This window comes from Amphiura filiformis, chromosome 6 (genome assembly GCF_039555335.1).
Source record: "Amphiura filiformis chromosome 6, Afil_fr2py, whole genome shotgun sequence".
In the NCBI taxonomy this organism is placed as follows: domain Eukaryota; kingdom Metazoa; phylum Echinodermata; class Ophiuroidea; order Amphilepidida; family Amphiuridae; genus Amphiura; species Amphiura filiformis.
Genome location: NC_092633.1, coordinates 57,560,177 through 57,690,560, shown reverse-complemented (window position 1 = coordinate 57,690,560; position 130,384 = coordinate 57,560,177). Strand labels below are relative to the sequence as shown.

The window sequence follows — 130,384 nt, the reverse complement described above, 5'->3', positions numbered from 1 at the left end:
AAATCCATACTTCCCCTGTGGAAGATCTTTTCTAAATCTTCCATAGAGATAGTGTGGATTTTACATGGAATATTCCATTCAAAAATACAAATGATGCAATTTGTTTTGTCAAAATACTAAGTGACTTGAGTACATTCTTCAACTTATTTTTTCCCCTTGTCGATGTCGATGAATGCAAGGCACCACAACAAGGCAAAAATAATTAGCTTGTCCTTCCACTCTCTGTGGAAGACACGGTCGATTGGACAGAAATCTTTTTAAATTTCAAAGCCAAACCATAATACACATATATGATATAACTGTTTAAAAAAAATCAGGATGTTAAAAATTCTGAAAAACAACAACAACCATTTCTGGAATTTCAGAAATTAGGGTCGGTATTCTTTTGAGAAGTAAAAACTTTTTTTTCCAGATTTTCAAGATTAGAGTCATTACAGTAATTTAGGCATGTCAGAGTAGTCATGATTGTTCAACTCCAAAATATCAATTTCCAATTTTTATTGTCTAGATTAGGGGATTAATGAAAAGTTACACCTTGAAGATTTGAATGGATACGGAATGCAAAACATGCACTTTCAAAAATTGCTAATGTATTGTGGTTCTTAAGATGGGTTGTTTTATGAAACTGTTTCGTTTCGACACTCTTTACATCATAACTACAAAATTGTATCTGTGATATTTGAATTCTTCGTCAAGCCCACTTCAAAATAACCCCAACAATTTTTGTCATTACTATTCACAAAATACATTGATTTGACCAATTCACAACAGCTAACTGCTATAATTGGCCTTAAATAACCTAATTATGATAACCAAAATATTTCGTGCATCACACTTTTGTACCATAATTGTTTATATTATTTAACACAGAAAATAAAATCTGTTTTGTCTTGTACATTTTTTGAAGTTTGGACCAAGTGCATAAATGCATGTATGTAAATAGTATTTGTATATCTTTATACTTTTTATACAATATTTCAGAAAATGTAATCAATTTTCTTTTTGTAATGGTTTGATGTAAATTATTGTTTGCTAAATCTTTTAACCAGTATTGAATTGGAAAATGAAACATTAACTAAAATATTACTTAAAAGGAGTATTTCATGATCCTAGCATCCTTTTTTATGACATTTTTCAGCAGATATCCACAAAAAAAGCTTATTCCCAAAATTTCAGTTGATTCCAATTTTGTGTTTGCGAGTTATGCATGATTATGTGTATTACACTGCTCCATAGAAAATGTGTTGTAATTTCGTTCTGGTATTCAAATTTCACGATATCTTTGCTAAACGAATTAATCTGCAAGAAATTTTTGGTACATAAACATTATGTAGCCAGAAGTTTGCAGTGATATAAAAATCTCAACTTATTTTGAGAAAAATGGGGGGATGATGCTATGGATCACGAAATGCCCTTTTAATAATATGAGGCTTATGATAACAGAGTTATTCTTGCTAATATATATTATGCAAATTTGTCAAAACCCAGATTTTGCATATATTTGAGTAATTAATTAGCATATAGTTACGGAATAATTTGCAATATTAGCATATTGCTGTTGGACAGGAAAAATCTCCTATGTGTCATGGGTCTCTGAACATGTTTAAAGTAAAACCTCCTATGCAACGTCTTGGCTGTTTTATTTTAAACATGTTCAAGGGCCACAAGCACATAGGAGGTTTTTCCTGCCAAATGACGATAAGAAATATGTTAGGGCAAAAAGCAACTTTCCTCCTACCATCAAAAGTATCATAATGAAAAACGTATTTCACCCCAACGCAACAAAAAACCAAAAAAAGTTTTTACGGGCAGACAGACTTTTCAAGTAAGATCGACCGGACGGGATTTCTTTTTTTTAATTTGTTTTTGTGGAGGCTAAAATAACCATAAAAATAATATCATTCAAAGCTTTGAAAATGTTCTGAATTTGTTTCCAAAATTTTCAATCAAAATCAATCAATTTTGGCCAAAAACAGCTGATTTACATGATTTTAGCCAAACTAAAAAAAAAATTCAAAATGCAAAATCTGGGTCGGTCGTGCCCGTAAAGCAAGGTTGTTGTTTACTCATCGCCTAATGCCTAAAGTAATAATAATTTTGACATGACACTAGTCCAATTTGAAACTAGATGCTGCTGCTATATCATGTGTTATATAATCTGTAGGTGTTATTCTATGGCTGTTTATATTGTTGCTATACAAGCTACTATAGCCTATGTCTTTCTTTAAAATGACAATGTATTATGTGTTAACATGTTAAATCATTTAGCATGAAATAAACAAAACTTGACAGTGAAAATGCATTCTGTTCCAATCATTGTTGTTCTTTGTTCTTTAATTCCATATTTTCTCATAAAAAATAAATCACAACCATTTGTTAATACCTATTAAGCTCTATTCCCTTTCTTACAGTTCTCCTGATTGCTTAATTACATGTAGTTAGGTCCAAAACCTCAATTCTGTGACCATTCTCTGGCTAGTAATATTTGACAAATGATTTGACTTCTATAAACCTTGAGAAAAAAATCAGCCCCCTGTCTCTCGCAAAAATCCCAGCATTTTTTCGCTAGAGGCCATAATCTCAAAATTGGTTTTGTAAATATCTAATACACCATCCAACCAAGGAATAAACTTTTATTCTCTGACTGCCAATACTGTTTCTATGAAACATGATTTAATAGTAGTAGCCCCAAATGCATTTTACACACATAACCACACCTATTCAGTATAAAACAAATTACAATGTAAATATTCTCTAACCAAGATTTGAGTTCAATTGACTAATTTGCAACTGAAGAGAAAAAACTGATTTCGTTTGAAATCCAATCTGCTTAACACCAGTACAATTCAAATCTATATCATTATGAACATTCTGTATAGCCCCATCACAAGTCATTGCAAATATCCTGGAGGGCGCTGTTTGTAATCTTACAAATAAGGTTTAGCACCAGTGTGATTTGCATACACTGGTTGCTGAGATCCTTGAAATGATCAAACTAAATAATATAAATATTGAATGTTTTTGAGAACAATGGCACGAATATTTTCATGAGGTGAAATATGGACTATGCCTTGTTCAATGGAACAGTTCATATTTCACTGAATGAAAATATTCTGTATATTGTAAAGAAAAAAACATTCATTTTGTTTTATATAATGGAATTTCCAAAAAGTGCACTTTTTTCCTAAATAAATTTGCTTACACATACGCAAAAAATGGGCTTTACCACATAAAAATGTACTTTTTTAGGCTTATTTGAATGTTTTTTATACGCAAACAAATGGGCTTTTACCCCCTTAAAATTTACTTTTTCAGGCTACACCTTTGTCCTTTAAATAGTACTTTTGTGTTACTAAGTGGAACAGGTACATTTTTAGTATCAAAATAATCTTGATATCCAAAATTCTATTAAAAGGTTTCTTGGAATTAACAACAAGAGTGACATGGCAAATCATTTTCTGCACTTTTTGGTGCAAAAATCTTATTTTCACCAAATGGAGATGAGGCAGTTTTACGTTGAACCCTCAAAATGTCCTCATCTTTCCCCCTTTGAACTTACACCATCTTCATTTCTGCCATAGAAAGACCACATGTCTTAACTTTCTTTGTACCTCCATAACTTAATATCACAGTCATCTCCACAAGAAACTAACAATCCAGTATCCTTAGGGTTCCACCTTACACAATTAACATCCTCCCCATGGGCTCTGTTCACACTGGCTACCATGTCAAATGATGGCTGGTTGACTTTGTCCATGACAGACTCATCCTCTCTGAAGATACGGATGGAATCATCACCAGAACCTGTTGCAAGGAGGCCGGTTTCATGACACCTGTATGATGAAATATGAAATACACAATTAGTTATTACAACTTTATGACAACAATATGACCCCAAGGTAACATTCAAGGTATCATTCTTAAGCTATGGGTACTCAAACAATGTTTGTTCAGCTTATATAAGGTGAAAAAACCACTTATGCTAGTTGTGCATTGTGTAATGCGTGACTGGCGCACGCTTGTGTGAATTATGTGAGTTGGGACTTTATTGACTTGTTCAGCAACAAAAGCCGATTAATTTTTGCCTTATATAAGCCAAACAAACTTTAGCAATGCTTATCCTTTTGATTGGGACAGCCAAAGGTAAACACCCTCCTCTTTTCAAAACTAACTGTGATTTCAGGTACAGGATGCCTCTGTACACGAGAACGACTGTTTATGGTTATTTACGCTGCTACTCTCGAGTACCTACGTCGGCCACCAGACCCTTGTGGCCCAGCAAGCCGGCTGCAACTCGCGAATACCTTGTGGGGTAGGTACTTTGAAGGTACTCCGAGTACCGACACTGGTACTCACCTGCCAGGTACTCTGCAGCTGAGTACCAACGTGGGTACTCTGGCAAAAAAAATTAGGCAAGCAGGTTGCCATTTCTTATTTATTTCTGTTGCCATATTGATTTATATTGATTAATATGTTCTTGATTTATGTTTCTTATTTTGTTCTTTGGGCATTTTTTAAGCGGACAAGTTAAGTAGGCCTATTAGTAAATGAGTGAATAAATAAGTAAATAAACAAATACATATGTAAGCAACTGAGTAAATAAATAAGTAAGTAAATAACTAACTAAATGAGTAAGTAAATAAATAAGGAAATAGGTAAACAAATAAATAAGTTATTAAATAAATCACCCAAAGAAGTAAATAAATAAATAAGGAGATAGGTAAACAACTAATTATATAAATAAGTAAATAATTCGGTAAATAATAACTAAATGAGTAAGTAAATAAACAAGGAAATAAGAAAATAACCAAGTAAATGAGCAACTATAAATAAATATCTAAATGAGTAAGTAAATAAATAAGTGAAAATAATAAATAAGTATATAAACAACTATATAAATAAAAAATAGTGAAATAGGTAAAGACCTAAGTAAATTTATAAGTACATAATTAAATAAATAAGTAAACAACTAAATAAATAAATAGGTAATAAATAAATCAGTAAATAACTATTAAAGCAAATAATGAGTTAATGAATAAAAAAACATAAAAACATGTCAATAAAATATATGATGCAATCTGTTATAAACATTTCTGAAAAATAATAAACTTACTAAATAATTAATTAAATAAGATACAAATTACAAATGAAAACAACCAAGCTGAGCAACTATCAGCCAAGTAAACAAACAGCTAACTAACCAACCAAGTAAACAATCAAACAAACATAAAACCGTGTTATTTTCCTAACAGAATAAAACGGAAAACAAAAGAAAAACAACAGAATTATAACCACTGATAACACTGTCGCCGGCGTACGGAAAAACTGCATTGTGCAACAAGCAATTGCATCCATCATAACAAATTAATAATTCCACTTCAACGCGTTCGTGTTGAACGCGCAGTCGGCCGCGTAGTTGTACCACGGGCGCCCTCGCCTTGAAGTCAATGAACTTTACGATCAAAGGATTTTGGCGACGGAGTACCTCGCGGGTGAGCACCTTCACTGCTACTTCACTGCTGACACATGGGTACACCATGGATGCGGTTACTGTGCAGGTACTTCCGCTGAAGGGCCATCGAAGTACCCCCGACCAGGGTTCCCGTTAAGGTTTTAAAAATGTGCATCCGTAATGACGCAAGTTTGCTGACGAGGTTGCAAAACTTGCGTCCAGACAGATTTTTAAAGCGCCCATCTGAAATTCACGATTATGACGATACACACGTACCCCGGGTCTACACCTCATCAAATGTTGATTGTTAAAAAAAAAATAAAAGTGCATTTTCGCCATGATATTCCATCTCCATTCGCTATGATAATTTTTCTCATTTCTGTGTCAGTTTGGGTCCGAAACGTGGTCAAAAACAGGTGCAAAAACATGAGCAAAGTCTGTCAATCTTGAGCAATTTTCGTTCGTACTTTCACTTTCGCATTTCTTTTTTTATATTAACGTGTTGTTGATGCTACAAAAACTAAAACATGCGCTGCCACATAAATACGAAAAAGGGTTATCATTTGGATTTTGTCTTTAAAATTGCTTTTATTCATCGTAACAATAATACTAATAAAGGAAACCTAGATTATTTATGAGAAAATAAAAATTGAATATTGTCAGGTTGTGATAAATAATTAAATAAACATTAACCGCACGTTAGCGGCACGTGCTTGCTTGTAAACAATTCAATCGGGACTTCCCCAGACCATCAAATAGCGATCGTTCGGAAAGCATGCAAAAAGTGCACGATTTCCTGACGTTGCATGTACAAATATTGCAGAATTTACTTCAATTCTCAGCAGGTGGGTCAAAATTTTGGGGCTTTTATTATCTTAAAAATATAAAAGAATACAAATTTCTTGTGTTTATCATCAATTAATAATAAAATTTCGAAGTTTTGTCTGCGTCCACATGCATGTGACATGGACGCAAAATACTTGATTAGCCATGTGAACTTGCGTCCAAATTTGTAAAATATGCGTCTGGACGCAATGACGCACACTAACGGGAAGCCTGCCCCCGACTATGGTGTGCCTATAAGTCACCTACTCGGTACAACGCAGTGGACTCTTAGGTGACGGATGGTGGAGTATCGATGTAAGTACTTTGCTACGGGGGTATCTACAGTATGGTGGCCGATGCTGGTACTTTGGTGTAGTACCAACGTCGGCCACAAAGGGCTTGGTTACTCGGTAGTAGCCACAAAGTAGCATTGCAGCAGAGGTACTCCGTCTCCAGGAATCTTGTAGTGTATAGTTAAGGTCTTACCAGTCAATGTCATAGATGGTTCTTGTATGTTGTCCAGATAATGTACAAACACATTTCCACTTTGGTGTGTTGCCATCAGTTACTATTCCTGCAAAAACAGAAGATAGTGATTGAACACAGTCAGTTAAGAATTGTCATTTAATACACATATTCCTGTAATTCTTCACATCCCAACCGATTTATTCATTTCAGTTCATCGGTTCATCCATTCATTCAATCAATCAGAAATACGAAATCTATTTGGTTCATCCAGTGGCATGCCCAGCCCATGATGGTGAAGGCGTCAGTCTAACACCCTCATTCGTCAATGTTCTGGTTTAATGACTTAGAAACTTATGTATTTATTTATTTCTTATTTAATCTGGGGTGACCAGTTTTGTATGTTTTATTAAGTGTGAGACTTTCCCCCAGAGTCTGGGGAGTGGAAACTCCACAGTTGTGTCCGTCCAAGACTGCGCAGTTGTTAACCTTTTTATGCATTTGTTTTTGAATATATATTTTTAGAACAGCAGAGTGTGATCCTGTCACAATAGCGCGGAAGGACACGGCCACCACAACCAAAGTCACACAGGAATATTTTTGATGACATAAGATTCAGTCTAGGTGTACGTTGGAAGTACTTGGCATACTCCGTGAGTAGGCTCCAAGCTTCCTCCCGTGAAGGTTTATACCACTGGGCCAACCCCTGATACATGTTCATTCATTTCCATAATCTATTTTGCAAACCAAAGCTTAGTTCTTACTCAGAGCCATCCTGATATGACATAAAGTCCAGTTTAGTGACTATAGGGCACAAGTCATGCACAAACCTTCTGACCACCACAGATCCCTAGACTGCCCCTCCCCTCTGATCATGAAATATTTAGTGACTGCTGCCAGTCATATCTAGAGCAACTCAGAGAGGGTAGGTCATGGTTTTCACATTTTCTTTTTGAGATAACAATTTAATTGAGGACTCAAATCAAGGCTGAGAAGCTGAGCAAACCAAAGCTGTATATACGGTAAAAGGTGTAAATTTTGTTTGATCAATTTTTCAGACTGGAAAAATTTCAAGCTTTGAATTGTTTAAAAATTTCACAAGTATCACATTTTCTACATTAACTTTGTTAACTGCTAATTTGGGACAACTATCAAAACCACATGGTCTAAGTATTGCCGTTTATTTCTCCACATAAACATGGAGAAGCAATAAATAAACACTATAAAACTACAGGTAGGGGAGTGGGGTTAAAGGTTATAGAAATAGCTGGTGATGAAATTGAACCATCATTTGTGTACAACAGAGCTGCCAACATTGGAATATGTAAATGCAGAAGATTTCAGCGAAGTGTAAAAAAACTTAAGATGTGGCGCTCTCGCGCCAAGGGCAGTGGCCCTTGCGTGTCATCAGCACCCCGAAAACTCCTGGATAGCTTTTTGAGACCCTTAAAAATGCCTTTCCAAGGCTACTCAACTTTTTTTTTTTTTTGCAAAAGGACAGGACAGTGGGCTTATAATTGATTTTGTTCTGATTTTTTAGCCAGATGGCTGTAAATGCAAAAGATTTAGCCAGATGGCGGCAAATGCAGAAGATTTAATAAATTTTGCAGACGACAGAAGATTTTCAGCAAATGAGGAAGTCTTCTGCAGGATCAAGAAGGGTTGGCAGCTCTGGTACAAGATTACAGAAATAACACTAATGTACTTTAACACAATCTCTCAATTCTAGCACTGACCTTCTTGATTTCCTGGCAAAAACTCCTGCCATATTTTGACTGTTTTGTCATCACTACATGATGCTAATCTTGTCCCAGTAGAATTGAAACAAACACTCCATGCAGTCGAATCATGCCCTTGATTGCAAAAGGACAGGACAGTGGGCTTATAATTGATTTTGTTCTGATTTTTTAGCCAGATGGCTGTAAATGCAAAAGATTTAGCCAGATGGCGGCAAATGCAGAAGATTTAATAAATTTTGCAGACGACAGAAGATTTTCAGCAAATGAGGAAGTCTTCTGCAGGATCAAGAAGGGTTGGCAGCTCTGGTACAAGATTACAGAAATAACACTAATGTACTTTAACACAATCTCTCAATTCTAGCACTGACCTTCTTGATTTCCTGGCAAAAACTCCTGCCATATTTTGACTGTTTTGTCATCACTACATGATGCTAATCTTGTCCCAGTAGAATTGAAACAAACACTCCATGCAGTCGAATCATGCCCTTGTAACGTGGCAAAACTACACCAATCATCATCTTCTTCATGGAATAATCTTATTGTATTGTCATAACTGGCAGAAGCTATCACCTGACAGAAAAGATGATAACACATAACAAAAAGTAATAACATATATTTAATTAATTAATGCACCTCCCAGTGATAATATTAACTTCACATCTACAGTAAGCCAAAAATTAAGGTACCAGTTGTGTTCACCCCAGTATATCCTAAATAAAGACAAATATGTAAGATTAAAACAAGCAGCCAATACCTGTACTCTTAAGCTCTGATTTTTAAAAGACCTTAAAAGACCTTATTTGTTGAAATTGGTTGAGAATTAAAGGACCGGTGATCTAAAATCTAATGAAGATGTGAAATCAAAAGTTGCACTTTTGTGTTCTAATCAATGAAAACACAGCACTAGCTTTAACGTGCTAATCAATGGAAGCACGGCGATAGTTCTCCTGATCGCAAACGCTTTGTGTACAAATCAATAGGGCATACAATGAAGCAAACTGCAACTTTTAAATTGGCATCTTCCTCGAGTTTTTGGATCGTTGTGTGTTTATTTTTTGAACAATTTCAACAAATGAGGTCTTAAATTCGAGCTAATATCTGTCTTTGTTTAAGATATACAGGGGGTGAACATAACTGGTAACTTAATTCTTTGGCTTAGTGTATTTACATTACATCAACATAACTAGTTTTAATGTCAACATCAACATCATAAAATTTTTAAAACCTTAAGCACATAACATACATCCATTTGCTATCCGTACAAAGCATTTTTTGAGATGTGTTAACTGCCATTGGAACACTGAGTTCCATTTGCTGCGTTGAATCTTCATAAAGGCACTAACCAGTCCAAATTTTGTCTTTATTTAAGTGTGGATGTTAAGATGTTTATGAAAAGTAAAATAACAGGAATTCCCGGAAGTTGCACGTCATACACACGGCTGTCAATGAAGAGTGGATTGTGTGCATCTTGTCAATGTACCCGAGTTCTGAGCATGTCCGGCTGACATTGTGAAAAGACTGGAGGAATTGCTGCATTCATTACATTACCAGTGAATATTGCTGTATCTGCCTGGCGTTGTGCCAAAATAAATAAATTAATTAATTAATTGATAAAAAAAGAAATAAAATAAATATAAATAAATAAACATGCCAGCTTACCTCTTTATGTGGATGCCAGCATATATGCTTCACATCTTGAGAATGAACACTCAGTACTCCAGCACACTGGTAGTCCTCCTCATCTTGGTCAACTGGAAAACAAAATGCCACATTTAGTTTACGGATTATACTTCCTATTGCAGCCTGTTGAGGCTATACTGTAAGTCCTCTGGAACCTTCTCCATATTCCAGAAAAATACAGCACTAATGTTTTTTGGATTAAAATAGTGTCCTGTTTTGCCATATGAAACATAGCTAAATCCTAATCTTATCTTTTAGTTAGTTCTAACTGGCAATGAAAATAAAATTTCAATGTTTGATCAACTTATGGCAATAAGGGCCAAAAACATGCATTTTGAGGGAGTTTGTCGCATGTTGTGACAATCAAGCCCAAAGAAATACAAAGACTTATTTCATGTTATGCATTGTAAGTTTTGGAAAACACATTATTTTATATCTTTTTCATAATATAACCAATTATGAAAACTAACATAACATATTAAAATTATGAGTTAACTCTTACCATTTGCTCTTGAAAGATTTTGAATACTTAGACTTAAAATCTGTTTTATGGTCATTGCATGACATTGTCCAGGTTTGTGTTGGGCCTTGGTATTTTGTACTTGGCCCAAAACAAACCCTCTGATTTCATGCAATAACCTCAAAACAGATAGCGCAGAGTTATTATTTTCTAATCAATAACTCACATCTGTTTGTGGGTGAAACAACTAACAATCGATTTGATTGGGATGTATATAAAATGTCACAAACAGAGGTTATAAAAAACTGATAGCATGAAATTCAGTATCCACATTCAACAAATCAAATGACAATCATATTTTCTTGCATTACTTCTATAAAATATTGTATAGTACCCAAAATATCCATTCTTGGCAACTATTGACAACATCAGTTAAAATCATTCAAACCATGTGGGCCTAAACATAAAAACCAACTTCCACACATGTATTAATTTTATTTTTTACATCTCAGTAGTGTTGCTAGTTTTTCACAACTACATGTAGCACCTCAGTTGAAGGCTTATTCTTGGTCAGTGTGAGTGGTCTAGTTCGTAGACACATAATCTGATTGGACAATCGCATGATTTCGGGTGCCGTCTATCAGGCCGTAGACGACCCCACATCATCATGAGCGTTAATAATGTGTCACGTTGTATGCGTAGTTGTAAACAAGTTTCGTTCATTTTATAGTAAGGGGAGTTTTTATGATGGTAACTTTGTTTTTGCTTAAAAAATAATTTACAGTTATTAAAGTTAATATTTAACTGACTAAGAATGAGAATAAACGATAGGAATTTTTGTTTTTAATATCCTCTACCGTGTGATAGACGACAGGCAGGTTCAATATTTATATCGTACTAACGGCTGCACCGGCATCCACTACTCAAAATATTGGACCTGCCTATTGTCTATCACACGGTAGAAAATAGTAAAAACAAAAATTCCTATCATTTATTCTCTAAGTGCTAGCCAAAAGCTAAGGTCAAAAACTGGATGTTTTTGTACTGCTTTATTTCAATTATTTACAAAACAAATGCCTACCTTCCCATACCCAAACACTTTTATCTCTGCTACATGTTGCCAACAACGCTCCTGATTTAGACCATGCTGCACTCTTGACCTCATTCTCGTGGCCCTCTAGTGTGGCTGTGCATTCAAACTCCCCTTTGTTCCTATCCCATATACATGTGGTGGCATCAAAGCTTGCAGAAGCTAGCAAATTGCCACAGGGAGACCAGCAAACTCTACGAATGGTTCTAGTGTGACTGTCTTGCAACAGAGTTTTACAAATCCAGTTGTCACCTGTAAAATGAAAGAATACAAGAAATTCCAGGGATTTCTAACTACAGGTATTAAAATGTGGAAATTTTCATACGATTAAGTTTCCACACTCTCTCAATTTTTAACTGTTTCTATTTCCATTGTTTTTCAATTTGCAATTCTAAGCTTCCTTACATACTACATATGTTTCACAGTAGCAGCTTGGAGTGGGAAAGTAAATGTGGCATTTTGTGGGACACAGGAATATTTGAGACTTGTGCAAAGATTATAACATTGGCGAGCATAATTTTGATTCTTGCAAACTTCCTGTGTGGTAAATTATATGAATCAATTTTAATTGATGCAAATCGTTTTGCAGAATTGTTGCACAACTAATTAGCGACGCTCTGTACAATTAACGTGCAAACGGCCTTTACCGATGTGAGGACAGAAAATGTGACTCTCGTGCTAGTCTCCCACACAACCAGCTAATTATGTGGTCCTGACACTCGCCGTTCATAACCGCCAGGACCACATAATTAACCGATTGTGCAGGAGACCAGCACGAGAGTCACATTTTCTGTCCTCCGGAGTGTCGCGGGCTTGACATGCCTCATACCGTCATTTCTTACCCTCCTTTCCCCATATGCGTATGACTTTATCACCACCACAGCTTGCTAGAAGTGTTCCTTGTGGATTCCACGCCGCATGCCAGACACGATCCTGATGTCCAGACAGGGTAGCTATTGGTTCCAGTTCACCTGCCATCTTAAAACTACATATTTAAAAGAAAATAGAAGAAGAAAAACACAAAAATTAACCTCAATAAAATAGTTTATATCTAGTCTTGGTTTCCTTATATATCACAAGCACAATGTGTGTGTGCTTCGCGGTAAGCAGTCATGTCATGTCAAAATTGACAAAAATGACAAATTTTGATCTTTTTTGACCCATATTTTTAAAACAAAGAAAAAATTCAAAAATTTAAGAAAACACTTTCTAGATACGTGTCTTTACACAAATATGCAATTTTCATCCATTTTGATATTTTGGGTACGGTAAGTTGTTATGGCGGACCGAAAAAAATTGGCATGGAAAATCAATTTTGGCTTGGAATTTGCTACGGAAAGTCCTATGACAAAACGGTTTTCAGTTTTGGCTTCCTTTAATCAAGGGCTGTAATTTGATATATAAAATGATGTGATTTGATGGCAAATGTGAATTTACCTTTCATACCTACTACATAAATGTATGTAATGACTCTAGTCCGAATAATCAGTCCCAGAACAAAATATTAATTTCTGACATGATCGTGTTCTGGGTCTGAACTGTTTCCATATGAAATCTTGCTGGCAAATTGAACAAAAGAAGCACATGGTTCTACTTGACAGCTTTTCATGTTTTTAATCCCTATCATGTTCTGTGAATCACGCTATTGTGTGAACCATCCTTCTGTATATTTTAGCTTCTTGGATATCATCGGAAACATAGATAAGTAATATTAGGTAGGTCACTGTATTTTTAAAGATTTTTTTAGATGATTTTACAATGACAAAATTGATGTTTTAAGCTTCTTTTCAAAAATTGGTTTTAGCTTCTTAAAAAACAGGTAAAAAATTGTTGGATATTTTTGCTAAATAGTTTAAAGCTTGACTCCTTAGATGAAACTTTTAGTTTAAGCTTGTTAGAATATTAAACCTTGATGAAATAGTAATATTTGAGCTCGATATAGCGCGGGTGGTCTAAAAGTCAGGATCGCCCTTGAGTGTTTGGACAAGCGGAACGGTCTTTTGTCTACCTCTCTGTTTGTAAACAGACGAGGTCAAAATTGTCATCCTCGCCGAATAGGAAAGTCAGCGTAATAGTACGGCACTATGACTATGACTGGTATGACTATGACTATGTAATGTAAGGTCATGAGGCCGTGAGGCTGAGGTATGTTCACAAAATTTTCAAGTAGGATATTTCACATGGAAATTATTTTGTTTAAAAAGGTGAATATTTAACTTAAAAAATGAGGGGTCAACCATGTCTGTAGGTAAAAAATTAGCAAAGTTATGGGCAAATGTCTGTTTTTAAAAAAAAACATGTAAATGCATCATTTTTCACCACGGCGATCCATTTTACACAAAGGCGATTTTATTTTATGAAATCTAACTTTCACTGCATGCTGACTTCTGTATCAAGGATAAAGTACCGGCACATTTTAGACTACGTCGTCAAGTTTCTGGTGTCCAAATTTCAAATTTTTGTATTTCCCTTTTTGGATTGAATGTCGCCCTCTATAATAAGGAATGTGGACCTGAGGTAAGCTTAAACTAACTTGCTGAAATGCTGCAATTAACGGTTACCTGACGTGATATTGTATCAACACTGTCTATAAGAAGAAGAGAAGCAGAGCCTGAAGAGAAGATACGCGTACGCACGGTATGTATAAAGTCAAAAACCGTTGAACTTGAAGTTCATTCCTGAAAAATCACCATTATTTTCATGATTTCCCAACACGCGTGCGCAATTCAATTAACACCGCAGCTCGTAGTCTTTTGGAGATCAGGGGCGCACAACACTAAAATAAAATTCAAGAATAAAAATAAATTAGCTGTCAAGGATTGCTAAAGTCCTAAAGACCCCTGTTTTCCTCATTTCCCCCTAGAGACCCCATATTTGTTATTTTCCCCCAAAGTGCCCAAAACACATTTTACCTCAATCGGACATGTTTTCCCAAAAAAGGCATTTTCCCCAAGAACTCATTAGGCCTAATGCGGAAATACACTACGCAAAAAAAGTTTCTTTATGGTTAGGAAATTTACCCACTATTAAAATCTAGCGAATAATGTTGTACGTTTGCTCAATAATCGCATGCAGGTGATTGTCCTGCACATTTTGACACCTCATACACTACTCTACGACACTCCTGAGAAAAGATATGAATGTTTAAGTAACACGAGGTCGAAAAATGAAAATTGCAAAGAGGCCTATTCAAGTTTTCAGCATAAAAGAACACAAAAAACAACAAACATGCAGATAACATTTTTGTTTAATTGCTGAGTACATTTCAGGCATCATACTGCCGCTTCCAACTTCACTTGAGATTAATCTCTTTTTACCCGTCTTTCAATACTTTGTGTGTCCACCGTTGGCTTCCCTTACAGCAGCCACGCGGCGTCTCATACTCCTAATGAGGCGTCGAATGTTACCTTGCTCAACCCCGTTCCACTCGTTGATAACGATGCGACGCAATCCCACCAGCGTTATCTGCCTTTATCTTCTTTTTGACTCGTTTCTTGTGCTGATCCCAAAGGTTCTCCAAGGGATTAAGATCAGGGCTTCTGGAGGGCCACTCTATGTTATGTTATGTTCTAGTGTCTCAATTCCTTCTGCTTCCAGACCATGACCTGTTTTGAATCCCTTTTCCAAATCCATCTCTCAAAACGTAAATGTCTTAGTACCCACTCACCTTTGTCTTTGATCATTCATCTGCATAATAAGCAAAGGATTATCCAACATGCATCAAGGAAAACGCTTTAAATTAAAATTTAAAAGGCAGGAATAATGAAACCGTCTTGGATCAGTGAATCAGCTCTAAAATCGCTGAATAGGCCTTTGCAATTTTCATTTTCGACCTCGTGTTACTTAAACATTCATATCTTTTCTCAGGAGTGTCGTAGAGTAGTGATTGAGGTGTCAAAATGCGCAGGACAATCACCCACATGCGATTATTGAGCAAACGTACAAAATTGGTTGCTAGATTTTAATAGTGGGTAAATTTGCTAACCATAAAGAAACTTTTTTTGCGTAGTTTAGTTTGGGTCAAACATCTTCCATAGAAAGAACCAATTTTTGGAACTTCGCTCGAAGGCCCGTTAGTATACATCTTCCTCGAAACAAGTCAAGTTCAGGAACGTCTCATAAAAGACCACATTTTAGCATAATCTGCCCCCCCCCCCCAAAAAAAAGATCCCCATTCAGTCAGTATTCTTTTTCAACATGACTTTCTTGACATGACTTTAAATTGTGGGCGCTCAATTATTGTAATAACATCAAGTAAAGTTTCACGACAATCTGTGACATTTTTCGCGATTACATCTACCATTTCATGACAATCCAAAAGACCATCAATAATGGGACATGCACCCTTCAACAACAAACCAAACATAAACTCATATCCTAAAATTTTCTGTCAACTCTCTAATTTATAACTCCAAACTTTTCTGTCTTTTTTCATTTTCTGTCTTTTACCCATGTTTAATATTATAGTATTAATGTTAAATTGTATTTTCTATCTTTTATCAATGTTTAATAGTATTAAACATGTTTAAGAAGTGCACTGTGCCTTTTTTAAGTTCATAAACTGATCGCATTAGAGCTGAAATTAAGGGTCTTTCAGCGTGCTGTTTTGTTAAAATTCAGCGCTCTGTGGGAACTGTGCTGTCCAAAAGCTGGGGTTTCTCTTATATATCCGTATGGCCATTTTGTTAGGTGCCCCCTCGAGCATTATTTCAAAAGGAAAGAGTGCAATGTAGGAACTTTATTTTAAAACAAAAGACAAAAGATCGTTAGACCTAATATAAACCATAGACCATTCAATTGTCTATGTACAAGCTTGTCAGATTCATGCCTATACATATGATTATGCTAGTTGTATTTATAATAATTATAAGTCATAGAAAAATAGGAAAAACTTTATCATGTTTATTTCAAACCTGTTTTTTTTTCAATTGAAAAGGCAAAATTAATGTTAAAAGTATTATTTAGTTCAATTTATTACATTTCGAGGCTTTTTTTAACCAGCCGAATCACATGAATGTTCTATTATAAGATGTTTTGCTTAAATCTTGTTGGACCAAGGTCATTTATAATTAATAAATAAGTTATTAAATTAAAAAAAAAAAATAATACAATAATTTATTTATTTTCCATCCTATTTATAAGTACAAGTCAAATGGGGTACATTTGTTCAATATTATAGCCTACGTGTATAAATTATGCCCATGTCATAACTATGCCCTAAAAACTTTATTTTGCATGGGATTTTTTCCGTTGAAAAGACAAAACTGATGTTTAAGATATCAATTATTTTATCAATAACATTTTGAGTCCTTTTTTTATTCATAAAACGATAAAGGATAGGAGATTTACTGACTCCCACATGGTCCATACTAAGATTTTAACAATATTAGATCTGTTATCAACATGATCATAACCAAACATATCACGCTATGCTCAGTGGTTTTGCAGGTCTGCAAGGATACTACCGACAACTAAAGTATTGTTGTTGTTGAAAAATGCCAAACATTACTTCAAAGAAAATATCATATTTTCATCAAAATGTTAACAATTTGAACGTGTTTGATGTCAATCTGAACTGAAATTGAGTCATGCACCAGGTTTTGTTGATTATAGCCCAATTTATCCACAAATAAAACACATATCCAGCACATTTAATATCTGCCTAAATTATTCTAGTTAAACAAAGTCGTCCCTACTACTCCTAATCATCTATGTCTACAAAACTGCTGGCGAAAATGGTTTATCTCTGGATCTCAGGGACGGTCATGGTCAATCATCATGCATTCTAACAGATAAGATTTAACCCAATAGTCAGTGAATCCCATGGAGTGCATGCATGTGGTCGGATAGAACTCAGGACGAAGCATATAGGTACAAACAAAGGAGCCAAGCTTTGTCAACTAACATGAATTCAATTTCATGCATAAGCAAATTCCCATGCTAATCTGGCAACATTATAATTCAATAGCAGTATGAGCCCAAATTAAAGACAGGAATTCCACCAACATTGGGTGTAATAAATAAAGTAATTAAAAGATAAGAGGCCCACATACCACCCAATTGGGCTATTTTTTAAGTGCAAATTCCGTATTATAGCCACTGCCATGGCAAAAAAAAAGTGAAAATGGTGTGAACCAGTCACGAAGTTTCTTTGCCAACGATTTTTTTTTCAGTTTAGGACTCTTGAAGGGTTCTTTATTAGAGGTTCTTCAAGCTTAATGTTTTAAGAACCATTTCCTTGGATAAAGAACCTTTTTGTGGTTCTACAAAGAATCCCATCAAGGGTTCTCAGTAGAACAGAAAAAATGGTTCTTTAGCTAAGATGAGTCGCTGAATTAATGAATTAGAAAGTTCATAGCCTATAAAAAATCTTGAAGGTTCTTTATAGAACTTTTGAAGGTTCTTTGTAACAGAGGGAATACGTTGCGTGAAGATAAGAATTTGCACTTTTATTTCCAAGAGTGATATAGGTAGGGCTAATCAATATTAGCATCCATTAACCATCAAATCCGCCCATTGTTATATTAGGCCTACAGCTATTATAGGCCTATATTTTTTGACGATGAAATATATAGTACATTGCTATGCATCCGTACTACTGTATATCTATTAATGAAGTATATAGTATACCTTTGCTTATATACTATGTGTGTATTGATGAAGTACTAAGTAGTGCATTGATTGCTAGATCTGTGTTGATGAGTATTGCATTGCTTACATCTACTGTAGATCTGTGTATTGATGAAGTAGTGTATTGCTTACATCTACTGTAGATCTGTGTATTGATGAAGTAGTGCATTGCTTACATCTACTGTATATATGTGTGTTGATGAAGTAGTGTTTTGCTTACATCTACTGTAGATCTGTGTATTAACGAAGTAGTGCATTGCTTATGTCTACTATAGATCTGTGTATTGACGAAGTAGTGCATTGCTAATATGTCTACTATAGATCTATGTATTGATGAAGTAGTGCATTGCTTACATCTACTGTAGATCTGTGTATTGATGAAGTGGTGCATTGCTAATATGTCTACTATAGATCTATGTATTGATGAAGTATAGTGCATTGCTTACATATACTGTAGATCTGTGTATTGATGAAGTAGTGCATTGCTTACATCTACTGTAGATCTGTGTATTGATGAAGTAGTGCATTGCTTACATCTACTGTAGATCTGTGTATTGATGAAGTGGTGCATTGCTTACATCTACTGTAGATCTGTGTATTGATGAAGTGGTGTATTGCTTACATCTACTATAGATCTATGTATTGATGAAGTAGTGCATTGCTTACATCTACTGTAGATCTGTGTATTGATGAAGTGGTGCATTGCTAATATGTCTACTATAGATCTATGTATTGATGAAGTAGTGCATTGCTTACATCTACTGTAGATCTGTGTATTGATGAAGTAGTGCATTGCTTACATCTACTGTAGATCTGTGTATTGACGAAGTAGTGCATTGTTAATATGTCTACTATAGATCTATGTATTGATGAAGTAGTGCATTGCTTACATCTACTGTAGATCTGTGTATTGATGAAGTGGTGTATTGCTTACATCTACTGTAGAGCTGTGTATTGATGAAGTAGTGTATTGCTTACATCTACTGTAGATCTGTGTATTGATGAAGTAGTGCATTGCTTACATCTACTGTAGATCTGTGTATTGACGAAGTAGTGCATTGCTAATATGTCTACTATAGATCTATGTATTGATGAAGTATAGTGCATTGCTTACATATACTGTAGATCTGTGTATTGATGAAGTGGTGTATTGCTTACATCTACTGTAGAGCTGTGTATTGATGAAGTAGTGCATTGCTTACATCTACTGTAGATCTGTGTATTGATGAAGTAGTGCATTGCTTACATCTACTGTAGATCTGTGTATTGACGAAGTAGTGCATTGCTAATATGTCTACTATAAATCTATGTATTGATGAAGTAGTGCATTGCTTACATCTACTGTAGATCTGTGTATTGATGAAGTGGTGTATTGCTTACATCTACTGTAGAGCTGTGTATTGATGAAGTAGTGCATTGCTTACATCTACTGTAGATCTGTGTATTGATGAAGTAGTGCATTGCTTACGTCTACTGTAGATCTGTGTATTGATGAAGTAGTGCATTGCTTACATCTACTGTAGATCTGTGTATTGATGAAGTAGTGCATTGCTTACATCTACTGTAGAGCTGTGTATTGATGAAGTAGTGCATTGCTTACATCTACTGTCGATCGGTGTATTGATGAAGTACAGTGCATTGCTTATCTACTGTAGATCTGTGTATTGATGAAGTAGTGCTTCTATACTATAGATATGTGTTGATAATATACCTTTTCAATTCAGTCAAATAAATTATGGTAAAATAAATTAATGTTATGAAAAGGAAGAGCATTTCCAAGTAGCAACAGCTGATTTCAAGCAAGAAGTATCATTTTTTTACTTTGACCATGATGCAGTCATGTCTACAGTAAAATTCAATTCGACCTTTGCAGGACTTAAACCCCATTAAAAGCTATTAAACCAAGATAACACTCATTGAAAACAGCTCAACTGATTAAATCATATCTTCTCTGGTTAAATACACACAACATATGTGTCTGCTTTAAACGTACAATGGAGCAATGAGCTGGGATTATACTTTCAGTTGGGTGAACGATTATAAAGCGAGCGCTAGAGAACAATTGTGTGTGGTCTTTGTTTACGAAATGAGACAATACGTGCTTATTGTTAACCAGCGTTCTTGAAAATGAGAAACATGGTGGTTTGCAGACTTAACACGGGTTGGAAATAATTTCTTCATATTTTTTTTTGTTATCTGTCGTTTACATATCCTTCCTAAAACACCAAAGTACGAGTATTTCCAAACATCTAAATTAGCTAAAAATTTAGGACATGTTACAAAACTATATTGTCTAGAATTTTAGAAGAGTACTTTTAATATTGGCCGGTTATTTTTCACACAGCGACGTTAACTAGGCAATGTACTATTACCTATAACATTAACTAAAACACCAAAGTACGAGTATTTCCAAACATCTAAATTAGCTAAAAATTTAGGATATGTTACAAAACTATATTGTCTAGAATTTTAGAAGAGTACTTTTAATATTGGCCGGTTATTTTTCACACAGCGACGTTAACTAGGCATATCCCCATACTTTTAACGTAGGCTATTTGTAGAGGTCACGCGTCAATGGGAAAGAGCACTGTGTATTTTGTATAGGAAAACGGACAGTAACTGCAGTAGGTGATCTGTAACTTCGGTAAATGTTGAGGTGATTGGGATGTTAACTATATGTTCAGGCAGTACATTCCACTCTTGTATTGTTCTTGGAAAGTACGAGTCTTTGTAGCAGTTTTTCTTTGCTCTTGGTCTAGTCATATTGGTATCATCTTATGATAATAGGGCCTAATGGTGTTCATTTTTTTGTGGCCAATGATGGGCATACAGGTCATGAATTTATCGGGTAAAATAATTAAATGGAGACATCAATTTGCCCGCCCCGTGACTTTGAACCTAGACTTCTTCGTAGTCCACTTGCCCATTTTGCATATTCTGGCACATTATTTTAAGCATAAAACTCTGATTTGTATTAATTTGTGTGCAATTGATAGATTTTCACATCTGATCTTTTCAGTCACCGTATTCCCTCTGTTAGCTTCCCAAGTGATTTTTATCGGGATTTTTTACTCGGGCTTTCGCGATCAATAAACTGGTAGATTTACTTTTACTGTCACTAATTATATAAACTCTTTATGACCATTTTATTATTAATTATAATACACATCAGATGCGTTCATCATGATTAATATTAACATATTTTTATTTATCAAAATTCGACTATGGCATAGTCTACTTTAGACCCTACCTAGTACCTGATTTTACCTGCGACTTTTTTGATCCCTGGACTTGACTTGTGATTTCGACTTGTCACGTCAAATCACATAAACAAGAAAATAGCAAATTTCATGCTATAAATTATTTGGAGTATAGTAGGCCTAAATATTGTCATCCCGATGCATTTGCAGCATGTATAACCATTAGACCATGATGTGATTCACATGTTGTTATATAATACATTACCCAGCAAACACAAAAACGTTTTAAAAACGTTTTAAATAGTTATATTTTGGCTTTTGGTTTAGGTAAAAACGTTTTAATAACATTAAAATGTCGGGTTATGTAAAGGTCATGAAAACGTTTTAAAACGTTTTGTATGAAAACGCACTACAACAACATTTCTAAAATGTGTTCAACATGTTTGTAAACTATTTTTGCAAACATTTTTGCCAAATATTTTGTCAACACTTAAATAACATTATGTTAAAATGTTTGCACCCAGCAAACACAGAAATATTTTGAAAATGTTTTTTACAAAACGTTTTAATAACATTTAAATGTCGGGTTTTATAAAGATCATGAAAACGTTTTTAAAACGTTATTGCAAATATTTTGGGCAAACATTTTATTAAATATATAAAATATTTTTTCAACCCCAAAATAACATTCTGTATAGAATGTTTTGTATCCAGTTTTCAAAAATGTTTTTGGAAAGTTATTAAAACATTGTTATACTTATACCCTTTATCTATCCCGACAGTTGAACGTTTTCTGTAAAACATTTTATGTGTCCTGGGCAGTAGATTATCAGAAAATGTTTTTTAATGTTATGAAAACGTTTTTAAAACGTTATTGCAAATATTTTGGGCAAACATTTTATTAAATATATTAAATATTTTTTCAACCCCAAAATAACATTCTGTATAGAATGTTTTGTATGCAGTTTTCAAGAATGTTTTTGGAATGTTATTAAAACGTTTTTTATACCCTTTATATAACCCGACATTTAAACGTTTTCTGTAAAACATTTTTGTTTGCTGAGCAGTAAATAAAAAAAAAATGTTTTTTAAGGTTATGAAAACGTTTTATACTCTTAATATACCGATCATATAACCCGACATTTAAACGTTTTCTGACAACCTTTTTATAACCTTTTGCGAATGATGTCGAAAACGTTTTGTGTTTGCTGGGTAGTTCACATTAGCTAGATAATTGAACATCCCCGACGCGACGTTCAACATGAACATGAAACTTTGACCCCACTAATTAGATACAGCATGCAGACTTTGACCCACCATATACCAGTAAATCGTGGAAGTACGCGTCTCCGTCAGCTCTGCGTCTCAGTCTCGATCTCATACTTCCAATATGGGGCAATTTTGGGGTGTCGGGGTTTTTCCTGCCTGAGCTGAGCAGACTCGCCCTTCATTTTGGTAAGATACGTTTTTACACAATTATTAATTTATATTATATAGGCCTATATTTCAAAAACGATATTGTATTATGGGTCTACGATATTTTCATTATTTCATGAAGTGATTTGTGCAGCGCATGAGCACCAGCGTTCAGTAATGGTTTGTAGTAGGGGAAGGTGGGGCATAACGGAACACTTAACTTTGAGGATGCTCTGTGACGTCACCATAAGTAATATGACTGTAAAAATTATATGTTCAGTTGAAGTTTGTATTTACCTTTAATATACCATTAACCAATATAACTTGAATCTTACAATTTTGTATAAAAATGAAGAAATATTTTCAAAAAAAAAAACTGTTTTGCCCCACTATCGGGGCAAAACGGAACCCCCCTATGGGACAAAACGGCACCCTGGGTGTAAACTTATATCAGTTGTGCCATCAGTAGGCCCTAGGCCTAGTTATATGTAGGCCTATATTCAGTTACAATATTAAGTGGGCCTACCATCTCTGTTGAGTGAGTGGTTAACTTCTTATAGGCCTAGTAGGCCTATAATATGTATGACCAACATTTGATCAGAAAGAAATATTCAGTAGGCCTACCATCTCTGTGGAGTAAGTGGTTAACTTTTAATCATTAATTCTATCTGTAGGTCTAGTTATATGTCTATGTTTCAGCGAAGTGTTTACCATGTTCGAGTAGGCCCTAGATAACGCCTACATTTCCTTGAGTGAAGACAAGTTATGTCCAATTGGGGCAAAACGGAACCCATCTGTGGGACAAAACGCCCGGGGCAAAACGAAACCCTGTTCCGTTATGCCCCACACCTAGGGTTCCGTTTTGCCCCATACCCGATTTTTTAGAAATAGATTGCATGCATAATACATCGTAGCATATAGGCCATGCACTTAATACAGCTCATGGCTAGTACCTTCGTGTTTACAATATATACACAATTATTTGGGAATCCGATATTAATGAAGTAAAATTTCAGCGCATTAAACATCTACATATCTTACACCAGACAGGTAGTCATTTTTTGACTCGATCTTGCTCGAATGTCAGTGGATTGTTTCAGATAAAATTTTTGTTGTAAATCCTCGTAGCCATACTTGTATTCCTCAATATAATTTGCATAGACGGCAGTATTGCGAAGGCCTATTTTTCCAGGTGGTTCCGTTTTGCCCCGGGGGTCCGTTATGCCCCACCTTCCCCTACAGATTTCACATTAAGGTATTGCTCATGAAAACTGGAAGTGATCTGCATAAACCGCACGGGCTAAATCGATTGGAGGGTGTCGGGATCGGGAGATGGTGTAAAATAAGTGTTTGATTATAACATGCCAATGGAAAATGAGCTTTCCATGAGTTTACATTATGGTGCATATGGTGCTCACAATTTAATGCATTTGCCCCGGCATTTGCCTAAAATGGCGGAGGCTGAATTTGAGCTTTGTGGGGACACAATTTCGGGTACATGTACCTGGTAGATTTCTCATTTAAAAGATCCATAGCATCATCCCCCCCACTTTTCTATAAAAGATTAATTATTTAGCAAAGATATCACGAAATTTGAATTTCGTTCTGATCTGGTATACCAGAACGAAATAACAACACATTGTCTATATGGAGCAGTGTAATACACATAATCATGCATATTAACGCAAAATCGGAATCAACTCACATTTTGGGAATAAGTTTTTTTCGTGAATATCTACTGAAAATGTCATAAAAAAGTATGCTAGGATCACGAAATACTCCTTTAAGACAGAAACATCACCAGTGCTAATTTAGGAGCTTTTAGGGTTAGGGCCAGGGTTAAGGGTTAGGTTTAGGGTCGTTTGTCTTAAGAGACATTTACCCAATTTTGGACTATATGCAACACTGCTCTGTTATCATCAAATTTTTTTGGGTTTCAGGTGATATTTCCTCACTTCGTCAGCACCCGGGGGCACTTAACACAAATGACCATACGGGTATGTTCCCCCGGAAAGACCACCTTTTTGGATTTCGCAGCTCCGAAAAAACCCAACATTTGACTAAAATAGAGCTCTGAAAGACCCCAGGAATTGCTCATTCCTCATATGTCTGGTGTTTTCAGGCGATTTTCAACCAGAAAGCCAAGAAGACCCTTGATTTTTACTGTTCGCAGCTCCAAAAGTCCCCATTTTATACAATGTTTTACTTGTTAGCTCCAAAAGACCCCATTTAGCTCCATTTTACCGGTACGCCCCCGGGGGGGGCACTCAAATTTTTTGTTGGTAGGGGTGTGCCACCGCCAGTTTCGAACTTGAGGTCTAAGGAACTGATCGGCCAGCCAAAAAGGAGGGTCTAGGGAACTGATCGGCCGGTCAAAAAGGGGGTCTTGGGAACTGATTGACCAGCCAAAAGGGGGGTCTTGGGAACTGATCGGCCGCCAAAATCTGAAAAATCTCGGAAACTAAACCCGCAGGCCAAACCAGGGTTCAATTTTGTTGCGTTTTTGCCACAGATTTTTGAAGGAATCGATTTCACTTTGAATTGTGCATTAAATTATTAATCAGGAAAACTATTAATGCAAAATAGGTCTGGTTTGGCCTATTACGATGGAAACCTCAACAAAGCAAAACAGCATTCAAGTCAAAATTACTAGACCCTGTAGACCTACAATCTATGCTATTAGTAACCTACTGATAATTATAGCAACATTACATAAAAGCCCACCATAAAAACAAACCCACAAGAATGATTTTTTTTAGTGCCGAAAAGAAAAACATTCTACATTGAACTGTCATGCTTATACATGAGATGATTGAGTGAAGTATGCAGAATTTGACAGCCATTCCACTCCCGATTTCACTAGACCAGTAGATCGTAAATTACCCCGGTAAATTACCTTTTAATTCATTGTTTATGGAGAGCTGCAAGGATGTGTACATAATTATTTAAGGTACTTTTCCTCATATTTGGCAATTTTATTCCCAAAAGAGATCTCAAAATCATTTATTTCTAGCTAAATGTTCACCAGCTGGAGGCGTCGCGGTCGGCATCCACTCGGCAATGCTGCAATGTTTAAAAACAGTCAACCAGTGTTGCCACTACTAAAGGAGCCCAAAATCCCACCCAAAGTTCACCTTATACCTTACAATGTGTTTCAATGGGGAAGAAATTAATGGAAAATTCCCTTTGAAGTTTTTGGGCTCGCAAAAGTAGCTTTTGGGTCTGCTTTTGGGCTTGAAATAGTAGGACAGAAAACACGCCTCTCAAGATGCCGATGAGAGCGGAAATCGATGATCTGAGGGTCTATGGAACGGCTAGAAAAATTTTGGGCTTCAGAGCGGGCAAACAATGAATTCAGAGGGTCTAAGGAACGGCCAGCGGCTCTGAAAAAGGGGTCGTCGCCGCGGCACATACCCGTATAGCTGGGAAATGCTCCCAAAGACCCACCACCTCAAAATTCCGGGGGAACACCCACCAAAAATATTTGATGTGCCCCCCCGGGCGTCAGTAATTGGCATTCGTCAGAGCTGAAATGCACTTGCAATGTACCTTTTTTTTTAATGGGAGGAGCTGAAGGGCTCGGATAGCGACGTTTTCACGTTGGCCTATTTTTGTGGAACTTGGGAGTACATCAGACATATCGAACTTTTTGAAATTCACGGTATAGGCCAATACACATTTTATGGCAATTTATTAAAAATTGATAACTTTGAAATTTAACAGTATACGCTAAGTAAATTGTATAAATCTAATGATATGTACTTTAAGTGTATGAATCTGCATGGGATGAAAAGCTGTCCATCATGTAAAAAAATTTAACCTTTCATATTGAAGATATACATTTTCCCCAAAACACCAAAATAATTTAGAACCTTTTTGGGGAAAAAAGTATATTTTCAATATGAAAGGTCGAATTCGGCTTTTCATATCAGCTACATACACTCTAAGTACATATTGTTACGAATTGGGTTTGGCATTCTGTACAAGTTTCTCACCCTCTGGTTCAGCACCATTTATTTTCAGGAATACTGCCCTCATTTTAAGTTGGAGGGAGATTTAAATTGGGTTGTCAAGAGAGGGCGACAAAATTTAGTTGGGATTTGAGAATCAATTTTTGGAATCAATATTTTGCACCTGTTTTTTCCCTTTGTGTGCTTGATGGGAGTTCTAATAGACAATTTGATTTTTCTCAGCAGTCTGAGTTTTGCCAGTCATGCATGCAGATCTAAAGGTAAAGAGTGGTGCATTATTACTTGAGTGATTTTTGGGTATATGGAGAAATGAATTATTTTTGATATGGGTGAAGCTTTGGCTGTTTAATGTTTGACACACAGGTTGTGTTAACACAGGGATCGATACAAAGGGATGGGCATCCTAGTATTACGTAACAAACCGGAAGATGTAGTTCAAGTCTATATTTGTGAATATTCTAGTTTAAGTCTAGACAATAGGCGGATTAGCGGCCATTTTGTCTTCGACATGATTTTATTCACGTGTCCTTATACTTTAGTACACAAATATATAAATTAACATGTTTACAATATTAAAATTATATTTTGAATAATCAATTATATTCTGTAGTAAATCGATCAAATGACGGTGATTGTTTAGGTATTATATGCTTGATAAAATTAAACTGTCTGACCAGCTAGTATTCTCCTCCGCCGTCAGTGTGATTCCAGACATTCCACGTACCATGTTGAGAAGGTGGAGGAGACTAAAAGCTGTATTAACGAACACGCATGCGTTAAAAATGATGTAGTTTAAGTCGACAATAGAGTGACGTAGTTTCCGGCATTGTTCCTATGCACTTTCACCCTCCTGGTTAACATGACTTGTGGCCTGGATTTTGTTTTTCTTGATGGACAAGATTTTTGGGCACTCTGAGGATAGTTTTGTGATGAGTTTGTTATTTTTCTTGAGCTGTCGTTGTTCTCGAGATTGCTGATGACGCCACAGCAGTTTCGAGCAATGGTTGTTCTTTGTTGCTGAGAGTAAGGAAATTGAATTCTCAGTTTTAAATCTTTCTAGAGCCGTCGTTGTTCTTGAGATAGCTGATAATTGGCAGCAGTTTCGAGCAATGGTTGTTCTTTGTTACTGAGAATAAGGAAATTGTATTCTCGGTTTTAAATTGTGTTTTTCTTTGAGCTGTTGTTGTTCTGGAGATTGCTGATGACGCCACAGCAGTTTCGAACAATAGCTGTTCATTGTATCTGGGAATGAGAAAATTGTATTCTCAGTTTTCAAATTGGTTTTCATTAATTTCTCTAGAGACTAAAATTACTCGGGGTGTTGAGTTGGCAAATTTGTGGGGCAAATTTAGGCTTGAAAACAAATTTTTGCCTGGCAAAATTAACTGGGCGTGGCAGGTCTAAGCTTGCAAAATTTATTTGCCTAGTAAAATCTGGGCGTGTCAAGTCTAAATAAATTTCATGTTTTTTGATTTCCATCAGTTAAATCTTCCCTATGCATTTCAAAATTTGTTTGTATTTTTGGGTTTTCATTCATGCACGCTTGACACATTGAAGGTTACAGCCGGGGGCGGTTGCCGTGTCCTTTGTGAATGTTGCGTTTACGCAGTCTCACAATTTATTTTTAGGTTAAAGCGCAACTTGCATTTTTTTTAGTTCACTGTGTATGCAAATTCCTCAAATCTGGCGCGCGGAAATTTCTTTCCGAGGCCGTGGTTTTGCACCTAATCTGACTAAGACTTGGGTTGTCAAACCGGGCTGGCTGGTTGGGATTTGGGTCCTGGGAGCGGGCTTAAAACCTTCAGTGTTTATTGTTGAGAGCATGTAAATGAAAACTAGAAATGCAATCGGTTTTGAAATTAGGTCGCAATTTATTATTTTGTTTTTATTGTCGCGTTTCATCAAAAATATATTTAAAAGGACAAGTATTTATTGAAATCTCATGTTTAGGCCTTGGTTAAATTTTTGGGGATGCTAAAATTTAGGGTATCAAAATTTCAGCCTGGGAGCTGAGTATAGCTTTCATTTATGACTACCCTACTTGAGATGTTTTCTAAATTTTTGTCTTGCTGGTTTTCGTGGAAATTTTTGTATGCACAGGTTCAGTAAAATTCGTCCCTAGCGGATTTTTTTTTTGACTCTATAAAAGGAGTCCATGCTTTTTATTGACCTGTTCATATTTTATGGTTTCCTTGAGAGCTGGCAATTTTCTGGACAGAATAACGAAAAGTACTCTATATTGGAAGTCATGAATGAAAGTCTTGGGTTTTTAGGGTGGTTTAAGTTCCGTGCAAGTTTGAGTCTGCGGTACATACTTGATCTGGCGATAACTGAGTCGTTTTTGGTCCGATGTTGCACTTCATTTTATTCTGGGTCCCATTTTGTTTTAATATTGTTAACTTCTCTGCTCGGAGTTAGACCACAGATTAGTTAGATAATATGGGTGGTGGCAGCGCTCGGGAGCTGTGGCAGGACTCCCACCGGTATTTAGTTAGGGCGTTAGTGTTTGTGATTTCATTTGGCTGTACGTTTAGTGAATTACGTTTTTTGGGGTAGCGTTAAGCCCCAGTTTTTAATGATTTCCAATTCTCTTGGGGCTGGAAACCTTCTCGAGGCCTGTAGCGGTAGTAACGCTACGCGGTATTTATTTTATTATTTAATGTTCGGGAAAGACGCCATTTTGGATTTTAGTTGGGGCCCAGGATAGGATTGGGGTGCACTTCATCGGATTTGGAGCGATTTACTTGGCCAGATTTGGTACTGATCTGCAGACACACAATTTTGCAGGGGACTTAGATATAAATTTAAAATGGGGGGTTTTATAAGTGTCTTATTCTTATGCTGGGGTTCGGAGGCAAATAAGTGATTCATAACACTTGCAATCTACGTAGCAATAATATAGGCCTACATTTATTCACAGGGCGCTGCCATCTTGGAACCGGTTGCCAGCCCGAACGACGTGAGTCAGTTGCCAAACGTAATAGCCTAAATCAGATATCACCACATCTTTCCCTTTGGGAAGATTGAACAATCTTGTTGCTGCAACCAATATTGATCAAGTTGTATTGGCAGCAATATGTCCATTCACTAGAGTTTTTGTTATTCTATGAGAGTCTTTTTTCTCTTTAATCAAGTTTCAGTGCCTTTTTATTTTTTTAACTTTCAAACAAAGAAATTAGATTTTAAACAAAGAGAGCTGGATGGATTATCCAAAACTCTGTGCTGGGTTACAGGGTGTTATTTTTCCCTATTGCTTGAACTCCAACACTGAAGGCACTTTCATTTGAACAATTATCAAGAGTTCCTCTTCTTTCTTACATGGAACGCTAGAACCGAGATCACATGTTGTATATATGAGGATTTGTTACTGTATTGCATGTAGGTTAACCTGGATGTTGATTCTTTGAATAAACACAAATTCCAAAACTTGCAACTTGTGAAAACATATTTACATAAATTCACTGAAAGTTTGTGAAAGTTCATAAAGTCAGTTCAGACACCACATGAGTCTGTTTAAGCAGGCAAATTGTTTTCACTAAATTTGACTCTGTGCAAAGTATAGGCATGTGAAACACATATTATTGTTGGTAGTCCTGCAAATATGCTGGTGGTTTCACCATCCTGCCAGATCTGGTTCTCACCTGTGGTGCTGCTGCTCTGGTGCTGTCTTGTTGACATGTAGCTGGTTGAACTGGTTGGTTCGCTGGTGCTGGTGCTGCTGCTGGTGCTTGACCTAGTGGTTCATCATCATCATCAATTGATCAACATGCTGGTAAGTCTTCTTCAAATGCTTTCTGTTTCTTTTCAGATTTCTGCCATTTGACAGCTTTACCACATACGATCGGTAAGGTAATCTTTTGACAATCATACCCTTAGTTGACCACTGCTTGTTTTGAAAGTCATAAATGAGAACGTGATCTCCTAACTGAAGTGGTTTGAGATCTTTAGCGTTTTGATTGTAGTAATCAGCTTGCTTCTGCTTGTTTTCATTGATCTTTCTTGAGACTCCTTTTGCCACTCTTGGCGATAGTAGCTTTTTAGTAGTTGGTAGGCGAGTCTTCGTTCTCCTACTCATTAGTTTCTGCACTGGACTAAATCCATCTTGGCCTGGTGTGTTTCTGAAGTCCAACATGGCTAGATACGGATCTTTATTATCTGCTTTTGCTTTCTTCAACAGTCTTTTTGCTGTCCTGACTGCGTTTTCTGACTTCCCATTGCCCTGGGGATATCCTGGAGATGACGTTGTATGCTGAAACTTCCATTTCCTGGCAAATTCTTGGAATTGTTCACTGGTAAATTGTGTGCCATTATCAGATATTACAGTATCAGGTATCCCTTGTCTTGAGAAGTGCATCTTGACTTTGGAAATTACTGTCTCTGATCTCATGTCAGGTAGATAATCTATCTCCCAGTAGTTGGAAAAATAGTCTATACTGTGATCAAATAGTTGCGATCATCAAGGTGGAAAATATCCATTCCGACTTTTGCCCATGGTCTGCCTGGGACATCATGTGGATGTAGTGTTTCCTCTGTTGCTGATCAGAGTAACATCACATTTTTCAACATAGTCTTTGATCTGTGCTGTCATCCCTGGCCAATACATGCTTTCGCGTGCTCTTGACAGGCATGCTTGTATGCCTTGATGGGAAGCATGAATATTCTCAACCATTCTCCTGCGTGCTGCTGGAGGTACTACAAGTCTTTCTCCCTTGTAGATTAGATCTTTTTGCACAGTTAGTTCTTCTCGGATGCCCCAGTAAGTCTTTAATTGCTGTGGAACATGTTGCTTGTCTTCTGGCCACCCACGAACTATCATGTTGTGTAACTGCTGCATGATTTGGTCTGCTATTGTCTCTCTTTGGATAACATCTATCAGACTCTCTTCAAGGTCTACCTCTTCAAGTAGATTAACTGCTTCCAATTCCAGTTCTTGCTGTATATTGGTATCATACTCTGGAAGGTATGCTCTGCTTAAGGTGTCTGCTAATACTAGTTTGCTTCCAGGTGTGTATTGAATTTCATAGTCATAGGTTCCCATCTTCAAAAACATACACTGTTGACGTTTAGGTGCTTTGTGAAGCAGTTTCTTCTGTATGATCTCGAGAGGTTTGTGGTCACTCTGGATCCATACCTTTCTGCCATAGGTGTAAGCATGAAATCTTTTCAATCCATACCATGCTGCTAGAAGCTCCTTTTCAATTTGAGCGTATCTTGTCTCAGTGTCAGTCAGAGCTCTGCTAGCATATGCTATTGGCTGGCCTTCTTGAAGCAAGGCTGCACCTAGACCTGTCTCCGAGGCGTCAACTTGCAAAGTTACGTCTTTCTTACTGTCAAAGTAGCGTAGAACTGGATGGGCTGTCACAGCTTTCTTGATCTGGTCTACAGCTTTGGTGTGGTGATCTGTCCACTCCCATAGTACATTCTTCACAGTGAGTTTTCTTAATGGCTCACAGAGATCACTCAGGTGTGGCAGGAACTTACTGAGATAGTTTACAAAACCCATGCAGTAGACGCTGTATTCCTTTAACATCAGTTGGTAGAGGCATCTCTCCAACTGCTCTAATCTTCTCAGGATCAGGTTTCAATCCATCTTTGGATATTATATGGCCAATGAATGGCACTTCTTCCATTCCAAGCTTGGCCTTATCTTTGTTGATCTTCAAGCCAACTTCTTGGCATCGCTTCATGAGTTCCCTGAGATTCTCATTGTGATTTTGTACTGCTTCTTCTTTTGTCTCTCCAACTCCAAATATCAACATATCATCTGCTATGGACTCTACTCCTTTCAGCCCTGCAAGTGCTTGCTGTTGGCGTCTTGTGTACTCTTCTGGTGCGCTTTTCAGCCCAAATGGCATGCGCAGCCAGCGATATCTGCCATAAGGAGTATTGAAACATGTTAACTTTGAACTAGCTTCATCGAGTTCAACATGCCAAAACCCATTTCTTGTGTCAAGTACGCTGAATACTTTTGCTTGGAGTTCAGGAAGAATTTCTTCTATTGTAGTCATATGATGATGGCTTCTCTTTATGGCCCGATTCAAGTCTTTCGGGTCTATGCAGATGCGCAATTTTCCTGATGGTTTCCTGACTGCTACCCTGGGGGGCACTCCAACTTTGGAGGGGACGCGTATGTAGGGCTGTTAAGACCCCCCCTTTTTCAGCATCGCTGTCACCCAAAGACCCCATATTTTTTTACGAACACATGCTCGCTCCGCGCTCTGTCACCCGAAGACCCCCTATTTTTCCATTTGATCTGTCACCCAAAGACCCTTACAAGTTCAATTTGAACAGCAACTTTCATTTATCACTGATTTTGTTACTTATTTTAAAAAAATAAAGAAATTTGAAGCCATTTAGAACTAGAAATTCGATTTTCGAGGTTTTTGTGGAGCTGTTTTGGTTCTCACCCAAAGATTCCATTTAAAAAAAAGGTCATGTTCTCACCCAATGACCCCATATTTTTTACATTTTGCTCTCACCGAATGCCAAAAATCATGCTCTCACCCATTGACCCCATATTTTTTACATGTTGCTCTCACCGAATGCCCCTTAGTGCGAAAGCACCAGCCCTACACCTATATCCATTTCAAATTGAAGTGCCCCCCCGGACTGCTACCATGCTTGAAACCCAATCTGTAGGCTCAGTCTTCAATGATTATCTTGCGCTGTACTATGTCATCACTGAAGATCTGTCTTGAGTTGTTCTTTGACTGCAACTGGTACCCGCCGTGCTGCATGGACTACTGGTGTGACTGTTCGGAGGCAAATAAGTGATTCATAACACTTGCAATCTACGTAGCAATAATATACATTTATTCACAGGGCGCTGCCATCTTGGAACCGGTTGCCAGCCCGAACGACGTGAGTCAGTTGCCAAACGTAATAGCCTAAATCAGATATCACCACAATAAGTTCATCATTTTTTTACATGAGATTTCAACTAAATATCTTGATCTAAAAATAGTGCAATTCATTTAATAAAATTTCGCTGCATAAAAAAAATGTTTTCAGTGCAGTATACAGACATTAATAAATTATCTGTTTTCCATTGAAATAAAATGTGCAATATTTTAAAATGAGATTTTGATGCTTGTAAAATGAAAGGAAAGCGCAGAAATATAAATTAAAATGATTTTTTTTATTTTTTCTTGTTTCATATTGATTTTTATTAGTTGTTAATTAGGCCACAAAATTCCCTCCCCTCTTCAATTTTTGAGGGACCTGTCCATTTAATTTCATTCATTCCCTTTTTGTCGGCCACGCTACCCACGGCCAGGGAATTGTCTGACTTCGTCGCAAGTCCGACTTTTAATCAATTTTCCCAAACCCCTGGTCTGTGACAATATCATTATAAAGGTTACTTCGAGGAGCGCAGTGTTGTAAGTCTCGAGACCAGGTCTCGGTCTCGAGATCATCTCACCTCGAGACCTGGTGTTGCCGGTCTCGGTCTCGGATGTCAAGGTCTCGGTCTCGGACCTCAAAGTCTCGGTTCTCGAACGTTTTTTAGTTCGAGACCTGAAGAAAAAGATATGATTTTCTGTTGTTGTTCATTACTTATTCCTTACCCTAAATTTCAATGAATGTTGAAGAAATTGTTAAGAATAAAAATATAGAAATCATTTTTATGATACTGATATGTATGAGTGGAGGATTTTTAAATTATTGTTTAAAACATAAATGGAGTTATAAATGGATCATAAGTGAGCATGTTCGGAAGTGAGCTTCCAACTGAAATTTTCAGTTCATGGTTAAACATAGGTGGGCAGGTGACTGAAGCGGGGGCACGTTCCCACTAAACTTTTGCGAGGGGAACATCCTCCAAAAAAGTATTATAGAAGAACAAATAAAGCAATAGTTGCCCTGTGCAGTGCATGTGCATCTTCTTTTCAGCACGAAAAACACTGTGTTTTGGACCCATTTTGGTAAAATCGCTCAATTTTGCGCGCTTCGCGCACTGGCCCATCGTGTGAAAAAGCTTGAAAAATACACTTTCATTTGTGTTCAAAAAGTCCAAAATTGCTTCGCGTGCGAAAAACGTCCTAGTAAAATCGGAACAAATATCCCGTCCCAACTCCCTCCTCTCAATTCTAATGCTTCCGCCGCCATATGGACATGATGGACGTGCCACAAACATGGGTAGCATTTTTAGCTTTTTGGTATATCAATGACCCCCTTTTCTAGGTCAAATTTGGTATATGGATGGATCCAAAAAAATTTGGGAAAATAGCCCAATTTTGCCTCCACTATATAGCCAACATTTTTTTAATTTTCCCAAAATTTGGAGGAAAAATTAAGACAAATTGTGTTAAATTTGGGTCAAAATTTCTTGAAAAAATGGTACATAGATGGGTCCCCTTTCAAACTCTCAGCGGCACACCCCTACCCAAACCAAACTTGAGTATCACCCGGGATTAAACCAAGGTCTCGTCCTCGGTCGTGGTCTCGGAACTTGAGAGGTCTCGGTCTCGGAAGGAGTGGTCTTAGTCTCGGAAGGTTTGGTCTCGGTCTCGATCTCGGACGGGCAGGTTGGTCTCGGTCATAGAGGTCTTGACTACAACACTGGTCCTTTTATTTGCTTACTTGGAACATGCTTCTCGAGCAAAGTGGAGATAGCATTTGGAGATAGCTCAGTGGCGTAGATTTCTTTTTGACATGGGGGGGGGGGATGAGGTTGGAAAAAAAAATCTTGAAGTATAGTGAATCTAGCCCCTTTTGGCGACAAAATAAGTTTATGGTACCGGTACAAATTCAAAACTGGTGAAATATGGTACAAAGGCGGAATAAATTCGCGCGAAGCGCACAAAAATTTGCACCTTAAGGCCTATGATGTTAATTTTGTCAGAAACCCCCATACAGGCGTCAACCTGGGGATGATTGTATGTAGCACCCCCCCTGGCAAAATATTGGATCTACGCCTATGAGATAGCTCCATGAGCGCCAATGCGTTGTACCATCGTTGCACAACATTAATGGATCAATAAGCCTAATTTGGTGGTGTTCGCCCCTAATCTGCTATCGATTTTCGCGCAATACTCTCGTCGAATGTCATGTCATAGCGAAGCATGGGCACCTGAGACGATAATCATGATAATGTAAGGCATAATGTAAAATGTTGTTTTTATTGTTATTGCTGGATACGATATTTTACATATTTAATATAAAATTGTATTATCATATCATCGATGCTGTACAACTTAAGTTGGTAAGTGAAAAATAATAAAATAGACCAAATCGGACGCGTCTTAGACTTTGTGCTTCCCTCACCTGCTTCCCTCGGCGGAGGGGTCTCACTTTTAAAATTTAAGCTTTAGGCATGTTATAGGCCTACAAGTTACACTTACAGTTCAGTTCAGTTGCAAGTTTTATTTTATAGGGTGCCTTTTAATATTAGCCTACTTTGTGTATTATAAAGTTCTTAATAAAGTTTTCAACTCGATCACGATTCAGCGCCTTTTATTAATTTCAAATCTCAAAACACGGCAGCTGCAGCTGCACTTCAGCGGCATGCGCATGCTAGGCTCACGATGCATGATAATTTGGTTTGAGTTTAGGCCTAGTTTGCGCTATGTAGGATGTTTCATTACCTTGGTAACACGTCAAAATAGGACAATTAGGCATACCCATTCAGTTCTATTGAGTCCATTTAACCCTGACACCTGATTTTGTGATACCTGGATAGGAAATAACCCTAGATACCAGTAGTTAAAATTATTCTTTTTCTGATTTCTTGCAACAGGACAAATAATTAGGGGTTCATTCATAGGATTGAGGGCATGATCGCTGTTTATGCCCGAGGCGTGAGCCGAGGGCATGAGGGCATGATCGCTGTTTATGCCCGAGGCGTGAGCTGAGGGCATAAACAGCGATCATGCCCTCAATCCTATGAATGAACCCCGTTCATACATACCCAACATTCTTAGCAATTCAATACAGATGAAAATAATAAGGGTTTACAAGTTTAAATAACATTTCCATACCGTTTTCCTTCATAAATTGGAAGAAAATGAGTAGGCCTACTTGCAGGAGCAGCTCGGCTCATGAGGTCAATGGCCGGGAGTCAACGCGTGATACGCGTCATCTTTTGCGCCCGCGTGAGATGGGCGCGGTGACATGCGCGTATACGCAACACTAGCAAATCGTGGATCGTGTTAATTGGGTTCCAACGCTGCGTGACGCAGCTTGTTTATGCCCTGCGTACTGGTCATAAACGGTATTTATGACCAGCAAAAAGAGCGCAAATCCAATCAGAAACGTCGTTATATCGTGAGTATGTATGAATTCGCGTTCATACATACATGCTATGTAACGGCGCGCGTGATTGGTCGAGAGCCGGGCATAAACAGCGTTTATGCCCGGTGGCCCGGATGTGCGATCACGGGGTAGGGAAAACGAAGGAAATTTACGGTTTTTAATGATGTTACTTGGCATTCATACATACTCACGATATAACGACGTTTCTGATTGGATTTGCGCCCTTTTTGCTGGTCATAAATACCGTTTATGACCAGTACGCAGGGCATAAACAAGCTGCGTCACGCAGCGTTGGAACCCAATTAACACGATCCACGATTTGCTAGTGTTGCGTACACGCGCATGTCACCGCGCCCATCTCACGCGGAGCGCAAAAGATGACACGTATCACGCGTTGACTCCCGGCCGTTGACCTCATGAGCCGAGCTGCTTCCTGCAAGTAGGCCTACTCATTTTCTTCCAATTTATGAAGGAAAACGGTATGGAAATGTTATTAAAACTTGTAAACCCTTATTATTTTCATCTGTATTGAATTACTAAGACTGTTGGTATGTATGAACGGGGTTCATTCATAGGATTTCAGGCATGATCGCTGTTTATGCCCTCGGCTCACGCCTCGGGCATAAACAGCGATCATGCCCTCAATCCTATGAATGAACCCCTAATTTTTGTTATTATTTTGATGAAATAAGAAGCACAAAATGTTCTGGTATGTATGAACGGGGTTCATTCATATATTTTCATGACTAAACGGTTGTTTATGCCCTCGGGCCGCAAGCGGCCCCTCGGGCATAAACAACCGTTTAGTCATGAAAATATATGAATGAACCCCTAAATAATTTTCATCATCGTAGATTTTTGAATCCTTATTGCTAGCGGATCACGATGGTGCGGGTTTTGACTTTTGAACAGTTTTGAGTAATTTTGAACTTGACCTTCTGTGCAAAGTTCAATGACCCTTTCCCACTAAATGGGGGGTACTGTTGAAATGCCTCCATAGCCTAGATAAATCATCACTACAAATACTAAACGCTGCCAAATTATGACAACTTTAACATGCTTTTCACGATTGTAGTGCATGTGAACTGAATCAATTGCACTAGGCTATATCCCGGGCTATATTCCTATTCAGGTTTTAAAGCAAATGATGTATAACTTAATGCTCTGCATGCTAGCCATGCGCTTCAATGGAAAAAGTTCGCAAGTTTTGAAATATTTTCTCAAAATATCAAGAGCTATCTTAAGAACTACTGAATCAATACTAGGGCCGACTTGTTTGTACTCATTTTAATGCATTTTTCATGCTGATTCCAAATATGGTCATGAAAATTTACATTTATGAAATTTTTGAATTTTTTTAAAAACTTGTCGTCTGCAGTCGACACCCGCGTGAAGAGAGTTAATTACACAGCCGTGACGGTAGTCACGGCTGTGTCTTTTTTCTTACAGGTTCTTTCTTCTTTCTTTCTTTCTTCTTTCTGCCGACCACTACATTTGCTCTAGCACTTACATACTTGTACCGATTTTGACCTAACTTGGTCACAACCATCATTGACCATGCCCCTACATGTCATATGAAACTTGTGGGGTCAAAGGTCAAGCAGGGGTCATAGGGGTCAAAAATAAAAAATTATTCAGTGTCTATGGGGTCCTCACAGATTTGGGGTCAACGTTCATTAAGGGGTCACTTCCGGTATAAAACGAAAAACCTTCAAAAATTTTTATTTGCTAAGAAAAACATAGGACAGTAACGGTATGTTCACAAATAATTTGTAGTTACTCTGTGCATATGTGGTATTTTTTTTATTTGGGGTCAAATGTCATTAAGGGGCTACTTCCGGTATAAAACGAAATTCCTTTAAAATGCTTCTTCTCCCACAAATTACGTATGACAGTGACGCCACTTGCACACATGCATTGTTATTACCCAGTGTCTATGGGGTCCTCACAAATTTGGAATCAAAGGTCATGAAGGGGTCACTTCCGGTATAAAACGAAAAACCTTCAAATTTTTTTTATTTGCTAAGAAAAACATTGGAGGGTGATGGTATATTCACACGTGAATTGTGTTTACCTATTGTACATGTGGTATTTTTTCATTTGAGGTCAAAGGTCATTAAGGCGTCACTTCCGGTTTGAGACGAAAAACCTTCAAAATGCCCCTTTCTGCCACAAATAACATAGCAAAGTGGTGCCACTTGGACCCATACATTGACATTAGCCAATGTCTATGGGCGTTTTATATATTTTGAGGTCAAAGGTCAATAAGGCGTCAAAACACGGCTGTGTTCGTGGTCTTAGACCACAGCTAAGTCTAGTTAACCTGTTTAAATTGATAATTATAATGAAAAACTAAATAAATACTACATTATGAACCGTGTGACGGGAAGCTGTGTGGAGTCCAGTTAACTGTAATAACCTGAGGATTTGATCATATCAATTTCTAAGCGCTGTTTTTGAGCAAAGTCATTATTCATTGAATTTACAACCGTATGACAAAACAAGCGAAAATAGTAACTTCTTGCACAAGATTTGCAATTTAAAGAGAATTGGCCATTGCGCATTGCAATCTACTATAGGGACAATGTAAGTGTGCTTTCATCTTAATGACATAAGATTTGCAAAATATTGTAAGGATCAACCGGGGCTTTGACTTTTAAAACCTACATCATGGAAACTATGCACAAATGCATTTATAAGAGTATCGTTTGTACCCAAACCTTTCGATGTGTTAATGGTACCTTTCAACTTTGGTATACCTGAAAGAATTCACTAATTATAGCTGATAACTAATTTCGCTTTATAATTTGTCTTGTCATTTATAGAAACTACCGGGTAAGCTCGGGTAGGACGAGATGCAGCCGTGGTAATATACATTTCCGAACTCTCAGAGAAACCAGCCTTGTCCGTAAGTTTTTCACATTTCCAATACCAAGACATCTGCTGTTTATAAGTGATACATTATGTTTTTCATCCCATTCGACATTGATTGACTTGCAATATCTTTGATTCATCGGCATATTGTGACCATGTAAATTGGAGAAAGCTACATGCTATACTGAATGGGAAAACGCGTATACCCATTTTTGGGCCCAATTGTGATAGCATGCTTCGGATATGAAAATGCCACATATCAAAATATTAAGACATTCTATGAATGAATTATATGAGGCTTGGGCTCCCTAAAACCATACATCATATTTTTTAATATTAAATGATAAATAACTTTGAGCAGTGTTGAAGGACAGCGGATTGAAAAGGTCAGGTAGATCAAATCGCAGGTTTACACTACGCGTCACTGATGTTTAAAAATTGGTTCGAAACTAATTACCCCTTGCTTTTCTATTTGCACGGCAGGATAACACAATGGCTTCAAGTGTTCCAGACGTAACGGTCCTCGAGGAATTGAGCGACAATTTTCTGCAGTGCCCTATACATCTTGACCGCTATGAAAAGCCGAAAATGCTCCCTTGTCTTCATTCAGTGTGCCTTTCGTGCTTAAAACTCTGGCAGAAACAAGCGGGTGCAACAGATCAGGTAACGTGTCCTCAATGTCGTAAGGTATGCCCAGTTCCATCAGATGGTATACAAGGTCTTCCAGATAACTTTCTCATCAACAGTTTGTTGGATTACGTCGATCAGCAAGCGAGTGATGGTGAGAATAGGATGTGCGATATTTGCGATACGAATTCCCCAAGTTCCGAAGTTATGAGGTGCGTTGATTGCTCCATGTTTTTGTGCAACGCATGTACGGCATCGCATAAGAAGATTCCTTTAACTGCTGATCATCAACTCATCTCTATGGCAGAATTCACAGGTATGAGCGTCGCTGAGAAGTTGAACTTAACTTCTCCTATGTGCCCCAAGCATCCAACCTCTCGTTTGGAGTTCTTCTGCACTAAATGCAAAATGCCCATTTGTACACAGTGCACCGTGGTCGCTCATAAAGCGCCTGTTCACAAGATTCAGGAGCTGACAGAAGCATTTACCAAGCTGAAGAAACAACTGGAGAATGAGTTAAAAGGTGCCCATAAGAAACATGCCAAGATTCAACAAGCAATTGCAGACACCACAGCAAATATGAGCGAGCTGGAAAGCCAGCGTGATTTGGCCTACGAAACAGCTCAGCAACAGGCGGAGAGGATTATAGATCTTGTATCACAGTACCAGGCTGAAATCGAAGAGCAAATCGAGCAAGAATTTGCTGACCAAAAGGCTACTATGGATAAGCGTTTGGAAGATCTTCTTCAGATTGATGAGGACTTCAAGCACACCGAGGAGTTTGGTGATCGAGTCATGCAGTTTGGAAATCAAGTTACCCTCACGTCTGTCGGGCCTGACATAATGCGCAAAATCAACGATATGAAGTCTGCCTGTCAAGAGATGGGTAAAGGCAAAGTCAAAGCTGAGCTTATCTTCAAAACCAACGATGACTTCGTCGATGCTCAACTCTGTTGTGATAGTATCGGCTACGTGGAACAGCCAGGTGAATCTTCAACTGAGAAGGAAGATAGCCAATCAATCCCGTCTACGCCAACGTCAACGGAACTAGATGTAGCCTTTTTGCCTAGCGGAACTCCATCAGCTGAACACACAGTCATAAAACGCACGTACAAGGGACGCACTTATCCTGGAAAGACATTGAATCTCCTGCTTTTGGTTCGTGATTGCCTTGGAAACCCTGCCGAGATTGAAGATACCAGCGTGTTTCATTGTCAAGTGAAAATGTCAAAAATGGACGAGGAGACAAAAGCGGCACTCGACCTGTTTGGTCAGTTAGCTGGGAACATATCAGTTGGGAAAAACCCGGATGGTGACGTCATGTTAAGCTTTATACCCAGCGTCCCGGGCGTCTTCACCCTTCTCGTTACAATGAGTGGAAAACCTGTGAGGTCGTATCCGTACAGTGTACAGGTGTTTCCTCATAGGATAAACGAAGAGCCAATACCAAGTCTTCTTGGCGACTTTGGTGAGATGCACATTGAAGAAGACGACAACAACAGTGAGACAGGATCAGAGAAAGGTGGTACTGGTAGACGCGGTCGTGGTAGGGGTGGATACAGGGGTAGTTATAGAGGTGGTGGTGGGAGAGGCGGTGGAAGGGGTAGCAAAAGAGGAGGCGGTGCGGGTAGCGGAAGGGGTGGTAGTGTGGGTAGTGGCGGCGTCGGAAGTGGTCATGATGGTAGAGGAAGGGGTGGTAGCACGTGTGGTGGACGTGGCGGCGTCGGAAGTGGTCATGATGGTAGAGGAAGGGGTGGTAGCGCGGGTGGTGGACGTGGCGGCGTCGGAAGTGGTCATGATGGTAGAGGAAGGGTGGTAGCGCGGGTGGTGGACGTGGCGGCGTCGGAAGTGGTCAGGATGGTAGAGGAGGAGGAAGGGGCAAAAACAGAGATCGGAGAGGAAAGGGAAATGAACGTAAGTGATGATTTGCTTGAAATGTTGCTTTAATTAACGCTGATTAAACATAATGTTAATAGGCAAAACAGATGATCCGAATGTCACTACGTAACAAGTACAAAGGCTGTAAAGTCACTCTTGCTGTATTATTTCTGTAAGTATTATAATTATGTATATACTTTAGGCTTCCGTTATGAACATTATAAACTGTTCAAAATAGCCTCATAATTTTGTCGAAATATAGAACCTATTTTCTCCAGGATCTGTGGTCTAAGATTATAGAAACCGATAATATCTGTGACGCACACTTATTACACCCAGCCAACTGTACCGATATGTAGTAGTGTGAATGTGATGTTGTACATGTATACATGTGGTAGCCTGTACTGTACAAAAAAGTGTACATTCATTTTACCGATTCATGTTATCGAGTATGTTAAAATTTGAGATAAATCGGTGTTTGTAAATAATGTTTATAGCCGCAACCAGTCGAGGAGGGAGGAAAGGTACGGTGCCAATTCGAGAAAAAAAATCCATTTTTCAGTAACAAAAATTTCTTGTTCTCTCCAGGATCTGTGGTCTAAGATATACCGGTAGTTATAGAAACTGAGTGTATCAGTGAGACGCGTGGTTCTGGGGAGTGATGTGCAGTTATATAGGTCTACCTTGTACCTGTAAACAGTACATGTTGTACTTGTTAATGTATATATAATAGACGTAGTTGAGGCATTCATTTAACCGATCAGTACTGTATAGGACAAAATAACGTATCAATTGTATTGAATTTGAAACCGGTAGATATTTTGTTCTTAATACGGCGGATGAATCAAATGATCGTTAAGAATTGAAGGATGTCAGTTATTATAGCTCCTTTTTGCTTTTACGGCTACCATCGCGGTGTCCACAGATTAGATTGTAAAAATGATACCAGTTATGTAAATGTACGGAAACAGATAATTGTTTAAATATACTGTCGCCTTAAGACTTCTCCGTAGTCCACTTGCGCATACTCTGGCTGTTTCATTTATGCAGCATAAAACTCTGATTTGTATTAATTTATGTACAATTGATAGATTTCCACATCAGATCTTGCCAGTCATCGTACTCCGTCTGTTTGTTAGCTTCCCAAGTATTTTAATATTAACAAAATCAGAGTTGTTCAGTAAGTGAGCCTTTATGCCAAGATATGTTGCATTCAATAACGTATAATTTACTTTTACTGTCACTAATTATAATAAACTTTTTTGTGACCATTTATTGAATACTTAAATTGTGATAAACATCTGTATAATTTCGAGTTCAACTGAATGTGTTCAGCATGATTAATTTTTATAGTCATCAAGAATCGACTATGGCATGTATATATACTGCTATTATAGCCACTGTGAAAAACTGTTTTTGGTAAAATTTGTTGCCAAAATATTACTCCCAATATTTGTGAAATTTTAAGAAGATATTGATGGGAAAGCAAAGTATCCTAGATTAGATACATATGTCCCTTTTACTATTGCGTCCAAAACCTGATAATGTCTTGCGAGCACCAACCGGCAACCTGCTGCAAGTTTGTTCTCCAATGATTCGTTTGTTTTTGAGCGGATGGGAAGGGCAAGGTAAAAGAGACATAATGCACGGCTTACCAAGTGAACCACGCAATAATTTGTTTGTTAAAATATAACCAACAAGTTTAAACTTTTTAACCCACGTCATCAGAAGTTTGAATTTGATGGTTACAAAATGTTTACAATCAATTGTGTGGTAATTCGTGTACATTTATAACATGTGTTCTAACAGCATGAACAGTGTAATTTTAGTAGACCTACTTTACTCAAATTTACTAAAAAATGATCCAACTATATACTAAACGTCCGAGTTTACAACCGAGTTTGATATAAAATTGATCGATTGAGCTCCATATTTATTGGTCGAGCTATGAGTTTTAAAAATATTGGACGAGACGCAGTCGAGTCCAATATTTTAAAACTCATAGCGAGACCAATAAATATTGGGCGTAAAGCATCCAATATTATGTGTTGGATCCAATATTTTCACACACTTGGATTCATCAAAACATAATATTGTCGCAACATTGATCCGGTTCTCTCCAGGATCTGTGGTCTAAGTATTACTTCCATGGTCTAAGATATACCGAGTTTACATGTGAGACACATTTTTGTGGGAGTGTATATAGTGCAGTTATATCTCCTATCATCTGTAGTTATTGTAATTATACGGTTGTAGAAATATTTTGTCAACACTTAATAACATATTACGTTTGAATGTTTTGGAATTAGCTTTCAACAATATGTTTCTGAATGTTATGAAAACTTTTTAAAACCATTTATATACCCTTTGTATAACCCAACCAGGGGTAGCGTTAACCCCTGATCGGGGGTGAATGACCCCCTAAATTTAACAAATATTAATTTTTCACCCTCCATATATTGGGAATGTGCAAGCTCGGGGGTGAACTCTGACCCTCTACTTTTGGACCTTACTCCTACCCCTGACTACACTGCAAAATATTTTTCACCCCCGAGATTTAATTTTCACCCCATGTATTTGGATTTTCTGCAAGCTCGAGAGTGAAAAACACGGGAAAACAACCTCTGACTTTCGGGCCTTAATGCTACCCCTGAACCCAACATTTAAAATTTTTCTGTAAACCTTTTTTTACATTGCAAATAAAAATGCTCAGGTTTCTGTAACACTTTTTAAATACATAAACGTGTTTATTAACAACTGAGTAATTATTACAAACACAAAATAAAACCTAACACTTCCATTCCCTTTTCAAATAATTGCACTCTATAAAGTGTATACTTAAACACACCAAAGTGTTATAAACGGTTATAAACACTAACGATATCAACACTTCCTTAATCGTTAGTGTTTATAAACGTTTATAACACTTTGGCCGTTTAAGTATAAACTTTAGAGTGCGATTATTTGACAAGGGAATGAAAGTGTTAGGTTTTATTTTGTATGTGTAGGCCTAATATGTAGGAGTTTACCTGTGAACTACTTTCAGTTATTAAACACGTTCGTGTGTTTAAAAAGTGTTATAGAAACGTATATGCATTTTTATTTGCAGGGTACCCTTTTGCGAATAACGTTTTGTATTTGCTGGGTAACAACGTCAACAAAAGTTGCGAGCTGTGTGAAGTTGTTGATCTCATCGGAACGTTGAAATGGTTGTGTTTGAATAAACTTTACCTCTATAAAACTAAACACGTCGCAGTAAGTTTATTATTTTACAAGGTGTGATATTTATGGTATTTTATTCAAAATAATACATAGTAAATAGCATAGCGTATAATATATAACGAAGTTGTTTGATGCCTTTAATGTACACTTGTGCATCCATTGTCATTTCAGTATATAGATAGCATATGATGTAAGTACATTTTATTGCTATCTTCAGTAAATAACATTTAATGTATGCATGTGCATCCGGTGTTTTCGTAAGATAGTATTTGCTATCTTCAGTAAATAGCATTTGATGTATTTACATTCATTGTTATCTTCAGTAGATATTATTTTGATGTACACATATGCATTCATTGATATCGTCAGTAGATAACATTTGATGTATAAGTGTGCATCCAGCGTTTTCTTCGGTGGATAGCATTTGATGTATGCAGTACTATGCACATTCATTACTATTTTCAGTAGATAGCACAGATACCATAGCATTTGACGTAGGCCTAAATATGCATACTGTGCTATCTTCAGTAGATAGCATTTATAGCTGTATATTTATTGCTATCTTCAGTAGATAACATTTGATGTACACATGCCCATCCAGTGTTTCCTTTAGTAGATACTATTTGATGTACACATATGCATCCAGTGTCATCTTTTGTAGATAGCGTTTTAATGTACACATGTGCATCCAGTGGTATCTTCAGTAGATGCATCCGGTGTTTTCTTCAGTGGATATAGTCTTTGATATATACATGCATTCAGTGCTATCTTCAGTAGATAGAATTTGATGCTGTAAATTTATTGCTATCTTCAGTATATATCTTTGATGTACAAGTATGCATCCAACATATAGAATTTGATGTATGCACATTTATTGGCATCTTTAGTAGATATTATTTGATGTACACATGTACGCCTAGTGTTATCTTCTGTAAATGGTATTTGATGTACACCTGGCATTTGATGTATATACATCCATTGCTATCTTTATTTCAATAGATAGTATGTATGTGCATCCATTGCTATCTTCAGTAGATAGCATTTGATATATGTACATCCGTTGCCATCTTCATTCAATAGATAGTATTGTGTATCCATTGCTATCTTCAGTAGATAGCATTTGATGTATGTACATCCATTGCTATCTTCATTCAATAGATAGTATTGTGTATCCATTGTTATCTTCAGTAGATAGCATTTGATGTATATACATCCATTGCTATCTTCAATCAATAGATAGTATTGTGTATCCATTGCTATCTTCAGTAGATAGCATTTGATGTATGTACATCCATTGCTATCTTCATTCAATAGATAGTATTGTGTATCCATTGCTATCTTCAGTAGATAGTATTTGATGTATGTACATCCATTGCTACCTTCATTCAATAGATAGTATTGTGTATCCATTGCTATCTTCAGTAGATAGCATTTGATGTATGTACATCCATTGCCATCTTCATTCAATAGATAGTATTGGGTATCCATTGCTATCTTCAGTAGATAGCATTTGATGTATGTACATCCATTGCTATCTTCATTTAATAGGTAGTATTGTGTATCCATTGCTATCTTCAGTAGATAGCATTTGATGTATGTACATCCATTGCCATCTTCATTCAATAGATAGTATTGTGTATCCATTGCTATCTTCAGTAGATAGCATTTGATGTATGTACATCCATTGCCATCTTCATTCAATAGAGAGTATTGTGTATCCATTGCTATCTTCAGTAGATGGCATTTGATGTATGTACATCCATTGCTACCTTCATTCAATAGATGTATGTGCATCCATTTCTATCTTCAGTAGACATGGTAGATAGCATAGCAATTGATGTATGTACATCCATTGCTACCTTCATTCAATAGATAGTATTGTGTATCCATTGCTATCTTCAGTAGATAGCATTTGATGTATGTACATCCATTGCTATCTTCATTCAATAGATAGTATTGTGTATCCATTGCTATCTTCAGTAGATAGCATTTGATGTATGTACATCCATTGCTATCTTCATTCAATAGATAGTATTGTGTATCCATTACTATCTTCAGTAGATAGCATTTGATGTATGTACACGGATGCCATCTTCATTCAATAGATAGTATTGTGTTTCCATTACTATCTTCAGTAGATAGCATTTGATGTATGTACATCCATTGCTACCGTCATTCAATAGATAGTATTGTGTATCCATTGCTATCTTCAGTAGATAGCATTTGATGTATGTACATCCATTGCTATCTTCATTCAATAGATAGTATTGTGTATCCATTGTTATCTTCAGTAGATAGCATTTGATGTATGTACATCCATTGCTACCTTCATTCAATAGATAGTATTGTGTATCCATTGCTATCATCAGTATATAGCATTTGATGTATGTACATCCATTGCTATCTTCATTCAAAGATAGTATTGTGTATCCATTGCTATCTTCAGTAGATAGCATTTAATGTATGTACATCCATTGCTATCTTCTTTCAATAGATAGTATTGTGTATCCATTGCTATCTTCAGTAGATAGCATTTGATGTATGTACATCCATTGCTATCTTCTTTCAATAGATAGTATTGTGTATCCATTGCTATCTTCAGTAGATTGCATTTGATGTATGTACATCCGTTGCCATCTTCATTCAATAGATAGTATTGTGTATCCATTGCTATCTTCAGTAGATAGCATTTGATGTATGTATATCCGTTGCTATCTTCATTCAATAGATAGTATTGTGTATCCATTGCTATCTTCAGTAGATAGCATTTGATGTATGTACATCCATTGATACCTTCATTCAATAGATAGTATTGTGTATCCATTGCTATTTTCAGTAGATAACATTTGATGTATGTACATCCATTGATACCTTCATTCAATAGATAGTATTGTGTATCCATTGCTATCTTCAGTAGATAGCATTTGATGTATGTAGTAATGTACATCCATTGCTATCTTCATTCAATAGATAGTATTGTGTATCCATTGCTATCTCCAGTAGATAGCATTTGATGTATGTACATCCATTGCCATCTTCATTCAATAGATAGTATGTATGTGCATCCATTGCTATCTTCAGTAGATAGCATTTGATGTATGTACATCCATTGCTATCTTCATTCAATAGATAGTATTGTGTATCCATTGCTATCTCCAGTAGATAGCATTTGATGTATGTACATCCATTGCTATCTTCATTCAATAGATAGTATTGTGTATCCATTGCTATCTCCATCTCCAGTAGATAGCATTTGATGTATGTACATCCGTTACCATCTTCATTTAATAGATAGCATTGTGTATCCATTGCTATCTTCAGTAGATAGCATTTGATGTATGTACATCCATTGCTATCTTCATTCAATAGATAGTATTGTCTCCATTGCTATCTCCATCTCCAGTAGATAGCATTTGATGTATGTACATCCATTGCTATCTTCATTCGATAGATAGTATTGTGTATCCATTGCTATCTTCAGTAGATAGCATTTGATGTATGTACATCCATTGATACCTTCATTCAATAGATAGTATTGTGTATCCATTGCTATCTTCAGTAGATAGCATTTGATGTATGTAGTAATGTACATCCATTGCTATCTTCGTTCAATAGATAGTATTGTGTATCCATTGCTATCTCCAGTAGATAGCATTTGATGTATGTACATCCATTCCCATCTTCATTCAATAGATAGTATGTATGTGCATCCATTGCTATCTTCAGTAGATAACATTTGATGTATGTACATCCATTGCTATCTTCATTCAATAGATAGTATTGTGTATCCATTGCTATCTTCAGTAGATAGCATTTGATGTATGTACATCCATTACTATCTTCATTCAATAGCTAGTATTGCTATCTCCAGTAGATAGCATTTGATGTATGTACATCCATTGCTATCTTCATTCAATAGATAGTATTGTGTATCCATTGCTATCTCCATCTCCAGTAGATAGTATACAAATATATACTGCCATGAGAGGTTCTGGTTCAAACTATGGGCCCGAGGTGAGATCAATAGTACTATTTTCCTGAGGGCGCAGCCCCGAAGGAAAATAGTATTAATTGATCTCAACGAGGGACCATAGTTTTAACCAGAACTTCGAATAAAGGCAGTATATATTTGTTTTATATACTTCATTAATATGTTCTTTGTTCATTGATTGGTTAAAAGAAAATTATTTGACGTTTTGACTCTCCGGCTTCTATCCTGTGTGAACAGCACGACCAATTTAAGCACACAACCTATATTTTACCCTTCAAAAAATCGAATAGGCTAAAATCGGGCTAACCAATTACAGGAGCGCGAAATCACGCTATGGCAGTTTCGCGTGCGTGAACTGTTCCGTCGCATCGAATGCTCGCACGCGGAAGGCATGGTCAAAAGTACTATTTACGGCTTGGAGGTACTATTTACGGCTCATCCGGGACATTGAAAATACTATTTACGGCTTAGAGGTACTATTTACGGATAGGAGCACTGATGGTAGAACTATTTTTGGTCATGTGATCCACTTTTAACCAATCAATGAACAAGAATATATTAATGAAGTATATAACATTTGATGTATGTACATCCATTGCTATCTTCATTCAATAGATAGTATTGTGTATCCATTGCTATCTTCAGTAGATAGCATTTGATGTATGTACATCCGTTACTATCTTCATTCAATAGATAGTATTGTGTATTCATTGCTATCTTCAGTAGATAGCATTTGATGTATGTACATCCATTGCTATCTTCATTCAATAGATAGTATTGTGTATCCTTTGCTATCTTCAGTAGATAGCATTTGATGTATGTACATCCGTTGCCATCTTCATTCAATAGATAGTATTGTGTATCCATTGCTATCTTCAGTAGATAGCATTTGATGTATGTACATCCATTGCTATCTTCTTTCAATAGATTGTATTGTGTATCCATTGCTATCTTCAGTAGATAGCATTTGATGTATGTACATCTATTGCTATCTTCATTTAATAGATAGTATTGTGTATCCATTGCTATCTTCAGTAGATAGCATGTGATGTATGTACATCCATTGATACCTTCATTCAATAGATGTATGTGCATCCATTTCTATCTTCATTAGACATGGTAGATAGCATTTTATGCATGTACATCCATTGCCATCTTCATTCAATAGATAGTATTGTGTATCCATTGCTATATTCAGTAGATAGCATTTGATGTATGTACATCCATTGCTACCTTCATTCAATAGACGTATGTGCATCCATTTCTATTTTCATTAGACATGGTAGGTAGCATTTTATGCATGTATATAGATACATTCATTGTTATCTTCAGTAGATAGCATTTGATGTATATATATATTATATACATCCATTGCTATCTTCAATTAAATAGACAGTGTAATTATGTATGTGCATCCATTGCTATCTTCAGTAGATGTGTGCACATACTCATTGATATTTTCAGTAGATAGTATGATTTTTGTAGTACATGTGTGTATAAACCATTGGTCAGTTGAAGTTCAAAAACCGATTTGTTGCAAAGAAATTCCAGATACCGTATCATCGTACAAATCATCTCCCAGAGTCGTGAAAGTGATATCATGCATACATGTAGAGTCGTTAATGATATAACAGAAACTCTGCAAGCAGGTATATAGTATCCAGGAGGAAAATGGACTTATCTGAACCTAAAAGTTTACATTCAAATCCGCGATATGAATGACTGATGATTCCTTGTAAAACAAAGGGACATAAAAATAGTGAATATGTTCAGTCATCCAGTCGTTAGAATCACAAAGTTTTGAATTAAATCAAATACTGGAACTTACATTTTTTGCAACTTGCTATACGTTGCGTCTGAAACCATCAGACTTCATCAGGCAACTGACCCGCTGGGCTGGTCATGTGACACTTTGAGACTCAGTACAAACGAGGCCCAGAACTCCGCCGTGTACCTTCACCTTAAAGACACTTGTCATAATATTGACACCGAGGACGCAGTGATTCTCGATAAGGAGGATAGGAACAGTGGCATAGGAGAGGCATTAAGGAAGCCATCTGGGAGAGAGTAGAGCAGCCGTCACTTAACAAGAAAGGGGGACTGACGCATGGACCGGGCCATCAAGACGATCCCTAGCCGTCTCAAAGTGTCACATGACCAGCCCAGCGGGTCAGTTGCCTGATGAAGTCTGATGGTTTCAGACGCAACGTAGCAAGTTGCAGAAAATGTAAGTTACAGTATTTGATTTAATTCAAAACTTTGTGAAAGGGACATAAACCTGATGAAGTCACTTTCATGTCTAGCGTCTCCGGGAAATGATTGGCACAACCTTTCAATTGATGTCACATATAGGCCTACCACATTGGAACACTCCACAAATAAATAAAAAAAGGTTTCATTCAATTTAAAGGAAAACTTCGTGATCCATAGCCCCACCCCCAACTTATTCCCAAAAGAGTTGAGATATTATATATATGCAAATATACTCGCAAATTCAGACCGAATCAACATCAATATTAAAAGTAATCCTTTTTCGTGGGTATCTATAGTGAACTATGACATAAAAAGAAGATGTTATTATCTCGAAATGACCATTTAAGGAAGTGCTACGATGTCGCAAATGTTTGTTTCTTTAAATCAACGATTCTTTTAATTTTATTTAAGCATTGAAAACTTCAAGACGAGCTTCAAATTAAACACACAATTGAAAAAGAGTATTATCCATATGTATTAATATGACTAAGTCAGCTAACTCAGTTTTATATCAACGTTTTGTTATCGTGAACAGAACCCCCCTCTCCGATGATCAGGCGAAGGATTTGAAATACCAGATATAAGTCTCACCATCTTCTGTAATGATACGATCCGATCCTGTAAAGACAACAAAATGACCAATCATGAACCATTGTATTTTGACAGATTAGTGACTTTATAGTTATTTAAATGGTAACATCAAAATAGAAATAAATGTTATATATAATTCATACGGTATACAAATTGCCAAATTTCCCAGCAAACACAAAAATGTTTTTAAAACGTTATAAACATGCTATAAACGCGTTTTGGTTTTGGTCAAACGTTATAATGGCATTTAAATGTCCGGTCGGGTATAAGCCAGTCAAGAAAACATTTTTAAAACGTTTTATTATATATAAAAAAACCCACTTCAACGACATTTTTAAAATGTTGTTTAAATGTTATTACAAAATATTTTTTGGCAAATATTTTTTCAAAATATTGTGTCAACATTTAGTAACATGTTAGAATGTTTTGCATTAAGTTTTCATAAACGTTTCCTGAATGTTATTAAAACGATTTATCAGTACCCTTTATATAACCAGACATTTTCTGTGAAATGTTTTGTGCTTGCTGGTTAACAAGCAAAATTAAGCATCAAGACAAATCAAAAAAATATGACTCCTACTTTAGAGACAAGACGAAGGACGGTGTTCGATAGGCCTATGAGAATTCTGAAACGGGTGTTTCATCATTATTGAAGCATTTTTTATGGCGTGAATGGGCAAAGTATTCTACTTTGGAATAAGGGACGGGCATCAAGGTCATTTAATCATGGTAGAAATAAATGCATGTGATTAAATCAGACCCACCCAACCCCCTTAAACAATAGTTTAACTTCAATATTATTATTTGAAATGGTCACGACTTTTAATTAATGTCCCAATGCAACTGTATTTTGTGAATATTGTTATTTTCTTGGCATACCTGTGGAAGCCGATACTCGTTCAGAACCAATCAGAATTGTCCAATAGTGATGCCTATCACCATCATTAGCAACGCCGTTTATATGAGACATAAAATGTCCCCACTGACCGAGTGTAGCTTCAAACCTGTAAGAAAGAATGATCGGAAATTTATTCTCGATTGAACGTCGGTAGGCCTACTTCATGTACTTATTATATAGGCTCTGATCACAAGTGTTATCACAATAATGAACCCAAGTGATCTGGTTAGACTTTTTTCGGCAGCCACTATATATTACATGGGATACGAGTACGCCGTCGGTTATCACAGTACTGGTGCAACCGGATCTTGTGTGAGTGGTCGAGCTTTCGTCAGATGTGTCTTCATCAGACGAAGTCAGAAACACCTCTGACGAAACCTCCACTACTCACACAGCGACCGGGTTACTATAGGCTTATAATAAATTATACAGTTATTAATACACGTCAAGATTTAGATTTAGGGTTTTGATTTGGGGTTAGGATTTTGGATTAGGGTTGCGATTCCAGGTTAGGCATATCACAATATATCTCGTGGAAACAACCACAGAGGGCTCATGGATGGTTGAACGGCTCACCAGAAAAATGCAATGACCGAAAATCTATCGAAAGGAATTGTATGAAATATTGTGTGGCGATTAAGGAGGAACAAGGACAATTGCCGATGAGACTATGTAGGTCAAGGAGGCGAGATTGAATAAGGTAAGTCATATTATATGTAACTAAAATTCAATCAAGGTGATGGTTCATAAAAGTTTAGCTTAGCAAGTTTATCATTATGTCTTTAATATTTATTAATAAAGTAAAACGCATTTGAAAACTCAAAAACGCGAGTCAATGTTGAGCATCCTCTTGCATTATAAGATGGAGGCAGTGGCGTAACGTACGAGGGGCACGGAGGCACGTGCCCATCGATTTGGACATTTAGATAATCCCAGCATTATGAAAATAGTGTGGTTTTTGCTTGGGCGAGAATAAATATAGGCCTAATATTCTTGATTCTTATTTTACTCCGAGTTTGTGTTGTTGAGAACCCCTTTCTTACCTGAAAGTGTCGTCATGTTGGTCGGTGGCGAGTACCATTGCTTCGTACAGCGTCGAATTTTCCGGGACGACAACATTTAGGGTGAGATTTTCGGCTGACGTATCAACTCCATTTTCAATTCGAAGTAGAATATTGATTTCAGGGAACACAGATTTGTCAACTTCTTCGTCTGTGATTAGAAAATAATAATATCAGGGTGGTCGTTGTGGAGAGGGGGTGGTATGCTAACTCAACCACCATCCAGACAATTTCAACCCCACAAAAAATTAACACCCCATCCCACCCGAAATGGTAAAAAGTGCAATTAATTTGTAATGTACTAGCATGTCTTACATATTGAATGTGTCCGTCGGCAAATTGCAATGCATCCTGAAAATGTTAAATGTGCGTTTTGGGACGCATGAGACGTGCTATTTTGCTATTGCACTTGAATATAGCATTGTCATTTGTTAAAGAACAAAATTCTCTCTACAATCTGTGTTGTCTGTCTCTAAAACCATCTATTAGACTTTTAATTGAAAGTACCGTAAAATTCCAAGTTTAAGCATACGTACATAATGAATTAATTATTAGTGATTATCGGCACTGGTGCATAATTATATACAAATACCTTGTGGGATATCGCAATTTGGCTTCACATGTTTCACACTTGCGAAGTTCTTATTGATGAGCAACGGTAGAATCTGTATCGTTCCTCCTTGGCTACCGAAGTGGCCTTCATCCTCTTGAGATGTTAGTATGCCAGATCGTACAGCTTCGTGGCAATTCCAGTCGTTCGACTCCACTCCTGCAGCCGTCAAAGCCTGTATCCACATTATCAGTTAAGTATCAAGAGGCAAATATAGCGTTACTGTCCTACCAAAAGGGCCTGACTGAGATATGGTTAAATTCATAACACCCACAATGATATTAAACCCCGGTATTAAACTAAAACAATTATGTGCAAAGGAACGATATCCCTCTTGTATCATACTACCCATAGAACACCAATAATATAGAGAATGAGTTTTTATCTGCAGGGCCGGATTTACCTTGGGGGGGGGGCCTGGGCCAGGCCCGGGGGCCAGGTCAGAATTTGGAGGCCCCAAACTCACCGTGAGGAAGGCATGTGCACTCAAGTGGCCAATTTTTGGTTTAGAGGGTGACGAGCATATTTTTTTCCGATATTAGAGCTTATTCGTAGGACGTTTGTGCGCGTAGCACAAAAAAAATTTCGATTTCAGAATATATTTTTAGCCCTAAGATAAAGGTGGACTTTGCTATGTAATGGGCTAGTGTGCGCGAAGCGCGGAAAATCTTTGCATTATTACCATATTTTGGTCCAAAACATGGTGTTTTCGGGCTAAAAAGGAACAAGGACAGGGCAATTTTGGGGCCCCCAAGTGTTGGGGGCCCGGCTCATCTGGCCCAATGGTAAATCCGGACCCTGTTTATCTGATATTGCAATTTTTTTGGTTTGCATTACACATCGTCATTCTCATATTAGTCGCTTTTTGAGGTTTAGAGTTTTTTGCTTATTAATACTGGACTACCGTAAAATCACGAATTTAAGCAGAGGTACGCACAGTCGTCAGCACAAGCATACGAGATTGTGGGGACAACATTGCAATGAAAATAATACGCAAATAAAAACAATTTATAGAATGTATCTTGGAATGATATCCTTTAAGGGTTTGGGTATGCGTACTCGTGAGAAACGGTTTTTAATACGGAATAAATCCTAATCTCATCGTAACATCATCTAAGCGGCACAATTCATATCCCATTGAAAAGTGTGTTCCAACGATTACGCACTCCCCCAAGGTGGGATAAAAACGTATACCTGTACGGCCAAGGCAGTACTGATTTGGTTGCCAAATGAGTAGGTTTCCTGATCTTGATTAGAAAGTATGTAGTCGATGCTGCGCTGCATTTTCTGTTCGTATGCATTCCGATATCCAGTAGGTACCTTGTCACGTATACACGACATTGCCATCAAAGCCATGGACACCACGTCTATTAAGAAAGTAATACAAGTTTCATAATTTTTCAAAGATGAAATCTGTTCCAAAAGATTTAATAAAGGTTTGAATTTAATACATTTCATTTTTCTTTCATCGAACAGCAAAATCTGCAGTGTCAGTGATGTTTGCGTGCATTTGTATTGGGCATTTGGAGCTATGTGGTATTCGAGCCTGCTGCAAGTAGTATATAATACTAGTATGTAACGTGTGTTGTTTTGCGGTCTTCATGCGAGTAGGTCCAACACATGGAAAGTCAATCATGTGTGATGGGCTATTCTAGAAAATAGATTCGCACCCCTACAGAAGAATTCGGATTTCCGGACTTTTTGACCAGATGATTGCTGGAAATCCAGACTTTCAAAGTGTTTAAATACGAAAAATCCTAAATTTGAGTCATTTCGGACAATTCAGTGCTTTTTTACACATTTTATTGTATTTCCAAGTTTTTTCCAATAGCATTGGCAACTGGAATTCTAGTCATTTTCATGAAGTAAACCTGGAAATCCAGACATTTCTTTTATTGAAAGAGTTTACCCTTTTATATGGAATGTGCACTTATTTCCTGGAATAGCCAGCTAGTATTCCAGCTCTTAAAATATCTGACATCTTTCTCCCACACTATTAAATACATACCTATTCCGTATCTATAACTTCCATTCACGCTCTGTCCATCCAATATTTCTCTGATATACTTAGCTCTAATTGGTGCACCGCTTTTACATAAAGCTAGCAGAGCCAAGCCGTATTGAAAATAGTTGTTGAAGTTTCTTTGAAAAAATAAAATAAACAGAAATGACCAAAAACGATGCAGATGACACAGTGACAAACATGTATATTACCTGGGGGGGTCAAGTGAAGTGGGGATCGGAACTTGACCTAAAATTCGAGTTATTTTCCCGAAATATAGTTGGAATTTCAGTCATTTTTGTTCTGACTGGGGGGAACTGGACAGAGCCAAAGCCAACTTTGGAGAAGGGGGAGTGCAAATTCCCACATTAGGCTATAAATAATACCCGAGTGGTTCCACCACTGTTGGTAGCCTACCCATAACCGAAGTGCCATCATGTATCATGAACACAACTGACACGTCGTATACCGATAACATCCTATAATCTCAATCTAATTACTTGAAATTCTGCAACATAATTTATGTGAAGATTTAGAAAGTCGACCCCATAATAGTTGCAAGGCCTTAACGAATTATGCTTATACTCACGATTGTGGAAATCTGTTCATATTTCCATTCAGAATGTCGATCAGATCGTTCCGATAGAAATCCGTCACGTTATGGCAAGTTGAATTCAGCGCCATTATGTAATAGGCCAACATTCCTGGTGATATATTGGGTAAATTCCGAATTTTGCGACTGGAATCCTTATCCACTCTGACATAGATCAAATATAAATTAAATATAAAATATATTAAAAATATTTCATATAGGCCTACTCTAGCACAAAATTCGAATGAACATGGGTGTATGTTTCCAGTCCCAGTTCCAGTGTATTTGTGCGACTCATGCAGGACTGAAGTCTGTTTTTTTTTTCGTTGGACTCGGACATAATAAAAATGACTCGGGTCGGGTTGTACACGGGCAAAAATATCAACGACTCGATGCCGAGTCCAATCCGAGTCCGTGGACGCAGTCCAATTATGACAGGCCTTAAATGGGAAATAATTTATTTAAAAATGTCAATTTGCCTATTATAGATCTCAATGTTCTAGGCCTATGTTTGCATATTAAATTTGGCAGTGTATGCAATAATGCAACTAGTCGCACATAATATAGTCGGTAATCGGTTCATAGTTTTTTGGACTCGGATTTGGCACCCTGGCAAGGACACTTCGGACTCGGATATGGATACCGGACTGATGAGGTGGACTCGGGAAAAATACAAGACATTGCCGTCTCAACTGAAATGTTCATCTAGAAAGCAGATCGAAGAGTACCGTCGTAGGCCTATACTTACACCTTCGCTCTCGAAAGCTCAGCCAATAACTCTATCTCCAATTGTTTAACACTAAGCTGAGTAGTAAGATCCTCACTATTCCGACTATACCAGCTATCATTGGTTAGCTGCATTGCCAATATTGCTGTCGCAGTACTCTTCAGAGGCCAACCCCAATGACGTGTACGTTGGGATAGCAACCAGGAGATAGCTCTTTGGTACGATTCCCCCACCTGTAGTACAAGCTCTGAAGATGACTCAGGACCTATGAGGAACACATTTTAATATAATGAAGTACAATTGATTTCGGCATACTGACGAATCATCATACCACGCGACAATGGAGCAGCGACACTTTGATAGCAAAATTACGATTTTTTGTACCACAAGCAAGTCGATAACATCGCCCTCTATTGCCATTATAATACTTTTTTGAGAGAGAGAGAGCAAGAGAAAGACATTATATAAAAGTTAGTAGTAGTCTTGAAATCCCGCCTTACAATAGGCGCACCCCATGTTCAGGGTAAGGTTCCTTAAACTTACATATCAAAAAGTACAAAAAGTCTGCAAATAATATAACTAGTTCCAAAAAAGCAAAGAGTCGCTGCCGGATGCCGCAAGTGCACTGCGGGAAAAAAGCACATCAGGCCCTCCCCTCGGAGCAAAAGTTCTGCATGCTGCTCTCTGCGGGGCTCGCTGTCATAACCAATGATAACGGCCCTCGATCTCTATGTCAATACATTTTACAAAATACAAAAGGTTCAATCTTCGGGAACGAAGAAAACTCCAAATAATTATTGTTGCCTAGGATCGCGTTTGTCTTTAGGATGTACCAGCTGTTTTCTGAGAGTGTTGTGCGGTTTCATAGTGCATCAGGACATCCGGTCAAAAAGTAATGTATACGCGGTAGTGATTGCCAATATCATGATATGCTCTGACATGCAAGTTACCGCTTCCTCTTGCCTGTATATACCCCACAACATTTTCGTCCCGGATTGCTGTGCCCTCTTCTAAAACATTTGTAGATTTAGCATATGTATATAGGCCTAGTGCTAGACTGCTTTGCATACACAATAAGCCACCAGATCCCAACGATCATTAATCTTTACATACCGGGGTAATAATCATAGTTTTTTTAACAACATGAAAATAATTAAGAAACTTACCGCAAATCATGTGCAAGTTTGTGTTGTTTGAAATTGGCGGTTCTTGCGCCACTATCCCTATTATTATGGTTATAGCGAAGAGCCATACGACCTGCGTTATATTAGCCATTCTGGTGATGAGGCAAAACAATTGAATTGAAGCTGGCTGCTATCTGAAAACAGGCAATAAACGGTACATGTATAAACGGTAAAAGATAGAAGTCCGCGGATATCCTTTTGGCTATATCGTATAATTATTGATACGCACACAAAACTTGTGTGGGTATAATGGGACTCACCTACGTGGGTATTCATTTTGTCCACCCGGTGACCCCTTTACTATTTATGTGAGTCAAATGACACACCAGTGACTCATTTAGTGGGTCAGTGAGTCATGTGACACACTGGCAGTGGATCATTGTGTCACGGCTTGACTCACCTTGAGTAGGTCACATTTGACATACTAAATGAGCAGCCCGTAACCAGGATATATTGGGGGGGGGCTGATTTTGAAAAGGTGGGCTATTTTTTCCAAAAGTTGGACTTTTTTGACCTAAAAGGCATAAGGCTCACAACGCTCGCAAATGGGACTCTTTGGGTCAAAAAAGGAAACTTTGGGGGTATTTTGGGAAAGGGTGCTGTCGGATAAGTTTAGAACCGTCAAGCTTTCGCCAGGAACAAGGGGCAGTCTTCAGTGAACGGCTCTTTTCAGAGCCATCAGTAGGCAAGGGGCGGCCTACATGTCTCATTCTTAGGTATTTGCCCTGAAAAAGTCAGAGCTACTCCTGACCAAAGCTTGACAGTTCTAAAACTTGTCCGACGGCGAACCTGCTAAAAAAAACCCCACTAATTGTTATGAATTCCCGTCGTAAAAGCCTATCCCACAAATTGTACAAAGAGTAGGCCTATATATATTAGACTTACCTGCTTCCTTAAAGTTTTATATTCCTGACGGTCGATCGCACAACCTTGTTGTCCAGCCAGGCAGCCAGATTTGATAAGAAGAAGTGGTATTCTATTGAGTTTCAGGAAACGTAGGCCTATATTATACCAGACTGCTAGCCAACTCGATTGCGGTGTCATTTTGAAACCCGGATATATTCAAACCATCTTTGGCTGTCGGCCATCCTTTATGAGTTGATTGCACAGTTTAATAGGCCATAAGGCACTGTATCGAAGGTAGCTATATAAAGCCACAGTCCTACAATTTTGTATGACACTCAAAACGTTAATGGTTAAACTATTTCACCCAACATTGGTAAAATGTTAAGGGGTGGGGTATGAACGTTTGGACAGTATTTATTGTGGGACATTAGAGCACATCAGACGTATATCGAATTGCATTCTGAATACGAAGAATGTCCTTCTGATACCCAAAAATTTTGATTTTTTGAAATTCGCAATGTAATACACATCAATCAATCAATCAATCAATCAATCAATCAATCAATCAATCTTTATTTTCATCAATCTCATACAAACATTATAGCATTATTATATACAATTATTGTGTATTAACAAGTTTTGATGAAGGTAGGTACATCACAAAGCCGAGGCCTGATAACGATGTACCACCTTTTAACCATGTTAACTAACAAATAATTATAATTTAATCAAAACAACGAATATACACATAAACATAAACAACAAAACATTTACAAAGAACCCATCTTAATTTACCATAATACAATTTTAAGCAAACAAATATTTATAGTATAGTATCAAGTAGTATAGTGAATAACATAGAGTCAGCACAATATGTATTATGGCAAATGGTAAAAAAAATTGATATTTTTGATATTTAACAGTACTCGAAGTAAACTTATAAATCTGATGATTTATACTTAAGGTGTATGTAAGTGGGATGAAAAGCCGACAATCAATTGAACATTTTGACCTTTCGTATCGAAGATATGGATATTTTTTCCCCAAAACAACACCTCCCAGCTACATACACTTTAAGAATATGTCATTAGATTTATAAAATTTACTTCGAGGACTGTTATATAGGCCTATCAAAAATGTGAAAAATATCAAATTTTAATAATTTGTCATCAAATTTGTATTAAATCGTGAATTTCAGAAAGACATTCTTCGTATTCAGAATGCAATTCGACGTGTCCCACAAAAAATACTGTCGAAACGCTCAAAACGTTAGTTTTATTGACTTTATTTTATAAAAAAAATTCATCGCGCCACTACCCACATCAAGTTGGGCGTATATTGTCGAAAATAGCAGTCATCAATATACGAGGCGTTCTTCGTATCAAGCCCAAAGACTTATATTATTAATTTTAAGTTGTGCATTCTAATTTTCAAAATTGCCAAATTTTCTTTTTAAAAACGGTATAATGCCGCCACTTTCAGTAGGCCTATCATCATCATCATCATCCAACCCATCACCATCATCATCTATAGGCCTATCATCCAGTGGCGGCGCTATCATGGGGGGGGCATTTGTCGACCCCCCCCCCTCCCGCATCACTTCCCCGAAAAAACGGTATAATGCCGCCACTTTCAGTATCATCATCATCCGGTACCATTTTAATATGTTAGTGTTAAATCAAAACTGTGACCCCCTGCCCCAAATAAAGTGCTTTTACAGCGCCCTCTTCCGAACGCTCTCTTTTCGGCCATTTTGCTGAGGATTGGGAAAGATCGATCCAAAATGGTATGAATATGACAATATTTTGGTAGTTTCACTGCGATATATATGCATGAAAATAAGTTGTATCTCTTCTGAAGTCTTTCTAGATTATAAAAAATTTAATTTAATTGAAAGATGTGTATGGATGTTGAGTGATTTTACAAGATTCAAAACAACGATCGCTACAGTAAATCCCAATTGCATGCATGCATGTACGTGTATGCGTGTTCAATTATCCCAAGGGCCAAGTAGCCCGAGGTACTCGCATTCAGGTCTCTGTCACTACGATTTCTACTGAATTTTCCAATCGTGAGGAAGGAACAACTAGGGCCACGATGTTTCCAGTTGTAGTAACTACAAATTTTAAACGTTTGACGGCATGCCCGTTTGAGGACATGGACTCTGGAGGACTAGTTCTGATCTGCAGCGCATGTCCGATGATATTGTAGAACGTAGTCTCGTCAGGGTTGCCAAAAGATTTCAGCCCGAATCGCGGGTCAAATAATCGAAAAGTCGCCCAATTTTTCTCTTAACCATTGGTTTCAATGGGGCAGGAAACTAGCGGAAGTCGCGGGAGCCAATGTTGAAAAGTCGCCCAATTTTCTTCTTAACCATTGGTTTCTATGGGACCGGAAATTGTCAAAAGTCGCGGGGAAAATCTTCAAAAGTCGCCCAATTGGGCTACCAAATCGCGGGTTTGGCAACCCTGAGTCTCGTAGAACTCTCATATGCAACAGTGCAAGGGATTTATAGGGGTTGTGCAATATTAATTATGAGCCTCCAGGGAGTCCAGGGGGTAAAATTTCCAAACGGCTCGCCAAAAATCGCTTGTCACGCCCCCCCCCTCGGCTCGCTAAAAATCGCTTGCACCCCTCTCGGCCTGCTTAAAATTCTTTTGCCCCCCCCCCCCACCATGCGCATGCCAAATTTTTGGGATCCCAATTGTGTGTTCTCAAGTGGGTTTTATTAGCGACCTGACACGCGTTGTCATAGTCGGGTCATTCCATGTCAATTCAACAGATTTTTCAGAAGTTTCCCGCACTACCCTCTCAGAATTTCTTTAAATTTCACTTAAGGCCAGAGTAATGGAAGACACATTCGTCCACGACCGAATTTGAGATTTTTTGATATTTATCAACACTAAGATGTATTCTTTCACTTGAAACTGATCAAATACAACTTGCTAATATTTATTCGTATTTTTGCTTGATTTACTTCACTCTTTTTAACTCTAAAAAGTCACATGGCTCAAGACAGCTTAGTAAATTGGCGGGAAATAATGAGTCAGAAATGCGCGAATGCGAAATATTGTGATTACTGCAGCGATTCGCGTCAAGCGTGACGCCACGCAACTCTGCGCGTATGTACAAGCAGTCAAGGCGCATTCGGTATGTTGTTAACGCCAGCAAATGTGGTGTAAACAAAACAAAAATTTGCTGTCAAAATGCCACTTAGATTTTTTAATTATTTTGAATTTTGGCGCACTGAAAGCAGAGATTATAGATTCATTGGTGGAAAAAAGATGCATATTTAGACCATGCACCAGATACAGCTTTTACAAGTGTGAAAGTCTAACCGTTTTAAAATTCAAGGACGTTTTGTGCATAATTTTGACATTTTTTTACTAAAACGTCGATTTCTCAGAGTTCACTTTTGACAATATTTCGCGATTTTTGTGACAAGATAACTCGAAAAATATGCAAGCAAAGGGTAAACTTTTTGCACTATCCTTTAGAGTACATCAAAGTCTAGGGAAGGTTTTTTCATTTTTTCAAAATATTTGTTTTAAACAAAAATATACACCATTATGTGCAATTTTTAGCTTAATAGAGTGACAAAGTGGCTTTTTTCACATGTTTTTTTCAATATTTCAAAAAAGAGACGAATTTCAAAAAATAAAAAACCTTCCCTAAGTTCATGTCTCTTCTTCATGAAAAGCTAACTGAATTTTTTTTACTCCGAACGGATTTTTTTCTATGTTGTCACAAAAAAATTGGGGTAAAAAAGTGAATTTTTGTGATTTTTTCAAAAACTTGAGATTTTTGAACAAATCTGACGTCACCATGGGATTCCTTGACTCATTTCCTTTCCAAAAATGTATAGTTTTATATACTTTGGACATACAATTCAGAAATAATGAAGCTCGAAAAGGTCCATGTTCTCTCCCATTACTCTGCCCTTAAATGTTATACCTATAGCCATTAGAAAAACCCACAAGTTTTAGATCCCTAGCCCTTATCGTTTTCCCGAGGTGGCCGATCAAAAATTGGGGTGGGGGGTCTATTTTTACCATCAAATCTGACTTTTGAAATAAATGGAAGTTTTAAAGGGGTCTAATTGGTTAAATTATATTAGATAGAGTCTTGGAAATGGCATTATTTATCAATTTGGTAGTTAATTTCATGAAAATGAAAAAAATAAAGGATTGCGCACATGCGTGTGAATTGCCGCGCCACTGAAATTGCGCAATATTATGCATGCTGTTTGCCAAAATGCAAGTTTGACCCCCCTAAAATCTCACTTTCTGACAAAATTCATCTATTTAATATTTAATGAATGTTAAGATCATGTTTAAAATGTCACATCTACAGATTTTATGAACATCAGTCATTTACTTAATGAACAGCGCCCTCGCAAAGTTGGAAAAAATCACATTTTTTCCGTTTTGGGGTCAAAATCCAATGTGGCCAAACTTAGATTTTTATTTTTATTACTTTATTTTATAGAGAAAAGTGTCTATTGTAATATCCACCATGTCCCAGCAAGGGTATTTGCCTCCTTGATAGCAAACGAAAAGGCCAAAGTTTACAAAAAAATTACCAATTTTTAGCCTAAAGTTGCCGAATTCAGCAACCTTTCACTCCAATTTCGCAAAATATGACTAAGTATTTTGACAAAAAATTTTTTTACTCTTACCAACTTCCATGATGGAATCAGCATCATCTGAAATGCACTCACACAAGTTTCTATGAGACATGTCAGGTGATCCCCATTGAAAAAAAATTATACTTGTGAAAGGTTGCCAAATTCGGCAACTTTAGGCTATTTGTTAGTTATTTTTGTGTCAACTTTGGCCTTCTTGTTTGATATGAAGGAAGCAAATACCCGCACTGGGACATAAAGGATATTACAGAAGACACTTTTCTCTACAAAATAAAGCAATAAAAATGAAAATCTAAATATGACTACATTGGATTTTGACCCCCCTAAAAGAGGACAAATTCTGATATTTTCCGACTTTGTAAGGGTGCTGTTCATAAAGTAAACGACCAATGGTCACACAAATCTGTAGAAATGACATTTCAAACATGATCTTACCATTCATTAATAATAAAAAGATCAATTTTGTCAGAGAATGTGATTTTAGGGGGGTCAAACTTGCATTACTGCACACATCATTCAAAGGTTGCCGAATTCGGCAACCTTGCAGTGTATGTGATTTGCAACAAAGTGTCAACTTTGGCCTATACGTTTGACATAAAGGAGGCAAATACCAGCGCTGGGACATGGTGGATATTATAAAAGACAATTTTCTCTACAAAATAAAGTAATAAAATGAAAATCTAAGATTGGCCACATTGATTTTGACCCCCAAAAGGGAAAAAAATAGGATATTTTCCAACTTTGTGAGGGCGCTGTTCATAAAGTAAACGACTAATGTTCAGATGATGGTGGATGCGATATCGCTATTTTTGACGCCGCCATTGGATTAACACATAATCATGAAATCTTCACAAACAATTCTAAATTTGTTATGTGGTGTCAAAGCAAAATTATCTTACTCTAAAACCGTTGGGGTTCTGCAAAGTACCCCACTGCAAGTATGTTAATTGTCCATTTATAATCGCTAACCGTGTATTGTGAATGGGGCTGTCAGCCCTGTATCTTCGCCAGCCTCGTACGTCCGAATTGCGTGTCCTATGCCGCCTGACTAATGTTCATAAAAATCTGTAGATGAGATATTTTAAACATGATCTTAACATTCATAAACATTAAAAAGATGAATTTTGTCAGAAAATGTGATTTTAGGGGTCTCAAACTTGCATTTTGGCAAACAGCATACGTAATATTGCGCAATTTCAATGACGTGGCAATTCCACAAGCATGTACGCAATGCATTTTTTTTTCATTTTCATGAAATTGACTACCAAATTGATTTATATAGCCATTTTCGAGTCTCTAGCCAATATAATTTAGCCAATTAGACCCATTTAAAACCTCCATTTATTTTAAAAGTCAGATTTGATGGTAAAAATAGACCCCCACCCCAATTTTTGATCGGCCCCCGCGGGAAAACGATAAGGGCTAGGGATCTAAAACTTGTGGGTTTTTCTAATGGCTATAGGTGTAACATTTTAGTGAAATTTAAAGAAATTCTGAGAGAGTAGTGCGGGAGCCATCTGTTGAATTGACATGGACTAACCCAGTCGTATTGGTTTGATCAAGCATGATCAAGCATTGAAATGCTTATTAACTTTGTACTGGATGGACTGGAGCGTTCAAGCATGCGCAAAAAAAGGTGCAACAAGTTTTTCAATTTAAAGTGCCTCTGGCCCTATAGCCAAAATATTAAATTCTCGATCATGAGAGCCAACTTGGGTACGCACAGTTATTTGCGTCGAGCGTACTACGCAAAGACCGGCGCTTACGGCGCAAACACAGCTTTTGAGAATTGACCAATCACACGGTCGTTGCTAGGCAAGGTCAAGGTTCGGTCATGCAGGTCGCGCGATCGTGTTATTCTATGAAAAGTACGCTGACGCAGAAGGTACATCCTCTCATGATCGAGAATTTGTTATTTAGTAGTAGACATGATAGAAGTATGGCCATACATGGTCATGTGTCTTATGGTGGGACCCCAAAATACCTGGTGATGTTACATTTTTCTCTCCTCTTTCTGATTTAACTTGTTGTCACAGGGCTATTCTTGGTCCAATTTCATCAAGTTTGGGCTCATTATACAGCCTGATTATTCTAATTTTCAAATATGTTTCTCAATTTGGAATGCCAATTTGTTTAATTAGTGAAAAATACCAAAATGTTAACGAAGATAAACCTGGTGGATAAGCGGTGGAGGAGTATGTGCATTCTCTATGGGAGACATGGCATCTTTTTGAATTTTAAATTATATCATTGTCAAATTGTGTGCTATTCGCTACTTGCACGGTTCCGCCATTATGCACTATGTGCGGGGAGAACCTCGAACTGGCAGCATACATGAATGGGAATTGAACTAGTCATATAACATTCTGTGTAAGGTTACATAATTCTTCCTTTCATGTATCCTGCCAGTTCGAGGCTCTCCCCGCACATAGTGCATAATGGCGGAACCGTGCAAGTAGCGAATACTTGCAAATCATACCTCAAATGAAAGCTTGGTCATTCATTATTCTTATTCAGCTATTAATTTGATCTAATCATGTTTACAAGTATTCACTGAGAACCGCAAGTCACAAGAACCTCAATTTTTCCTATTCACTTACACACAAATGTCAAGATTTTCAGTCACAACATGCGTTTTGGCTTTCAATTGTTGTATCTTGAGAATTATACACCCTAAGATAGGAAATGTACGGTATACATTTTTGGAAAGCTTTTTACCCCAGGAATCCAAATATGCAGTTAAAATAAATGTAGGATACACTCTAAAGAAAATATTTTCATGATATCACCCTATATATTTTCTTACGCACCCTGTATACCAATTTCATTTTTGCATAGTTGGATTCCTTGGAACATTTAAGCTTTCCAAAAATGTATAGTTTTGTTGGTGTGAGATGTATTGTTTTAGACATGTAACAATTTAAGTGAAAAGGAGGGCAAATTATCAAAATCAGTGCTTGTAACGCAAATGTGCCCCACCATATGACACATGACCACATTTAGTTCTAGGGCTATGCCTATTGACTGGCTCAGGCCATTTTGTCTGTCCATGGGAAATACACACTATTTGTGACTACATTGTATTTTTGCATTTTTCTCAAAAAATAATAACACACTGACCTGTAACCCCGGTCCCGCACTCCGTTCATCCGCGGGTATTCATGCTCGTCGAAAATTTCGCGGAATAAGGGGTGTTTTCAGACGAAGAAACGCGATTCGCGAAACACACAAAAAAGGGGTGTTTTTTCAAACCACATGTTCGCGAAAATTGAAAAAAAAGGGTATTTTCATCGAGCAGCCTATAAGCGTTTCTGTAAAAAAGGGTATATTAGAAATATCGTTCGCCTTTTAGCGAAAATAGGGGTATCGTCGAAGGGTTAATAATTCGTGAAATCGCTAAAAAAAGGGGGTATTTTCCCCTTAAAACTTCGCGAAATGAGATGCAAAAGGGGGTGTTTTTAAAGTTCACCGACAAGCATGAATACCCGCGGATGAACAGAGTGCGGGGACCGGGCCTGTAACAAAAAGTTATGTATATAGGGGCAAGGAATCCAGCTACTACACTGGATTTCAGTGACTCAAGACAAGCTAAAATATTCCTTTTTAGTTTGGCTGTATTTCAAAATCAATATTTCCAAGTTCCGACCGTCTTGAATCACTGAAATTTCGGAAGTCGATATATTGGAAACAAGTTATGTGACATCGATACAGTATCAATATCTTGACTCAAGATGCAATTTACGTCCCAGGCGTCGCTTCTTTTTGCTTGTTTTGATTGAAAGTTGGTGGTTTCAATGTCTTTCTGGGGATCTTCTGGAACGGTTCGAGACGGTATGATGGCTCAGCTTGGAATTGGGCGACAGTAATTTGGGATAATCTAAGCATGTGTGCCATATCGTTTGTGTAACGATACTACCATTGAATGTACCGACATTCGGGAAGTTTATGTAAATAAAATTGGTACCCACCTTATTGTACTTGCTAATATTTAACAATGTATGTAGTAGTAATAATCTCATATTTTATATTACCGTAATCTAATACAGTACTTACCAATACTTATATTTTATTCTTTACTTTCAGCCTTCCCACAAAACATTCAAGATTAAGCAGAAGCTTGCTAAAAAGCAAAAGCAGAACAGGCCTATCCCAGCGTGGGTAAGGATGAAGACTGGCAACAGAATCAGGTACGAAATGGAGGGGAAGTGGTCAAGTGAACTATTTCATTGAGAGGGTTGTCAATCTGAATGCAAAACCCACCCAAGTCCAGTGATTTTGAGAACAGTGTTCTCAGAACACTAAAAAACAAATGTGTATCATACCAGGGACTGTCTTTTGGAATTGACAGGAGAGCATTAAATAACTCGTCTGGAGTCATACAGGAGAGCTGTTTATAAGAGCATTTACAATAGAATGTAAGGAGAGAATTGTCAACTACTGAGAGCTAAAAATTGCTCTCCTATATCAGATTTAAGGAGTGCAGTAGAGAGCAATTGCTCTCGCTCTCTTCAAAAGGCAGTCCCTGTCATAAATGCTGGGTATTCATATGCTGGATTTCACATGCTCAATAAACGTGAGTAGACTAGAGGGTGGATTTGGGGTCAACTTTTAATACGGTGCCTATGTTTTAAGTTGTAATTTTTTGGCCAAAGTATGAACTTGGGTGTGTTTTGTATTCAGGTATTCAATTGTTTCTCTCATTACAGGGAATGAAAAAGTAAATGTCATATATTTCTATGGTGCTAAGTTGAGGAGTTATTTAACTAAGTTGAAATATAGTTGGGGAGGGCTAAATGGGAAAAATGAAAGCTGTGATAGCCAGGAATTTCAAGTGTAATTTGGCATTTTTATATCATTGTTTTTAAAAAAATTTGGTCAGTCGTTTCTTGCCCCGCATCTGGGCAATAGACTTTTTTTTTGGCCTAACGAATGAACTAAGCAGTAAGCACCCTAGTGCAATATGTCAATTTACTTTTTTTTTCCCTAGCAATGAGAGGAACAATTTGAAATAAATATAGCATGATAGAACAAAAATATACAACAAGAATAAACTTAGATGAAACCATCACTACAGATAAAGTGCTCAACTAAAAGGAGCAGGAATATATTTAAATGTAGTGAATTTAATATTTACACCATCATCATTCAATACAGAACTGTTTCGTATAGGTGTTGTCACACCTACACTCCTCAGTTGAATGAGAGAACAAGCAAAATATACCTGGCCATGACCTGGCTAGGTGGGCCAAAAACACAGCATTGAGCTAATTAAAGTGTCTATAAAAAGTCTGATAAATTATGAGCGACTATAAAAGTCAATGATAAAGTGCCAATAAAAAGGCATAGGTCTTGGTTAAAGTCTCATTCAACTGAGGAGTGTAGGTGTGACAACACCTATACGAAACAGTTCTGTATTGAATGATGATGGTGTAAATATTAAATTCACTACATTTAAATATATAGAACAAAATATATATATTAAATTTTTCCCATGACCTCGGCCCCTCGTGAGAAATTGGAATCGCATAAAATGTAGAAATAGAATGAAAAGTAACATGATAGGGATTACACGGCGACAGGTGGCGTAAGGTTAGGGTATTGCATTAGGCATGTTTTTTATAGTGATGTATTGTTTTGTATTCACTACAGGGGTGGGGTGTGTGCGCACAACATCAGTTTTCTTCTGGGATTTACCATGATACTTAAGTGACATCACCCATGAATGTGGAGAATTGAAAGCTCTATGTTCAGATATGAGAGTCTAACTGATAGTGTGTTTATTTTCCGATTATTTTAATTTTCACAGATACAATGCTAAAAGAAGACATTGGCGCAGAACCAAGTTGAACTTCTAAGATGTACATATCTGCTTCTTCAGTTAAACAGATGATTTCCCTTCATACAAGCAAGCCTAAGTCACCTTGATTATCCCATCAACTTAATTGACACTCAAACAGTGGAAGGAACAGAAGATGCAGTGTACAATGACGATCTGGCAAAATGAGGACCGTAGAACACCTGGACTTGCTACCAAAGATGTCATTATTTATATCATGGACTCCATGACGATGTAACTTTTCATATGTCTGACTTTGTTATGAGACAATGGTATCTTATGGTGCATAATAAAATGCTCTAACAGTTCGGTAATAATTACCCATTGTTCAGAAGTTCAATTCAACTTTCGTTGAATTTTAAAGACTGGTGGATTTGATGGATGAATAAAAATGTTTGTATGAATGGAAATGAAAAGCAGATTCTGTGTAATTTGATTGTTACCAATGAGAAAGAAACTCCACACTTGTCAAATCATTGTTTTTGGTTGAGAGTTTATTGATTATAAACACACTCAAAGTTTCATTTGTTAAATACTGTAAAAAGCAGTTTTGTTTTTCATTGTATTCATTTATTGAAAGAAATCCTATCCATGGATAGCATAATCAAAACTTAATAGAGGTTCCTGTTTCATGTTCCCTTTAAAGTCTTGGTAATAATATTATCAGATGATTGGTATAAATTGTGAATGTGACTACATATTTCATTGTGATGTTCACAATGTTTGCTCCATGCATATCCATGATACAATTCTGTATGTGACGAGATCAAGAAAAATTACCCGGATGATATTGGATTTTGACAGATCACTAATTCATACATAAAAGTATCACATAAAAAGTTTAAAACCTGAAATGAAATTGTCATATTCAGGTATGAACGTTTTAGCACATACATTTTAGACCATATTTTGCCTTCATCTTTCCCTGAAAATTGACTGCATATTGTATTATCGAATAGCGACTTGTTTATAATGACAAGTGTGGAGTTACTGTATTGGTCTTGATTACCGTCTCAGCCAGCGTTTATCTTCAATGAAAGTACCGGTAACCCGAGATTTGAAAGTTGCAGCAAAATCCTGTATGCATGTATGTATTCAGTTTCAATGGAAGGACATGTGTTCGGCTCGCATTGGATTATTCTTTTCATGAATTTCGCAGAGGCAAAAAAATGTGACAATCAAAAATTATCATTCGCCTCAGTGGACATTGTTCGCTTAATCCCATATTGGAATATGGCAAGTTCAATATTTTCTTGGGAAGACAGGCTACATCTATTTGGTAACGCCTGTCAATTAGGAAATTTTGAAATTAACTTTATCACTGAAATGACAACTTGCAATTTAGGCCATTTAGGAGTTACGACCTTGGTCAGAAAAAATATTGAAATCTTCATGTTTCAATCTGACGTTAAGTGAATTATGACTACTCGGAATAATGACAAATTCTTACTGATTATCACATGTTTTTTTTACCATTTTTCAATCTATTTAGCTTGATTCCTATCATCAATTGTTAAAAGATTGATATTTTCCATCGGCCAATGCAAGGGAGTGATTTGCTGCAATTTACAAATATTGGGCTTATTTAATTTTTAAATGTACCCTGCAAAACAGCCCTCGAATTAACCCACGGCACACATGGCATTTTGCTGTGGGTGCCCATTCCCACTGCCGTAATGCCCTCAAAATATGTCCTTTACCCAAGCTGGGGGCAGTCACTTGCCGTGCTCTCTAATTAAGTTGCCGTCGGTGCCAGGCGGCGAGTGGCATGATCGAGCCGGCAACTTGTGAAACTCGCCCGGCCGTATGGCATTTTCCATATACTCGGTTAGTTTTGTGGGGTTCATTATCGAACCCCAACGGTTTGAGCTTGTATTTATATTATTTATTAACATAGGCCTATTTGTTTGTGATATTTCAAGCGTTTTAAAATTTCAAAATAATCTCATTCAATTACATGGTTGACGATGGAAATTTAGAGAATGCACGGCGACCACCACCTGTTCGGTGCCCCAGCCATGCCCCTTCATTATAAAATCATCTATCACACTGCTTGTGTATACAGTGAGCCAAAGAATTAAGGTACCAGTTATGTTCACCCCTGTATATCCTAAATAAAGACAAATATGTCAAAATTAAAACAAGCAGTCAATACCAGTACTCTTTGGCTCTGATTTAAGACCTTATTTGTTGAAATTTGTTAAGAATTAAAGAAACGGCGATCTAAAACCTAAAGAAGAAACGAAATCAAAAGTTCACTTTTGTGTTCTAATCAATGAAAGCACGGCGCTAATTTTAACGTGCTAATCAATGGAAGTGCATCGCTAGTTTTCTTGTTCACCAGTACTTTGTGTACAAATCAATAGAGCATTTAATGCAGCAAACTGCAACTTTAAAATCGGTATCTTCCTTGGGTTTTGGGATCGCCCTGACTTTATTTCTTGAACAATTTCAACAAATGAGGTCTTAAATTCGAGCTAACAGATGCGGCTATTGGCTGCTGGTTCCAATTATGACATATCTGTCTTTATTTAGGATATACAGGAGGTGAACATAACTGGTACCTTAATTTTTTGGCTTACTGTATTTTCTTCACTTTTGAGAAGTGCCCTTCTCAAATTTTCAACAGTTGCCATGATGCCCTCTTGAAATTATGAAATATTACAAACTGCCGTGCTGCCTTGCCTGTTCAGTGAAAATCCAAGGCAATTATCAACTTGCCCTAAAAAAGTTGCCGTGCCCTTCAGATCCTTAATTCAAGGGCTGCTGCAAAATATTGGGTCCATTATATCAAATGAGGTGACGTGTCACATGCACGCATAATTGGAGCCAAATGTTACAAATCAATAAGTTTTCAGGATTAAACTGAAATTCCAGATTTTTTTGTCCAAATTTCTGCACTTTATTATTATCAGCCCATTTTAGCACAAATTCACACGCTTTTTCCCAGATTGTGATTTTCCTTCAGGCATACTTACATCCCATGGACAAATTTTGAAAAGAAGGTACCTATTTGTAATTATTATGGAAATGTTACAAGCGTTGGCAATTGAACTGATCTGAATTGAAGCCATTGACATGGTCAGGTAACAGGCCTAGTTAGCCTGTTTTTGCCGGCAAAAATCTGTTCATTGGCAACCAGTGGCGGCACTTAGGGGGCAGGGTTGGGGTAAAGGGGCATACCCCAATATTCCCCCCCCATATACACACACACTTTTAAGTCAAACCCCCCAAAATTTCGAAAATTTCCACTTGTGCGGTAATTCTGTGCGAAATAAATCCTGGTGCCACCACTGTTGGCAACTTGGCAAAAACACGGGCAAAAACAAGTCATGTATTTGCCAGTCGTGTTGACGGCTGAAGTACTTTAGCCATATTGTCAGGAAACATGGATGTGTAGAAAAACAGATTTTGCAAGAGCCTATGGAAGGCAAACGAGGAAGAGGACGTCCACCACATCTTGGACTAATGAAGTGAAGCTGGTTTCTAACCAAGGAATGCAACTTGCCGGCATCAGATCGAGTTAGATGGCGTACGCGTACTCTTGTGAAGACCACAGCAGCGCTGCACAGCGCCACCTGACAGAGAGAGAGAGAGAGTTTTGACGGCAAAAACTTAACAAATCTAGAAGCAGGGTTCGGTTTTTGCCAGCAAAAACCTGTTTTTGCCTGGTTTAAACCGGCAAAAATGGCAAAAACTGACAAAAACTCACATATAGTCACTCAAATATTAAAAAGTTACACAGAAAGCTCCTAAACAGTAACACACAACTTTTAATGAATCATTCAATATATTTTTTGTCTCATCAAGTCCTTTTTATGAAAAAGTTTTGAATTTGATACATGCCACATTTCGAGTTAAATGCACTTGAGCAATGAAAACGCATGCCTTTATGTTGCTTATAATTACAAAATCTGGCCTTGTTACACTTGGAAACTTAGTTTTGTAACTTAATAATTTGTTTTGAGATGAAAAAAACTGAACTATAAATAACTTTTTTAGTTTTTGCCGGCAAAAACTGTTTTTGCCAAGTGGTTAAAACCGCGGGTTAAAACCTGCGGCAAAAACCTGCGAACCCTGTCTACATGGTCTAGAAGAAACTCATATATTAATAGCAACACAAAAGCTCATAAACAGTAAATTAAGCACTTAAAAGGGCACTTCGTGATCCACAGCCTCATCTCTCATCCCCCCACTTTTCTCAAAAAAATATTTTTATATCACTAGAAACCATGGCTACATAATGTTTCTGTACAAAAAAAAATTAATTCATTTAGCAAAGAAAGATATCGTGAAATTTGAATTTCGTTTTGGTATACCAGAACGAAATTACAACACATTGTCTATGGAGCACTCAGTGTAATACATATTATCATGCATAACTCGCAAACGCAAAATCGGAATCAACTGAAATTTTGGGAATAAGCTTTATTTTCGTGGATATCTACTGAAAAATGTCATAAAAAGATGATGCTGGGATCACGAAATCCTCTAAAGTGTTGGAACTTCTTGCAAGATGTATAAAAGTACATACATTTTTGGAATCTAAATAGAAACACAGATTTTGTGTAAACATCAGACATTATCGAATTGCATTCTGAATACGAAGAATGTCCTTCTGATATCAAATAATTTTGATTTTTTGAAATTCGTAATGTAATACACATTTTATGGCAAATGATTAAAAATTGATACTTTTGATATTTAACAGTATACTCGAAGTAAACTTTATAAATCTGATGATTTATACTTAAAGTGTATGTAGGTGGGATGAAAAGCCGACGATCAATTGAAAATTGTGACCTTTCGTATTGAAGATATGGTGTTTTTTCCCAAAACACCAAAACAAATTAGGTCTTTTTGGGAAAAAAAATCCATATCTTCAATATGAAAGGTCAAAATTTTCAATTGGTCGTCGGCTTTTCCTCCCAGCTACATACACTTTAAGAATAATATCATTATTAGATTTATAAAATTTACTTCGAGGACTGTTATATATCAAAAAGTGAAAAATATCAAATTTTAATAATTTGTCATAAAATTTGTATTATATCGTGAATTTCAAAAATGAAAAATATTTGATATCAGAAAGACATTCTTCGTATTCAGAATGCAATTCGATATGTCTGATGTGCTCTCATGTCCCACACAAAATACTCAAAACGCTCATTCCAGATCCCTTAATGGGGATTCTTAAATTGTAAACTCCAGAAGAAGCTGAAAAAATTGTTCATGTTCTTCGTTTCATGCTTGACAATATAGTTTGTGGGTTTTTTTTCGGGGGGGGGGGGTCACTCCCATTGTGGCCTGTACACCATCCCGCGATAATAAAAACGCGTAAAAAGGGTAGTTTTTCGTGGGTAGGCACGATACGCGTTAAGGTGTCAAAAACATGAAATATTGGAAAAAAGGGTAGCAAAATTGCAATTGCTAAGTACGCGGAAATGAAATTTAGGGTATGAAATTTGATGCAAGGAATAGAATCACTGTTTAAGGTGTGAAAACACCTGTTTAGGGTATTGTTTTAGCCAAGGGTTAAATCCTTGTTTAGGGTGCTTTTCAAAAGTTGATTATCGCGGATGGTGTACAGGCCACAATGGGAGTGACCCCCCGGTTTTTTTAAATAATTATTTCGCCCCTTATGTATTTCTTTATTTTTTATTTTTTATTTATATCATAATAGCGCCATCTATAATTTGATATATTATTTTTTGCGGGCAAAATGGATTGACATGATTGAGGTGATTAATGTATATGTCTAACTCTTAGCCTCAAATTCATCCCGATTTCACTTGACTGCCCAGAGTTCAATGCATTGGGAAATTTCGATATTACAAAAGTGGTAACAACGGAAGCTGTTTTTTCAAGACTTCTCCGGGAATGCATTATTTGAAGCGTCATAAATTGCAGGATGACACAGGCGTATTAGGCCTACCGATATCAAAAACTCATCAACAATGAGAAAAATCGGGGGATGCGGACCCAGGCAAAAATATTATTTTTATTTCTTAAAGGCCCATTCAGTGATTTTTTCATCCGTTGATCGTAAAAATCATCCGTTGATAGTACTTTATCATACTTACTACTGCTTTGTCATGACTGCTGGTGGTTCAACCGCAAAGCCGTGGCAAAATACATGTAGGCCTACGGCGGCATTTACATGAAGGCCTACTACATGATATATACTGACAGTATAAATTATAGCCTAGCTATATACATGTGCTAATTGAAGCTAATTGAATGGGGCTTCCAACTTTATCAATACTGCTGTTTTCTTGATGTTTCATTTCAAAAATACCAAATGACAATTTGAATGACTTACCCGGTATCCTTCACTTTTATTAAGCAATTTATAAACAATTGTTTACACTTTCACTGGGGTCACTGAATGGGACTTTAATAACTCCAAACAGTAATGACCCCCCCCCCCATATTTTGATAGGGGGGATGGTCCATACAATCACCCCCCCCCCTCAATGTTGACGCCTGTATATGGGATTCTAACCCGAATTAACCCCATATTTGGTCATATTAAACTAAAATGTGTCAATATTTTTGCGCTTCGCGCAAATTAATTCCAGTTTTGTACTATATTTCACCAGTTTAGCTTCAATATGGCAAAATTTTTTGGGCGCTTCGCGCGCATCTGCACCATAAATAAAACTTATTTTGTCGGCATAAGGTGCTGGATTCACTGGACTTCAAGAAATTTTTCCGAACCCCAATGAAAATCTTTGCCACTGTTAATGATGTAGGCCTAATAGCCTATTTTTGGTTTCTTTGTTAGGACACGAGGGGGGGGGGTCGAAAACATTTTAGACCATTAAAGGGGGGGTCATAAAATCCACCCTTTTTCGGATCAAACAAGTTTTGACGTCCGAGGTTCCAACTTTTCCACCCCCCCCCACCAAAGTATTTATGAACACTCCCTTATTTATTTTGGTATCTTTTCTGAGAAACATAATACCCTCTTCAGACTCAGTACGACATAATAAGTTCATTTATACATATTACTTTCTATTTCAACGCATTATTTCTGCTATTTAGAGCAGCGTTTCTCAGTATACATACTGAGTCAGCCAGTATAGATACTGATTTTTGCATTTCACTGAATTGAGGAGTTCATTGTTTGATAAGTAGCACAGCGACACGGAATGCCCGTGTGGGGTTACCTAGAAATAATCTCTTCCACAAATTGTATATGCTACACCGTAAATCAGTATCCAAACAGATTATTATTCAAACTGCGGCCTTTGCGATGAGAATCGAAAGCCAATTAGGTGACGTCACGAACTGGCGATACACTCTTACACATACTTGGTCCAAAGTTTAGTCGCGCATTGGGAAATGACAGTGTCACGTAGTATCCATTCATCTTTTACACATTCAGTGGTCTGCAGTTCAGCACTTCGATGTGGGCATCACCGATCACCTGAAAATTATAGCATCGTGATGAAGTAACGCCAGGCCCGTACGCGGGGGGGTGGGGGTGGGGGGGGGGGGGGATAAAAGTATACAAAAAGTCCAAAAATATCACAAATTGCGAGCGTAGCGAGCAAAAAAAAAAAGGATTTTACGCTTTTTCGGTCAAAAATGGTCAAAATTTTGGGAAAAAAGTCCACTTTTCACAAAATTGCCCCCCCCCTTTGGGAAAAAAGTCCACTTTTTCAAAATCAGCACCCCCAAACAAAATCCTGCGTACGGGCCTGAGTAAACGCGTTCACGGCGATGATGATGATCATGATGTCACAAAAATACCTGAAAGTTATGAATTAATTTGGTTGAACCCAATAGGCTTTATAGGTGTTAGTTGGGACACGTTCGACACGTGTAAAATATGCCATTTATGGATTCAAGATCAAAAGCTTTCAAATGAACCATCATCTTCCAGGCCCGTACGCAGGATTTCATTTGGGGGGGGTGCTGATTTTGAAAAAGTGGACCTTTTTCCAAGGGGGGGGGATTTTGTGTAATGTGGACCAAATTTGGACCTTTTTGTCCAAAAAAGCGTAAAAAACCCCATTTTTTGGCTCGCTACGCTCGCAAATTCTGAAATTTTGGGACTTTTTGTACACTTTTCCAGATTTGGGGGGTGCTCCGCACCCCCCCCCCCCTGCGTACGGGCCTGTCATCTTCATCCTCGCATCAAATTTGGCATAAGTGGAAACTTCGGAACACTATGGTCGGATTGTAAAAGTCAAAATTGCAATTGTCTCCAGTGGCTGCATGTGGTTTATACCCAAAAGTTTATTTGGAAAATAGCGATGAAATTATCGGACCACCCCCATCCCCTTGTTTAAAACCTTATTAGGGCCCTATACGATTTTGGTCATATTTAGTATTATTTGCCGAATAATGATAAAATAATATTAGGCCCTACTAACAATTGAATACCTGAGTGGAAGAAGGGCCCAACTCCAATTTTTTTACAAAAATGAGTTTGACCCAGCATTTTATTGTCAACAGACTGTTCTTCCTTGTGTGTGAAAGATGAGTCAAAACCCACTCTCCAAATAGTCTTCCATGTACCCTTAATCATGGATTTTATGGAAGAAAGGCCCAACTCCATGGAGTTGGGCCCTTCTTCCACAAATATTGGAATATAAAAGAAATTTTGTTCAGCCAAGAAATCTGCTTTTCACTACAATAAACTTTCTGGCTAACATATTACATGCTTCTACTTGTGCAATTAATGGATAATTATCAAATTTCTATGGCTATTTATAACACATCTGCTCACGGAACTGGCACTTGCAGTATATTAGTGGAAGAAGGGCCCAACTCCAGCTCGTATTAAGACCTGTAGCGTTGCCATGGAAACATCATATATAATTTCGAATGTATGTAGTATTGTATGTTCATGTATTAAAGGTCCCCTGAAGATGAAAACATTCTGTCTATAAAACTTTTCCAAATATTAAGTTTTTTCTTAATATCTCAAAAACAGTTTTGATGGAGTTGGGCCCTTCTTCCACTCAGGTATTCAATTGTCAAGAGACTTTTCTGGTTATTTTGATTCAAACTAATAATGAGATTAATAAATAAAAGACACTATATATAATAGCCGCTTAACTATGGTGTTCAATGTGGGATTTAAAGGATGACTTCAAACTTGCTCCACTTTGTCCTAAAACAAAATGAATTTGTCTAATTCAGTTAGGGGTAAGTTGGGACACACGTGTCAACATTATGCCAACAATTCAGGTTTGAAAGGGCCCCACTTTAACTTGACATAATGTGACTCCCTGCACCCCCGCACGTGTTGGTGCCCATCATACCCATGCATGCCAAGTCCGAGACTCACTGGTGAAATTAACATATATTACGCTCTAATATTATGAGTCCTGCGGGAGGGTAAAATTGGGACAAGATCATCAAGATGCAATTTTTGGCAAGCCGAAAGTGAGACAAGCGATTTTTGGCCCCGGTGTTTGGTAGGGGCCTACATGGGCAGGGGGCCCTGGGCCAGGCCAAAATTTGGAGGCCCCCAAAGTCACCGCGGAGATGACATGTGCAGATTGTGCACTCAAGCATGTCAAGTGGCCAAGTTTTGGTTAACGTATATCTATCTGCCACGGCGATGGAAGCATTAAATGTAGGCCTATATGCTTTTTAGACAAGCATGTAGGCCTAGCCTATTGTTCAGATTTTACAATTAATATGCACGCGAATTATAAGCACGCGAAAAACATCAATTTCAGACTAACCAAAAATAAACATAAAATTGCTATTACATGTATATAAAAGCTAGTGCGCGCGAAGCGCGCAAAATTGTGCAATTTTACCTTAATTTGGTCCAAAACATGGGTGTTTTTCGAATGCAAAGGGCAAGTTTGGGTCAAGTTCGCTCTAGGCCTAAAATGAAAACAGAACGAACTTCTTACTACCTTCCTAAGCCTCTTTTTCAAATTTTCCTGCTCGCTGCGCTTGCAATATATAATTGCAAATTGGGATCCCAATGCATATGGAAAACAAACACGGCAAACTATTAGTATAGTAATATGAAAGTATGAAACATCAGGAAAAAACAGCAACGTCAACAAAATGATGTATATCTGAGAAATAATTTTTAGAAGTTCCTACATTTTTTTAACTAAAAGACATAAACTGACATTGTATTTTTTTAAGAAGACAAATATATTATTGATATCATAAAAGTAAAAAAAAAAAAACCCAAAACACAACAAATTAATAATAGATGCTAATTAGAATACTGTTTTCTTTCTATGTTAATTTGAATCTGAAATCTTCAGGTCTTGAGTCACACACAGTAGCTAGCTCTACAATATCGCGAAATGATGAGTCACAATCTGGGAGTATGGCATCATAAAAATAGGTTCTGTGTAAGAGACGGGCCGTCATTACTTCATCTGCGCAGTAATGGACGACATGATGAACACGAAAGACTGACGATGGCAGGGAATGGCAATAAACATGAAGCCAAAGTGCCCCAAAATTGCCTTCAAGTATACGAAAACAACATGAAAAGATTTACAAACGTGTCAAGTTTTAATACAACTGCAAATCAATTCGATCTGGAAACTATAAGTGAAGGAAAATATCAACAAGACATCGGGAGTATTGAGACGTGATATTCGTGAAAGCCTGTGTTTTTAGATACGCAGCATTGGTGACGAAATTTCCATTGTTTGCAACGAGCGACTGCCGTGTTTCAATCCATGCGGTTCTGGCTGCCTGAAACACTCCGGCGATGATTTCTCAGCCCCAAAACTACTTACATTGTTTATGTTATAGGTATGTATCCAATAATATAAAGTTGTTATGAAATCAGTGCTTACAAATTTGATAATGTTTGGGTGGATCAACAACCATTTTGTCAACACTCAGTCAGAATGCACGATCAACATGATCAGCTGATGCCTGCATGCCTGATATTGTACACGTTCATTGCATGCTGCTACATGTTGGGCATATGTGGAACATGTAGCCGTGACCAGCCAAACTGACCTCCTATAATGACCATTTCCAATTGCACTCTCTTTGTTGATTTCAGTATAAAAATGTATAGTATAGAGCTGCAAAATGTACATTGCTGAGAGCAATTGTGATGCATCAATCACTAAAAGGATCAATCATGGATGGGCATGGATGGCATTGTTTTTGTCATTGGCATCGCATTGACACTGTACATGCGATAAACAAAGTGCATAAACTGCATGCAATCATAATTCATAATAAGTAAATTTTTTATTTCTTCCATCCGTGGTCCAGGTAGGTGCGCGCTGGTGATCGGCGATGGCACAAGTCAAAGTGGTGAGGTGTCCTCTACATGTATGCTCTACTTCTGGAGGACTGTGTGCCAACAACCATCAACCGTATTGTTTTCATGACCGTTGATCAGCCAATCAGCGCGGTGTGATTGTTAATCGCATGTTTGTTTACCCGATACACACAGCCGAGCCCACAGAAGAAATAAAAAATCAACTTTAAAAAGACTCATTCAGTGATCCAAACACAAGTGTAAAAAAAAATAAAATTGTTTATAAATTGCTTAAAAAGTGAAGGATAAGTCATTCAAATTGTCATTTGATATTTTTTAAATGAAAAATTCAGCAAAAAAGGAAGCAAAAAGCAGTATTGACGAAGTTGGCTGTTGAAGCCCCATTCAAATACATGTAGCTAATTTATTTACTGACAGTTGGTTTAGATGTGTTGCAGCAGCTCAATGTTACTGACAAAATATTTTATTTATGACCGCAAGTTTTTTGGTAGCTGTGTAATACCATGTGCAAGATCTTGGTACATGTACATGGTATATTTGGCCATGCGTTTTGAGTTGGGCCGGTAATGCGTTACATGTTTTCGCGAGATGAAAATTGCATGTTTTTTCGTTTAGATATGCATATCTTCACATATTGTACCCAACATATATAAAAGTATACATTTTCTTGCTGCAAATAAACCAAGGAATCCAAAAATGCACATTAAAATGGCACAGGGTGTAACACTAAGGAGTTATGAAACTGAAAATACCAAATATTTTAGGGAAAAAAATCTAAAATTTGACAAATTAAAAAAAAAAAGTTAGCTTCACCCCACATCTTTAAAAGTTCCATATTTGAATTCCTCTCAGTCAGAGCTTTAAATACATATATAACATCATAGGGTTCAATAAAATTAAAATGATTTTGCGCCAGCCTCTTTCAAGGCATATTTTCCCATTGACTTCAATGTGTAACCTGAACGGAAAATAAAAATGCAAAATTGCTTCTCAAAGCAAATTAAATTACCTGGAATATGATTGTTTGGTGTTATAGTATGCAGTTTAAAGTGAATTGTAAAAATGTGAAAAAAGAAATGGACCTCTAGCATCATATGACCCCTGGGGTCACTTTTATTAAATTTGCTCCTCCTGATCCTCCTCCTCCTGATCCTCCTCCACCCCGCACATTATGCTAATTAGATGCACATTATTCAAATGTTAATAACTTTTTACAACTTTTTTAAGGTTTACTGTATTGGTCTCATCACAAGCTTTAATTTGACACCAAATTTAACTACATAGGCTGCATATTAACTGAGAAAATTAAAAAGATGAACCCTAAAATGTCGCGCGCATGTAACATCTCCACCTATTTACTGGCCCAATTCAAAACGCATGGCCATTTATAGCTAGAGAAGAGCCTGTTTAAAAGCTTTAAAAGGTCAAGATATGAAGTTTTGTCAATTGATATTTACTCTGTATTAAAAAATTATTTCAAAGGTCACAGTCACACAGGTCAAAGTAGTGCATTTGCCAAAATTGCTCAAAATGCTGCTTTTTTGATGCAGAGCTGCAAGTGACCAGGGCTCCAGTTAGTGCATGTTCGAGGACGCTGTTTTTTACTGGCACTGAACGCACTGGACTGCATGTTGCATCTGTACACGAGCGCACAGTGAATTTCAAAAGTTAAAAGTACTACGCTTACTCAGTTTGGATTTTAACCAACAATCTCTAATTCATCATGAAATTTCTATTTTTCTGCATTTTTTTGTAGACAAAATTAATAATTTTCAAAGTTATTTTTATTTTAAAAATTGGAATCTGCATTTAATATTTCAAATTCTATCATGTGCAACAAACTAGTTCTGTTGTGTTTTACAATATTGAGCTCAAAAGGCGATGGGGCACCGTTTATGTGTTTTTAAAAAGTATATTACCAATGTGGAAGTATTTCACCAATTTTTAGGGCACTTGCACAAGAGGTCGTAAGGTTAACTGCCTCCAGAAGTGCATGGGGAACAATAGAGTCACCTTGAATGAATAAGTTCATCAGGACTGTTAGAAGCACAATTTACTAATAATACAATCACCTGCTAATGGATGAATACCCTGGCATGTCCAGATACACAATGTACATGTAGTCAGGTGAACATGAATTTGTACATTCTTGGAGGATATTCCATTTTAGCCCCTAATGGTCGACCTGATGAGGACATGAACAGGGTCAGAATTTCGATGTGAATCAGAGAATCGATTCTCGCAAAGATTCTCGTAAACAGATTAGTGTGAATCAAAGTTGATTCCCGCAAACGTTTGTAGTTTACACAGAAGTTGATTTGCGAGAATCAAATGATTCCCGCAAATTTATTCTGCAAGAATCAAGATTGAATCTCGCATTGTGAAAAGAAATTCTGACCCTGGATGAATATTAGGCTCAACCGAAATGGCATTTGTCTACCAATCCGATATTGATTTTGTAATATCGGTCAATATCCGATCCAATATCGGGAATAAAAAAAAGAAATCAAAATTAAAAAAAAAAATTTCAAGTTTTTGGCGACTTTGGAGAACCACTGGACCTATTCGGAAGTGCTAGGATCATTCACAGTTCATTTGGAAAAAAAAATTACATTACAGTTTGTTAAAGTTTTTTAAATGCAAACCAGGTTGGTTTGAGGTTGGGCTGTAGCTAGTATAAATACCAAATTTGAAAAGTGCAAAATGTTGAACTTAAAAAATGTGATGTAGGCCCTACTGAACGGTCAGCGTTTATGAATGCATGCATACCAAATTTGAGGAAATACAATTCGGAAGTGCTAGTATCATTCACAGTTCATTTGAAAAAAAAAATTGAAAAAAATTACAGTTTGTTAAAGTTTTTTAAATGCAAACCAGGTTGGTTTGAGGTGGGGCTGTAGCTAGTATAAATACCAAATTTGAAAAGTGCAAAATGTTGAACTTAAAAATGTGATGTACTGAACGGTCAGCGTTTATGAATGCATGCATGCCAAATTTGAGGAAATACAACAATTTACCGTACATCAAAAAGTATGTACAGATATCAATCACACTTAGTCAATTGTATTATGATGACTAATAATGCACGTTTCTGCTGGTATGTAACTATGTACGATCTTAACTGCATTACTGCCATAATGTTGGTGTATTTACTTTTTGGACATATGTTTCATGTGTATGCGCAAGTAGTCTTGTCAATTGATATTTTTGCCATGAGTCCTGCATAGTTTACAAAGTATTATGCTCGTTGGATGGGCTTGTTCCTTCAAAATGTACATAGAAATAGTATGGCAGTTAATGACTAAGTTGGCCATGTTGCTGATTCCTTTTTCTGTGGTGCACCGCAATCCCAGTATTAGTGATGGACTTTGATACCCTGGTTAATTCTGTGATGTGGAGTTGTGAACCATCATCATCATCAGTTACGCTCTACATGGAGTTGTGGACCAGATCAACTGAGATCATCATCATCAGTTATGCTCTACATTGTCAGCTTGGTGCACCAGCACCCACCAATGACAGCTTTCAGGGCAGCTCAGTCAAAGGTCAAACGCTCAAAGTTGTTGTCCTCTCTGCTGTACCTATTTCTTTCAGCTGGTCGAGTGGTCGTTCATCTGTTTGATCCGATGTTAGTTTTATCCGCAGATTGAGTTTTAAGGCGTGCAAGTGCGATCACACACCATCGCACACCTTAAATTGCCGAGTGCGATTTATCGATTCCTAAACTTCTTATTGAGTAATTTAATAGCACGCCTAACAGTAACAGCCCACCTTAACATTTCCAGTAGTGCAATTTGTAGCACAAAATTTTTCAGGACTCAATGGCTGATGAGTGAGGAGTTCAGTTCATTTTCAGTTTAATCTTCTTGTTTTCACATTTATCTTGTTTATTTTTTTCTACATTTGTACTGTGAGTTCAGTGTTTGTAATTGAACCCATTTTGCTTCTCCATTTGTGGACCAGGATGGCCAAATTCTTGTGCAAAGAGTTTCACAAATTGTACATGTACTACATTTTCTCTTTAGGCCCTTCACAATTGAGTCTTAGTTTCCTGTTTCATGGTTGAAAACTAGGGATGAGGCGACTTTTAATTATTAATTATTAATTATCTATTATTTTCTTTATTTTAAAACAAGTGGTCGCAACCTACATCAACCTGTTTGGACTAGGAACATGCATTTAATTATTTTACAACTATGTTTGATTTTATACATAAGTAATGGTACAGTTATGTTCTTTGTTTATTCATCATTATAGTTGATATAAGCAAAGTCAGAAAGTAGCAAATGGAAGTCATTAGAAGTTATTTTAAAAGAGAAAATCCAAAATATAAATAAAATAATTAAATATTTTGGAATTCTCTACTTTGGACGCGCGCGGGAAACAGGAAACTAAGAATTAATTGTAAAGGGCCTAATATGTAGATCAAACAAAAACTGTCGCATTCCATGCCTGTGACACATTGATCTGGTACAACCAGGCCATTTGGCTCCCCATGCCTTTGCCTTGGTGCCCCCTTCCCCCAATGTGTAACTGTTAATATTCTTTTACATTAGCAGGTTTTTGCCCAAATTGCCTGCAAAGAAGCTAATTAACTTTTTACCCTGCTTTTTTAAAATTTGCAAAGTTGTGAGATGATGTTGTTTTTATTTAGTACATTATTGTGGAAACTTGTTTTTTCCTCCCTAGTTTGACTTGTAAGTGTATATAATTTTTCAGCTGCCGCCTTATTGTGGCATAGGTGTAACAGATGGTATATTCACCACATTTATTATATCATGATGCTTTCAATGTGCAAAAATATTTTTTGGTGGGACTTCACTTAGCTAATGATAAGCTACATCCAGCTCTGTTTTTCCACTGTTTTTAAAGTGGATGGCATGTTTTTGGCAACTACACAGCACAGTTGATAGTCTCCTCATGCGCTCCTGGTTATTTCTGGACTTCCTTCTTGGTCATTAGACTACACTACAGGCTGTAGGCACTCAGCCAGGCTGCTTACTCGATCACTTGCTCGCTTTGTCACCATAAAATCCTAGCACGCTCAATAAATTCCAAAATACCGTAGATTTATGCTGTGCCTGCCAGCCTAAATAAATGGTTCAAGTTGGTTTAATTTGTCAATGCTTTCTTTTTAATGTGAAATTATGAATTTATATGCAGGAAGTGTAATATCTGTCCCAAAATGTAAATGTAAATTGACAAATTATCAAGTTTTGCCAAGTGTAGATGCTAAATTATGCTCAGCTTACAAACATGTATTGAAATCCTTTTCTTGTGGAAGTGGTAGAATTTTACACAAATGTAGCTTGGTCATAAATTTAAAAGCAAGAGGGCTGAGGCCTATTAATTATTTAAACATAATATTTTCACTTATATATCTACTGCCATTTTGGTGTTGACAGGGATGGAAGCAGATTCTGTTTTGGATTCCACATTGGATATGTGTATACCCCGGGAATCTCAGAAGAGGCATTTATATACATGTACATGTAGTTGTACACATACCTAAATGTACTGTGCTGGTTCAAGTACACTCCCTTGGAGTAAAAGCCAGGACCTACCCCAATTGTTCTATAATTGGTTATTTTTTTGTTTGTTTGGTTGGGTTTTTTTGTTTGGATTTGTAGTGTCCCTTGATGTAAAGCTACAATGTAGGCCTACACTGTTAATGTTATCATATTCATGGTGTTAAATTTTTTTTTAATTGTGTCTTCAGTACCGTATGTTAAGTTACTAATTGTGTTCAGTTCATGTCATATAGCTTGATGCATTGGATTTGTATCCATTTTAACATAATTAATACATCCATGTACATGTAGACTGGTATGACATGAACACACATTATAGCTAGGCTTAGAGAAAAAACACAATTTTTTGACCAAAAATATGAGATGGCAACTGCAAAATGCGAGAAAAAGTGTGATTTGTGCCCAAATTTGGAGATATGTCCATTTCAGACCAAAAGGTTGCTGGAGAGCAGTCAAGTTAGCTCAATTGATAAGGCGTTCGATTATGGTGCGAGAGGTTGCGGGTTCGAACCCTGGCGGTGCCTAGTACCGTAGTACGCTCTCGTAAAAAATTTGAGTTAGCTTGAAATTCCCCTGGACAAGAAACTCGCTGCTAATTTGTCTCATTGTTACCCATACAAACATCAGGGAGCTGATCCTGGTTACGAAGGTTATTGTCTAGGGTGTGCGCTCTTGAAGCAGCAAAGTCCCTGACTTGTTGTTTGATGGTTTATGGAATTTTGTGGGCCGTAGTGGTCAGAGACAACCTGTAAAGTGTCCTAAGGCTTGTGGATCAACGTCTAGGTGTTTTACCTGTGCGTAGCGCACTATAAATCACTGCGCTTTTAAGTAAGGAAGGAAGGAAGCAAGTTAAGACTATTTAGACCAAGACCATTTCATGGTTCAGCAAAAATAAATGCATTTGTACTGGAGCCAAAACACGCTACTGTATTTGCGCTGCAAATAACACAATTGCGTATTCCTAGCAGACCTACATGTAGGTTAGGATTTGGGTTAACTTACACCAAATAATTAGACGAAGGGTCGAGGTCCCCAAGAATGAGATTTCCACCCCAAATAGTGCAATTGCGTATTTGGTGGTAGCCTACCTTTTGGCTTGGGTGATTGTTAAAAACAATAGATTTTGATTAATTGTGACCCCACACATATGGGGCTTATGTAGAGTCTGAAGTTTTCCATTTTCTAAAATTCATTTTCCATGTTGTAATCCGTGTTGTAAAATTTGTAAATCGGTGTCATGAATAAAGCTTAAAATGTATTTATAAACAATGATATTAATGTCACAATAAAGTGTTCAATATGGCGATCAATATGCTCTGATTGGCATATTCTCACGATAATATGGCCGACTATTACAATGTTTGGAGGGATATGGCATATGGGGTTCATGCCTTGGTAATATATTTCGGTATTATTAAACAGTATTTTTAACATTTATTTCTCTTATCTTTTAACAAATTTTTGTCACATCATGTGTTGTACCTCCGATTCCGTGAGTTTCTTCAGTTTTCCGTAAAACGGAAAAATTTGGACTCCAATTTATTGCCCAAATGATTGCCTGCTTGTTTACATATGTACCTGTCTGGATGTAAATAGCTGTCCTGGCGGAAGCAAAACCATTAATCTATTCTGCACGGCAGTGCACGCAATAACATATCAACTTCAAACTTGGTATAGTTATAGGATATGGTACATGTAGCTAGATAGGCTCTATAGTTTTGTGTCATGTTATTTGCATGAATATTAATGAGCTTATTTGCATATATTTAGATATTATGTTAGGTTGCCACCAAAACTGATTTGACAAAAGGTTTATAAAAAGTGTGTGTGTGCGAAAAAGTGGGAAGTATACATTGATTTTTTTAATTTTTAATTTTTCCCCCCACAAATGATTTATAAAAAGAGTAAAAAAACAAACCAAATTTTGGGGGTATACCCACTATCCTATTCCCCGATCCCTCATGTTCGCTAAAAAGATTATGCCCCGAGCCAGCATTCCAATTTGGTAGTAAAATTAGCCAGCACTCAACTTGGTCTAGCTACAACCCTGGTGAAGACCCTGAGGCTTGAATTTGGTACATTTGGACTCGGACATTGAGGATTGAGGAATTGGATTCGGAATCGGACATCAGAAATTGGCAGGGTCTCAGATATCTCTGACTCGGCCATCAGAAATTGGCAGGGACTCGGACACCTTGGACTTGGATGAGGAGGACTTGACTACAACACTGTTCAGGAGCCATTCTGCAAAACCAGGAACATCAGACCTGAGTATATACAAGGAGAAATGGAATAGAGTCCTGTCTGTCATTTGTTAACTTGAAAAGTGACATTTGAATTATTGTTTCCAAATCTGATTACACACAAAAAAACGTCTCGCACCGTGGACTGATAATGGCATAGTTGCACTCATAGTCATCTTGGAGATTGTGTGGAAGACTAGGAGGCATTTATGAGTCAGGTACTTTTTAATTTCCTTTGCCCTCTGTGCTCTGGCTGTCTGTAATTCCTTTCTAAGCCACTGTGTGTAAATTCAGAACTTTTATTTCAAAAAAGGCTTGTCAAAGTACATATACTTGGTGAATGTCGTGTAAATGTGAGGAATTATTATCACAATTCACAAATATACACACTTGTTAATGTAGTCATGAGGTAAAACTATTTCGGGCAAAAACAATCAACTTCGATGGCAACCATTTTTTTCCTTGTTATGCACATTTCATCTGTCCATGGATGTATTTCTCTTCATCTTTTTCAGTGCAAAAATAGATGACTTTCAGTCTCAACCCCTTCCTCTGGCCTTGGCATGCTTAGTTTGAATGTTCATTATTTGGGAAGGTTTTGTAACATGCACGCAATTTTCATAATCACAGAATAATACACTCGCATGTAAAGGCAGCACTTGTATCGAAACGCAAGCAGAGACCCTTTTCACGTCGCTACCAATCTGGAGACGAGAGGAGTTATTAAACTTGTCATGATTTCCAAGCAATGCAAAGTTATACATTGTATTGTATATTAGGCCCTATGCAGCATTTTAATTTTACGCTAGTGATATACTGAAGATTCTCCAATTAACAACTTCAAGGGCATAACATTTTCCCGGTTGGGGAACATTTTCAATGAAAAAACTTGCAAAATACGACTTCGGTTTATGATACAACATGGCGGTGTTCACGCAGGGGCACATATCGGTATATACTATAAAACTTACAAGCATTTTTATGCAAGCATGTGATGTTTTATGCGGTGAATTGGATAAAAATTTAAGTTGGAAATGGTTTGTCTAGATATGTAATTTCGCATTAACGACGTGTCACTTTTATACTCTTATGCTAAATGGCATAAAAATGTCTGCATTTTGGTTACATTTTCATTTTAGGGGCATTAATTAGAGAATATGTACCGTATCATGTAGCCTAATTGTAGACCAAATAAATAAAACCATTAGAACTTGATGTCAAAATGATATTTTTTTCATTTGATGCATACACAAATTCTACAAAGTATACTGGCATTACCATCCAGTCTCACCAGGCAGGCATTGCACAGCTTTACACTTTGTGCCAAGTGCACTTTCGTTCAGTCTCACATTGTTTTCTAGGGGCATTTTAAAATGAATAACAGGCTAACAGCCAAGTGTCCAAGGTTGAATAGAATAGTAAAAGGATTTTAAAAAGAAGTTGAACTTTGGACGGCAGTCAGTACTGTGTGGATTAACTATATTGGTGTGGATTAAGTGTGGTGAGGTTGCAATAATGTTGGCCGACCGACCGACCAACCAACCATTCATTCAGTAGCTTACAAAATGTACATGAATCCTAAAAAACAATGAGTGGTTTTAAGCTGTGTATTATAGGGAGAGGTCAGCGAGGGAAGCCTGACTGGCAGTACATTGTACCTTGTTGCTGGGTGTGGTTCAGCTTCATCAATACAAATTGCATAGGAATGGTTTCCTCCCTGGAGATGAGTGATGATGCAGGGGCAGGCAGCATAATATGGTGTCGTTATTAGATGTACACGTAATTACTGGCTGTTTATTTTATAAAATAGAAAAAACTGGTTACATGTACTAAGTGTGTATTTCATTGTAAATTCAATTTGTGGATACTGGGTATAGTGTTTGAATGAAATAATTTATTAGACAGTCTGGTTACATGTGAAAGTGAATGTCTGTGCACAAATGTTTAGAGTATTCTCCAAAACCGTCATGTGTGGCCCGGACCTTTGGTCCGTGTGTATGAGTGATCAAAATTTTCCATATATGTTTAAATGTTTATAAATAAAAATAGCTTCAAACAGAATATAATTACAGAGGATAAGTTATTTGGAGCAAATTTCCAGTTAACAATACAATAAATGTATCCAGCTGGCAGACAGTACATTGTAGGTCGGGATTCCGACAATTTTAACACCATAGGGCACTTTTCTTGTTGTGCAATTCACACCGCTAGTCCAGATTTGCACAGCAGTACTTTTAGAAAGTGAAAATATTGTCAGCACATGCAGATCTCAAACTACAAATATTAGAAGTGTTGTTTTCAATCATCAGTATACTAATCAGATCATGTATAATATTTACAGAAATTTGTTTCTTGAATATTAAAAGTTTTAATTAATTATGGTATGTATTATATTCAGAATTTTAATAATTAACTGTTTTTTGCTCTTTCATTTTTTGCAGGTATGACATCACATGACAATTCTCATTTTGGTTCTCAGACCAGTGCCTTCTGCTCTATCAAGAAACTTCGCATTGATAACTCCAACCGGATCAATAATAATGATGTGATTATCGCAAACCCTACTCATCATCACCATCATCACTCATCCAGTACGCTCCACCATACAGTACCTCTTTTACCGTCCACGAGCACCACACGACATGATATATCGGCGCACTCTAACAGAGTCAATTCGCGCCACACACAGAACGTCATAAGAGCCTCGACTATAAAGCTTCTCGACACGTATCAAAAATGCGGACTCAAGAGAAAAAGCGAGGAATTGGATAACCACCATCCTCATCATGAGCGCCACCGCATTCAAGAGCGCACAATCATGCACCATGCATCAACAAGCAGTCGTGCCAACGCATCGACTAGCAGTCGTGCCAACGCATCGACTAGCAGTCGTACTAATGCGTCAACAAGTCGTGCACACGCCCACCATCACCAAAAACACATCCAGGTGAAATCGGTAAAATCAAGTAATAAACTAAACAACAACACATCAAATGCATCATCATCGAAAAAGTCATCAAAAAGCTCAAGTGGGGAAGGTGACTATCAGTTAGTCCAGCATGAAGTCTTGTGCTCTTTGACAAATAGGTATGAAGTTTTAGAATTTTTAGGTAGAGGAACATTTGGTCAGGTCGTCAAATGTTGGAAACGAGGGACTAACGAGATTGTGGCCATCAAGATTTTAAAGAACCACCCTTCCTATGCCAGGCAGGGTCAGATTGAGGTCGGCATCCTCGCAAGATTGAGTGCGGAGAATGCAGACGAGTTTAATTTTGTGCGAGCGTACGAGTGCTTTCAACACAAAAACCATACGTGCCTTGTGTTTGAGCTACTGGAGAAGAACTTGTATGATTTCCTGAAGCAGAGCAAGTTTCAGCCGCTGCCTCTGAAGCATATACGCCCTATATTACAGCAGGTGCTGGTGGCACTGCTGAAGCTTAAGACACTCGGACTGATCCATGCGGATCTGAAACCGGAGAACATTATGTTGTTAGATCCAGAAAGACAACCGTTTGGGTCAAAGTGATAGACTTTGGATCAGCTAGTCATGTTTCAAAGGCTGTTTGTTCTACGTATCTTCAATCAAGATACTACAGGTAAGTTTGTCAATAAGGATATTGTACAAATGTATTTCTTAGATATATAGATTGCTTTTCAGACTTCAATGTACATACATTGTTTGACTTCCTGTTTCTGGGTACTGGTATGATTGGTGGTACATGTTCAATGTTTGTCTGTGAATTGGCTTCTTGTACATTGGAAAGCAAAATAAGCAAATTTAGTCGAAACAATATGATACGTGGCATGCTGTGTGCAATTTGAGTGAAAATTAAATTATAATTAGGAAATTCAATAATTTACTGTGCTGTACATGTAGGATCGTTAAAAGTGTTTTGCACAAGCAAGAAAAATACATAGCTATATGTAGAGTATAGATTAGTATGAAATATTTGGCAATATTTTGTGAAGAGTCTACATAGAACCCCAGGGGAGAGAGAGCAAGTGTCAAAAAAATCAAACCTGTGACAAATCCAGTAGCCTGATGTGTGCGTGCACAGAAGTGCTGTGGTCAAGCAGGCCAAATCCTCCTTTTTTATTTTGGGCCGACCTCTTGCCGCCAAAGGCAGCCAGCAGACGGCCAGCTTTATTGAGTTGTTTGTTGTTAGTTCTGACTGGAAGTCATTCAAGTCAACAAGTTCCGATAAAAAGAGACATAAAGGTTGCAAAATGTCTTCTTATTAGTTTACCTAACAAATAAATGGGTCAGAAATGGTTATCTGTACTGGATGTACTACAAATGTAATTTAAGATGTCAAGGTTCATAAGATTGAAATGCAAGTTCTTTCCAAAAATATATTTAATTTCTAAAATTTTAAAAATATGAAAACATGGTATCATCAGATTGCAAACTTTGTGCTTTGGAATTTATTGTTTTTAAATATAATGTGATTGTGGTATCAAAATATAATGGTTGATCAGACTTTTGGATCAATACTCGGGGCATATTTTGCAAGTACAGAATGCTCCTCCGTTTCTACTGTTTGTTGATTTGTTTTTCTCGCTATAGGGAAACTTCTAGGAGCAATTAGTTAATTAGGAACTCTCACAAAAATATCAATTCTTATTGTTACCGTAATGATTGAACCTCAAATAACAAAAACACCAAATTCCACAGTAAGTCAGACAAAACGTGAAAACAGTAGGTTGTCTTTCTAGGCTCTTAGCCTTCAAGGTATAAAGCTGTGAAGTCGAGTCTAGCCCTCCAAGGCTCCCGAAGTTCAAGCAACCATGAATTGAAAAACAATACAAAAGATCATAGTTCACATTTAACAGGTGATATAAGCCATTGTTTGGTATCTGTCTGTGATATCAGGTACACATCTGGGACAAACAGGAAAACATTGTTTTGCAGTAAAACAAATTGTTTTGCAATCTTGGAATCTGGGAAAAAAAATGACATGTGCCTGCTAAGGAAAACATTAAAAAAAACTTAGAAGGAGAAAGCCATGGGGTTGATGACGTAGTTTTATTGAAACACCGGGTAGTTTACACACTAAGCAGAAGCCATATTTTCATGAAACAGAAGCCATATTTTCGTTCACTTCTCAAAATATCACTTTCCCGTCAAATGCAAATGTTCGGTATATTGACAAATTTACCCGAGTGTGTGTGCATTTTTCTTCAGTGACAATCTTATTTACCATTCTGTCTTGCCTGAACTAGACCTACATGTATGTAGTAACCATTTTTTTCAACTTGAACATAAATTTATTTGTAACCTAAATTGCAATGTGTAAAGTTTGAAACACATGGCTTTAAAACAAAATGAAAAATAAAAGGGCTGAGGCATTTTAAACGTTCTTTAAGCCAGCTCTTGTTGTCACATGATGCACTCAAGGGATAACACACAAACAGGAAATGTAGTACTCAAAAGGTCAAGGAAGTTAAACCTGTATGTAAACCTGTGTCTTGCGCTCTGAGTTTTTTGTCTCAATTTCACAGGCTAAACCATCAAAAATATATTTTCTAAAACCCACTTAATAATTATTTAATATAATAATAATATTGAAAATGTGGTTGTACTCTTTATTTTGCAAATATTGTGAAATATTTCATTGAACATTGTGGTGCGTTTTGACATTTTGATCCTGTGCCTGGTGTGATATCCGTTAGCAGAGAGCTAAAACTATAGATCAATGGGGAAGCTATTTAATAGCAAGGATAATGACATGAACTGCTAGGTCATGTACCTCCTAACTAAAATGCAGCATTAAAACTGGCTTTGAAATGGTACCATTGTAAGGAGGAGTCTGTAATTAGTGTGATTAGTGTGCGCAGTGATTAAGTCCAAGGTTTGATGATTCCCTAGATAGCATTGGAAATAATATCGGCAAAGTGATAGGCTATACATGTACCTACCTACATGTATTTATGTTTCCATCCCAGGGTATCTATTCGTGTTGGCTTAATTAGTCACTTTGATGATGTGGTTTGGGAGATTAAGAATGATCATTGAATAGACCTAGCAGTACTTTCATGTACATAGTGATGTGCTCATTATTTTAGCAACATATTATAATGTTCAAGAGGCACTCTCCAAATTTCAGCAAATAAAAGAATGGAATGAGCTGAAATTGTTCAATTGTTACTTATTAGTACATGGTATAGGCTTAGCATTATTTTACCAATATCGTACTTCTAATATTCACTACACATAATTAGTGACATAAATGTGAAAATGTCATGAAAATATATCGGTGACTGTGAGTACGCGCCAGTAAACCAGTCACTTCAAAGAGCAGTGTAGACATAAGTTGTTTTGATCATCAGAATTGTTTGCCACAGGTCATTTATGAGTTCAGTAACATTTCATAGGGGAAATAATATCAATACAATCATACATAGTAGATATTTCTTCAAAGTTTCCCATCATTTGCAGCAGAATAGAAGACATGAATTTATTGTAGGATATGTTGGTCCATGTGGAAATGTTATGTTTGGTACAAAGAAGGTGTCAGTCTGTGTCAGTGGCATTGTATGAAAATGTAGGAAACACTACACCACTTATTCGCCCACATTGTCTCACAACTCCTTCAGATTTTCTTTGAAATTTCCAACATCTTGCAGTGCATACATGTGCATTATTGTTTGTTCTGTTGATGTGCTTCCTTTCAGGGCCCCTGAAATCATCCTCGGATTGCCATTCTGTGAAGCTATAGACATGTGGTCGCTGGGATGCGTTGTGGCAGAGTTGTTTCTGGGATGGCCGCTGTACCCTGGGGCATCTGAATATGATCAGGTAAGTTGATGATAGCAAATCAGCAGCTAGACAGAGCTAGGCAAAGGGGTTAATAGTTAAACTGCTTGGCATGTTTCCGAGAACAAAGTTTGTGGGGCTAGCTATGTGTCAAGAAATAATGTGACCCGATAAGCAGAGCAAGCATGTCATTGAAGGTGTTTGTGAGATGTTGGATGATCAGCCAGCATCATAGACTTAACTCTTGTCACATTGTTTGTCACATATTGAGATCCTTTTAAAACCAAAATGCAATAGGCAAAAGTGATGCATGCTGGGAACAAAAAGGGCCCAAAAGCTGTCGAATTTGTCACCCGTGATAGTGGATTTGAACCCAAGTTACATTTTTTGCCTTTCAATCGCTATCAGCAATACTTTATGGAATATACTCAAATTATGTATACAGGACAGGTTGTATCAAAATGAAATTACCCATCAGCTCTGATGTTTATTGAAAAGCAGCCTGGAGGCTGCTTCTTTCAAATGCAATATTGGGTTCTGGGTAAGAGTTACTTAGTACTTGAGGTTAATGGCTTCTCTTGAAGTGACCAGAATTTGTGGTTTATACCTCTTATAATATTAACCTACAAATTATGTGCATGTTATGTTGCATTTTGATGTGACTGTCGTGTCAACAGTGGCGCAATTTCATTTTCGCTAATTTTGATTCTCATTAATGGAATCTATTGATTCTCATCTAAATTACCCATATGTTGTCTAAACTTGCTCAAATTTTATGTGAATCAATGTTGATTCTCTCAACCAATTATCATTTGGAGAATTGATTCTCTGATTCACCAAATTCGTAGCCCTGAATCACTAGAAACTGCATCCATGGGTAATCAATTTTGTATTTTGCATTGTATTTAAAACAAAGCAAAAATCCTATTGACTTCTGTGGATATTGCCCTTATTGTGCTAGATAGGAATACAGGTACAAAGTACATGTAGTAAATGAACTTAGGAAAAAAACTCACACAATGAACTTTCAAAGTTACACAATTTTCCTATTATTAGATACATGTGAAGTCATCAGATCAAATGAAATCAGCTCATTGTAGAGTGCTGCAGTCACATGACATTCAAAAGCATACATACATTGTACATGTATACTGACATTTCAAAAGCATTCGTGCTGAATTTTGAGCCATTCTGCTTATAGCTTGAAGTAAGAAATGGTCCACCTACTTTATAAAGTATGCGCCAGTTATGTAGGTTTAAACCTGGCCAGGGACATGCAATGTTTGAAATTGTGACCATGTACCATTTACTTTGCAAGGTGCTCTATTGTAGTAGGCAAGGCTACAGATACCAGGGACTGGCTATTGTCCGTCAATAATGTAACCAACAGGTTGGCTAACAGTGTTTACATTGATCGCTTTGATTGATTAGTATTGATCAGACCATTGACCAACATACCAAATCATTGCGCTCTGTAAACTTAATGCAGAATTAAATGGCAGCACTGAAACACCAAATCAATGAGCATGATGAATACATGATGCTAAAATATATAAACATACGCAATCCTGAAATAAAATCATGGCAGCAAATGAGAGTACATTATTGGGTGCTCTATACGTTGCTATCTATTATTTATATCTCCCCACTCCCCATGTTACATTGTAAGCATATAAATATACATAAAAAGCATGGAACTAAAAACAAATGAGCATGTCTTAAAATTATTTTTTGATGGATTTTTTTTCTAAGCAAAATGTCACTGAAAGAAATTCTTCTTATACATCAATTCATTAGAACGAGTCATCTGTGAAGGTAATGATGACAATCATTTTAATGATGGACTAGAAGCATATTGCTTGCTCTGATAAACTAGAGTTTAGAACTATCTATATAATTTGCATTAATTACATGTAGTCTGTTTCATATAATATAACCCTCTTTGTGTCATGTTTGCATTTGTTTTCCATAGATTCGTTACATATCTCAGACGCAAGGTTTACCAGCTGAGCATCTGCTGAGCGATGCCACAAAGACATCAAGATTCTTCAGGAGGGAGGTTGAATCTAACAACTACCCACTCTGGAGGCTCAAGGTAAATTCTAACCCTCCCCCTCCCCCACACATATAATGACCCTCTATACATGTATGTATCTAGGGAAACTAAAGTACTAGTACTCTTGGGGACAACAACAACATCTGTGACCTAATTGTCTCTTATCTATTTAATACCAAGTATTGATACCAAGTATAGCCTTCTTAACTGATTTGATTTAACTGTTAACTCAATTGTGCATTTGATATAAAATAATATTAATACAATTGTTTCTTTGAATGATACTGCCAACCCCATGGAATACTACAGTTCCGGTAATGAATACATATTTTATGTGATTGTAAAGTAAACACAAAGTAAGTGAAACATGAATGTTTAGAAACTCTAAACCTCTACGGATTATGTACATAAATACTGAGCGAAAACTATGTGCAAGGTCCCCAGGATTTTTATTAATTATTCCATATTTAACCTCTTGCTACTTGACTGTGAAGGTCCCAGTGTCATACGGTTTGATTTAACCAGCCCATATGGTACAGTGTTGAGTACCACACAGTTGAAGCTTATTTTGCATTAGTTCATTTATTGAATATTTTTTATTAGAGAAGGTCTATTGCAAAGTGGGACAAAAAATAGTATATGAAATACATGACATTTTCATGAATCCAACTAAATGTCAATGAACAGCAATAAAACTTGAGCATGTAAAAGATATGATATCAGCATGGAGATAGTGGGTTAAAACTGATACAGAGAAGTAGCCATGAAAAAACAACTGGTATACAAAATACTGACATATTAATAACCCCTTAATCAAGGGTGATGATATTTATAACCCATATCAACGGTGCCAACTCCGGGGGCACTCAACACAAATGACCATACGGATATGCTCCCCCGGAAAGACCCCCCTTTTTGGGTTTCGCAGCTCCGAAAGACCCCCTATATTTGACCAAAATACAGCTCCGAAAGACCCTTGATTTTGATAATTTCAGCTCTAAAAGACCCAAAATTGCTCATTCCTCATATTTCTTGTTTTTTCAGGCGATTTTCAACCAAAAAGCCAAGAAAAACCCTTGATTTTGTCTTTTCGCAGCTCCAAAAGACCCTATTTTACTTATTCACAGCCCGGTTCGCAGCTCGAAAGACCCTTTTACCGGTACGCCGTCAGCTCCCAAAGACCCACCACCTCAAAATTCCGGGGAGCATACCCACCAAAATTTTTTTTTGATGTGCCCCCCCCGGGTGCCAACTACTGGTCATTGAAACATTGTTAAAAGTTAAAATATTTTTGTGTCTCCTCGAGAAATAGAAAAATGATTTCATTAAATTAGCATCTGTGAGACAGCCTATGATGAAATACCAGTATAAATATGCAAACTCACTATATAAATGATACAATGGTATGCAAATTTTTTTTAGATATGGAGGGTTGAGAACCAGAAAGCCGTAACTTGTAAAGGAAACATGTAAATTACAGCTTTCAGGTTCTCAACCCTCGATATTTTTGAATGTGAAAGAGTTTATCGTCTATGCCATGTGTGGGTTAATAGCGTGGAAAATGTCAGGAGTATTTAAGGGCAGGGATAACTTTCGCATGACTACCATCATCAGACGATACATTTTGCGCCATTGTGAATGAATGATGAGCCTATATAGTGATTTTAATGAGAATACCAGGGGCTTGACTCGGTGTCTGGCTGAGGGATGTAGCATCTAAACATCAGCATTACAATCAGTCTACCAGCAACTTATGAAACCGTCTATGTTGACTACAGTAGTTTAACATTTGTGTGCTAATTAATGTATGGATGGTTTTGGTACGACCAGTTGCACATTGTACATGTATGTGGCAGCAGCATGCATATTAATGTTGATAATCTTGCTTCCTTTGTAGCCACAGATTAATTTTTGGAAATTACATTTTGGTTCCCTTTTCAGATGTTCACACACAATCATAGTTATGCTAATCAACTCTGCGATAAGCATGAAATAATATCAGGTTATTTTTATCAGTCAGAATAATATATTTGCTTGGTCTTGTTTACAAATGTTGCGACAATTTCCATAAAAAATAAATATATGCCAAGTTAGGTAATCAACGTCATAGTTTGTCCACGCTATCTATGTGTGGAACCACCATCAAAATGATCACAAAACAAAGTCAATGAGTTGGTAATTGGTGTGCAAACCAAGCGTGAATCAGGAACTAAGGTATGGCGTATTCACTACAATAGCAATTACTTGTACAATGTTCATGTACAGACATGAGTAGACCCAGGTGATGAGATGGTTAAGTTCTCTTAAAAGCAATTCTTATAAAATATGGAAATATTCTCCCAGGTCCCCCCTATTCTTATAATTGTTAAATCCACCTACATGTATTGCTTATTTAATTGTCAAGTAATAGTTGAAACGTGCAGCTTTGCCTGGCTTTTATTCCTCCGTAATAGGCAAATTAACATATAAAATAATGGAAAAAAAAGAGAAATGGCTCATTATGCTGTTCAGTGTACGTACGAAGACTTTTTCTTGTTGATGATGAACAAGCAGCATAATTATGTTGACCCACAAATATTTGTTAATTATATACATCAGATGGTGACCATACCATATTTTGTAATGAATACCATAAATACTCTCCTTGATAGATGACAAACAACTGAGTTAATTGGACGGGATGTGACAGAATTCAACGAAAACTGTAATTGTAGCTTATTGTAACCAACTCATATAAGGCCTCATGTACTTATCAAATGGATATTGAACAGGCAGTGATAATAGTTATAAATAGCTTCTTAATATTATACAAGTTTTCTATTGTATAGAATATCCGCATGTATTTTACATGAACAGTTTAAAGGTTTCTGGGAAGGATACTATAAAATGCAGTAATAAAAACTTTCAAAAGTTGTAAGCCAGCTGGAAAGTATACATGCTTTTAAAACAAATAGGCCAGTTCTGAGGCCCCATTTTCTCTTGCTGATCCAGGAAAAGTAGAGGTTTAAAAATAAAAATAAATTTGGTCAGTTATGAAGCCAGTACGGGCTAGCTAGAAATAGCTTACATGCAAATACTAAGTTGACTGGCTGTGATTTAGTCGGTTGTTAATCATTCTGACATGTAGATCTCCCAATGAGAGTATACATGGCCATGTAAATAACATGCATGGAGCCCAAAATAGAATAGACAAGGCTGGAAAATTGCATTGAAAATACAAAATTAGTGTCAAATTTGCATTTTGTTGTTGAGGATTTGGCGATCGTGGCATCCTGATTTGATTTAAGCATTATAATTACCATCAGGATATATCAGAATGGCATATGTGACTTATTAAAAGCTTGTTTGACGGATCTATAAACCTAATTCCATTAATTCCCTCCGCTAACCTGGGATACGTATGTCGGATTTTATTCAAGCTGTGTCAAACATGATGGTTTAAAAAAAAATGGAACTTTGTAAAATGTATAATGCAAAAGTTGATGATGGTGGATTAATATCACATGCAGCACGGTGTAAATAAATGTGGTTGGCTTATATCATTCAATTGGAAGTAAACAGTAAATTCAGTAGCTCCCGTATGTTATTTTGATAATCACTTCAGTTTACCTTATCAAGGATGAATGTGATAATTAACAAGGCAGCTATTCCATTTATGACAATTTTGCCTTCATGAAGACACTTTACTTTTGACTGTGTGTTAATTATGCTACAGACACCAGAGATATGAGTCAGAGATTTGGATCAAATACAATGGCTGCTTTTTGGTATTTCATCATATGCACATTATAGATGTTTAGCTTGATTAGGAAGCAGCTATTTTACTTGCACTCTTTATTTTTTTATTACAGACACCAGAGGAACATGAGTCAGAGACAAAAATCAAGTCCAAGGAAGCAAGGAAATATATCTTTAACTGCTTGGATGATATCGCCGGGGTTAACTTCCCGACAGACCTCGAAGGCAGCGAATTACTAGCTGAAAAGGCCGATAGGTGAGACTAACAACTTCAGTATAAATGTTTAATGCACAAATGTAGCGGATATTTTTTCCCAAACTAGCCAACAGGACTTGCCCCTCATACCTACTGAGCCTTGTAACAGAGTATACAATGTACATGAACTCTCATTGATAGTATGTAAAAGTGGAATGTTTTGCACCATTAATTTTTCACGGTTCGCCAAATATGAACTGTTTCCCTTGTTTTTGAATTTGTGATTCCTTATATTGACCCATACACAAAAAGAATATATTCACGCGTTGTTATTTTCGCTGTAGTAACTTGAAACACAATAAAAGTGAAAATAAATATACATAAAAATTTGCACTTATACAGTTCTTGGGTTCCATGTCAAGATCATGGATCAAGACATGGAAACTTTCAATTAGTCATTCCCATAAAGATGTCTTTGATGTTTTGATATTTTTAAACCATGTACAGGTGTAAATTCAAAATCAAAATAGCAGCAGGAAGCATTTTCAAATGACATGTCATGAAGGGGTCACAAAGTCACAAACTTAGGTGATGTTTTCTGATAGGCTAAAAAAATTATTTTGAGTTATTACTATGTCATTTGCTCAGAATGTGACATACTCCAAAATATCAAATTTAATGTCCAAATTTTACATAACTTTGATCAAACATTAAAAGCATGTAATGTCATGTCTGGTGTTTGGCAGCTATAATAAATGTCAATGTGCTACCATGCTTGCCAAGCTTTTGGAAACCAAGTTAATAGCTCCGAGCATTATATTGCCTAATACATTAGTATAGCTTGTGAATCCTTTCGTGACATTTGTCTGTGTGGGCACCGAGTTTATTTCCAGTCCCTACCTATCTAGACAGTTTACAAGACTCATGTACAAAGCCATTTGGGGAAAAGAAATGGTGTAATGTGCTGCATCTTCTATGTCACTTCAAAGATTGTAAAGACAATCAACATGGAGGATTTTACGACAACTTTTCAAGATTGCCAGAAATGTTAGGAAGTTCTGAACATATCTTGAGCAAAATTTTACCCAGAACAGCAAGAACACATGTATACATGTGCATTTTATCTTTTGATTTAAAACCCTGTCAAGTGTGGATTTGCATATGGACACATGCCCTCAGACTTGTTAAATTGAATTTGATTACTATATAGTTTCTGTTCAGCTTTCAATTATTGTAGCTATAACACATAGAGCTCTAGGCTCTATGCATGTGCCTATCGATTACCATGGAATAGGTCCGGGTTAGCCTCTTGTATAGCATGACCAGGAGCTATTTTTAAGCTTGAACTCTCTCCTGACAGAAAGTCTCAATATCTCATATATTTGCATGCCAGAATACATTACATATGTAGCAGTGTGTTTCAGCAATACATGTAGCTCCTGGTACACACAAAATGCACCTCAAGTGGGCTCTGGTTCAAACCCTGTTATTTTTCCCGTTTTACATTCACCAGTGTTATGAGTGGATCTCGTGAAAAAGTAATAATGATACGTGTTGTTTGTTTGTTGACTCCATGCACACAGCATTTTCCCCATAGTCCAAAAACAGGAAGTGTTTTGAAAGAGTTTGAAACCAAAACTTATTCTCATATCATATACTGAGCATTTAGATAAAGTTCATACCCGCTATTGTGCCAAGATTGAGGTAAGGGCTGAAATGTCATGAAAAGTCAGTTGTCCGGGTTTGATTTCAAGAATTGTAAAGTTACATCGCAACACTGCGGTGCATATATTGTTAATACATAGTATAGCAATTTCACAATTTTGTGCAACAATTCTCAAATTTTTATTACAAAATCATTACCTTGCTCTAATATATCATTGATGAGGTACACACTTGAGCCGACTATGCGCTACGTTTACTATTATTGGAGTGTGATCACAGAGGATCAAGTTAATTATTTGGTATATATTTTACCTCTTGATTAACTGATCATAAATTTACCTCATATACGTGTAGATGTAGACCTTTGTGGTATATCAGGTTGAATTTTATAATTGTCCTTCGCAATAGTTCGCAGAAAAAGTGTGATAAGCTTAAAAGTGTGATAGGTACGAGTCCTTGAATAGCTTGAATTTGGAGTATCAATCCTAACATTGCAAGCAGGGTGGAAATTGACGATGAAGTATTGCAAGAGTTTGTAAGGTATTTCTTGGAAGGAAGCCAAGAGAATATTATCTTTTCATGGATCATACTAGGTTTAACTAGAGCAGAAGTGCCAGTAGATTACCAATATACATGCAGTGTCAGTAGTCGGGTAGTAACCACAGTGTAGTATAATATATTTATTTATTTATTTATTTGTAAAATTTGGCCAAACCCAGGTAAAGCCCAATAGTGCTCTAAATTATTAAAGGGATGCCAACCGAATAGGACAGGGATATGGGAAGAGATCTGATTTTAGATGCTGGTGGAAAACTGAAGTGCCCAGAGAAAAACCTCAATTTTGGCCCTTCTTGGCTCAAGTACACTCACAGAACTGGTATGGGACTATAATGTGCATAAGAGCTCATAAGCACAAACACTTAACACATACTGCGTGTTTCTACTGAGGGTAAAATTCCGGGCCATGCCGTGCCGTGCCGTGCCGGGTAACGAGCCCAGTAGAAACGACTTGGGGTAATCGGTTGCCGTGTCATGCCGGGTCATGTGCTCGCCTTTTCGTGATCCACCTCTTGAGGTGGATCATGCCGAAATCAAAGCGTGTAATCTGCGCAGTAGAAGCGAGCCGTGTCATCGGTTGCGGGTCGAGGTCATGCGTGTTGCAAAATAACGCGATTTATATTCTACTTGTATAGTCTAGCTTAGGCCTATGATGTAGTAGGTTCCTTCTTTCCGATATTATATACACTGGACACATGTGTGACTCGCATGAACTTGATGAAGTAAAATGGATATGACTAGGCCTACTTCTTTATAGTTAATGAGTTGGTTATATCTTTATAATTAATGAGTTGGTTATATATGAGCTGTAAATTAATTATCATAATAGCCAATTACTAGATCCACTGGTAAATTAATGCAATTTGGATTTTACGAAAATACTAAATTGTGATTGTAGGTCATATGCCATGAGCTGCCATCCGCAGACATTTAAATTTAGGATATAATTAACCGTCAAATCTGTTTTCCGTACTTCCGGTTTACAGGAAAAAAATGCCGTGCATGGTGCGAGACACGGCTTTCTGGTCTCAGTAGAAACAAGCTGGGTAACGGTGGCTGGATTATGATCGGTATTTTGTGCCCGGAAAATAGCGGGTCAAAAAGCTGTACGCTCAGTATAAACACGCTGATTCATACATGCACCTGTCACTCACACATGTGCCACTATCGTACATTTTACAAAAGAAAATACACTTATATTCTTCTACAATAAAAACAAATTGTGTATTTTCTGTAATAGATGTTTGGGGCATGCAATTTTCGAAAGGGGGCATTTTAGAAAGTTAAAGGGGAAAAAAGCTTAAAATTGAGGGTGAAAATCAGAAAAGTATAATCCGCTTCTGGTTTGTTTCCTGGTTCAAATCCAATATGGCAGTGCCCACGGAACAGAATATTATCGCGGTAAATTATATCTGTGCATTTGTATGTTTAGCAAGAATGTGATGAACTTAGTGAAATTATACCATAATTTTGCAGCATTTTTCTATTAGAGAGTAGCATTTTTTACAGACAATACTGTACTGCCTTTGCGAGGACGCCAAACTTGCAACACAAATCCTTGAAAAGGCCATGTGATTATTAAAAAAGTCCTCAAAATATATTAAAAGGTATAATATATTTTAAGGTACTTTTCTCAGTTGATGAATAGAATCAGGATATACATAATGCTATAGATACCATCTGATGACCTTGCTTGGTGCTTCTAGGATATGAAATCAGTATAGGGTGTATGTAGTTACAACACACTGTGGACTGCAATAGCCTTATCCCAATGGCATAGTCCAATAACTTCAATTACATAATCAACTAGTGCAAAATTTGACCTCACGTTATAGAGTATGAGTTTTTGTATCCAAATTTTCAAAGGTCATTCAATGAATGTAGAGATGTATTGGGGTTAAGAACTGTGCCGCTGATAGATGAGCATGTTGTGGATCCTAGTGACATGTATAAAGTGTTAAACATACTTGTATCCACACATTCACAAACCACACAACCACCACACATTTACAGTCATGAACACGTACACACCCCAAATATGTGCGACACACCTGCACCCCTACTTGTTTTCACTGACAACCGTGGACCCGTATGTGTATGTGGTTGTTAACAGGGAAACCATGGAACCACACACACACACAGACATATAATACATCATAATCCAAACATGGACTTATTGCGTTAAATTATGTAAGTTAATCGATTAACCAAGGTATTACACCTATGATAGAGGACCCAACCCCATATTCCAAGTTATGCTGTATAGCATCCTCTGTGGCGGTCATGACCGTGGACGTCCATGATTTGATCTGTGTAGCTTTTCACCACATGAGTCCATGTTCGTAGGTGAAAACAAATACACACACAATTCCATACCATACTATTATCATGTAAGATGCATGTCTATAGTATTATCGGTAATGGCATTTGGTTGACCTATATCTGAGTAATCCCATGACTGATGTATTTGTGTCATGCGGTATCTAGAAGTAGCTAGCGAGACTACATAGCATTCATGGCACCATATTATAGCTGTGATATTCAAGTCGTCTACACGAGCTACAATTAATGTGTTTTTCTTGTCGTGAGCGCTATCTTCTTTTGAAAAAGCTTCTTGCACAACAAAGATGATGCGATTCTTGTAGAAATTAATTGACTTGACTGAATTATTTCTGCATTGAACCTTAACTGATGTAAACAATTGAATGGCTAGAGTTAAATATTCATATCATGAAAGCTTAGTAAAATACTGTTTTCGAACATTTTGAATGGAAAAAAAATGAGAATGCAATTCGGTGCGAAAAGGTGATGAAAAAAATTCAACTTTGCTGAAAAACAAGTTAAAGCATGAACACATGTTTCCGAGTGTATTCTCATACTAGTCTGACCTTTGGTAAAAAGTCAGGGAAAGTTATTTGATGATATTTGTGCTATAAAAGTAATGCAGTGATCATATTTTTACAGCCACATAACAGCTGAAAATTGTGGTACATATGTAAATGTGCACGTTTAACTGCTTTATCCTTAGTAAACAAAGTTCTTGAAAGCTTTTTGCATGAAGTAAATCCAATAATTAGTTTATGATTTGCTTGTGTAGCTAGTCAGCAGTTTATAATGTGCCCTCTTGAAACCCCAGGATATTAACTTTGTTTTAAGAAGTGTGAGCAGAATCAAACTAGTGGAACTGAAAAGCCAATGTTTGAATGAGTAATGAGATTTCCGACTCAAATCCTACAAACACTAACAGCACCATTGATTTGGCTAGGAACAACATGGCTGGCTGGCTAGCTTGCGATCACCATAAAAAATATAAATAACCTTGTGTCAAGCCAGAGTCACTGGGGGAAGGAACTGGTTGAACTATACATAACATGAATACAATATTAGGGGATGGATGAGTCATCAACCACTCTCCCCTCTTCTTTTTTATCGTTCGATTAAATAATACGAGGAGGAAGCGAGTAGAAATGTCCAAAATAAGCAATCTATGTTTGGTTAATTCTGTTAACAGAACATATTTAAAACATTTACGCCAAATTGTGCTTCTTCCCAATTCAAGTATTTGATACTACAAAGCTCATTGCAGAGACATGAACTATTATAATTCTAGTTCTTGAAAAGTTAATGCTTTAAATGTCAGCGCTTTCTATTTCAGAGCAAAGTAGTTTAGTTAGAAACAAAGCAATCATAAAATGATATGCATGTGATAGTTCTGTTATAGGCGTTTGTGGTGGTACGGAACCAAAGATGTGATGAAATGTGTAGCCTTAAATAAATGTCCAAACTTAGCAGGTTGTGTATGTTTTGTATACATTATATAGGGCATATTTTAACTGGACTACAAGTGACTTAATTTCCATTTATTTATCGCCTTTTGAAGTGAGATAGTGATCTTACAATGTTGTCTTGGTTTGTGTTTCAAACAGGTACACAAGTCAGTGAAGTCACACCAGTGAAGTCACACCATATTAAATCAAAGCATTTATTATTATTCCGGGATGCAGCCCATAATATGTTGTAGTCAACTATAATGTAAAGCTATAAAATCATCTGGCAAGAGTACTAGTTTTACATGGATTCAAGTAGCAGTAAAATATTTGTTTAGGAAATATTCAAGCTAGATTTGTATAGTTCTTCATATATTTTAGAGTTAATGCGGCTGTAATAGTGGCGTCTCCATGCGATTTAAATAGAATTAGTTGTTATTTGCTGTGTGTATAATACTCAATTACTGTTGCACACTATCAGCAAAAACAGTATGCTAAGAATTTGTGAGCATTTCCTCTGTTTTTATGAACAATATTAAATGTAACTTCCCAATTTGGTAATTACAGGCAAAATGAGTGATAAAAATGTCTTTGTAATTGTGATGGTCAGATTACTAAAACCACAGACTTGTGTCAACGTAAAAGAAATAGGAACTCTCAGAAATTTGATTTAAAACCACATAAAATAACCTGCGTTAGTTTTAAACTACTTGTTTCCTTGCGTCTATATTAAGCATTCTTATACAACGTTGATATGTGTCTGTAAACCCTTAACAACATTATTGCTATCCTGTTAGGTGCACAGTTAGTGTAGATTTCCTGTACCAACTTCTAAAGGGTTTATGTTAAGGTAACAACTAATGCTAACCTGAGAGGGGACAAAGTTTTGTTTTTTGATTTGAACAAGGCGCTTTACATAAATTTTTTAAAATATTTTAAAATCATTCACACCTGTTTCAGACATTTCATTTGCTTCTTTTGTTGTTCTAATTTCCCCACCCAACATATTTTTGGTTAAATTAATTTACTTTTTTTTTGTAGTGGGAGGGGTACAGGCAAACAATGCCATAAAAGCTGGACAACATGTGTTCACCATGTCCAGTACATGTAGCTGGGCTTCAGATCCAACTCTCCAAAATCTGGTGTCTTGCGAGTTTCCAAGGCTTGTAATTTAGTTGAATGAAAGGAATGCAGATGGAGGTTTTGTCCCGTTGTGTATCAATACCGTTATAGAATGATATGCAATTTGAGCAGGTTCAGTTGTCTAGGTGAAGTTTGAAAAGTTTTGGAGCTTAAAAAGAGCAAGCTACATGTACATTGTAGAGAGCAAGAAACCCATTAATTCCTACATTATAAGAAATTGAATTAACTGCTGTATTTTTGTTGTTGTTTATCATGTATACTGAATTTGAACTAGTTTTGACTGCTAATTATAATGCCTTCATTTTCAAACATTTTTTTTTCATTCTTTACAGACGTGAGTTTGTCGACTTGTTGAAGCGTATGCTGACCATCGATCCAGATAAGCGCATAGTACCCGTGGAGGCTCTCAACCACCATTTTGTTACGCTAAGTCATCTAGGCGAATATGCACACTGCAGAAAGTAAGTCCATAATATTTTTGTCAGAGATGCCAGTTTTCAGGAAGTTTTCCTGATTTTAGGATATTTTGCTTGGGTTTATTATGTTGGAAATGGTTCATATTTATTTTCAGGGATTTTTTGTAGGTATGTCATGGTTTTGATAGCATTTAGCATGTCTGATATTTTGTATGGAGTATTGCTGAACATCTGTACTGTGGATACAACTTGACAAAGATTTAGCAAAGTGGTGTTAGTGGCCAAAGCTATCAGAACTTTTGTTCAGAAGCTTCGGATGGGTTTTGACACATACAATGAATTACCATGGTGTTTGTCTATCCATCTTTGCATGAAGGGATCCTTATATCTCCCATGCTTCATTTTGTCTTGATTACATCCTTTGATGTCAATACTCTTTCATGGACACACTAAATCAGCAAATATTTGGGTAGGAGTCTCTGTCATCGGACAAAAGGTCAACTTTTAAATACTAGTTCGAACTTAATGATGTGTAACCATCATATTCTGACTTATTGGTAATTTCTTCTTCATTTACAGCATCAAAGCTTCTGTACGAAGCATGGAGGTGTGTAAGAGACCGGCCCAGATCTATGAGAACAATGGAGCAGCGATGCCTGCATCGTTTGCAGGTGTCATGCCACCATCAGCAGCTAGCAACCTAAATATTACATTCAACAATCACCTGAATGCAGCGCTTCAAAACCAGGTACATTTTCTACTTTGTATACACTTAATTTTTTTTTTAAATGGTATGGTATACCATATCCCTTTCCTAAAAGGGTTCTGCCTTTCTGTCATCATACAATATCATATTTAAAAGAGGCAATCTTGACGATAATTAAACATTTTTCTTTAATTTGATATTACCTATAGAAAAGTGAATTAGAAAAATATTTTTGAAAATTTATGTAGAAAATGTCACATAAATAAAGCATCTAGGCTATTTTTTTGTTCTTGTTTTCTGTTTTGTATAATTAGACTAAAATGAAATTCAATGTAAAATGGAAAGCATGTCCCATGACATCCTATATGAAACATTTCCATTAAAATATGCCGGACTTGCACACGTCATCAAATTTGAAATGTCTGCATTCGTCATTGCATGTTTCAGAAGGCAATATATCAATGCTGTACAAACGTTTGTTTGTGCCATTTGAATGCAAGCTGATATGCCATTGGATAGAGCACTATCCATGCATATCACTTGTATCCAAAATTGCAAGAACTTTAAATGCTTTTTGACTACAGTCAACAACAAGGCCCAGAGTGTGTATAAAGTGGAGCAATAGTGGGTGGTGTGAAAGCTCTGGAGACTTTTAAGAGCTTTAAATTTGCAAAAGCCAAGTCCGATCCCACCTTCAGAGACTGATAAATTGAGGTCATGTTTGCTCTGGCGCAGACTGACTTCATTGTTGATGATGGTTTCTTTTTCTGTAGAATTTGAAATAGAGCCGCTTAGATCGTGTTTACTACTGTAAAGCCCAGTATTTTCGCAGCGCAAAATTTTTGTGATTTTAAAAGAACTCGTATTTGCGGCATTTTTGCATTTCCGAAAATGTGATAGTTTTATAGTAGTTTAGTTTAAGTACATAGAGTGTTTATTGTTAACTTGTAGCAGACAAGAATGACAGTGTACTAGATGTGTCTAAGCTTGTACAACAAAATTATAATCATTTTTCTCTAATTGGAGCCAAATGCAATTCAAATGTGCCCAGATATAGCTTTAGATATCCTGACCTGATAATATATATAAAATATGTTGAGAGTTGGCCAGCAACAAATTATCACTGATTCTCGGAAACAAAAATGTTATTAGTTGTTATGTATGTCTTATTTTCCTTATCTGTCCCTACAACAGGTGTTGTTTCAGAAACAATATTATACAAAGTCATAATAGTAATGCATGTTGACATTCAGCTATTCCAGATTAAATCCATACACCCCTGTAGTAGACATGACCTTAATCTCCACACAGGGAATGTGAATTTCAAGGGATTACTTGAATGGATGATTCCATTAGGAATCTACATTCCCTATGTGGGAGATTAAGTTCATGTCCATAGAGGGTGTATGGATTTCAACTGGAATGGCCCATATAAACATAGGAAACCATAGAAACTGCAGACATAATTGATCAGGAACATCATATTTAATGGATACTTGGATAGTGAGCAACAATGCCCTACCCTCCTTAATTAACAGCGATTACACACATTTGTGAACATTCCTCTGACATTGTGTATACGCCATACAGATTACAAAAATAATAAAATAGGATATTACAATGTATGTAATCCGGGGTCGATTTAGAAAGTTAATGTTCCATGCACCACTGGAATTTTTCCTTGAATATGGGCTGAATATCACAAAATTTTGCATGCATAGGCAAAATTTTACATGCACAGAACTAATGTTACATGCACAGAATTAATGTTATAATGCACAACCCCTCAAAATCAAGCCCTCTATGTAATATATATGCTTCATTTATTTATTACTTCACAGAGTGCTTCCCAGTCTCTAGCAAGATCACAAGCTCCAGAATTTCCCTTTCTACAGTACCATTTGCAATCTGGGCCGTACATCCCAATCCCTCCCCCTCAGATTGCACAGAGAGTGTCTCAAGGCTCACAGCAAAGGCCACAAGCCACTGCACAGTACCCAAGATCAGATCCATTTCAACAGGTAAGTACTAACATCCCTAGTCTACCACCATTCAATATACACTATTATATACTTTGTCAAATAAGGGTTTTTATAATTTAATGTATTGAAGCACAAAATGTATCACAAAGCTATACTTGTCATCGTTAAAAAGCAGCAGTGTTCTATACCTAAAAGGCACATACCTTTCAGCGAAGGTTTATTATATTTTACCAACTAGTTCAGGTTAACACAATGCAAAACTTGTTTCTGCTTGGTACATCAAGTGTTTGTGAGGAGTCATGAGAGAACATGATGTGGGAGTGCAAAGCATGAGATGGAGTATTGTGGCCCAAGAGTAGTCCCAGTAGGTTCTTGTATACCACATGTTGCCTCATCATCATATGCGACTCTTTTCCGCAGTGATGTTGCAATGATGTTATACATGTACATGTACATACATCTTGAAAGCCTTGAAATAAAAAATTCTAATGTCTATAATATTCTTGAAGCTTTCTTTTATGACATAAATTGGGGAAGCATCCAAGTTTTTCTGTGAAGTTATTTTGTTAACAGTATGGGATGCAATTAATGATGTGATACAGTTGCAGGAGCTGTAACACAAGACTATTTATTTATTTATTTATTTAATCTTTCTTTAACCAGGGTAGCCCCTTCAGTAACTAGTACTGATCTCCAAGGGGGCCCTGACTACAACATACAAGCACAGTCCAAGTATGACATGGGATTTAATCATTTTATCTGGTTGAAGGTCAAGTAACCTTACACATGTTGTGCATCTGTCCATGCTTTACCTGCCAACTTGGGTGAATCTCAACTAAAAAGTTATTGTCTTTGAACTTGACTTATCTTAGTAGAGCCAAAAAGTGCCCAGATTAGGTCTCTGCCACAAAACTTAAGTGATATGCTGATGTTGTATGTTAGTCTGACTTTAAGCAATGTGGTGATGGTGTGTGTGGGGGTGAGTGTGTAGATACAAACTTGAGGTTCTGGTAGACTTTTGAATCTGGTCGTGATTGGAATATTATCATTTCATTGCCAAATAATGTTTCTGCATCATTAGCAAAACTCTGCTCATATCTGTTTGACTCGTGTGTAAAAATAAATTCACTCTTAACCATTGAGATGGCCATGTCTTAAAACCTAGTATTTTAACAACTTATTTTACTTACAATACATCTACAAAATATGGTTTCAAGAAATTCCATAGTTTTCTGATGATGGAGAAATCATACAAGAAAAATGCATCATATGTTGGATTAAAATTTGTTATAGATTTATGTGATTGATTGATTGATTGTTTTGATTTTAGTCCATACAGATGTACCCATTGCGTGTTGATAATAGTGTAGCTATGGTACACCAAGGAGTCCAGCCTCAGTCACTACAAATTCAACCTCAGGTGTTTTCACAGGTAAAGAAACAGCTCAAACGTTATTTGTTTATGTGTTTGTTTGATTCAATATACATACACCTTGCAATACATTTATATTCCAAATGGTAGAATAGGTGGAAGGGAAGACAGGAGCGGGAAATGAAAAGCGAGAGATAGCCCAATAAATATTTTGAAAACTTGTCTGTTGAATTCTGCAGCAGAAGTTGGAAGGGAAAGAATACAAATACATCAAATAATAATACTCTTTGTTTTGTGGTCATCTCCCATTTGACCTGAAGTGACATAGTCTGTGTTCTTTTGCTTTGGACAGAATTCTTCCCTGAGTAGTCGACACAGTACGTCTGTAGTAGGTGCTGTTAGTCAACATCATGGTGGCGCCAGCACACACTCGCTACAACCAATCGCAATACCAATGTCAGTTGCTAATAGTGTTACACAGCCAGCATGGCCACCGCCTCCTACTGGACCGGCCCAAAACCAGCCAGTGTTTTTGAGGGTAAGTATATACATTAAACAACCCATGTAGTAGGATTGTGGGTGAGCTAGTCCACTTCCCTTTGGACCAGCACAGCTAGTATATCCTAGATTGCCTTAATGAGTGGGTGAGGTGTGATGTAGGAGTAATGTAATTTAACATGCACTCCCTGGAGTTGAAAGAAAGTCTCTGTGTGGGTGTTACTCTTTTATTGTGTGATATCACTGAAAAGGCTTACTACAAGCAAGAAAATCCACTTTCATGGAAGGATCAAACTTTTGAATAGGTTTGTTGATGCTTTTTTGTTATTGTTTCCTCATTCCTTTTCTCCCTTGGTTGTTTACTTGCTGTAGAATGCGCCAGTTCAGTCATGGCCAACCAATGGACAGATGTTTTTATCACCATGGCAACAAGGGGCAGCAGCCATGGCACAGCAGCCAGTCATTCCGGAGACCCAACCTCTTACAGAAACTTGGAGACGGCAGTATGTGCCAGCAGCTCCCGTGTCATGGCGGGCATCCGACGACTCTGGTTTTGTCACCACGGAACCGAGCCCGGCCATGTTTCACATGGACGTGGGCGAATCCTCGTCATTTTACGATCATGTAATAGAGCGCCCCCAGTTTGGATCTAGTCACTATACGCCCATAATGCCAGTAACACCGCAACATTCATTGCAGCAGGGTAAAACGTGGAGTTCAAACTTGCCACTGTCATCTGCACACAATACACATAACAGACTGGCAAGGAAGCAAGCAGGCCACAAGTAAGTCGCAATCATGTGTATAATCACTTACATATGCTCCTTCTAAGGAACACCATGTAAATCTGCATGTAATATGAACTAGCGCCTGCCGCCTGTGTGTATATGACAATTCTGATAAATCACATATTCCAAGATATTTTGGTCACTTAAAGTTACATGCAAAAGGTATGAGACATTAATAACTACTTACTTGTGCTTTGCAATCACCAGAGTTGACAATCCACAAAAAATTTGTTTTAAGCCAAAAAAAAAAAGTTTCATCTCTCTTCTGCTTAATGTGATTTCTGTATGTTATGAATTAGAAATAAGAGAGTGCATCGTTTTTCAGATGTGGTGAACAATTTTTATCTTTTCTAGGACTCAGACAGCTTTTAGTAGCAGTCTTTCGCCTCAGAAGAGCAAGCGTGTACGAGGTAGCTCTCCTCCATCGACCATCACCCAACCCACCACCATATCACATGGATCCGTCTACAAGAACACAGACAACACCAAATATAGGGTTCCTCAGGTAAGGGATAACGACAGGTTGATTGATCATTTATTTTTTTATATATCATGGTCAATTAAATATTTGATAAAAGGCAGCTTTACATATCGTCATAATATCAGCGTAGTGCCAAATAATAGGTTGTTATGGTAAACCATCCGTATATAACTCATGGAATGCCTGGGGGATTCAGCGCTTGTAGGTTGAAGCAAAAAAAACAACAACTTTGTACAGTAACAAATTTGGTAACATCGTAAATAAGGCAAAGAGGTGTGGACGTGGTCACAGCTTTTAGTTTATGCTATTCATGAATATGCAGTTTTCATGACGATATAAGATACAACCACCAAAGGAGTAAAGTGAAAGAAGTAGGAGAAATGAGGGTAAAGTAAATATATGTAAGTCGCAGGCACTTGCTTTTGAGATGAGCTAGAGCAATACTCCTCTACAGCTCCGCTTAGCTTAAGATGCATGTATGAATGTGATTTCCTTTTGACTCTTTGCACTTTAATGACCATGACCCAAATAGCTCTTATAAAGCTCATGGCCCAAATAGCTCTTATAAAGCTCTTTTTGAGGAGACTAGAAGAGCATACTACAGCTCTTTAACCTCCAGACTATGTCTGGTAAAAAAGCTCAGAATAAACTCTCTCTCAATAACTCTATACTACTTTGCATTGCTTTCTCAGGTTACCAAGCAAGAATATACGGGCGAAGCTGATATAGCTATGCCAGATGCGGATACAGATGTGTACAATACAAAGCGAGAACCCATTGTGATTGCGGACTCACCCAGTCCATGTCCTAGTGTTATCACAATAAGTAGTGACAGTGAACCAGAGACGGAGGTTGCACCTAAAAGGTAGGAACTGAATGACTCTCAAGTTATTCTTTGCTTAACCCTAATATGACTAGCCATACACACTATATAACACACAAGACCACAGCATTTTGCGTTGCTTTATTGCTGCAAATCAACAAGCACACATTGTGCCATGCTAAAATATATTATACATGTACTAAGATATCATGCCTACTCCAGGGGTCGCATTTAAGGAGTTTGCACGTCCAGGGACTCCTTACTTTTTGATTTTGGTCATTTTGGACTCCTTAAATCACAAGTAGAAAGTGACCAAAGGGTCTGATAAAAACTGTATGGACTCCTTAGTTTTATGATGCACGGAGGCGTAAATCAGTATAAGAATCGTCGATCAAAAGTAAAAAAATCAAAAAATCAGTAAATCCTCCAAATCATTATAGACCAACGACACTAATAATTTCACTGGAATATTTGACAAGTTCCAAAGTTTAGAATTTCGGACAGGTCGACTCCTTAAATTCTCATTAGACCCCTTAAATGTTGGTGTTGCTGGTACCAAAGGGTCCAGAAAAATTAAATTGGACCCGTTTATTTTTTGTGCTCGTGCTACCCCTGGCCTACTCTAAATACAATAGGGCAGCCTACCACAGAAATAAATGCAACAACTAGACAACTGTGCAACCTCATAACAAAGTGACTGAATATGTGAATGAATGAGCCAGTTAGTGTCTTTTGAAGTGAGTGAATGAATGACAAAGCAAGTGAATGAATGACAAGAGAATAGTAAGTCAAAACTAAAAACAAAAAAATACATGAGACCTTCAAATATTTAAACAGTTCCAACAACAGTTGTTGGTACAGTCCATTTTTAGCATTTTAACTGTACCGTTAACCTCTCTTCTTGCGATTCATATGAACTAATTGATACTGACTTTTTTTGACTAATTTCATATTTCTTGAATGTTCTTCCCATAGCTGTGAGGACAAGCAGTGCTCAGCGTGTAATGACAACGCCCTCACACACTCATGTTCTTTGAGCAGTACAAACAGTGTGCTGAGTGCCAGTCCAGCAGAACACAGGCAGAATTTTGGTTCCTCGTCATCGTCTTACTCCTCTTCCTTGGATGTGCCCAAAGATCAGACTTTGACCAAGTCTCAGCAACGACAGAATGTTGTCAGTTGCCTCACCATTCAAGACACTCCTGAAGGAAGTCCGGTTAACACATTAACAGCTACACCAGCAGGACGATCATCGACGACAAAGGTAGCAGGTCAAAGGTCACACAATGTTATCATCGCAGGATATACCAACACACAAAATGCTAATTTTGTTGAGCCGGCCAAGAGGAGGTGCCACGTAGCAGAGCAAGAAAAGACATTAGCAAGTCGTCGAAACAAACTATCGAGAAGGATTTAGTTGCGAGTTTGAAGAAAGAGAAACCGGCGCATCATTGCTCCGATTCGGCGATAGCATTCATCAATTTGCCCCCGCTGCAGGTGGACACATCATTTGCAGAAGGGTCGCATTCACGGAAAGCTGATAAAACTGCACCGTCTGCAGCATTACCGTTATTACAAAGTAGTCCTATGCACCATAAATCACGTCCAAGTACCTTAAACCTCAACACCCAACCTCCACAGAGCTCCTCCACAGCGTCTCATAGACAGCAACCCAGAACGAGTCGAGTGTCGGATCAGGCATCAAACAACAATCAAACCTCGTTACATCCTAGATACGCCGTAACCAATGCACAAGCTACGCAGGAGTTGGATAGAATCCGTAATGCACAAGTTGCTGTGTATACGTCCCCAACCATACCGTTACCACCGCACTGTTATGCCACGCATACAAGCCCAACTCACAAACCAAAGACTACCCATGCGACTTTGCCCGGTGGTACACAGTATATCTATTCTTATGGGTCAACCCCGGTATGCACTCGCCTATGGGTGCAGGTCACCCATCTTTGTCCCATCAAGCACCCCATGTTCACTATAAAAGTAACATTCCAGGACATATTGTGCCCCCAACTGTACTACACTCGCCTACTCTCCCAGCACACCATGGGGGATACCACCCAAGTCAACCTGGGCCACATCAGTTTCATCACCCACAGTGTACTAGGCCTGTCTACTTGCAATCCCCATCGGGGAACATCTATAGCACATATCCTCTTAGCCCCACCAAAACCAGACCGTATCCCTATCTTTATCAGGGATTGGCAGGGGAATGACTGGCGGAATTGCGTGACAAATTCTCCCATTTGAATTTATAGAGGGCGCTGACAGGTACGATCAGGCCTTATCTTACAGGACATGTAGGCGATGTGTATACTGTTGTGTGCGGTGTTGGACGAATGTTAACTACTTCAAATTATACTTAACATATTATATTATTGAAACAACTGCTTCAGTGGTGTTTCTATAATATAAAACTTACAGCATAATTAACATTTTATCATAGAAATATAGCGCCTGGGGCAATAGCCTTTTTTATGCGTATGGCATTTTTTCAGTGTTTTTTTTTTTTCATTTTTAACATCCATGCGGGCAACATTGCATTCTACTATAATCAAACATTGAGAGAATTTGCCTCGCAAAAGTGGTTAAATTTTGTTTACTTGTTTTTGAATTACGTGTTTGGCATTATATTGATGGTCGTATTGGGTTGTTGTTTTTATTCTGTGTGTGGTAAAACAGTGTGAATTACTGATAATTATTGCATGTCTTTTTGTCCTTGTGTTTGTTTATTTTAAACAGGAGTGCAAGTGTTTTAAGTATACAGGCAAATGTAGATATTTACAAACTTGCCCAAGTCCGTAGAGAGAAAAATATGTAGTGAAAGTTGACTTGTGTACCATTGCGTTTTTCTGTCAACATTATATGGCTTATATAGCAAAGCAGCTGTTAAAATCTATAGCACATACGTAATAACTTAGTTTGAACACACTATAATAACACACCCTACCAATATATACAATGGATTGTTCTTGACGGGTGTTCGTGTTAAAGGGCCAAAAAGTGATGTTCCTGTTTAGGTTTTTTTTTCGGTGTAATATATGTCAAGGGCCAATTAAGATTGAAAGAATAAGTGGAATTGGTAACATTTTCACTGTAGATTTTATCTTTTTATTAGTTTTTTTGTCCCTTGTTTGTACTACTTTACTACATTTTCTCTCTCTCTTTTTGATATTTTGATTATTGACAAAAATGTTACGATTTTTAAACAAAACATTTTACATGCTAGAAATAAATGCTTGAATAGCATCAGCAGATAATTTGATTGATTATTTTATCTTTTTAATTTAGAAATGAAGAGAAACCACCGTAAATATTACACTTGTTTAAAAAAAATTAGCTTGAGTTTCACACCTTTTGACTTTTTGGCCTTTTTGCATCGGATGATAGCTCTTTTGTGAGCACATCTTTTATATCATTTTATCAGTAATATATAATAAAATCAGTGTTTGATGGTTCTCAATATGCTCAAATATTTATTGGTGTTTGTTATATGGATATTTTAAATTGATCAGAAAAAGTGACCACTTTTTTTGTTTTATTGGTTGCCTTGATATGTACTGATGTCTTCTATGAAAACCTTATTTAATATGAAGTTATTACTATTACATTAATTATCTGCACTCTCTATAAACATGCGCAGATCATATGTGTGATGTACATGTTGTAACCATGTGATGTACATGCTATGTTCACATGATGTATGTGTGATGTACATCTGAAATGTGTACCACACTGTCTAACATGAGCAGATCATATGTGTGATGTACATGTTATGACCATGTGATGTACATGCTAAGTTCACATGATGCATGTATAATGTACATCTGAAATGTGTACCACACTGTCTAACATGAACAGATCATATGTGATGTACATGTTATGACCATGTGATGTACATGCTATGTACACATGATGCATGTATGATGTACATCTGAAATGTGTACTACACTGTCTAACATGAACAGATCATATGTGATGTACATGTTATGACCATGTGATGTACATGCTATGTACACATGATGCATGTATGATGTACATCTGAAATGTGAACTACACTGTCTAACATGAACAGATCATGTGTGATGTACATGTTATGACCATGTGATGTACATGCTATGTACACATGATGCATGTATAATGTACATCTGAAATGTGAACTACACTGTCTAACATGAACAGATCATGTGTGATGTACATGTTATGACCATGTGATGTACATGCTATGTACACATGATGCATGTACACCTGAAATGTGTACCACACTGTTTAACATGCGCAGATCATATGTGTGATGTATGTGATGTACAAGCTATGTACAAATGTACGTTTGATGTACACCCACAATATTCACTATCTATCATGTGTGAATCATACATGTGATGTACATGTTGTGATCATGTGATGTACATGAGCATGTACACATGATGTACTTATGATGTACAGTGTGTGCTACAGTCAATATTGCAAACTGTATGCTGTATGTACAATCAAGACACATGTTTTTGTTGTGTTTTTTAACTATTTGAGTCTAGATTTGAGGAGATGTTAGTTGAAAGGCGTTTTTGTCACTTGGCAAAACATGAGTCGGAATTGAGAACAGGCCAGGTTCAAACATCAGCATGACTATACTATATAAGTAACAATTTTAGCAATGTGTTTTGGCTTTGTATAGTAGATGATATAATGGAAAGCATATAGGTGGTTGAAGGGTAAACTAGATGAAGGAGTGCTGTAGTGGTTTGATAATGTCAAAATTCTCACTTGTATTTAATTAGAGTAGTTATTGTGCCAATTGAAATATGATGTATTTTGCAATAGATTGATCACAGTTTGGTGTCTTGTATACCTCTGGGGTTGTATTTTATATATAATATTTGATATGCTTGTCACATGTGCTGTGCATGTGATGTACATGTGACGCACATGTTACAAGCATGGTAATCTTTGATATTTAGCCTTTTAGTGTGGATCAAATTACTTGTATATGTAGGTATACATAAAACTTTGAATGAATTTAGCGATGATTGGTCTCATTTAAGTACCAACATCCACAGTCTTGTATTATATTATTGTAGGATGAGATATGCATATATATTTACAGTAGTTAATGACAAATTATCTTTTTATTCAGAAATAAAATGAAGTGTTTTTTGCCAATTTGAAATTCACCACATTGTAAGTATAACCATTTGTAAAATAATAGAGATTGGACTATTTTTGCTAGAAAATGATAATAAAAATTTGCATTCTGAAAAGTGACAGTATTTTGGACTATGCCTGAGATATGAGCATGCCATGGTGGGCTTTCTGGAATTATTATTCTCATCTGCCAGATTCAAAGTTCAATTTGATGTAAATTTTTGATTGAGTACTTAGCATTGTTGGTGTTTTTGGACACTAATTATAGTATGACATGCTATAACCGAAGATATTACCAACCAACAGCGTGGAATTTGATTTTGACCGGTTATAGATGGGGATAATAATTCTGTTAATGATGAGATAAGGTTTACACTGTATTAAAAGTGTTGATATGTGGTCAGAGAATTGACTGACTTAGAGAAGTTCAAAAAATCCACCAAAAATTGTATGTACAGATAAAGTCTTTGTATATTTTGAAAATCAAAAGGGTGATTGATCCAAACGCTCAGAATGTCATTTATAGTTAATCGGATGAAATTTCAATTATTTAACCAGTGTTTGGCTGTGAATGGCGCTGTTTGATGTTGAATATTTACAATGCAAAAATTATTACTACATGAATATTTCATCATATTTATGCATATTTTGAAGATTAATAATGTCTGTCGAATGAAATTTCTAATGAAGAAACAAGCAAGTGCTATAAAAGACTTCTTTGTCCATTGATGACAAAATTGATGCATTTGTTATATTGGGTTTTCCATATCATTTATGGAAACTCAAGAGAGATATAGTCCCACAATGCATTTCTTCCCTGATTTGCTGTTCAGTGCAACATGGGTCAATAGTAACAAGAAATATCTCAATTGTAAGATTTGGATTAGCTCTGTTAAGTTTATCACTATCAACCTATGTTGCACTGAATAGCAAATCAATCAGTACAGAGAAAAATGCATTGTGGAAGTGTAACATATCACCTCTGAATTGAACTTTATGCTGTAGAAATAATGATAACAAGCATCTTTTTGAAGCCATCAAATGACAAGGGAGTTCTTACAAATGCACCAAGTAGTCATGATTGGTTTGTAATGATGTCTAGCATGCATGCTTTTTGTCACAAGGCTTTTTTATGGTGATTATAATATATATATGCATTCCATGTATTTTGCAACTATATGTTTCCTTATTGGGAGGAGGATATCCAAAAATACACACAGTGCTAGTCCAGAAGTGTGGGCAATTCTGTAGATTTTTGATTCAGATCGTTTGACTTTCTGACGTTACTGTCAAATTTTGATTGTTAAATCGGTTAACTGTATATGGACACTGAAGAGTGGAAAAATATAGCAGAGTATTTGTGAAATCATTTCATTGCAAGCTGCAATTCAACAAAAAAAAAGTCCTACCATTTATTTACATCATTGTTTTGGTCAAGAATGCCAATTTTTTTCTTGTTTTAAAATATCTTAATTTTATTTGCTGTAATTCATATTTCTGCAATTTTTAAACTGGGGGATATAAAGGGCTGTACTATATATTTGAACTTACCTCGGTATAACAGCTATGCATGTTTATTTTTGAGTAGAAGAGGGAACCTTGAAATTGTTAGTAGTCGTTGAAATTGGGATATTTTAAAATGGTGAAGCACAATGGTGTTAAAATGTCAGGTGTCGGGCGGGGGGCTGCTGAATGGGTTATGGCTGACTTTGTGATTTTGGATATACCCATCCTGGATTTGATTGATGTCTTTTCACTCTGCAAATTTTCAAGATAATTAATGCTCATTGTATTTTGTATAATAGGTGCTAGCTTTCCAATTGAAATTCATAACTTGTTGTATATTAAAAACTGCACAGATTGGGTCTATTTTCTTGCTGATAGTAGTTATAGAATGGTGTTTTTTTTAAATCCAACCTTTTTTGTGGAGAATAATGCAGTACAGTATTTGAAATAACCTGCCATCGATGTCCATATAATATGACGTATGTGTCAATTCTTAAAAGATTTTGTGTTTGTAAGTTACTGTGTGCTGTGAGGTTTGGTTGTTTGATTGGATATATTACCCACAATTCAAAGCATTTATTATGTTAGTCCTTTATGTAGTATATATCAATCAGTTTTCAGGTTAGTTTGTAGGAATTTTGCTCAGATAAAAATTTGAATATCTAGAGCATAGGTACTAAAATAATTCTTGTTAACGTAAATCTGCTGGTAAGTGTTGTTACCGTGGTTACTCAATGGTGAAACATTGACACAGTGCATAGTTTATAAACCAAATATGAATCCGACCATGTGTGATTTTTAAGTCCATGTTGGATTCGGTAGTCCACAACATCCTTATTACTAGCTACGAGTGAAAATTGTGCATGCACAGTTCTTAGACATCCATGTTCTGTAGCTCATTGTTAAACTTAACAAACTGTAAAACCATGCAGACATTTAGACAAATCATGCTCATGTTAATGTGAACAGATAGACATTTTCAAAATTCAATTTTATATCCTTCTTTAGTTTTTAGTTGGAAAAATTGCATTATTTTTTAAATATATTTCTTGAAATTTATGTATTTTAATTGAATTCTCCTTAGTATTTAGTATTTGACCCGATATAACCCTAGTCTTGGGCACTATCATTATTATTATTAATTATTATTGCTGTTTTGGCCCAGTTTACTTAGATTAGTTGTCATATTCAAGACAGGTATATTATTATTATTATAAATACAGTAGTTGTATCATTATGATCGTACAATTTGAAAAATTTAGAATGAATATAGAATATTTGGGTAAAATTTGTGACATATTTGCACACGCCAAAGTTATGTACACTTTTAATGGTGCCGGATATTATCAAATGTAATTTTTTGTACAGTGATGTATCTGAATTTTAAAGAAAAAAACATTTGTTCTGTGAGTGAATCCCTAAGTAGTAGGGCTGGGCATTTGGATATTTATATATATATATATATAGGGCTGAGCATTTAGATGATATTATAGGGACCACTTTTAGTAGTGTGTTGGTAGTTTTTGTTTGAATGAAGCAGTTAGTGCATGAGTGCGGTGAACAGAGTTATTAAATATTGTGAAGTGTAGTGAATTATTATTAATAACATGATATTTTGTATATCTTTCTTTCCTTGTAATTATTATTATATTATAATGCTGTAAGCATTCAACGATAATGAGATATGTTGGTAATGATGAATGATAAAAGTATATACTTAAAAAGTGCTTGTTGCATGCATATTTTAATGCCAGTATTAGCCATTCCTTGTTAGCAATAGACAGTAATATTGTGAATTGGGAAGGATAATGAAGAATATTATTAATGGTATCAAATTTCTGGAACTTGGTTGAACAAAAGTGTTGCGAAGAAATGGGGTGAATGGGTCTACATGCTGCCCTATAACTTAATCTGAACTCGGTGTACTAGGTCACAATTCATTTGTACACATACTATGTTATTAACTGGAGTTTGGTTGTGACATCAGTGCTTGTATGTAAGCACGCCTTTGTACATATGTATACGATTCTTCAGGATTAGATTAGCATATGCTATTTGATACTGCGATCAGCGAAATACGCAACTGAGTCACAACCAAATTTGAGGTAGAAACAAAGGGTATTATTCTCTGTCACATACATGACATACACTTTACCAATTACTAATTAAGTTCTTATATAATATTCTTTTCTGTTAATAACTCACATATCTTCCACTTTTGTTTTGCAAATTCCTGAAATCAATTGGAGGGACACTGGGACAGTGTAAGAAATACTTGCAGCAAAAGGTTTTGTATCAGTCACAGTCTTTTGTTCAGTCTTATATTAGTACAATGGGTCCTTTCTTGAATCGCCATCAATAAATTGGAAACATTCTGTGTAAAATGGACTTAATGAAGGATTGTAGAAATGACTGCATTAGGGTTGAGCATTTCAGATGTGTTTTAAGTCTTTGTGAAACTGGTCCCCCGTTTGCAGAAATGACCAGACAGGGGTGTGGTTTCACAAATGTGTGTGACATGTTTAGTGCCCAGGCCAGATGCACAAGTTGAGGCATGGTAATCATGTTGAAGCATGGTAATCAAGTTGAGAATGCCTACTTTTGAGATGTACACTATTAATAGAAACTAAATTATTGACAAATATGTTGACTGAACAAACAAGTGTTTGCGTTTCCTTGCCATTGGTAATGAGGGAGCATTGGTGTCTGTAGAACCAAATATTTGGATCAATACTTGAGCCAGTAATACCAAAGATAATTATGCAAAATTAGTGGGGTACTGCTTTGTGTATCCATTGGTTTAGAATAATATTGACACGGTACAGAGTTGTAAAAACAGGTGTGTTATCTTGACGTATGCCTAAAACTGCTTGTTCATGATGGTGGTACTGTGTTTGGTATGAAGAAGTTAATATAAGTACCTCTTTGCAGAACATTATATAAATGTTTATTGTCAACACATTGCTAATGAAGCTTTGCAAGTTGATAAGCTTTTATTGTTTTCTCAGAAACTTTGACAACTTAATGGCTCAGCTCACTGGCCAAGGAAACATGAATTGGACTGTGACTTCGATACACATCGACTGATACAAATCACCAACTTTTTTTTCCAACTTGCAGTTAATTTATATGTTATTTAATTTGTTAAAGGATTGCATTCGTAAGTTCATGCTAGAATCTATACAGGTGGGGCTTGTCCATATTGATTGGTCATTTGCATTGCTTCATCAACCTATATTATTAAGTGTTTTGAAGTGTGAATGGAATGCCCGTTGTCTTAGGACCTGAACAACCTTCATTGCATATCAATAGTGTCAACTTCCCAAACACTGGAAAGGCATCGTAGATACATTTACCTTTGTGCCTTGTGCTGGATTAAAAAGTTTGAAACCATTATGGGGCACTGATATCATAACCAAAATACTTCCCAAGCACTATTTCCTGGTCTTGAGTTGAACTTTGTTAAATCTTTTTGTTACAAATGCTTTGGTAACTGTAGCATATTAAGTGTATATCACTTGCTGTGTAGCCCAAACTTATGTAACTTAGGTTTCAAAACAATGAACTCAAAACATGTTTGTTTGAATAAACAGCAGGGTTTTAAAGTGCTGCAACCTCCTTTCCTGTATGGTTCTAGCATGTTTTTATGTTTGCATACTGTATTTTTCCATGATGCAGCTAAGTGTTAAATCATCTTGCACTGTAGATCACGTGCAATTGAAGATGAAATGCAAGCACAATCAAAGGTCAAATCATGACCCTAGGAACATTGACATCATTCTAATTAAATTTGATTTCCAGGTTGTATAAATATCTTTTCTGCTGAAAGCAAAAACATGATTGTATAATGAATGAATGAATGAATGAATGATTGATTGATTGAATCATTGTTGAACGTTTTAAACATTTCTTGTGTCTTCACTTCTTATTTAAGATTTTGAATTTTAATTTTGCTGATATGTATTTGCAGTTTTATGTAGAGGATTGTCAATTATTATTATTATTTGCTTGTATATTTTGTAGATTTCGTTGGAGTTTTATGATTTTGCTGTTTTTAGCGTCGATATGAAATTAATTTTTAGGTGCAAGCTTATGTATGAATACCACTTGTAGAAAGAGAAAATATTAATTAAAAATATTAGAGTTTTTATATTTCTTGTAATTAGCTGGCTTAGAAATGATGCAATTAATCTGTTTAACTTTGTAGTGTGTTTTGGCTGTTTTCTAAATACTTGATTATGACAACTAGCTGAGAGATGATGATTGAATGTGAAGGGTATGTCTATGTGTGTTGCCACTGTGTGTTACTAACATAATGATAAGTCCATAAATCACTAATTAATACTGAAATTTTCTCAAAAACTTATGCAGAACAACTTGATTGTGACTTTTTTGTTTTTTTAAATTGTGGATGACTTTGAAAAAATGACTTTTGCAGTCAATTAATTGACTTTTGCAGTGAAAACAGATTAACTTGAAATTTTCTTGTTTTTCTTTGAAAGCAAATACCCCCCCCAAATAAGACATAAATGGTGATTGGTGACAATACACACAGGCATATGCTTTATGTTACCGTGAATAATGATGTTATAAAAGCTTCCATATATGGTAATATTAGTTGTTTTAGAGAGCAAATAGTTGTAGGTGTAAGAGGAAGTGTACACAATTAATAATATGGTGCATACTAAGATTCTGATTCCAAATCTTGCTAGGTTTATTTTTAGTCCTATATATGCAGCGAGGCCCAATTTCTGTTTGTTTCATAACCTTTTGGATGACCACTGAAGTTATCCCACAGTTTACTGCTTTATGGATTACAAATGAGGCAGAGGGAACACTCAGATTTTGATCATTTCTATGTGTCCAATTCTCAAGAAGTAAAACACTTCAAAGAATCTGTTAATTCAGATTTATAGAAGTTTATAAAATTTAAATTTGCTTGTTAAAAATGTTAAGAAAATTGAAATAACTTGCCTGTTGTGCTGCATATAGGATCAGGGGCTCATCTCACAAAGACATACAATCGATTGATCTATTGATTTTAATAGGGAATTATGTGTGGTAAATCAATCGTAAGATCGATGATAAGGTTTTGTGAAATTGGGCCCCTATTGCACCTGTGAAATTTGTGGTCAGAATCTCCCTACACCCTGTGCCTTCAAGTTTACAAGTTGGTATTTGCTAGATTTCTTCACATGTGTTTATGTGGTGAAACTAGTTGTTCCATTGGTACTTTTTAACCTTAAATTATGGTCAAAGTGAAGTCTGGGAAATTTGTTTTTTTGTGACTTCTTGTGGCTTTAAAACGGTGTAATCTCAACATTGAATAGACTTTAAATAACACCCACATAATTGGTTCTTGGAGACACTGCCAAATTTGAATTTTTGTTAAACCAGTTTAGTTGTACCTAAACATGGTTTGTAAGAACTGTGTCTGATATATGTTTATATTAAACATGGTCGGTAAGAGCTCTTTCGTATGTAAACTGGATACACGTCCTGATATATGTGTATCTTAAACCTGTTAGCTGTACCTAAGCATGGTCGGTAAGAGCTCTTTCGTATGAAAACTGGATATGCAGCCTGATATAATGTGAACTATATCATGAATTGCAGTCATGCATGCTAGAACTGGATTTAGATTGGTTCCAGTAGTATGGCCTAGTTCAAAGGCTCAATGATAAATTGCTCTGGCATGGTTTGATTGAACAAACAAATCACTTATGCGGTAGTGTCATCAAGTTAGAGAAAAAATGAATCAATTTTCAAGATGATTTTGCCAAGAACCAGTTGTGCCCATAGTCTTTGTGTTGATTCCCCATGACAAGTAGTAGTATCTGCATGCTGTGCAACTTGTACTATTTGTAAACTGCTGGATACATATTTTGACATGTAGATTTTATGATACCATATCAAATATCCATACAGAATACTAGTAGTGTTAGGCAAGGAGTGTCATCATCACCAATGTTGTTGCTGCTCTTTGTCAACACTGTGGTATCATTATTCTGTTTGGATATATACCAATGCTATGTTTTGAAGAACAAAATGTTGCATGTGTTCACACATGACTAGTGAAAATAGGGTTCCTTATGCAAAGTCAGTCTGTGGTAAACTTAATGCCTTGATGTTAATTGTTTCATGTACCACAATCGTATTTTTGTAATATTTCTTGGATCTTTATACAGTTCATAATATATTCTACTGTACTAGGTTTTGCAAACTTAGCTTACTTTGAAGCTCTCTAATAACAAGTTGTTAATGGGATGATTTTAGCATACAGCATGTTTGAATAGGAGTACAAGGTACAATAACAGGCTGAAATAATCTCGGGCTAATTAGTGCTAAAACAAAGGGAGGTGTGTACATGTAACCTGACTTGATCAGATATTGAAACACCGAAAATGCCAGTGACAAGATGTGATATTGAAAAGGATGAGAAGATGAATAGATGTTTACTATTAGTACTACTGTATTATGTCCTAGTGGATGTACACATCGACGTAACAAAGTCATATCGTTTGTGATACGGATGATTACATGTAGTCTATTAGAATCTTGAGCCTAAAGGAACTTACAGGGTATGTTTGTGTCTGTGTATTGAGTTCAAAGTTTCAATACTTGGTTGCTCAACTGGTACAGGTTTCATATACACCTGTTACACCCCCGTAGTGTAATTTGTTTTAGCAGTAATTAGTTGAGAGAAATAAACAATGCTTTTTGTACAATTTGACATCTTC

General features: G+C 36.8%; 4 protein-coding genes across 5 annotated transcripts; 2 read left to right on the top strand and 2 right to left on the bottom strand.

Annotated features, from left to right (window-relative positions):
- Positions 1–2,298: 2,298 nt before the first annotated feature.
- Positions 2,299–14,455, bottom strand: LOC140155708 (probable cytosolic iron-sulfur protein assembly protein CIAO1 homolog). The gene is made up of 7 exons (XM_072178643.1): positions 14,273–14,455; positions 12,554–12,696; positions 11,703–11,963; positions 10,141–10,232; positions 8,850–9,051; positions 6,764–6,851; positions 2,299–3,833 (listed from the first exon to the last, which is right to left on the bottom strand). Exons 2-7 carry the CDS (start codon positions 12,687–12,689, stop codon positions 3,596–3,598), a joined length of 1,017 nt encoding a protein of 338 aa, XP_072034744.1. The 5' UTR covers positions 12,690–12,696; positions 14,273–14,455; the 3' UTR covers positions 2,299–3,595.
- Positions 14,456–22,872: 8,417 nt separating this feature from the next.
- On the top strand, positions 22,873–44,478 carry LOC140155706 (E3 ubiquitin-protein ligase TRIM45-like). The gene is made up of 3 exons (XM_072178640.1): positions 22,873–22,996; positions 40,005–40,087; positions 40,537–44,478. Exon 3 carries the CDS (start codon positions 40,546–40,548, stop codon positions 42,625–42,627), a length of 2,082 nt encoding a protein of 693 aa, XP_072034741.1. The 5' UTR covers positions 22,873–22,996; positions 40,005–40,087; positions 40,537–40,545; the 3' UTR covers positions 42,628–44,478.
- Positions 44,479–52,394: 7,916 nt separating this feature from the next.
- LOC140155705 (uncharacterized protein CG3556-like) lies at positions 52,395–60,748 on the bottom strand. 2 transcript variants are annotated; one of them, XM_072178638.1, is made up of 10 exons: positions 60,575–60,748; positions 59,672–59,819; positions 58,527–58,770; positions 57,776–57,943; positions 57,193–57,326; positions 56,379–56,551; positions 55,167–55,359; positions 54,557–54,725; positions 53,495–53,619; positions 52,395–52,642 (listed from the first exon to the last, which is right to left on the bottom strand). In XM_072178638.1, the coding sequence occupies exons 1-10, from the start codon at positions 60,731–60,733 to the stop codon at positions 52,578–52,580; spliced, it is 1,578 nt and encodes a 525-aa protein (XP_072034739.1). In that variant the 5' UTR covers positions 60,734–60,748; the 3' UTR covers positions 52,395–52,577. The 2 variants fall into 2 exon arrangements, with proteins under 2 accessions (XP_072034739.1, XP_072034740.1); XM_072178639.1 differs by having other exon boundaries at positions 59,672–59,823; positions 60,575–60,695.
- Positions 60,749–81,346: 20,598 nt separating this feature from the next.
- LOC140155704 (uncharacterized) lies at positions 81,347–130,077 on the top strand. Its single transcript, XM_072178637.1, is given in 17 exon segments — positions 81,347–81,771; positions 92,474–93,544; positions 93,547–93,628; positions 96,708–96,831; positions 98,762–98,884; positions 102,697–102,839; positions 110,245–110,373; positions 110,908–111,076; positions 112,876–113,055; positions 114,347–114,448; positions 114,741–114,926; positions 115,259–115,671; positions 116,029–116,179; positions 116,848–117,020; positions 117,954–118,362; positions 118,365–118,902; positions 118,905–130,077. Coding segments are annotated over 16 exon segments (4,299 nt in total). The 5' UTR covers positions 81,347–81,771; positions 92,474–92,475; the 3' UTR covers positions 119,213–130,077.
- Positions 130,078–130,384: the final 307 nt, after the last annotated feature.

What these genes read in the sequence shown, in the direction of transcription:
- LOC140155708 (XM_072178643.1), bottom strand. Translation starts at nt 12,689, where the DNA reads ATGGCAGGTGAACTGGAACCAATAGCTACCCTGTCTGGACATCAGGAT. An exon ending in ACGCATATGGGGAAAGGAGG is followed by an intron (nt 11,964 to 12,553) that starts GTAAGAAATGAC and finishes TTCATTTTACAG; the next exon opens with GTGACAACTGGATTTGTAAA. An exon ending in ACCATCTATGACATTGACTG is followed by an intron (nt 3,834 to 6,763) that starts GTAAGACCTTAA and finishes TTCATCATACAG; the next exon opens with GTGTCATGAAACCGGCCTCC.
- LOC140155706 (XM_072178640.1), top strand. Translation starts at nt 40,546, where the DNA reads ATGGCTTCAAGTGTTCCAGACGTAACGGTCCTCGAGGAATTGAGCGAC.
- LOC140155705 (XM_072178638.1), bottom strand. Translation starts at nt 60,733, where the DNA reads ATGACACCGCAATCGAGTTGGCTAGCAGTCTGGTATAATATAGGCCTA. An exon ending in GTACTGCCTTGGCCGTACAG is followed by an intron (nt 55,360 to 56,378) that starts GTATACGTTTTT and finishes ATGTGGATACAG; the next exon opens with GCTTTGACGGCTGCAGGAGT. An exon ending in CAACATGACGACACTTTCAG is followed by an intron (nt 53,620 to 54,556) that starts GTAAGAAAGGGG and finishes TCTTTCTTACAG; the next exon opens with GTTTGAAGCTACACTCGGTC.